The sequence below is a fragment of the Lytechinus variegatus genome, chromosome 15, assembly GCF_018143015.1.
Source record: "Lytechinus variegatus isolate NC3 chromosome 15, Lvar_3.0, whole genome shotgun sequence".
Taxonomy (NCBI): domain Eukaryota; kingdom Metazoa; phylum Echinodermata; class Echinoidea; order Temnopleuroida; family Toxopneustidae; genus Lytechinus; species Lytechinus variegatus.
Genome location: NC_054754.1, coordinates 6529293 through 6648270, shown reverse-complemented (window position 1 = coordinate 6648270; position 118978 = coordinate 6529293). Strand labels below are relative to the sequence as shown.

General features: G+C 35.7%; 3 protein-coding genes and 1 long non-coding RNA gene across 6 annotated transcripts; 2 read left to right on the top strand and 2 right to left on the bottom strand.

Annotated features, from left to right (window-relative positions):
- Positions 1-1927: 1927 nt before the first annotated feature.
- On the bottom strand, positions 1928-51701 carry LOC121429262 (ral guanine nucleotide dissociation stimulator-like). Of its 3 annotated transcripts, none has more exons than XM_041626242.1 (17): positions 51478-51701; positions 40603-40737; positions 38407-38615; positions 37437-37490; positions 36020-36201; positions 28490-28629; positions 20656-20868; positions 19805-19908; positions 17639-17723; positions 16360-16470; positions 15844-15969; positions 14119-14240; positions 13420-13518; positions 12240-12627; positions 10264-10434; positions 9729-9843; positions 1928-8016 (listed from the first exon to the last, which is right to left on the bottom strand). In XM_041626242.1, exons 1-17 carry the CDS (start codon positions 51502-51504, stop codon positions 7814-7816), a joined length of 2484 nt encoding a protein of 827 aa, XP_041482176.1. In that variant the 5' UTR covers positions 51505-51701; the 3' UTR covers positions 1928-7813. The 3 variants fall into 3 exon arrangements, with proteins under 3 accessions (XP_041482176.1, XP_041482177.1, XP_041482178.1); XM_041626243.1 differs by having other exon boundaries at positions 10264-10431; XM_041626244.1 differs by having other exon boundaries at positions 38407-38573.
- A 5718-nt stretch (positions 51702-57419) lies between these two features.
- Positions 57420-68651, top strand: LOC121428707 (V-type proton ATPase subunit G-like). Its single transcript, XM_041625519.1, has 3 exons — positions 57420-57563; positions 65733-65833; positions 66152-68651. Exons 1-3 carry the CDS (start codon positions 57482-57484, stop codon positions 66317-66319), a joined length of 351 nt encoding a protein of 116 aa, XP_041481453.1. The 5' UTR covers positions 57420-57481; the 3' UTR covers positions 66320-68651.
- A 17591-nt stretch (positions 68652-86242) lies between these two features.
- On the bottom strand, positions 86243-87562 carry LOC121428313. Its single transcript, XR_005971766.1, has 2 exons — positions 87519-87562; positions 86243-86371 (listed from the first exon to the last, which is right to left on the bottom strand). It is a non-coding gene; the product is annotated as an uncharacterized LOC121428313 (long non-coding RNA).
- A 5667-nt stretch (positions 87563-93229) lies between these two features.
- On the top strand, positions 93230-97259 carry LOC121428991 (melanocortin receptor 4-like). The gene is made up of 2 exons (XM_041625887.1): positions 93230-93442; positions 96480-97259. Exons 1-2 carry the CDS (start codon positions 93230-93232, stop codon positions 97257-97259), a joined length of 993 nt encoding a protein of 330 aa, XP_041481821.1.
- Positions 97260-118978: the final 21719 nt, after the last annotated feature.

The window sequence follows — 118978 nt, the reverse complement described above, 5'->3', positions numbered from 1 at the left end:
TGGCAGTGCATCTCTAGATCTGTTGCATGAGGTAGCTAACCTTTAAGAGGCCCGGGGTGCCATGATTATACAACAAAGAATATCTATGTCAGGCAGATTGGGGGAGAGGGGTGGGGAAGGAGGCCACAGCACTAAATTTTTCATTTTAGGGTTTTATAGTCTATATTTCTTTCCTTTTACTAGAACATTCTTTGGTCCACTAGGGAACTGGATTCCTTGAGGGGGGAGCACTTCCGTGATACATATTTTGAATTTGTTACTTTATCGACTCATAAGAGATACTTGAAAAGTGTGAGCGTTCACCTGAGCACGGGTCTATGCACTGTAAGAACACCTTATGAAAAAATTTATGCTCTTTAAGCCTGTCACTCTAACCACTATTGTTAAGAATTTTTTAAAAAGACAAGGGCCCGTATTCTGATGTCAGGTTCAACTTAAACTCAGGTTTAAAGTTGTGGTTTAAGTATGGGAAGCCATAAGTATCAAATTTTTTTATTAAGTTGAACATTTCTTATGTTTACTGTACTCTTTCCTGATTCATCGATAGTGAAGACAATAATCTATTTATATTTCCAAAACAATTATGACTGATTTGAGATCCAAATGAGCTGAAATATGATATCTCTACTGTTAGTGATTTATGTAACAACTGGCTATCCATACTTAAACCTGAGTTTGTGTTAAACCTGCTATCAGAATACGGGCCAAGATGTTTCAACTTTTAGACAAGCCATTTAAAAAACAATAAAGAAATATTTATATGTTAATTGTTGTGGTGATGGGCTTAATAGGTACCTGTGATTTTCAACAACTTCCCAGGATTCCTCTTCTCCCTCCGAAGGAACCCTATAATTTCATCCGGGAATTTCACCCAGTTGTAAATAATAATTGTATCTATGTGAAAGATAAATAATCAAGAAGATACCAAGGAGACAACAATACCAAAAATAATCATAACCAAGTTTAAATCTGAAATTCATTTTAAGCTTTATTAGCAACAGGATTCAGCATTTGTAAATGTTATATCCTTTGCAAAACAAATTATAATAATCTATGTGTAATTAATACCTTATGAGTATACACAATATCTCATACTTCATATTATTGTACTCTCTTATTGATGATATACCCTCTTCACTGCATTGCATTATAATATGGTTTTGCTCTTCCATAAAGGAACAGGAATTATCATTGTACATTAAAAGGAGATGTTACACATATTGCCTTTAAATGATGATTTAGGTCCAAGGGTGTCTTGCATGCTTTGAACCTCCTCTTATAATGCCCATGTAAATGTTGGTAAAGTCTAGATACTTGATCAATGATAGAAATATATCTGAACATTTATCCAAAAAATATATATGAGGCAATTTGATCTGATGTGGTATTAAAATGGCTGGAAAATGGTAGTGTTAACATTTTGTTTCTGAGCAGATATCGTGGTGTAAAAGCAACAAAAACTTTGGTAAAAGACTACATTATCAAAATGTTGCATTGTGGGTTGTATTCATGGGAGTATCAGGGCTGTTCAAATTCTGGCATACTAGCTTTAAAACATCATTATACAAACCCATCACTTTAATGCTTATGGAAATATTATCAGGACCTTTATATTCGCACTCTCCTACATAGTAATAGCAGGGCCCGCTGGAAGAATAGTTTTCGGAACCGAAGTGGCTACCCTGGGTAAATATGTCATCGTTGTTATTATTTTTGTTATTAGTTTTAATAGTAATAGTAGTAGTAGAAGTAGTAGTAGTAGTAGTAGTAGTAGTAGTAGTAGTAGTAATAATAATAATAATAATAATTGGATTTATATAGCGTTTTTTCCAGAGGATACAAAACGCTGTTGATTGCATAAGACAAGTTAAACTTTATGGTTATATAAGTGTGTTTTGAGATGTTTTTTGAAGAGGATAAGAGAAGAGAGGTTTTGAAGAGATGGAGGGAGTTTGTTCCAAAGACGGGGGCAAGAGATTCAAAGGAGTTGATACAGGCCTGTTTTCTGGACTTTGGAATTACAAAGGAGCAGCAGTAGAACGAAGAGAGTATGTAGAACTTTGTTGCTGAAATAATGAAGAAATGTAAGGTAGTGTGGTTGACAGTAGTAGTAGTAGTAGAAAAAGAAATTCAACTTTTAACATAGTATCCTGGGTGTGAGCCTGACATTTTTCATTTTTAAATTTAATTAAAAAATTATCTGTCTGCTGCTATGACTATGAAATCAATTTTTTGTTGATCAATATATATTTCCTCTGTGGATAAACACCAATTGCAATATATTTAAAACACAAGTTATTACTGATCTCTGGTCCTTACATTGATATTTCAAGATATCCACCAGTGATTCTGATTGTAACAAGGACAACATGTGTAATACTCCTCACTACTCAGTTACCAAGCATAAAAATAATCTTCAATTTATCACAAAAATGATCAAACTATCAATGCATACATCACTTCAATATGAAGGCACATTGGTCACATTTTACAAGCATAACATAATCTGCACATGAACAGATGAGACTATTCATGATAAAAATCATTGTGTTTTTCACCAATGAAAATCCTAAATGCATATATTACTGCTATTGAAGCATTCAAAAATATATTTGAATTGATATCACAAAGGCATGCTTGTCAGATTCCTCTTCTTTCTGCACTTATTCCTAGAATACATTATATTCAAGATTCAAGAGTTGCATAAACTTTCAAATTCAACATCATGGATAACACTTTTAAATCGGGTACATGATTATCAAATAATACTCAATACATAAGGCACAGATATACACACATTCACTGAGTTACACAGATAACTTTCAAAGTTCAGTATACCAAACTTATGAAATTGCCAGCTTTTATATACAAGTATATTATATGCAATCCATTGGTAAAATGAAATAGAGTTATTTTCTTATATACACATTTACAAGGAAGTAAAATATATCTTTTTATATCATTACAAATATAAGGCAAAAACATCAAAATCTTACAGTACAAGTCATGTCTTTATAAATCAACTTTGTGCTAACATAAAAAAAATTGAGAATACTTTGTGTTCACAGAAGAATAATTAGAGGCCTACTATCATGAAACATACTTGATTGTATAAATTGGATGTATCAACCTCATTCTGTTAGGTTCACCAAACTTGGCTATTAATAATCTAGTCACAAATACATGCAGCCAGGAATACATTGTGGTGGCATCATGGTCTAGCGGTAACGCTTCTCATCTCTCAATCTGAGGGACGTGGGTTTGAATCCCAGCCATGGCGTGTTTTCCATCAGCAAGAAATTTACCCATATTGTGCTCCACTCAACCCAAGTGAGGTGAATGGGTACCCACTAGGATTAATTTCTTTTAATTCAATGAGCGTTGGAAGGCTGCTTGAGCTAAAGCTGGGGTAATAATAACAATGCGCCTCTGAATAGATAATTTCTAGATAGATGGCGCAATATAAATGCCTATTATTATTGATAATACATTTCTGTGTACAATTCAGCCATCTCTTTGTCTTCCTGAAGTCTGTGTGCCTCACTTTGATTGTTAGACCTGAATAACGGACTCACCAAACACATGGCCCCTTCTTACAAAGACTTACAATTGATCTAATCAACCACAACTATGGAAAGCCAGTAACGTCAACATCTAAAATACATGTTTATTTAAAATGTATTCATACATTCACGGTTTTCTTGACAATTCTGTATGCTTTTCTATTTTAAAAGGATATAGTGCAAATTTCCTATTACAAAAATTAATGACATAGATGGATTTACATTAACTTGAGATTGATCGGATCAATCGTAACTCTTTCTAAGACGGGCCCTAACACCTGATTACATGAATTTTAAGTAGACATTCACTTTATTACGTAAAGTTATTCTAGAAAATTTTATAAATTAGAATATAACGGATTTGAAGAATCGAAGATGGATTTATAAAGCACATATACAACGATGGTAGGGAAAAAGAATAAATTGTACATATTTTCTTTTTATGATTTGCTCAAGTGAACAATGAAATTGAGCTTCACATATATATGGGTTGTAAAAAGAAAGTCTAAATCACACAGCTTTCTAATTTATTAATAGTACCTTGCCTTGAAGGAGGAAGTGAACCAATTTCAATTATGCATAATAAAATATAACATTCAGTGATGAATGCTTCTAGATACCAAAATCAAGGTATCATTCGAAAGTTACATTATCCAAGTGATATAAATATTTTCAATGATGTCATTGATTCAAGATATTTCTTACAACCCAAAATATAAAGGTTGACTTTCAGTCTTTGAGCACTCTTATTTTTAAGCATTCAGATTGTTAAAACAACTCATTACAGAAATGAAAATTGATGGAGCAAGCTTGATTATTAAATAATATTGACAGGGGGCACAGTGCAGAAAACGGATGGTATCTAGAATTATATGAAAGAAACTAATAAAATCAAAGGAAAATTCAAGAAAATATCCAATGGCAGAGGTACTTTCGTTTCTTTACAAATATTGAAGAAATAATCAATAATCAAAGAAATAGGCCTTCAACTCTACCGAGGTATTCCCAACCTATAACATAGTAGGAAAAAGAAGGAATGTTAATTATGAAATCAGTGCACAATTATTGATAAAATAATTAAGTAATATAAAATATTGTAACTCTAATTCAACATTTGAAAAATGAACTAACAAAGTTACAATTACAAATACTATTTATAAAAAATAATATCCCCACAATATTGGAATTGCATTTTGGAAAATTTGTTCATGATATTGTCAATTTTTTTCATGATTGTCGAATTAAAAATTGCAGTAATAGAAAAATAAACGGCTCTTAATACACACACACGTGCAAATTAGATTAAGTCATATAAGCTGACGAAATACAAAGTGAAAATGGGAGAAAATACCAACTTGTGCATCCATTCTTAGGTGTTGGAAAGTAGAAATGAATAAAATAGAGAATCATGAAGAATGTATAAATAAACAGAATATATACATTGACTTTGATAATGAGAAATGACTGGAATGTCATGCAATAGCTGAATTTATAACTTGCTGTCTCATCACATTTCAGCTAAGGGGGGGATGGCTATTTTGAGTTCAGGGGGACATTTCACAAAGATTTATGTATGATCAAGAGTTGCACTTAAATTCCTAGTTGTGTGCGGTATAAAAATGGCATGACCGCATTGGCCAGATCAAGCCAAGAGGATGGGTACAACTGCATACTGATCAATAAGATTGTGCGCTGCATATCATGTACGCATCTGCATTCAAGTGTGACTATCAAGTCATACTTAGATCTCCGTGAAACACCCCCATGACTGCAAAGTTCTCATGTCACAATAAATTGTTGTTTGTTGTTGTTATTATTCAGGATATAACATACACACATTCCAATAAGATGTCTACAAGCATCAAGTTAATAAAATAGGAAGTACCTGTACTACCGTACACATCCAACAGCTTGAACGATTCATGTGACGCTAGTTGGCACCAATTTCATCACTTGCCCTTCGCCAGTGAAGAAAGCGACAGCCGTCTTCGAAACTGTCACAGGTCATTTTCAAACTATAGGATGTGTATAAAGAACTTCATACTTTATTATTGATTGTGAAGAGTCAATTACGATTCCATTAACAACCAACAAATGACGAGGGGTTGAATTATCCCCTTCCCCTTTTTCATAAAAATGATAAATCAGGTATATGAGTTGTAATCATGGTGGTGCAAATCAGTAATTTTTTTTCCTTTGTGTGATTTGGATTGGAAATGAATGTTCAACAAATACCCCACGATTATCATTAGATCGAAGAAGAAATACACAGGAAATGACTACAGAAATATATTCATGTATCAAAAGATATTCTGATTTTGGCACAAAATTTGTTAATCTAAGCATAATTAGATTGGGATTTGAAAAAAGGTGATCAATATGATTAATCACATTTTAAAATAATTATTTACTTTATCTTCATCAAGAGTTGAAGAATTAATTTAAAATAGGCAAGAAAATGAGAAACATGGGAATCCCATTGAAAAGTAAATATTTGAAAAAAAATATAATGAAGATCTGAAAATGCATTGTCTAAGCTTCAATGGTGTAGTTGTTATATTTCTACTTAAGCCGCCAGTCTGTTTAAGAGTCTTGGAAATAAAAGCCAAGTATTTTAAGAGCTTAAGTAAAATTAGTCGATATGAGTACAGGCAAGAATGGCATTGTAATAAAAACCTAAACATATAAGATGCTTTACAAAACAATACATGACAAAATAACTGTACAGGGCCATGCATGTAAACATATTAATATTGTTAAATATTCAAACAAGACATCCTGACTTTCTCGAACAACTCTCAGGGAATGGGTTCAAAAATTAATTCATCACCCCTCAAATTTTACATTTTACAAGTAATTGAATCATAATGATAGTAATTGAAAGAATAAATTGACATCTGGTAAGATTTCTTAATCCTAAAAAATATAAAAAGGCACAAAATGATATGAGTTGTATTCAATTTGTTCAACTGAATGATTATACAGTTCAGGGGAGGGGGGGGAGGGTGTCCAGAAAAAAATCCAAATAAGGGTAATAAAATGTTGCAATTATAAATTTGAGAGGTAAAATCATAAAACTGATTAATTATTCATTACATGTATTTTGGTCAAAAAACATATATGAAATATAACAAATATTCATAATCTAGCATTTGGAGAAAAAAATTGAGCTGCAATTCATATAAAAAAGGGAGTGAGCAAGACTTTCGAAAAATAAACTTTATAGAAAAAAATCATCATGCACTTAAGGGCTGAGTATAGACACTTTGTACACTGTGTCAGTTACATGCAAAGGTGTTGCCTGATATTGCATAATTTTTCCTTATTTAGACTCCTGCACGCACATCCTATGAGACCAAAGTCATGACGTCCACATACATACTTTTGACGCAGCATTTTTTGTACTTCGGACAACAGAATGCTTAAAAGCATTATTTGAAAACATTTGAATCATTATCCATGAGTGGACTCTTTGACAGAATATTATTCTTAAATCAGATTTTAATGCCCTTATATTGTAATGATTGTTTTAAAGAAGGCCCTTTGTAGTAATTCAGATATTTGATTATCAAATATTCAACGGCTGAACACTGCAATTTTCATCCCATTGCATGCTTCAGAAGTCATTTTTGAAGGGAGACTAGATTGACTCTCATCTGTGGCAGTTGAAATCTATGCTTCCTCCATTGCCGAATCATAAACAATTTGTTTCTACCAAAAGATTAAGGAAATTCCCTGATTGGAATTAGGAGATTGGTGGCTTTCTATATTTTACACTAATTGGATCAATCTCAATTCTCTGTAGAATGGTGCACTATCATCAAACTAAACTAGATGGCATGGCAAGCATTATCACGCACATAATGTATAAACCACTTGGTGTCAAAATATTCTACACATCGCAGCGGTAATTTCTTAATTGTCTGGTATTCTGCATAGCAAATCTGTATGTGAATCGTTCTACGCACACTGCTTCCCTTAAACCTGATGGAGACCAAGCCTGCAAATATGTGGGCTGAAGTCTATGGAAAACACGTTATAGAGCGAAATCATTCAGTCTCAGACAGGTTAACACAATACTAATACTCTGTACTGTGAATTCATCACAGGTCACCGTTTCCATAGATCCAATGTCCACTCTAAACACACACGATTGAAATCTAATGAACATCCATCCAGACCGATCACACCCATGTCCTGCATGTTCAGTCCGTCCTCGGCGTCATTGTGCCGTGCAGGAGGGGGGGATCTCATCTAGCTTCTTCGTGAACTTTGACCCACGACATGCGCTTGATTAGGGGACGTTTTGATCCCTTTTGACTTCCTCCTCGCACACTCTTCTTTTTCTTGCTAGAGTCCTCAGCTTCTACGGACTTACTTCGGAGGAGGAAATGAGGCTGGGCAGCTGTGTTCATTGCATAGAAGACATTAGCATCTCCTGGTATGATGAGTTCTATGATAGTCAAATTGATAATAAAGGCACTTAAAGACATTCTTAATGTCCTTTTTAAATATAAATGAAGAACATTTTTGCTACATGTGATACAGTACATACAAATCCAGAGATATCGTAAGTAAATAATTTTTGGCAGTATTATGTGTTTCTCCTTTTTTGGTTTGTATTTTTTTCTTACTCTGAGTGTCATAAAATATTTTTACTCACCAATATACAAGTTTTCACTTATTAAAGTACTGCTTTTAATAAGGTTAGATATCAAGCAAATCTTTTATTATTGCTTCCAACAGAGCAATATCAAACCAAATGCAGATAGAAAGGTTTAAGGAGCCAGAACCTTTGCTGCTATCATATGAATACCTACTTCACATGAAAGGTAATATTTAGTGAAGAGATTTGTTATGCAAAATATCCAAGATATACAAATGGGGTAATGTATTGAAGGGTTGTATAACCTTTCGATTAATTCCTCGTAAATGGCATTTCAAGATTGCCTTTTGAAAGGAATAAATGTGAATCATCAATGCTAGTAATACACAGAACTGTTAAAATGTGATATTTTCAAGTACATGACCTCTGTAGCTTTGACCTGTTGACCCCAAAATCTAATCAAAGCTTTGTCCCTCCAATATGCAACCATGAATTCAGTTCAGAGTTTATCCCGAAAATGGTTCCTCAATCATCATTAGAGCAAAATTTTCAATCGCTGTAATGACCTCTGTAAACTTTGACCAGATGACCCCAAATCAAATCTTCATAATTATCACTCTATAATTCCTCTGGCAACCACCTATCTTAAGCAGAGACATAAAGGCTGGGATTTATAAAGGTGGTTCGGAAAACCTTTGGTTGAGCCCAGTTTAAGCAAATTTCAGGTACAAATTCTTAATTGACCATGTATATTTCAAAATGTCCAATGATGATGATGACGCTTTTATCACATTGTGCCGAATTGTAGCCTGTTGCGGTGGCTGAGCTCAATATTTCATTCATGAGTTCTCTGTTTTGAAGAAACAAGTCTACTGTTCAAAAGAGTGGACTCATTAATTAAGATGGCCGTGACAGTGCTTAACCATCGCAACAGGCATCTACCTGGCGCACTGTGACAAAAGTGCGCATCAGCATTGGACAATTTTTTATATATATCTGGAAAATTTTGCAAAATTCATACAGGAATTCTGCGTAAACCATGGGTTCAACCAATGGTTTTCAGAACCACCTTTGTAAAGTTGTGCCAGTATTAAAGACTGTCGTCTAATTCTTCATCTACAATGAAGTAATGGTAATTATCCGTAAAGCACCTTAAGGCCACCCCATACATACAACTCGACTGGTCTACGACTGGCTTGCGACTGAGTGAGTAGAGATGAATCGCAAGGTGTCATAAGCCTCGACACCACACACCTTACGATCCGACTACCATGCTGTCTGCGACTCACGCATGCGCTTTTTGCCATAGCAACTGAGAAAATGGCACTTACTACAGCATATGAGCGTTGTATACCATATACGCGTTGTGAAACTCTGCTGTCTGATTGGCTGGAAGTTGGATTGAGCTTGCGATCCAGTCATAATAATTCAACATGTCAAATCCTTACAATTTTTCTTGCGACTTGTTTTTGGCCAGTCGGGTCATAAGGTGTGTAGTGGCTTTTAGACATTGTTCTGATACATTAAGCGCTATACAAGAGGATAACGTTATCAATTACCTCTATCATCAAGTAGTTGAATGAGCTGAAAATCCTGGTAATCCCAAGGCTCTGGAATGTGATGCTTCATTAGAGCAGTCTTGATGATACTTGGAGTATGCTCTTGGTGAGTGATCTGCAACAACATACAGGACAAAACCCGCATTCATCAAATTTTTCCACTTTATAAGAAACATGTGTCTATACATGTATAAACAAACCCAATCTGACTGGAGTTTAGAAGAGGAAAACATTTACAATAGCTGGTCAAGTCCTTAGAGTCGTTGGTCAACATTAAGTCCTTGAGCAAAACAATTTGTGCATCATTACTTTACTCTGTATTGGGGGAGTGGACCAGTTGGTGAGGAGGGGTAATGTGGTGAGAAACCAATAAAATGTTTGAGCATCGGAGTTCTAAAGTTGGAGGTGGTAAAGATAAAGTTTCATGTAATACTTCCTGTAGAATTATTGATTAAGTGTTGATTAAGTATTGATTAAGTATTGATTAAGTATTGAAAATATGATGTAGGTCATATCATCACATAACACTACTCACCACAAGACTCCTGTAGATATTTCCATCTCCTTCTTTTTGCAGACTGTCATCGAGACCAACTCTGATGATACGACAAGAATGAGATGGTAAATCCCAACCTTGAGGACCGGTGGACCTCCGTCTTTCAAGGGTAGGGAGGGAGGTCAGGGAAAGAGAAGCCTTTAGACTCTGCTGCAAATTGGAATAAAAAATATAATGAATAGCCATGACAGATTAGTTCTTTGATATTTCCACATATAGTCTGTTAGCAATGCTCATAAACCCACCTAGGCTCTAATGCACAAAAAAGTCACCATTTGTGATACAGTGGTAACTTGCATGAAATCCTTGATTCTGATTGGCTGTTGATCATTGTTGCCATGGTAGTTACCACTGGATGGCAAAGTTACTATGATAGTAGCTTTTATGTAACAAGACCCTGATGTCACTCTCTGTGAGGGTTGTAATTAAATCAGATTTTTTTTCCAATCTATTTTCTTCTCAGCATAAAGAATTATATATATGTTCAACAATGACAAATAACATGCATAAGAGAACAAGTGGAATGCCTCTGGCCGTCTCACCTGCATCACGCGGTTCAATATAGCAGCAGTGCTGACTTTGAATACTACTCTAACTCGCACAAGATGTTCAGTGATACATGGTTACTCTTATGTCCACTTTTTATGAACTAGACCAATAAACTTACAGAGATATGATGGTTATTCACCAAAAAAACCCAACATGGCCAAAGTTCATTGACCTTACATGACCTTTGACCTTGATCATGTGACCTGAAACTCAAACAGGATATTCAGTGATACTTGATTACTCTTATGTACAAGTTTCATGAATCAGATCCATAAACTTTCAAAGTTATGATGGTAATTCAACAGATACACCCAATTCGGCCAAAGTTCATTGACCTTTGACCTTGGTCATGTGACCTGAAACGTGCACAGGATGTTCAGTGATACTTGATTACTCTAATGTCCAAGTTTAATGAACTAGACCAATAAACTATCAAAGTTATGATGGTAATTCAACAGATACCCCCGATTCGGCCAAAGTTCATTGACCCTAAATGACCTTTGACCTTAATCATGAGACCTGAAACTTGCACAAAATTTTCAGTGATGCTTGATTACTATTATGTCCAAGTTTCATGAATCAGATCCATAAACTTTCAAAGTTATGATGGGAATTCAACAGATATCCCCAATTCGGCCAAAGTTCATTGACCCTAAATGACCTTTGACCTTGGTCATGTGACGTGAAACTCAGGCAGGATGTTCAGTGATACTTGATTAACCTTATGTCCAAGTTTCATGAACTAGGTCCATATATTTTCTAAGTTATGATGACATTTCAAAAACTTAACCACAGGTTAAGATTTCGATGTTGATTCCTCCAACATGGTCTAAGTTCATTGACCCTAAATGACCTTTGACCTTGGTCATGTGACATGAAACTCTAATAGGATGTTCAGTAATACTTGATTAACCTTATGGCCAAGTTTCATGAACTAGGTCCATATACTTTCTAAGTTATGATGTCATTTCAAAAACTTAACCTCAGGTTAAGATTTGATGTTGACGCCGCCGCCGCCGCCGCCGCCGTCGGAAAAGCGGCGCCTATAGTCTCACTTTGCTTCGCAGGTGAGACAAAAACGGGAACCACAAAGATATTTGTAAAAAAACTTGTGAGTAACAAATAACATTGACTCAATAGACTGATATCGCTGTTGTGACGACTCGGGGCAAGACTACTTCTGGAAATGCATGTACACGTATAAGTGAAATCTCCCTCAAAGCCATTTAATATTATTAAGTTAAAATAAAGAGCTTCTCTTACAGGTGGAGGAATCTAGCAAAAGAGGGAAAAAGCAAAGCAACATTTAGACATATATCATAAAAACAATGTTAAGTTCAATCAAAGTAAAGGATTCAAATACACAATCTTATTCTGCTGGAAAACAAGTGCATTACAATTCTCACCCTTTGAGGTTTGTTAATGGGACTGTTCTCAACCGACAACAGACTTGAATCTCTACTACCAGCTTCCGATGAAGACGATAACGACAAAGATGTCGTGCCTGATGCCGCTGAAGACGACGTCGAAGACGCTGAATGTGTGGGAGTTGGCAGTTGATTGTCGATGCTTGCGATGCTCATGCTGTCGTCCGACGATGGCGTTGAGGACGTGCTACTGCTGATGCTGCTAGTGCTACTGTGATTCTTGGCTTCAGGGCCCGTCCTCACACGGCACGAATCCTTCCCATTGCTGCTGTTTGTATTGGAATATGACGAAGAGTTCACGCTCTCCGTTGTACTGTTTGTGCTTGTCCGATTTTTGAAGTCCTCGGCCGTGAAGCTGAAGAACTTCCTACGGAAGAGAGGGGTAAGCAAGAAACTAGGGTTTGGACAGGATCTTGGAGGGGAGAGGGAGGAGCATAGGGTAGGGAAGAGAGGTTTTGCGAAGCCCGAGATTGATCTTGAGGTCGGTCTGGACTCCTCGGGGCTGCGTTCAGGGGTTAGGAGCATTGACATGGGGCGGGGAGGGGTGGACACCGGTCGTGTTCGGCTACCAAGATGGAAATTGGGGTAAAGTTTTCTGTTTGTAGCTCGGGGTGACGTTTCTTTTGTGGGTCTAGGTTAGAGATGATTAATATAGCAGTGGGGATAGTCAGTTTAAAAAAAAATAATTGTAATATATCATACATCAAGTCATAAATAAAAATACAATATAGCATGATCTTGTAAGCCTCAATATTGTCAATACCTTTCCCTTATACCTAGTGGTAAAAGTCAGTGCAACATATAGTACTGAATCAATTTTCAGGCATTGAACTAAAATTGCCATTATTCAATAGAGTATGTTTACTCTAAAAGCAATAAAACGACTATAAGAAAAAACAACCCCCCCCCAAAAAAAAAGAGTCAAGTCCAGGGGAGCGTTTCATGAAAGTGGTCAGCATTGACAAATTGGCTTTCTCCGACAGTTACCATAGTAACTGTCAGGGGCAAGTGCCTCGCAGCCAATCAAAACCAAGGATTTCACTGAAATTGTCAACACTGACAATTTAGTCAGTGCTGACAACTCTCATGAAACACCCCCAGGTTACAATCAATCTGCCAGTAGTAAAGTGTGCAAAGAGACTCTCATTTTATTATTCACCTGTATGTCTTAGGTTTGTCAGCTTTGGTCATAGTTGGTGTAGTAGGAGCAGAGCTAGGCATCATGTTAGATGACTCCAATTCCTCTGATAATGTGCAGCTGTAATAAAAATAATAACAAAAGCTTTTATAACTATGAGTAGATCAGGGCCCTGTTGTATAAAGAGTTACAACTGATCCAATCAATCATAACTCTATGGAAATCCATCCGTGTCATATTTTTTCTACAGGAAATTTGCACAATGTTCTTTGTAAACAGAGAGAAGCACAGAGAATTTTCAAGACAATGAATGAATACATCATAGCTAGAAAATATTTTGAACAAACATGCATAATTGATGTGGACATTGCTGGCTGTCCATAGTAGCGATCGATCGGATCAATCGTAACTCTTTGTAAGACGGGCCCCTGGAGTTGGTTTTGGGGTAGGGTAGTGCGAAGGGGCATTGCCACCCTCTAGACATTTAAATAAGGTGGGGAGGGTGTCAATTTTAACAACTTTTGAATATTCACAACTTTCTAATTGTTTGTCCAATATTGTTCAAACTTTCACCTATCAAATTGTGCTATTTTCCTCTAAAAACATCTTTTACATTTGGGTTTGATTGCCCTGGAACAATATATTTTTTATGTATACACATATGTTGTGTGTTGTAAAAGTGGAACAAATAAAATTGAAATTTAATTTGGTTAGACTTACCATTGTTGGTATGAAAGAACATTGATGTTATTGAACCAGTCTAGAAACTTCTCATCAGGGAAGATTTGATAGGTTTTACTCGCCATCTGAAGTAATCGAATTTGAGCAACAACTTCAAACTCCTGATGAAAAAAGAAAAAATATTTGTGGTGTTTAGCTGCAACCGTTAAGCAGATTTCCCTTATGCCTTTCTGATTGGGGTAGGGCAATCAAGGTAGTAACACCTTTCTTTAAACAAGTGGAATGCCTCTGACCGTCTCGCCTGCATCACGCGGTTCAATATAGCAGCAGTGCTGACTTTGAATACTACTCTAACTCGCACAAGATGTTCAGTGATACATGGTTACTCTTATGTCCACTTTTTATGAACTAGACCAATAAACTTACAGAGATATGATGGTTATTCAACAAAAAACCCCAACATGGCCAAAGTTCATTGACCTTGATCATGTGACCTGAAACTCGAACAGGATGTTCAGTGATACTTGATTACTCTTATGTACAAGTTTCATGAATCAGATCCATAAACTTTCAAAGTTATGATGGTAATTCAACAGATACACCCAATTCGGCCAAAGTTCATTGACCTTTGACCTTGGTCATGTGACCTGAAACGCGCACAGGATGTTCAGTGATACTTGATTACTCTAATGTCCAAGTTTAATGAACTAGACCAATAAACTTTCAAAGTTATGATGGTAATTCAACAGATACCCCCGATTCGGCCAAAGTTCATTGACCCTAAATGACTTTGACCTTAATCATGAGACCTGAAACTTGCACAAAATGTTCAGTGATGCTTGATTACTATTATGTCCAAGTTTCATAAATCAGATCCATAAACTTTCAAAGTTATGATGGGAATTCAACAGATATCCCCAATTCGGCCAAAGTTCATTGACCCTAAATGACCTTTGACCTTGGTCATGTGACATGAAACTCATGCAGGATGTTCAGTGATACTTAATTAACCTTATGTCCAAGTTTCATGAACTAGGTCCATATATTCTATAAATTATGATGACATTTCAAAACTTAACCTCAGGTTAAGATTTCGATGTTGATTCCTCCAACATGGTCTAAGTATTGACCCTAAATGACCTTTGACCTTGGTCATGTGACATGAAACTCTAATAGGATGTTCAGTAATACTTGATTAACCTTATGGCCAAGTTTTATTAACTAGGTCCATATACTTTCTAAGTTATGACGTCATTTCAAAAACTTAACCTCAGGTTAAGATTTGATGTTGACGCCGCCGCCACCGTCGGAAAAGCGGCGCCTATAAGTCTCACTCTGTTTGCAGGTGAGACAAAAATGAAAGCAAATTATCATTTTTTAAGGTGATGGGATTTATTTTCAATTCTAAAGTGATATGGATGTAAACATCTATTGGAGCTAATCTGAGGGAAAAATACTTTCTATAAATATTAGTTAAGAAAAGATGAAATGTATCATAATATAAAACCAAATGTTGCTCACTCTCTAAGTTTGATGCTGAAAATCTTAATACATATTTTTAATTGTAACAAAACTAATGTTTATGTGCATAGTAAAAAAATGAAGTGAACGTATATACACCTATAGGCTTATTGGTGGATTTCAGAAAGTGATGGCAATTGTCATTTCAAAGAATAAACAGCACCAAATGTCTCATTTATGCTATGCAACTGCTCAGTTAAAACAAAAACACTGTATCAAGAACAATTTACAGGAACAAATTACCTTTCTCTTCTTCTCAAAGTTGATGAGTCCATCTTCTACTGTATCAGGATAGGCTGAGTCGATCTTGATTAGATCTGATAGGAATGTTCCTAAATAAGGCACTGTCCCATTGACTTTACCATGCCACTAAAGATAAACATAACCAACAAACAAAAAATCCACAGATTATCAATGATTATTCCAACAATCATTGTCGAAGCATTCCATAAGGGTTCATTCATAGTTAATTCTTTGTGTAATACTATTGGGGTGAAAAAACTCCTCATATTTAACCCCCTTCCCCCAAAAAAGAATCATACTGTAGTTTAATTTTCTTAGTGGAAGGGGGATGGAGGGGGCAGGAAAATAATTTTCATGTGGGAAAATTCACATGTCTTTCTTGATCACAATTCAATAATTTTTTTTACAAATTGCTGATACCTTTCACATGGGAACATTAATACTTTTTTATCCTAATTACAATAAAATCGGTTTTATTGAAACTATAATTAAAAATATATATAAAAAAATAATTACCGAATCTCTTCTCTGTACGACCAGCTTATCTGAGCTCATCATTTTGCGCAAGGACTTGGTCACTTTTTTGCTGCTCCTTGGTGAAATTGTGGCAAACTTGGCTGTACCTTCCTGCAACGAGACAAGATGATATCAATTAATTCAACATGCAAAAGCCAGGGTAAAGACAACATTATTCATGTACAGCAGGGCCCACTGGGCAAGGGCGGATCCAGGATTTTCAAAAGGAGGGCGGGGAGGGTACATTTTCACGATGGAAAATTGACAAGCAAAAAAAATTTGAAAATAAAAAACGGCTTATTTAAATTATACAATTTGATAATGGATCTCAAGGGGGGGGGGGACAGGCCGGATGTACCCCCCCCCTCCTCCCCCGGATCCACCACTGTCTCTGGGAAAACAGTTTTTGGAACTGCAGTAGCTACCTTGGCTAAAATATGAAGATACATATACATAGCTTGGTTTGGTTTTATTAACCGTCTAAGTCACAATAAAATACATTGCACAAGACATGATATTAAATATAAATATATAAACATGCACATAAAAATATACGGATGGATCACTCTATTCAGAGCCATTGATATAATGGCTCTGTTCTTCCTAGAGGTCCAGTCAAGGTAACATGAGAAAAGATAATAGATTAATGACAACACGTATTTAAAATATTATTAATTAAAAACAAAAAATACAAAAAAGCGAGTGGTAAACAAAATAATAATTATTAGACACAATTACAAAAAAAAAAAAATATATATATCCTAACCATTCCTAAACATGTACTTAAGGATACTTTAAACCTTAATCCCCCCCCCTGTCAATCAAACGTTTACAGATCAAAGGTTTCTATCCATTTATCAAGGCCAGTTTTAAATAAAGTGAGTGTGTCGGGTCTGCGAAGATAAAGTGGGAGTTCATTATATATTTTCGATCCACGATAAGAAAATGTCCGCTTACAATAATTAGTCTTTGGTTTTGGCAATACAAGATTTCCAACATTTCTTAGAGAGTAAATACTTTCTTTGTGAACGAGATTACTTTGTAAATATTTTGGAGCTAAATCGCGAAAAATCTTATACAACATTATATACATGTGTTTTTGCGCCTAGTTTTCAGGGTTTCCCAATTTAAAAGTTCGTGCATTTGGAATATAGATTTGTGAGTGTAAGGACTTATTCCGAGAATTATGCGCCCAGCCCTATTTTGGAGTTTTTGAAGTTGGTCCAGAAAGATGCAAATGATAGCAACAGTGAAAAATAATAAAATAAAGCTTGAATACCTTATTGATGATTTGTCTCCACGTTTCAAAGTTGTTGTCATCTACAAAGATGTTGGCAAGATCTTCAAAAAGTACTAAGGTAGATCTAGGAGAAAAAGCACACACATCCTGATGTAAACAACAGAATAAACTATGCAGCATTTATTGTAGAGTGCCTAGAGACTAAAATGATAAAGAGGTATTAGTGCTATATAAGCAATTATTATTAAACACAAGACACAATCATGTGATAGTAACAGTTTCAAATGCACAAAGACTAATGAAATGTACAGGAACAATATCAATTTAGATGAAAAGCGAGAATGAGGAAACTCTTAAAGTTGAATTAAGAAGGGAGTGAGTTTCCATAAATATGGGTTCCACACATAATATATAGTATATATCAGTTGTTAAAACAAATAGCATGTCACAAAAATCTTCTGCCTTCTCGATATTTTGCTTTGAAAGTCTATGAAATTAGCCACCTGTCAGAGCCCGCGAGACGAGTGTACAGAAAAATCACTCTGAGTGTGACGTCACCGGAGGGAATTTAGTGTAAGAGGTGCCTGGGTGTAATACAGAAATGCTATGCAGAGAGAGAAAGATGATTTTACAATTTTTTTTCAAAGCAACTCAAATCAAACAAGTAGGAATCATATGTACAAATCTTTACTTTACCTGTATAAAGAACAGTATGAATAACTATCATGAACTCTTAAATCATGATGAAAGATTGAAAACAGTGAGTTATTGAATGATATTTTCACTATTTCTCATTTATTTTGTCACGATGTTCCATCAAGTGAGTAGCTGGAAAGTAATTCCGGCGGCTAGCTCAGCTCTGCGCGCGCTGCATGCCTATACACACAACACCCAGGCACATGAGTGTACTGCACTGTAGTGGGGTAGTGGTCTGGTATGTCGACCCCCAGACCATCCCCATATATATCTCTATGGTCGAACCGCAGTTCATGACCATGCAGCAATCCCCTGACGTCTTTTTCTTCTTTCCTTTTGTCTTCGACTCCATTTTTATATCCTGTAGATCATTTCCACTCGTGGCTCATTCCACAGAACAATCTTGAATCAACTTACTATTCTTCTCGGCCTTCCGAGTTGTTTTCTACATGTATATTTAATTACGCTAGAGGTCACCGTCACACATACAAATGCAATTCGCAAGTGAGTTGAAGACAGCATGAAAGGTATGCGGTCCGGCAGCTCGACAGCTAGCTGCGCCGGAGCGGGTGGCCGGTCCGCACAAAGCAATTCCGCAACCAACTGTGTTTTTTGCAAAAGCCGCGTCACACGCGGATAAATATATCATGATAACACGTCTGCTACGTTATCGACTGGTGAGAAGATCTTGGTCAAATTTCATATTATTCGCCTTGAAATTATTCCTTTAGGGTCTATGGTATCATTATGAGGGAATTTACATATTTGGAATAATAGTATGGCCATAAATATAATTTTAATCATTTCCTTTTTGCAAGTTCTCCGGCTCGCAGATACAACTTCAACTGCAGTTTATTCAATTGTTTCGCCACGGACACAGTCCGGAACGAAAACAAGGCATTAAAATCGTCTAAAATTGCTACAAAGAAGAACAATTTTAACAATGTAGGGACATATTATTGACAATGTGTCTTATGACAATTATTACTTCCTTTCAACATCGTTCACATAAAATCAATAGCGATAAAATGAAGTTTTGACACAAAAGTAAATATGAAGGCGTACGTGCATAGTACACAAAACAGCACTGCCTTGTTTACTACGATACCCCCGGTGACGTCACAGTCAAAGAACACCCGTCTCGGTAGGCATTGCAGGAGCAAACTCGGGGAAAATGAGTAGGGATAAATCGTTTAAATTCACTATTTTGAAAAAAGAAAATGGGGGGTCGAATCACCTCTTAGTTTTTGGTGGGTTGTAAGGTTGCTATTAATGTAAATATCTCAATATTTTGAATCGTCTTCTTAATTCAACTTTAAGGAAGTTTAACTTCAGTACCCCTCTTTGTAAAGTCAGAGAAAGAAAAGGTTTGGAAAACATGGAAACAGCTTAATTTTATCAACATTTGAAAATATTGATTAAAGGACAAGAACTTTAAATTTCATTCTGCATCCCCCCTCCCCTCAGTATACCAGGGATGGGTCCTTAATTGGATTTTTTATGACTTACTTGGGCACTGAATTCCATGACCTTCTTAATCTATGAATAGGGTGAGATTGAAGGGCTGAGATGATTGCTTTCAACGCTGAGAAATTCTTTAGCTCTCTACATGCCTAGAAAAAAATAAAATTGAATGCATTACTACAGGTAATCAAGGCATACATACAAATTAATACCTCAATGACCTTATGACCTCATGACCCATTATACGACTTAGATCATTGTCGATCCTATGTGCCAGCCTACACACAGCACATTGGAAACATTCATCATAGTGGAGTGTTGTGGCCCCGTGGATTAGTCTCCGGACTTTGAAACAGAGGGCCGTGGGTTCGAATCCCAGCCATGGCGTGATTTTCCTTCAGCAAGAAATTTGTCCACATTGTGCTGCACTCAACCCAGGTGAGGTGAATGGGTACCCGGTAGGATTTTTCCTTTAACGCTTTAGCGCCTATTAATATGGCGGCTCAGCTACAGCCGGGGTAATAATATATGATACCAAGTATCAACGTGCAGTTAAGGATATGCACATAGTAACTGTGCTACATAAATGGACATATTAATACTATCATCTAAACAGAACATTCTCTTTATTATTACATGTATGTTCATCTATAAAAAAAAATGACCAAAATGTATTCTACTACATCTAAACAGTATTCTGTCAAGCAAAAAGAAATATGATTCTAAAGCATACAGTCATTATAATGATATTTAAATTTATTATACTGCTGTTTTAATTATTATTATTACCATGGTCGTCGGATACTTGCATGCCCGCACACAATGTATGCATTTTCTCGACTCCCTGGGGAGCATTCCAACAAAAATAATACATACTGATTAATAGCAGATATTACCTGAGCCACATCAATCCATTTGCTAATGACAAGACCTCTAGTGATCGGCCTCAGTAACTTGTCTTCCAAGATGGTCGACATGACTTTCATTGTGATGTCGTTGAATTGGTCAACGGTTGCCGCGACTGTTGTAGGGTCAACACCATGTTTCTTGTCTCTCCTGGACCAGATGGACCCAAGGCAGTGTTGAGGGATAACCTTTTGAAAGAGTGCCTGTCAAACAGAATGGTCATGATTTAAGTGTTCCATTTGATTTCTTTTGATAAAAAAATATACTGGTAATATACAGAAGAAAATTTTGAGAATCTTATTCAAAACTCCAGCCTTTATATTACGATACATACACAGTTGTGCTAAAAAAATAGCGAAACCCACCACAAAATGCATGACGACAAGACAATGTCTGGCAACTCTAGAGAAACAAAATTTATTGAATGTAATATTTTATCACCTGACTTCACAATTAAAGATAAACAAAAGTAGTTGCAGTAAACACTGATTTCACAAGAAAGTCAGTAAAACCAAGGTTAAGCATTACTATTAGGCCCGTTTTGAAAGTCCATTTTTGATGCACGTGTACACTAATGTTGTAACCCGCAAGTGAAAACCCGAACCGTACCGTCCCGTATAATCCAACAATTTGAAAGCGGGACCCGCTGACCCGTCGGGTTTCAACCCGCAAGTCAATTTATCTTTGAAAAATGAAAAACATTATTTCTGCAATCCCCACACTATACAGGCTCAAATCAGGAAAATATATGTCTACTACTACCTAGCCTAGAGTGAATTTACTTACAATTTGCAAATTCGCCTTTTATTCCGGAGAGAAAATGTTTTTTGGGTGACTTTGTACCACGAAATGGGTCCGCTCTGATCTCGAAATTGAAAGCATTACGCAATTAACGCCTCGGATCTGAGCTAGCGCGCGAGCCGCAGCTCAGCGCGCTAGCTAGCCCAGGCTGCCCAGCAAGGATCGGCAGACGGCAATGTTGTTTTTCAGTCCAGGTCGGTCGACACTGCGACTCACAACAATCATAATTACAATATTCAATTCTATGGGACCTCGTCTATAAAGTAATCAAAATTGCAATAAATACCTGGATAATGATACAGTCAATTTTTTCTTCTCGTTTATCTCTATATTATTTCCTTCTGTTTTTGTATTTCATTCGATAATATGGCCGCTAAAACTCGATGTTCAGTTTCCCGTCGCCCGCGTTTGAAAATCAAATTCTGAAAATAAACTATTTGGATATCTAGATTCAAAACTGATTTAAAACATTAATATAAGCTTTTCAGTAAGACAATTACTTGTAGATCTTGTAAATACCTGCAAATCTTTTCTTTCTTTCTTTTTTTGTGAATGGAATGACGCTGCATGCTCAACCATACCTCGAGCTTTCGTGCAGGCTCCACTCAACAACCGTAGAAGTGGTGGAGCCTGCACGAACATCGCTCGAGGTATGGTTGAGCTACCTCAATAAATCCCAAAGTCTAGTAAACTCGCGTTGGTGAGTTATCATACGGCCTAGTACTCATCCAAAATAACTTATCTTATTTGCTAATTATAACTTAAAAATCATTTGTTTTATTTTTCCAGGGGATGACTTAAATATAAGATAAAAAAATCATCAAAGCTCAATCTGTTACAAGGCCGACGGGAGACTCACCCACGTACGCATTGGCGCTTGTGCTAGCTAGTCTGAGCTCTGTCTCTCTGCCAGAGCTCTGGGGGACAATTCGCTCTGTAAAGGCCTCAATGATGGTGATTTTCTGCTTCAGACAGAGTTTATATTTCGGGTATATTTTTCAAAACTGCCAATGAAGTTTGATGATTTCTTCATTGTCATGTATATTTAAGTTATTAATGAGTTCATTCTCACCAAATTTAGACTCCCCCATAGAGAAATACAATTTTCGTGGAGATCTGCGTTTTCAAAGAACTTCAGGAAAAGTAAGGGTATGTGGGCCTTTATTACATGGCCAAGTACTGGAATTAGATGGAGTAAAATTTAGATATTAAATTCATTTATATCAAGTTCAACTCACAGTCTCACCCACACAAACACACCCACATCCAAGATTCTAGGCCTGAAAAAAAAACTTTAAAAATCATACAATATTAAACAACAAGTAATAATTAATTTAATAAGTGAACAGGTATTCCTCAAAATACAAAAACGTAGCATTTGAAAAGAGCCCCTGAAATATTGCAAAAAAAATGAAAATGGAGCCCCCCCCCAAAAAAAATGATTAATTTTTCCCTGGCTTCAAGTTCCACAGAATAAAGTGCGTTAAAAGGTTACAAAAGGTCAAACTTTCATCTTCTGAAAAATAATGAATAATGAAATCGGTTCCTCATTATGAGCTGGAAAAAATGGGACGGGAAACTCAACATCGAGTTTCATTGGCCCATGCGGTTGCTTTTGACTGCGCTGCATGCACGCACTGGCGCTGGCCTTTGAAAGAGAGCAACTCGATGTATTTATCATGTTGAACTGTCTCAGACTCAGTCCTGTTCACTATTCACAAGACAAAAATACGCCGGCATTTTTAAAAGGAAATATCTACGTCTCTAAAAGAATCTGCCACGTAAGAAGCACATGATCTTAACTCAATTTTCACTGTGAATGTTTTTAGTATGCGTCGTTTATTCTCCCTTTTTTTCGCATGACGGTCTGCGGGTTTGAGAATGAACTCGGCCCGGCCCGCAACCCGCGATCGGAGGCATACCGGCAGGTTAACCCGTACCGCAACGGGTGCGGGTTACAACATTAGTGTACACGGCGTGTTTTTCGGTTGTGTACACGTGTACACGTTGTAAACACTGTGAGAGCGAGTTCTGTTTTCATGTCGACACGGACCCGCATCAACATGTCATAAAAAAGGGGTCTATATAGCCTAAGTCACAGTTTTAAGCTTACCTGATAAGTTTGAAGTTACAATCCACAAAAATTGGTGCAAATTAAAAGTTTACTCGGCTTAGCAGCGCATTAAATTAATAAAGAATGCAAAAGAAAATCAGTGCAGGGCCCTAGCTAGCGCCGACGCCCGTTGGATGCGCATTTTGTATACTGTACCGTACATGCATGCACAGATCGCTGCAGAATAAGTGTAACTGAAGTTATCGATTGATTTTCATTATTATGTTGCCAATTTGAAGAGCGTTTGTTTGTAGGCTTGTAGCACATGTGTGCGAGCGTATAACACGTAAGTTGAAGCGATGATCGCTATCGCAATTGGTGATTCTCAAATTGACTCTGAGTGTGATTGAGCAACGCTTCCGAGCTTTCGAGACCGGAGCAGACCCATTTCGTGGTACAAAAACGTGAGTCTCCAGAAAGAATGTGGATTAAATTGGCGATTTTGGAAGTGAACTCACTCTGGATTAATTGAAATATATTGACATATTAGTATTTAAAACATGTGCAGTGTCTGAGAACTAAGATTTAATGTGAGGCTGTGAGCTTGTTCACTGACTTTGTAGCCCCATGCAAGCTTTATGCAGACGCTACCGTGTACACGGTGATGGAATTTAGTACACGTGCACTGACTTGACCGTGCACGTGTACCCGAAACGGGCCTAATTACTATATCATCGTGGATCTAGATCTGGTACAGTTACATAAACTGAACTTTGAGAAATCTTGAAATCTACGCTGAAAAACGTTCACACCGAAGATCACCAACACAGATAAGCGCACGTCAAACAGTGTATCATTATTGCTTTGAATGGCGGCCGACGCTTGTCCCGAATTCCATGCTTATTTGCTAATTTCTCAGCAATTACACAATTTTTTTCGAGAATCCTTTGGCACATATTTTTTATTTAAATACAAGCAAACACTTTGGTAGTCATTTCATTGGATTCTGTATGAACTCATTTTGATATCGTTACCACAACTGGCATCTATCTTTAAATATCTAAAACATGGCAGAACTTGAACACTTCATTTCTGGAGGGGTTCACTAAGTTTTGAGCGCCACTCTATAATGATCACCATGCTTTAGTCTGTCATTAGAACATCAATAAGTTCTGAAGGAAATTTTGGTTGCATTTTGGTTTTAAAATCATAATCAAAGTGACCACTTGATTAGAAAACAGGCAGGAAGCATGTAGTTCAGTCAGTTTAACAGATAAATGCCAGTTGTGGAAATGATCTCAAAATCGATTCGCACAAAATAAAATCAAATGACCACTCATGTGTCTGTAGGTATTAAAACAAATATACAAAATATGTGCAAAAAGATTCTAGAAGAACATGTGTAATTGCTGAGACATTTGCAAACAAGTATGAGCTTCAGGCACAATGTTGGGTATTTTTCCAAGCAATAATAGTACACTGACCCATATGTGCTTATCTGTGTTGGTGATCTCAGTGCCATTGTTTTTTCAGCTTAGACTTCACAAAGTTCAGCCAATGCAATTCCATCAGTTCTACCTGTGTAGATGTACAATGACATAGTGAAAATGAACCTAGGTTTCACAGATTTTCTCATGGAAACAATGTTTACAGCAACTACTCTCATTTATCTTCAAAATCGGTTTCAGCGTTGCAACTGTTGGGATACACATGTAGTGTGACACAGTTGAAAATAGCCCAGTTGGAATAGCTTAAAACCCCAAATCATCATATATGACATATAATTATTGTTCTACCACAACAAAACACTTCACTAATCAGTTTTGATTTGATCTATTAAGGGGCAGATCCAGGATTTTCCAAAAGGGCAACTACTCTCATTTATCTTCAAAGTCAGTTTCATCGTTGCAACTGTTGGGATAACCATGTAGTCTCTAACACCTTGTTTATGCTTCTACTTTTCAGGCCAGAATCAGTGTTTCCAAACGTGATTAGTCCAAAACACGGTTGCGTCCATGCTTACTTTCATTTAAACGCTGTTTCAAAACGCCGATCGTAAACTCATAACAAGTGGAATGCCTCTGGCCGTCTCACCTGCATCACGCGGTTCAATATAGCAGCAGTGCTGACTTTGAATACTACTCTAACTCGCACAAGATGTTCAGTGATACATGGTTACTCTTATGTCCACTTTTTATGAACTAGACCAATAAACTTACAGAGATTCAATTCAATTCAATTCAATTATTTATTTTCCACTTTCAATTTCATATTTACAATTATAATTCAATTGACATAGTAACATATTACAATCACATTTGAAGTACATACAAAAAATAAATTACATTCTAAAATTACAATAGACAATCATCAGATCGAGATATATAAATATTTGAAAGGGAGGGAGGGCCAACTAAAAAGCAGAGCTTGTAAAATGTAGGCCCCCCTTATTGTTTTAATTACTTTTTTTATAGCAACTGAATTGCCTTTTTTTGTAAAAAACGAAATAAAACAAACAAACAAAAAACGTAACAATATTTACATTATGGAATATATACATTATTATACAAATCATATGCATCATATTTTAAAAAATATATATATGAATCATTCACAGTATATACAAATTATTAAAGGTTTTCCACTTAACACTGAAGGCCTAATTTGAAATTGATGAATTGAATATTTAGTAATAATTCAGGAGAAATAATTTAAGTCGTTTTTTGAACATTTGTATAGAATTGCATTGTTTTATATCAATTGTAAATGAATTCCATAGTTTAGGACCCATAAATATAAACGTTTTTTGAGCAAATGATGTCCTGTTCAATGGCAAATGAAAAGAGTTTGCTTGGCGAGTGAAGTGACTATGAATCGAACTATTTTTTAAAAACATATCAATTAGAGGCAAAGGTAGTTGTTTAGTATTGAGCTTGAACATAAACTGTCCAAGTTGAAAAGTGTACAATTCTTTAATTTTCAGAATTTTATTTTTTAAGAATAGATTATTTGTATGTGCCCGGAAATCTGCATTATTTATTACACGAATAGCTCTTTTTTGCAATATAAATATTCTATCGATCAGCCAATTTGTTGCATTACCCCAAGCGATAAGTCCATAATTTAAGTAAGGGAGGATTAATGTAGAATACAAGGATAGCATAATAGTGTGTGGTAAGAATTGTTTTAATTTACCAAGGATGCCAGTATTTCGAGCCATGATTTTGCAGACATTATCAATGTGCGGTTTCCAAGAAAGCTTGTCATATGATGGTTATTCAACAAAAAACCCCAACATGGCCAAAGTTCATTGACCTTACATGACCTTTGACCTTGATCATGTGACCTGAAACTCGAACAGGATATTCAGTGATACTTGATTACTCTTATGTACAAGTTTCATGAATCAGATCCATAAACTTTCAAAGTTATGATGGTAATTCGGCCAAAGTTCATTGACCTTTGACCTTGGTCATGTGACCTGAAACACACACAGGATGTTCAGTGATACTTGATTACTCTAATGTCCAAGTTTAATGAACTAGACCAATAAACTTTCAAAGTTATGATGGTAATTCAACAGAAACCCTCGATTCGGCCAAAGTTCATTGACCCTAAATGACCTTTGACCTTAATCATGAGACCTGAAACTTGCACAAAATTTTCAGTGATGCTTGATTACTATTATGTCCAAGTTTCGTGAATCAGATCCATAAACTTTCAAAGTTATGATGGGAATTCAACAGATATCCCCAATTCGGCCAAAGTTCATTGACCCTAAATGACCTTTGACCTTGGTCATGTGACATGAAACTCTAATAGGATGTTCAGTAATACTTGATTAACCTTATGGCCAAGTTTTATTAACTAGGTCCATATACTTTCTAAGTTATGACGTCATGTCAAAAACTTAACCTCAGGTTAAGATTTGATGCCGCCGCCGCCGTCGCCGTCGCCGCCGCCGCCGTCGGAAAAGCGGCGCCTATAGTCTCACTTTGCTTCGCAGGTGAGACAAAAAGTTGCATTTGTAAACGTCGTTTGACCAGAATCAGGCTTTCTGGGGAAGTATAAACAGAACAACCATCGTAAACGTGTTTAAATAACTTCATTTGGTACATGCTTCCAGTGAGATGAAAATCCGCGGGCAAATACAGTTATATTGCTCCATGTTATCTCCACGTAATAACAACAATCGGAAAAAAACTTTCGAAAAAAGGCGCGCCCAATTTGACCTCACTTTACGCAAAGCCAGCTGGAGATCATGATTTGCTCTGAAAAGTTAAGCATAAACAGCACTCCCAGAACCACGTTTACGATTGGCGTTTTGAATCGACGTTTGAAATCGCTGATTCTGTCCTCGCAATGGAAGCATAAACACACCCTTAGTTGGTGTGACACAGTTGAAAATAGCCCAGTTGGAATAGCTTAAAACCCCAAACCATCATATATGACATACATGTAATTATTGTTCTACCACAACAAAACACTTCACTAATCACAGTTTTGATTTGTTCCATTCAGGGGCAGATCCAGGATTTTCCAAAAAAGGGGGGGGCACAATATCCCTCTGAAAATTTGACAAGCCCCCCCCCAAAAAAAAAAAGAGAGAAAGGTTTTTGGTAAAAAATACAGAGGCATTTGTCCCAAGTAAAATTTGACAAACAAAAAAAAAAGAAAAAAGAAAAGAAAAGAAAAAGGTCCTCCCTTGTGTATGAATGACACATTTCCATTCAAAATATTTGCTGCGATTGTCAAAGGGGGGGGGGTATGACGTTCATACAGTAACACAAGTGTGCCCCCCCCCCCTTTGACAATCGCAGCAAATATTTTGAATGGAAATATGTCATTCATACACAAGGGAGGACCTTTTTCTTTTCTTTTCTTTTTTCTTTTTTTTTTTGTTTGTCAAATTTTACTTGGGACAAATGCCTCTGTATTTTTTTTCGACCCATCACCTATACATTACTTACTGATTCCATCCTTGTGATTTGTTCTGCTAACAGCTGACTATCTATCTCCCTTATATCTTGGTATCCTATCGTTGCTAACATCATGAAATCAACTTCATCACAGACAGAAAACTGAAACTTGGGCACCTCGGGTGATAATTCTGTTCCAGGAAAAAGATGAAATACATACAATTCCATTACATAATAAAACAACTTAAAGGAAATATACCACTGTCACTTCTTGGCTGGTATTCAATTGAAAACATTGATGAAGTAAGTATTTTAATTAGCATTTTACTTGGATAAGCTAAATGTTTATCATACTGTTGAAGGAAATGATGATTAAATGATTCCATCACATAATAAAAACTTAAAGGCAATACACCAAGGTCACATCAAACAGCACAATCATGAGACCAAAACTACTCAGATAGTTCCTATTGTCTTTGCCCAGGATGCAAAACTTTGATAATGTACTCTTCAAAAATGCTTCCCACTGGAATGATTAATAATTTTCATAATTTGGAAGTCAAGAAAATGAAGGATCTTTTCTGTTCAAACCTGGGCAATCACAAACCTCCTGACACAGTATGATATCATATACATGTAATGCAGGCCGATGAATACAAAAAAAATATCTAAGCCTGATTACGATTTTTCTCAAGCAAAGCATACATTGCTATGCTATGTAGTTATTTTTAATTTTAAAATTTTGCTTTAAAGGGGAAGTTCACCCTGATAAAAAGTTTATTGTAAGAATAGCAGAAAAAGTAATAAAAAATATTGCCGAAGGTTTGAGAAAAATTCATCAAATTATTAATAAGTTATTAGAATTTCAATTATTTGATTTGTGACGTCATATGCAAGCAGCATACCTACATAGCGAATGGTAAAAAATCAATGAAATGTCATTTTCTCAGAAAACTGAAAATGGTTTTCCACTGTACCTTTTGTATATCAATAGGCAAATCATTTCACACCCGATCATGAATAAAAAACAAAATTAAGTCATCAGGAACCATAAAAAAATTGAAATTCATGCATTTTATATTACATAACACATGGGGCAGCTGCTCGTTTATGACGTCACAAATCCAAAACTTTGAACTCTAATAACTTTCTTACTCTTGAACGGATTTTTCTCAAACCTTCTCCAATATTTTTTACTATTTTTTCTGCTATTTTTATAAGGAAGTTTTCTTCAGGGTGAACTTCCCCTTTAATCTTTGGTTGGGGTCTTTTAATCTCATAGCATACAATTTTCAACTAAGAATTACGTTCCCTTGATAAAAGAACCGAAAGCAATTTTTAACAAGTGGAATGCCTCTGGCCGTCTCACCTGCATCACGCGGTTCAATATAGCAGCAGTGCTGACTTTGAATACTACTCTAACTCGCACAAGATGTTCAGTGATACATGGTTACTTTTATGTCCACTTTTTATGAACGAGACCAATAAACTTACAGAGATATGATGGTTATTCAAAAAAAAAACCCAACATGGCCAAAGTTCATTGACCATACATGACCTTTGACCTTGATCATGTGACCTGAAACTCGCACAGGATGTTCAGTGATACTTGATTACTCTTATGTACAAGTTTCATGAATCATATCCATAAACTTTCAAAGTTATGATGGGAATTCAACAGATATCCCCAATTCGGCCAAAGTTCATTGACCTTTGACCTTGGTCATGTGACCTGAAACGCGCACAGGATGTTCAGTGATATTTGATTACTCATATGTCCAAGTTTAATGAACTAGACTAATAAACTTTCAAAGTTATGATGGTAATTCAACAGATACCCCCGATTCGGCCAAAGTTCATTGACCCTAAATGACCTTTGACCTTAATCATGAGACCTGAAACTTGCACAAAATATTCAGTGATGCTTGATTACTATTATGTCCAATTTTCATGAATCATATCCATAAACTTTCAAAGTTATGATGGGAATTCAACAGATATCCCCAATTCGGCCAAAGTTCATTGACCCTAAATGACCTTTGACCTTGGTCATGTGACGTGAAACTCATGCAGGATATTCAGTGATACTTGATTAACCTTATGTCCAAGTTTCATGAACTAGGTCCATATATTTTCCAAGTTATGATGACATTTCAAAAACTTAACCTCAGGTTAAGATTTCGATGTTGATTCCTCCAACATGGTCTAAGTTCATTGACCCTAAATGACCTTTGACCTTGGTCATGTGACATGAAACTTTAATAGGATGTTCAGTAATACTTGATTAACCTTATGGCCAAGTTTCATGAACTAGGTCCATATACTTTCTAAGTTATGATGTCATTTCAAAAACTTAACCTCAGGTTAAGATTTGATGTTGACGCTGCCGCCGCCGCCGCCGTCGCCGCCGCCGCCGCCGTCGGAAAAGCGGCGCCTATAGTCTCACTCTGCTTCGCAGGTGAGACAAAAATCAAATGCAAAAAAATGAGAGCTCCAGTTACATAATAAGAAACACATTGTTCCTGAAACAGAGATGAATCATAACGCTGCTAGGAATTAAGGGATTGGGGTATTTACAACATCATACACGTAAGCCTACACAAAATAGATAAATCAAGATTATGATTTGTAAGATTAAAAACAAGAATTAGATGATATTCCTGAGAGGGATAAACTAGCAAAGACTCTTCAATAGGGTTTCTTTTAAATCACACTGTCTTTAATGTATGTACACTGTACATAGGCTAGAGCAGAGATCATCAATAAGAATGAAGATTAAGAACTAGAGATTTAATACAAGAGAGAAGTAAATGGATGTACATGTAGATTAAATGAATCTTCCTCCATAATTAGTTTCTTCAGAAATATCAAAACTGCACATTGATCTGTTTCATCCTCGATAAACAAAATGTTAATCGGATGAGGATGATACTTTGGACAATAGTCTCCTTTCCCCCCAACATAATTTGTAGGCACCTGTGATGATTTTGGCATACTTCCTGCATGTGCAAGGGAATAACCATGGCAACCGTGATTGCGTATTTCCTTCCAACTTTTCAGGGAGGTATATATTTAGTAAAAAACATGGGAAGTTCCTTGAAAAGAAACGAAAGTGATAGAGCAAGAAAAAGCAATGGAAAAAAAATGAAATAATGAAAAGGAACATTGCAGTGAATCTTTCTTTACTGTCATTTGTTTCATAATCACAAGGGGAGGGGGGAAGGGTCTACCGAAATGTAGTTGAAAAAGAATACGATTTAATTTCATGATCAAAATAATGAATGCATACATGTACGCATTGTTATAATGATACACAATAACGCAAGGAGAGCCAATGATACACCTCATCGAGGTCCGCAGGTTAGAGTGCAATATATCCATTTGGCAAGTCGAGCAGAGTTTATTATTTCTGTCCTTAAATTCACAAGGAAACATGCAGTGTGACGTCACCTGATTGAGGTCGTTAAGAAGCTGAAATAAGACCAATACTGCTTTATATGCTTTTCTTCTTTGAGCAAAATACTAAGAGGGGAGGCAGTAACTATATATACATGTATATTGTTGTGCTTTGTACATGTAGCTTAATATAGGTTTTCATGCGTCGATTTCACTTTTAGCTTTCTTCTGACGTGTATGAATATACAATAAAATTTCAGTGATTAATTTTGTTGTGATAACAATCATTTTCAAGGTAAATTTCTTTTTAATTTTCAGATTTGTTTTGCTTTACTTTATATGGCAACATGATGGAACATACATGTATATAACTGTTTCATGACCATTTTGATGTGCATACTGGCCACACCCATCAATACTGTCTCATGTTATCATTATCTGAATCTGTATAATAATCCAAATGGATACACAACATCATAACAGCTGACTATCAGATAATAAGGGGCCTTCTCATTACAATGTTTCCATGGTTACAAAGAGTTTCTCGACATTGCCATGTTACAGTCCTTGATTTGTCCCTTGTGATTGCTTGGTAGATATCTATTTTGAGTAGAATAGCAGATCCTCAATTTGATTCAATTATGTTTGGTTACTTTGTGTAGTGTGTACACATGAAGGAAAGGGTATGTAGATGAATCCTGTAATCGTTTTTCTACCCCAAAATCATAATTTCTTGGAGTGTACATGTAGTTGACCTTCAAAGGGATACTCAGGGCTGAAAATATTTACATCTTTATAAATAGAGTAAAATTCACACAGCTACATGTAAATGCTGAAATTTATCAAAATCTGATGTTCAAATAAAGTTAGGCCTACTTAATTTTAAGGTTTGGCGATATTTTCTGCAAACGGTTTTATACATGTCATCATGAATATTCATTTTTAGGTGGGCTGATGATGCCACATCCCCGGGAGGGGGGCACTCGGTATATGGATGCATAGTGGGTATGTGCCGCGGAGAGGACCCTCATTTTTACACTCAAATTTCCGTTCCAAGGCATAGCATTTTTGTCTTGAGAAAAAGAACAAAGAAAGCCACTCCAAAGCATGGCACATTTTTCTTATCAAGAAAAAAAGAAGAAAGAAATCCACTCCGAAGCTTCGCATATATTCCGTTACGCCGTTCTGGCCACATCGATCTGCTACAATGAGTCGCAATTTTGGTGAAAAGCAGCCGCAAAGAGCTGTTCGACCATCGACTCTGCGCTAGCGCACGCGGTGCCCGTGCCGCCGGGATAGCTGCATGCACGTATGCCCATTCCATAAGGATGCATACGCACTCACATGCAGGCGACCCATTCCAAGGACCCCCGTTTTCACAAACATTTGTAGTTCCAAAGCCCGTTCCGGGGACCCTCCTTTTTACAATGAGCCTGCTTCAAGGCCCCCGTTTTTTTGTCTCGCCCGCGGCACATACCTACTACTTTTTAGGTCGAGTAATTGTTTCCTTTTTCATAACAGGGGGGAATGGCATGTCTCCCTTTATAAAGAAATATTAAAGCTGCAGCAATAAATATATAATTTACTTAAAGGTCAAGTCCACCTCAGAAAAATGTTGATTTGAATCAATAGAGAAAAATCAGACAAGCACAATGCTGAAGATTTCATCAAAATTGGATGTAAATTAAGAAAGTTATGACATTTTAAAGTTTCGCTTATTTTTAACAAAATAGTTATGTGAACGAGCCAGTTACATCCAAATGAGTGAGTTGATGATGTCACTCACTCACTATTTCTTTTGTTTTTTATTGTTTGAATTATACAATATTTCAATTTTTACGAATTTGACGATTAGGACCTCCTTGCCTGAAGCACAAAATGTTAAAATAATGGAATTCCACCTGTTCAGGGAGGAATGAAACTTCATTTCACATGACAATGACGAGAAAATCAAAATATTTCCTATTTCAAACAATAAAAAACAAAAGAAATAGTGAGTGAATGACATCATCGACTCTCTCATTTTGATGTAGCTGGCTCGTTCATATAACTGTTTTTGTGAAATGAAGCGAAATTTTGAAATGTCATAACTTTCTTATTTTACATCCGATTTTGATGAAATTTTCAGTGTTATGCTTGTTGAATTTTTCTCTTTTTATTCAAATCAATTTTTTGTTAGGGTGGACTTGTCCTTTAAGCTGATTTTGTTTTATCTGTTCAAATAATATTATTTTCATCCTGGAGTACCCCTTTAATACCAATCTACAATATGTAGTGCCTCATTTACATGATTGGATTCTGCAGGATTTTGTTTTCTTCAAATTGTTACAACCAAGGACCTTGTTAAAACTGAAATTTTTCTTTAATATTTACAGTGAGTGTTAAGTCCCCAGTTTTTCTTCAGAGTTTTAAACAAGATATCCCGAGTTCTCTGATAACTTGCATAAAACACAAATCTAGTGGTCAAATGATTTTGAAGGAATGATACTATTGAGGTGTTATTGTGCACATTGGTAAACATGTAGACAATTTAAAACTATAAATGGTTACAATCAACAGGACACTGCTTGGCCACCGATTATTTTTACAGCCCACTCACCTTCTACAAAACTGATTGGGTGATGCCTAAATTCCAGCAGCACCCGAGCAGGCCATTAATCGGTTGGTCGCCACTCTGAGTTGTGACTGAAGCCTAAATGGGCAGATTTTCTTCTAAAGGCATGGTTTGTTTAATTGGATGGGCATTGGTTTTAATACTATCTACTGTTATTTGTGTTGCATTTTTTTTTAATTATGGGCCATCGCCCTCATCATTTAAAGCCTCAAATGATTTTTTAATGTGATGCCCGGGTATTAAAGTGGATCTGAATTTACAGTTTACACGTTATTATGTCAGACACTAACATTAAATTGCTCAAACACATGACTTCATTTAAAATATTTCATGCAAATTCTGTTTCGAGACAGAATTCCTATATCGTTAGCATTATTCTTACTCTTACTGAAACAAAATCAATAGATTTCATGATTTCATTAAGATAATGTAGCGAAGATATTCTTAACAATTGAAAAAAAAAGAGTTGAAAGCAAAAGTAATATACAAACTTAAGAAACTAACAAAATAAAATCAAATATGCAAGAAAATGTTTTGACTTCGATTTTCATAGACAGAAACTTTTCAAAAATAGTTAAGTTCTCAGTCTTGATTCACTAAATCAACAATCAAATTCTAATGTCACGTATAAATAGACGGATACATTAGATTTAGCAGATTACTGATACGTTGTTTTCTAATGTCATGCAATTTTTTTTTTTTTTGGGGGGGGGAGGGGGAAATAAAATACCCCAGGTCTAATATGTACCTCCCATTCTTGCTACTGGTACCGATCTGTTTTGTTTACCACTTATATAAATACCAGCCATAATCCTTGCTGCTTCACCTCTGTTATACCAGCCACAATCCTGGCCAATTAATACTTCATAATGAATGATTAATCCCCTATCAAAGCCATGCGGTTGCAATATTAAGACCCAACACAATACTAGTATGTTCATGAAGAAATAATACAATATGCATGTACATCTAACTGCTAATGCCAGACACAATCGAAAATCTCTTGTTATATGAAGTTTTGCCATTACATTGATTGCTTGTATGTGTGCTCAAATACATAATTAAATGCAATCCAACTTTGTGCTTGTAACAACATTGTGACTTTCAAATCTGAACTAGACCCATCTTTTCCAGCAAATTTGTGAATAATGTGTGACATACTGGGGAGCCGGTGCCTTTGAATGTTTATTTACAGATAAATAACGCTATACAAATGCTGTTCATCATCATCATCACCATCATCACCATCATCTATCATCATCATAATCTTTCATCTGAGCACACCAGTCATCATCGGCTCGTAGAATGTGTCGCTACGCACCTATTTACAACCAGAATTCTCCCAAGTTTTCCCCACCATGAGCCTGAAACAAGTCCTGGGCTCTCATTTGTTATGTCTTTAATAGTCAATGTATCTCTATTGTTATTTTTACACCGTTCCTTTATCACTTTTCACAAAAGATAATGTAGTAAAACAAACAATATCAAGTCTGAATTTCAATTTTAGTTCAAGATTCTCTGGCTGTTTAAAACCAGACTGAATGAATAACAATCTTCATGACTAGACTTACTCTTTGGTGAATCTTCATTCTCAAAGGATGTCATCAGGTATTCAGCGCGCAGCTGGAGTTCTACATCCTGAGACACATCCCGTGCAAACTCCTCAATCATATGAAGGCAAGGGTAGTCAGGCGCTTCTCGGAAGTCGTCCTGGCTCTCCTCAAGCCACATCATAACTACTGACCGGATATTCCTGAACATGGAAGTTTGGAAAAAAAAGGAAGAGTTGTGATTTGCATAAAAGATGGGAAGTCAATGTGAGAAAAATATGTTTGGAAGATCTTCAAAGGAGAATGAAACCTTTGGAACTAGATAGCTTGTGTGGAAACAGAAAAATCAAAGAAACAGATCAACGAAAGTTTGAGAAAAATCGGATAAATAATGAGAAAATTATGAACATATGAATATTGCGATCACTAATGCTATGGAGATCTTCACTTTGGCAATGCGACAAAGATGTATGATGTCACTTGTGAACAACTCTCCCCACGACTTCAGTATATATTTCACTTAAACTGCCTCTTTTATCACATCTATCAGTAGATCATTTGTTCTTCCTACAGGAGTGCATGTACATGTAATACAGATTTTTAAAGAATACGTCATAGATAAAAGAGTTTGTATCACCATTAGAAAAAGCAAAAATAGACATTTTGGGGGTATTTTTTAGTCCATCAAAGGGAAAGTTGTTCACATGTGACATCACACATCCTTGTTGCATTGCCAAAGGGAGTATCTCCATGGCATTAGTGATTGCAATATTCAAATGCTCATAACTTTCTCATTATTTGTCCGAAGGGTTTCATTCCCCTTTAACTCTTTGTGCGCTGAGCCATGAACCCCTCTGTGCTGAACTATTTTCAGGGAGGGAAACAATGTATTGTTTGCTTGAGCCTGAAATTCGAAGTTCACACGCCACCAAGTTTGCATTGGTGAGAAGTACACATGGAAAGGGTTAATAAATGAGTAACCGATCGCGTTTGACTCAATACTAAAGTTTAGAGGAACTGTGATAAAAAAATTGTGAATGAATCTTCTCAGTAACACATTTACCACCACTTGGGGGGGGGTTCATCCTGATGGTTTGAGGTGCAAGTAAGGAGATACAGGGGGGTGGGGGTATTGATGGGGGTTGGCAAGAATCCATCAAGGAATAGAGGAGTTGCCATTTTGTTCTTGGTGGATGTATGTTCCTTCTTCTTTGGGCTTCTACCCCAGCCAACTTTACGTCAGGGCGCACATCCCTTTTAACTTTTCACTTTACACTTGCATTAATGTCCACGAGTCTTTTCAAGCTTCTTTTGGCTTTCCAGAACATTACATTATCTTTTAAATGATTCTAAATGTTCATTATCATTATTGCTCTGATCTTAAATAGAGTTACGCTAAAAGTATGCTTCTTCCGTAAGTTACAGAGGAAATACTCACTTAAGTTGTCTGTCTTTCTCTGGTTTTCTTGACCCCTCCTGCAGTTCTATATACCTGTAGAACCAAAATGAACAATATTTCGTATTTTACATTTTGAAAATCATATGTGACCTGGTAGGCGTTTCATAACAATTTATGTACGTTACCAGTGACTTGTGACAAATGATTAGTGATCCTTTCTTAAGTGCTAAATCAACACCAATGAAAGTTTTGTGTATATCATGCCACAAGAGAGGATCTGCAGTTGTTTGTGGAGTCACTCATACATGTAACTACGGACAGTTTTATGAAACACCCACCGGGTATGACAAAACCAACAAAAAGTCACCAGAAATAAATTCCTTGTTAAATATCCCTAAGTACTGAAAGAGGAGATTCTCAGCTTTAAAGTGATAACTAAAGACTATTGGGTGATCATTACACTCACTACAAAAAGAAGAACATTCACTACCATTTTAAAGTTTTGAGAAAAGAGGGATTATTTTATTGAGCACAAATATACTCATATTATTGTACAGAGGTGACAAAAAGATTATGAGCACCCATTAAGGGGTCATCAAATTAGCTTCAAAGTTGTCACACTAATTAGGAACCTCCTGTTCATGATTACAGACAAGTCTCAATGCAGGAACTCTTTTCATTGGAGTTCAAACTTCAAAATAAAGGAATTCATATAATTTGCTTTTCAGGAAGGAACATGAAACATATCCGGACAACAAGCTCAATTGTACAATAAATATTGAGGGTCTATCTTTATTTCAAGAAGTATGATATTTTTAACAAGACTATAGACAGTTAGTAAACAGAATTATTGTATATTTTATATGTACATATATTACACTGTGTATAACATCCAAAGGAAACAATATGGTGTCAAATTATGTTTGGCATTTGTATCATATCCCTGATTTTTAAAATAAAATCTAAACCAAACGATAAAACATCCAGAGATGAAGATTTTCAAAAATACCTTTTGAGGAGAATACCCAGTGCCTCGCGGAGTGAACTAAAGGTTTGGTACGTTGAGAAGAAAACATTGATGTAGACAGAATCCATCTGTTCTACGGCTATTGGAAGGTACTCCACAAGGCGCTGCACGGACGCCGCCTTGATGGTTCGTATCCTCAATGTCTCCCACTGCAGATACGATAAGAATTGAACACTACTTTCCGGAGAGGACTGTGATCGGTTGATGATGGTGGTGGTTGATGTTATGGGAAGGACAGTTGATAGGTTGGTAAGGTATTTTAGGTCAGGTATGGAAGGGAACAGGACAGGTGTGACGGGATTGAAGGTAGGATATTTGGATAGAGTGAATGTAGTAAACTTGAAATGTAGACACATTGTTCATGGGTATGACCACAGACGAATACAAGGGGATTTTTGGAAGGCATGGATAATACTCAAATGTTGGAAGATATGAATGCATTTTGCATGATATGAATGATTTTACAGCATGGATGTATTTTGAAAAGATGTGCCAATCGATTTTCCATAGGATGAGGAATTTTCAGAAATTGTGAATGCATTTTAATAACATGATGTGAAAGCATAGAGTATGAAAGTAGAATAGGTTTGATTGCGGTGTAGAATGTCGTAGTTTCGAAAACAGTGTGAGCGTCATCATTTCATGATTTGTAATTTGAGACATATTGATGACATATGATTTAATCAGTCATATCCAAACATGATCAAAGTGACACATACACAAACAAAATGTGACGAATCATTCCTCACACATGTAATTGCAGTGAAAATTTAGCAGAAAAGGAAATAACAATTAAACAAGTTATCAAATAGTTTGTTTTCTCAATGGAATATGAGAAAAAGTATTTCACAACAGGATGACATCACAACAGAAATTACAAAATGTTGGCATTGATATAAATGTATCATATGTGCATGTATTGTTGTAATAGTTAAGTCAAATAAAAAAAAATCAGAGAATATTCTCCCAAAACATGCAATATTTGAGATTCAAAGAATATGAATATAAAAGTCCAAATTAAGGTCAGTGTTTGGGTTTAGATAATGGAATATTCCAAATACAGGTTTCAGTTTTAAAGGAGTTGTATATATATCATATTATGGGTTGAAATTTTGAGGGTTGATGTATCAGTTGGGAGAGGCATCCAAGACAAGGAGGGAAAAGAGAAAATAAAGAAATACAATGAATAAGAATGAAATTCAAATGGTGAGTTGCACTTGCAGCAGAAGAGGCTCATACATAAACAATGAAACAAGAACAACACTAACGTAATGACATAATGTGTGTACATTGTTACCAAGGCTAATACCGGGAAAATATCATGTTAAGAAGGGTCCGCTGCGAGAACAGTTTTCGGCACTGTTGTTGTTGTTGCTATTATTGCTCATATTACATTTATTATTAATTTCATTATTATCATTATCAGAAGTAGAAGTAGTAGTAGTAGTAGCAGTAGCAGTAGTAGTAGTAGTAGTAGTACATGTAGTAGTAGTAGTAGTAGTAGTAGTAGTAGTAGTAGTAGTAGTATATAGTAGTAGTAGTAGTAGTAGTAGTAGTAGTAGTAGTAGTAGTAGTAGTAGTAGTAGTAGTAGTAGTAGTAGTAGTAGTAGTAGTAGTAGAAGTAGTAATAGTATTATTTTGATTTACCTGTAAATAATTTCTGTATGGATTTTAATATTTCAATTTGTATCAAAGTTTTGTGCTGGCTGGTAAACAGGGCGATATATTCATAAATTTGAACTCTATATCAGATGACAAAAAACACAACAAAAACAATAACAACAATAATAATAAATAATCAAATAATGATACACAATGTTTCTAAAGTGCCAAATCCACATGGATAATGTGCTATTAAAGGCACTGAGAAAAGGGAAAATACAAGGAGACGGAAGTGACAAATGATATTAAAGGAATACAGATTGTCACAATGAAAGGAAACTACTACCTGTAGAAGGCAATTTCAAATGGGTTAAAAGGCAATCTGGAAACAACATTTACGGTTACGAACGCTGCACGCGGCAATTAATTCTACAGGGGAAAGTCCAGCATGTCCAAATGACCAAATCCCACGATTTCTCAGATTTGGCACAGCAAGCAATTTGTAATCAGAATGGTGGAGGATTGTATGTCATCAACAAATTAACAATAAAATAAATGAAAAGTTTTGATACTAACATCATCTTGTTGAACTGCAGCGGAGGCATCTGTTGCAGACTTCTTATAGCTGACCTTCTTGAGAAAGACGGAGTAGATGATATCTGCCTCACGCTCCTCACCCCAAAACCTGAAGGCACTCTCCGGATATCCCTCCTGAATACGAGATACATGTAGAAAGAATAAAAATAAAATCATCATAGCAGCCAGGCCGAATTGCAATGTATTTACAAGGTAATAATGAAAATGTATGAAAATTCTTCAAAACTTTAAAAACAAAGATAATCAATGAATTAAAAAATGTATTGCTAGACTGGCATGTGTAATGTTATTGCTTGAGAATGGACCCAATATTCTGCTGGAATGCCATGCTTTTTTGCGATTTCTCTGCAATTACACATTTTGCAAATATATCAACACTCTGGTGTTATATGTAACAATAAATATTCATAACATGCAAAGCAAGCCCATACGGTCTATTCACGAAAAGGCCACAAAGTATTTTAATAATAAGTAAGCAACGTTGCGTTGCAGTGGAATGACCTTGTTTGTATACTGTACTTGTTCATCATCAGAAAGATATATCTGTCAAAAAGATCACTGATAGCTCACCAGTGTATATGAATGGGTAATAAGGCTACCGAATAGTACCGATAATGGTTTACTTCTTCAAATACGTTGTAGATCTCCCTGATAACAGCTAGTCTGCAAACACAGACTCAAATGAGACACTTATACCATACCATGTGTAGGGCGGACACTATAATACTCCAAACCCTATGTACAGTATGTTGGTACATTTACAATTTGCATAGTTATAGTGTATAATATAGAGTCTCAAGGCTCCACACTAACTCTTTTTCTTGGTGGCCCAAACAATCTACCAAAATCATCAATTTCATATTTTTGGTGGCCCTAAAACAATAGAAAACATTACAATTTATCAAAACTTTGGTAGCCCAACCGGGCCACCAAGTGTTGGCTTTTACAAAATTTCGGTGGCCCGACTCTCATTTTTGGTTGCCCCGGGCCACCGGGCCACTGCTAATGTCGAGCCCTGTATTGAGTCTGAAGTAGTGAGACTATATTCACAATGTACATATACTGTGGCTGGCTCTACTAGTACTACAGACAAAAACTTTGGCATCTAGTCTTCACTCAAACATGGTACAATTTGTTAAAGTGTTATAAACATCAACATGTATGAGTCTGTGCTTGCAGATTAACTTCAGGCTCTGTATATGCATCATGCACTAACTAAAGGTCTTGGCATGCAGACTAGCTAACAGCACAGTACAGAGGTAGATAAAAGAATTTAAATCTCTGTGGCACATGAGACAACAGCAGAGATCCCTCTCCCATACTAATCACATCTTTTAGAGTGAAAACTACATGCATACTTAAAGTAAAACATTCTTATGTAGTATGTTTAGCCTTAATGAAATGAAACCAAAATTATAAACTTGAATTAATTTTTTTTGGGGGGGGGAGTTCAAAACAAATGGCCGACTTCCCAAATATAACAAAACAACAATCCAACACAGATTTTTTTTTAAAGTTCTCAAAGAAGGTTTTATTTTTGAACTTATGGCAAAAACTGTAGCAAATCAAACTTTTATGACAGTTTGTGATTGTGATTCATTTTAATATGAATATCAGCCTTCTAAAGATAGCAAAATTATATATTTCAGGGACCATGCATCATTGAACACCCAGCAGTACACTTCTAGGGCACAACGGAACTTCAATCTTGTCAGTGTGTGCACATGGACAATTTACAAGTAAATACACTGCATTCACATTGAAAATATGTTCAAAGCATTTTTGTGTTGAATGAAACAACATATTGTATTAGACTGTTAAAAAAAATCATACCTGTACTGGTATTTCTTTCATTTTTTATTTTCAATTGTGTCCAAAAGTGTATGAATGACATCATCACAGGACCACTTGAATGCCAAACAATGTTCTGTTTACATACATGTATGGTGCTACATAAGCACTTGCCCGATTGCCAGGGGCAAGTAAAAGTTATAGTAGGGCAAGTGTTTTGAAGACCAAACCTACTTGCCCAAACTGGGCAAGCAAATTTCTCACAGTAGTATTACCCAAATTAGGGTCGATATGATATACTGACACTAACTTTGGTCATGGCTGGCAAGATAAAATTAGTTTGTAAAAAGAAATGCAAGAACAAGGTTCCTCAGATCACGTCAAAAGAGAGAAAAAAGAGATGCGGTTGCGTTGGAAAAGGGTGACCTTGTGACCGCTCCATGGCAATTATCCGCATTACTTTCGAAATGCGTTCATAAAGTCAAAATCTGGTGCCGATCTGCTATTATGCGGATAATTGCAGCATCAAAATAATGCGGATAACTCTGGTCCTCCTCCGATTTTATGACCAAGTTATGCTGCTATTAGCCGCATAATTGGGTTTATGAAAGGGGTATAAGACCCATTACATGTAGGGTGAGATTTTATGTGACTCAGCATTAGATTGCAGGCATTGTGTATGGCCTGGGGATAGGCTTCTATGTGAGTTCTAAGGAGATTTGAGAGGATGAGCATGAGTCCCAAAGCGCAAGAGACTTGGTAAAATGTACATCTGACCAACTTGAATACCGCCAAGTACATTGATACCAAGTATTGATACCACGTATGTTCAGTATTATGTCACCAAACTTTGTTATTTCTCTTTATACTTGAAGTTCATCAGGACTTCAGGAGCTAATCATGAATTATATTTGTTTTGTCCTGCTAAGGCTAGAATTGCCTTGGATAGGGCAGCGAACTATGTACATTATTGCACAGTTTCCAGAAAAACTTATATTATAGCAGGCAGCTATTAACAGTAACTCAGTACATCGAATCATAGCTCATTGTATAGGATCTTTGTGTGGGTTTGCACATACCGGTATGCATAGAACGTATTGATATGAGACGTTTGAACTGTGACAGTTCTTGCAACTTTTTGTTTATCCACTGCAAGAAGATTGTAAACAGAGTTTGATACCAAAGTCTATTTTCAGTATTGTTTACTTTAGACAATGGTGAATGAACTTTTGGCTTCATCACTTCAAACACAATCAGGAGAATTTGTCACAAAAATCAATTAGAAGAAGCTGTGTACATGTAAGGATTCAGCATCTTTTAAAAATAGTTATGTGGTGTATAGTGAGTCCACTACATATCAACCACCTTGCATGCAATAGGATGCATACTATTACAAATGATACATGAATATGCAGTGTCATTATACCTCAGTCACATTTCTCCTGTGGCAGCCTTACGTAGGTTTTTTTTTACCAAATACATACACTGTACAATGTATAGGTGGCTTGAATAAAAAGCTGTTTTCGGCTCGCCATACGGCCGCCCTAGAGGAAATAAGACTGAGGGATTAGAAATGATAAGAATCGATTATACTGCAGAAAAGCGGAATATATTGGAATAGGTTGAAATATCTTTACATTTCTTCTGATTTTTGTCCTCCATTTCACCTTTTACATATTTTCTGAAATATGACAAAATACCAAACTGATTAAAACCTGACACCTAAAGAAAATAGAAAATCTAGTTGGTGGGATGTTCTAGGAAATTTGCGATTGATTGCAAGTCGTTATTAGGTCCCAAATCATTCATAATTATTGTAACTGAAAGCAAATTGGATAGATCACTGGTCCACATTCTTATTTTTCTTAAAATAACAAAATTGATCAACACTTCAAAATTTCCATCGAAATTTGCAATCGACTGTGCAAAAATAACATCTTGTTACACCCCCATAACACATGGATATTCTATACCTGATAATATGACTTAAAAGTAGCTCCCCCCTAAAACAAAAAAGAGAGGGAAATATCAGGTATCATCCATTGCCCACAAAGAAATATTTTACACCTCTAAAAATGATTATCATCAAATTAATTGACCTATGTTAGATCTTTAATTTATGATTTTTAATATATGAATAACAAATTACATTAATATTTTCTATTTTTCTACATTTTTTTTATATGTTCTAAGCAATTGCCTTCATTTAATATGGGTCATTCCATGGGGTTGGGGCAAAAATTGTGACATCAGGGTCAAAAAATAGAAATGTAATAAATGAAATGTTTTATTTCTTATATGTTTCATGGGACAATCCTTCAACTAAATCCACTTACAGGCATTTGATACCACCCTGCATATTGGAGTAAACTGAGAAACAAGATTTGACAAAATACCACCGTTACATGGACATCATTTATCATCCTTGCTAAGACTATGCTCTCCCACTGTCAAAATAAAGGGGTTGATCTCCATTACTCTTGATAAATATGTTGCTAACTACATTGTTAGTCACTTTATTCCACACTTTCCAACATGGCATATATATTTTAATAGATTTAGCATCAATAAATGGAACTTGATGCTCTGTGTGTATACCAGTGCCATGTTCTGTGTCATTCTTTTTTCTCACCAGTCTAGAAAATTGAATTTATGATGGCATGTAGAACTAAATAGTTGAGAGAAGTCATGCCTCAACAGAATGGAATATTCTCTTTGGAAAAACTCAATTACTCTTTCTGGCCTAACCTTCTATTTTTCGTGTTACCACCGTTACATGGACATCATGTCTCAGTAACAGAGGTATACTTTGAAGCATTGTTAAGTTAAGGTCCATTAATGGCCATTACACACCAAATTCCACTTTGTGCCTTAGAATATTTGCACAAGATCAATTGATTATACTAAAGAAAAACATTTTTCATGTCAAATTCTTTGCAAATAAAAGCAAATTAAATTAGAGTTTAAACAAGGGAAAATGTACAAAATTATGAACAAATTATATTTAAAATCATACTACGGTAATCCTCAAGTTTCCACTTCCGTCTATCTCTGGAAACATTTATGTTTCTGTCTAAAGGGGAAAAAACGAAACAGTGCTATCTTATGATCTCCAAATCTTTTTACTTTAAAATATCTCCTTCAAGATATTACTTTCAAATGTACATACCACCGTTACATGGACATCATGTCTCAGTAACAGAGGTATACTTTGAAGCATTGTTAAGTTAAGGTCCATTAATGGCCAATACACACCAAATTCCACTTTATGCCTTAGAATATTTGCACAAGATCAATTGATTATACTAAAGAAAAACATTTTTCATGTCAAATTCTTTGCAAATAAAAGCAATTTAAATTAGAGTTTAAACAAGGAAAAATGTACAAAATTATTGATAAATTATATTTAAAATAATACTACGGTAATCCTCAAGGTTCCACTTCCGTCTATCTCTTGAAACATGTTTCTGTCTAAAGGGAAAAAACAAGAGTGCTAGCTTATGATCTCCAAATCTTTTATTACTTTAAAATATCTCCTTAAAGATATCACTTTCAAATGTACATACCACCGTTACATGGACATCATGTCCTTGTAATGGTCATATTGAATAGTATGACTTGACAGTCTACTTATCAACACACTAAATGCGAGTTAACTCATCTTACTCAAGTGTAGAAATACAACATCTACAGGCAAGCTTCTGAAATGCATATCAATGAACAGGTAAATTTTTTTTTATTCATACATGTACACGATTATAATTTTGATACCTTTGATACAATACTCGGGTGAAAAAGATGTAGGGAAAAGGTACTAGTTTAGTTCTTCTAAGCTATGGTTTTTCAAGACAAAACAAGACAAAGTTGGCATGCAATTCATGGACAATGCATTAATACCTTACACATATAACTTGTTTACTCTAATTTGTTTTACCTCAGTTACATGGTAATGTAGTTCTAAGTGACTTTAATTAAAATATAATCATGTCATCACTGGAATAGATGCATTGGATAAAACATTAAGTTCCAGCATGCCAAAAGGACAATTGTAAAGTACTTAGTGGACAAATTGAATAAAAAACTTACACCTGTTGTTTGAACATAGAGTTGTGAATGAGAGAGTAAAATGTACTATTTCTACTAAGCTATTCTAATAAATGTTCAAGTATAAAACTGCAAAGTACAATCTTTTCCTTTAGTTAAAAACTATATGGTAAACTTCTTACTGGCAAATGTAAAAAATGTATTACACTGTACACTAAACCTGACTATTAGAAATAACATGCAATATTTCTCTCTGCATTCAGGTTACAAGTTTATGAACTTCAAGAAGATCGGTGACCCAACGGATAGAGGTAGAATTGTGCCTCGCCATCAGGCCAGGAGTACAGGTCACCAGATTGACACTTCATGTACTGAAGATATACATTTTAACCTTCAACAGAGGCTACCTGTAGTTATTTGAGAAAAATAGTATTTGGAAGTTTGACTATTTTTTTTACACAATTCAAATTATTACATTTTAATCAACAAAACTTGCCGGATTGTTTCCACGATATTTTATATTATATGAAATCATTTACTCATGTACATGTCTTGACATTTTCTCATTAAAGTAAGGGGGAGGGTGGATTACTAGGGCAATGACAAGGAATCTGATCTGTTCTTGCAAAATACACAAGAACCCTCACTTTGTATTTTTTCATAGCAAATAGAATTCATCATTTCATAGTTCATAAATTAAATATAAAGTTATGTTTTATACAAAGATTTTTGTATTTGCTTTTGTGTTCTACTTTGTTTTGACAATACAATTACTTGCCCATTACCTGTACCTTTTCATAAATTATCTTTACTTCAATTTCGTTTCTCAATGGATGAATTTAATCCAATTTTATTCTGCATTATAATCAAGGGTGGTTCTTGACAATTCCATTTAGTTCTGTATGACCATCCTATTTAATTTTCATCTCTGAAGTTTAATTGTTCAAGCAATTACATAATATATTCATGTTTTATTGGAATTAAATGAATTAATGGAATTCAAATCTGCAATTTACCTTTTGATACAGCAAATAAACTCTTGTGAAACAAACTTGATTGTGTCACATTTTCTTTTGTTCACTTGTACATGTTTTTAAAATGTCGTTATATTGCAATAAAAAAATCACATTGAAAACAATCACACAGGCTTTTGCTTTCTGATAAAACAAATACCCACCCCCTCTCCTAACAATTGAATAAATAGAAATTAAAATACGATTGAAAAAGTCCCTAACAATTGAATATAAAGAAATTAAAAAAAATACAATTGAAAAAACGGAGAAAGAAATGAGGGAAAAAGAATAAGTGCTGAAAAGTATACCAACATTCAACAAGATGAAAAGTTTTGGGAAGGTTAGGCCTACAGCTAAGAATTACTAGTAATTGAATTATTCCCATGCTTCATCATACACAAAGCACATCTACTATGTGTAGGGGGGTAGTAACAGAAAAATTATTTTGCTCCCCCCCCCCCCCCTCCTTTCGGGCGCTGGGATCAGCTGACGAGCAGGAAATTTTTTTTTTTTTTTTTTTTTTTGGGGGGGGGGTCTACCTCCCCCGTGGCGCTGCCACTGGTTCTAAATTCTCATTTTTTTGCAAATTCAAATTTGATCCTCAGGTCTTTGATACCCATATTTCCTAGAATCAGTAGGAGCCAATTTAAACAAGGAGAAATTTTGTACCAAATTGAGATGTCATCGTGATCGTCATGATCACCAGTGAAAGAGCCGTTTCTGAGTATCCATTGGCCTATTGAATCAACATATTTCGGTGTAAAAAAATCAACTAAATTACGATTGAATCATGTCAGCTACCATTCAAAACATGTTTGCACGGAATCACAGTAATAAAAACATTTTCTTTGGAACCATTCAGCAAATCTGGAAACAAACACGGCGATGTCTTAATTTACATATTTTACTTACACAAGAAGCTACATGTGGGACCGAAGTGAAAAATAATGGAAAATTAGCGAGATTTTTCAAACTTAAAAACACTTTCTGCATGGTAATATAGTTCCACATTTTAAAGATAAGGTTTAACTAATTTCAAAATACGAGTATCGGGATAAATCTCCGTACTTACGTTGCTTTGAAAGGGAAAACATCGTGGAGATCCAATCCACCGTTTCACGGACATCGCAGGAAGATTCCCAACTGCGATGCTTCAAAACGCCCGACATCGTGGCTGTTCATGTGCATGTGGATCGCGGCTAACATCCCGTCCGTCTGATACAACGACGGTCTCTTCTCCGGTGTCTCCTCCTTACATACATGTACGCGATGAAATGTGATCCACCGTTACAAATTTGACCCGGACATCGCCCAAAACATCGGGGATACTCCATTAATTTAAATGACATTATCATAGGTTTTCAAAGCTAATCTTTTGATGAAAAGTTGCTTACTGCCTGCCCTTTATTTCTGACACATAACTTTGGAAAAAATGATATCTGACTTTTAGTTATTTACCACTTTACCGCCGTTACAGAAAAAAATAAACGCGGACATCGCATGTAACGGTGGTATGCCGAGTTGTAGGAATGATTTATGATATGAAGCCTCTTTTCATTTGCTACCCCATTACTGTTTTGTTATTAAACAAATGTTGCTTTATCAATTATGGCCATTTGAATTTGACTAAGTTTATCTTTTGATTAGATATCTTCAACTGAAAATGACCATTTTGGATGTCACACTTGGTACCCCAAAAAAGAGTCTGGACATCATCATTTAAAGTCTCACCATCAATAATTCTTGCAGTTCAACATTTTTATTTCTGCATCAAGTAATTGCTTACATAACTGCCTTCCAACAAAACCACATTGCAACATCAAAACACCAAACACATTTTCAGGATAAAGCTAACAATTCATAAGGAACACAAAAAAGTGCTGTTGCCCCAACCCCGTGGAATGACCCATATGTCATTCTAATTTTTGTTTGTATCTTTTACATGTTAATTGAAATTGTGAGCGCTTTGGGCCATTTGGGAAAAGCGCGTTATAAATGTTGAGTATTATTATTATTTTGATTTATCTAAAGTTTCTGTTCTGTTTCGATCTCATTACCGTTATTTAGACAAAATTACAAAAGTCAGGGAATTTTTTTTCAAATAAAGACAAATATAGTAACACAGACTATAGGCCTAATTATTTTTCTTATATCACTATAAAACCTTTGTTGAAGCATATAAATGTAGTTGAGGTAAATTAAAATTAGATGTAAAATATCATCCTTAAGTGAAAGTCCACAACAGAGTTAGCTTGCTAGCCCTGCTGATTGAGAAATGTGCTGCACACATGTACAGTTCTACGATCTCTCAGCAAGGCGAGCAAGCTACAGCTACTACATGTAGCTTTGTTTAGAAGAAAAAAAATTACATACATGTAGGCCTAGATATATGTGTGTCAGGACAGGTTGTGTGTCCGGACAATCAATTGTTAACAGCCATTTGGAAAAATTAACAAGCAAAGTTTCATCAGTTTCTAATTCTAGTACTTAAAAATGCCGTATTGAAGAACCATTTATAGATAAAATTACAAATAATAATTTTTATAAATTGTTCTTCAAAACGGTATTTTGTAACATCGCTTCTCGAAGCTACGTCATAACGAAGTGGTTCAAGCCTATTGTATTTACGGTTAATTACGGTGTTTACGAACGGATCGAGGGACCTACAGGAGATCAGTCTGGTAAAAAAATCTCATTTTTATACAAACATTTTGTTCATACCTTCATACACAAATAGGTGTACAGTCACACATCACATATATCCACTTGTTCACTGCTACCACCCTGCCTGTGGGGAATCTACAGGTAGGACTATGGTATGCCAATGTTGTCCAGAGCACACACTTTAAAGTCATTAAAATATCACTTTTGTGACCAAAATTACTAATTTCCATACAGTTGCAATTTATTTTTCAATAGTAACTTGGGAATAATTTTTGTATTCACCAGAGCGCTCAAAAACTTGAATTTTGGGCATATTTTTGTGTACGCCCTCTATTGGTGGAAATTAATATGGCAAGAAAATTTTCATTTTTTGATCTCTATTTTTAATTAAGAAAAAAATGATTTAAAGTATCAAATTTAAATAAGAGCCAAGTTGTATGAATAATAGGTGTAATGGAAACTGTCAGTGTAAAAACATCAATCATTTGCCCCAAACAAAAAGAGAAAATTAGCCAAACATTGCCACCCTTATTTTGCCACACATGGAGATATAACTGAGAACAAGGTTATAACATAACCTTGTTCATTGAATGAGTGCATATATCCAGTTGTTGTGAGTCTGGACGATCAATTTTAGAAAGTCATTTGGAAAAAAATACAAGCAAAGTTTCATTAATTTTTAGTACAAAATGTTAGAAAATATTATAGAGAACAAAACAGATGATGATTGCAACAATTGAATTCATGTTTTTAGTGTGATCTAAAGACAAAAAAAGAAGGCTTAAAAAATATAGTGTCCGGACACCCGACCCCCCATCCTACATGTAAATTTGTTGCATTTTATTTATCTGTACTACAGATACATAAAATGCAACAAATTTATGTGATCATGTAGGTTTAAAGATGGATTTCCTAGGAAAATCCATCTTTAAACCTACAAGGCTAAATCACATAAATATGGCCTAGGCTAGGCTATGGAGTATGGGAGGGTTTCAAGGCTTTGACCTTTTTAATATAGCCACTCATTCAATAATGAACAAGGTTATGAATTATATAGCCAATATTATTGCAATAGGGGGTCTACCGATATGAGTACGGTATGACTTTGTCAAAATATTAGAAAATATCATAACTGAGACTCCTCGAGGCTAGGTTCACTATTTTAGTTTAGCATCACTCGACCACGGCTACGGTAGATATTATAAGTAACATGTGCAGGTGTGTATTGTTTGGAGTGTGTGTTCCCTGAGCTGTGCTGTGGCGCGCGTGTATCTGTGTCTGTGACTGTGATCGACTGTACTGTGGAGTGTGTATTGTCTATTGACAATTGAGTTCTACTCACCGTTCTTTCCTTTTCTTTACTCTCCATTCTTCAGAAAGGATCTCCGTTCGATATCACTAACATTTTCACACATCTACGGATTGTTTTGACAAAAAAGTTCCAAGCCAGAATCAATCTCTCATTCTTAAAAAGTTGAATCAAAAACTTAATTTGTCTTAATTTAGGAGTCAACAACGAGCAATCGCCACAATAAAAGCTTTCCCGAGTCTACCGAAAGATAGCGCTAGAACATTTGAAACACTGATACGCCCATTTCCTTATCTAGTATTTTTGTCGAAAGTTTCCCCGGTATTATGTGCACTGCCGATCTGAGTAAAACTCGATCACCCTTTGTGTCATTCTGGATGACATGCATGCACTAGAAAACGGCTCTGTCGCTCTAATGATACTCCTTAATTGAGGCTAAACTTATGTAAAACACATACGGTAGATTAGACTCAGGAGTGCCGTCTATGGTCCACAACATAGTGTTAAATACGTACCGTACTAAACAACTCTATGGTTATCGGCGCGCTCTTCGCGCTCCGCGCCCCGCCTTCGCGTCAAATCATAGATAGATAAGATGTTTGCAAGTGAACACACCAATAGAATTGCAATTTTATATGTTTAACATATTTTTGTCTCACCTGCGAAGCAAAGTGAGACTATAGGCGCCGCTTTTCCGACGGCGACGGCGTCAACATCAAATCTTAACCTGAGGTTAAGTTTTTGAAATGACGTCATAACTTAGAAAGTATATGGACCTAGTTAATAAAACTTGGCCATAAGGTTAATCAAGTATTACTGAACATCCTATTAGAGTTTCATGTCACATGACCAAGGTCAAAGGTCATTTAGGGTCAATGAACTTAGACCATGTTGGAGGATTCAACATCGAAATCTTAACCTGAGGTTAAGTTTTTAAAATGTCATCATAACTTAGAAAATATATGGACCTAGTTCATGAAACTTGGACATAAGGTTAATCAAGTATCACTGAACATCCTGCCTGAGTTTCACGTCACATGACCAAGGTCAAAGGTCATTTAGGGTCAATGAACTTTGGCCGAATTGGGGATATCTGTTGAATTCCCATCATAACTTTGAAAGTTTATGGATCTGATTCATGAAACTTAGACATGATAGTAATCAAGCATCACTGAACATTTTGTGCAAGTTTCAGGTCGCATGATTAAGGTCAAAGGTCATTTAGGGTCAATGAACTTTGGCCGAATTAATCGGGGGGTATCTGTTGAATTACCATCATAACTTTGAAAGTTTATTGGTCTAGTTCGTTAAACTTGGACATTAAAGTAATCAAGTATCACTGAACATCCTGTGCACGTTTCAGGTCACATGACCAAGGTCAATGAACTTTGGCCGAATTGGGTGTATCTGTTGAATTACCATCATAACTTTGAAAGTTTATGGATCTGATTCATGAAACTCGTACATAAGAGTAATCAAGTATCACTGAACATCCTGTTTGAGTTTCAGGTCACATGATCAAGGTCAAAGGTCATTTAGGGTCAATGAACTTTGGCCGAATCGGGGTATCTGTTGAATTACCATCATAACTTTGAAAGTTTATTGGTCTAGTTCGTTAAACTTGGACATTAGAGTAATCAAGTATCACTGAACATCCTGTGCGCGTTTCAGGTCACATGACCAAGGTCAAAGGTCAATGAACTTTGGCCGAATTGGGTGTATCTGTTGAATAACCATCATATCTCTGTAAGTTTATTGGTCTAGTTCATAAAAAGTGGAGATAAGAGTAACCATGTATCACTGAACATCTTGTGCGAGTTAGAGTAGTATTCAAAGTCAGCACTGCTGCTATATTGAACTGCGTGATGCAGGTGAGACGGCCAGATGCATTCCACTTGTTATGTTTTATAGCGCTTTGTGATGTTTTTACAACACATTTTTGTAATGGATTTATAAATTATTCCTTTTGTCAAAATAATTGGGCATGATCGGGGCATGATTAAATGGATGCGTTTCCCGCGCGTTTTCATGGCGATTAGCCCCTTGCCCCCCGCTCAATGATAGAAATAGGCCTAATGACTCTATTATATCATGGACCTACTAGGTCCATGATTATATACACTACTGTCTACTCTAACATCCGGTCTAAAAAAAAATTGTCAGACTTTTGTGTTTTACAGGGCAGTGATCATTAAATTATTTTTGCAGCCAATGTGCATGGCGAGTATCCCGTTCATTAATTAAATGATGTTGCAGATTTTCCTCTTTTTTTTTAAAGTTCATAAAGTGCTCTTAGCTAGTGCAAGGTTTCACTTCAGATGTTGTCTCCCTGGTCACCACAGTCCCTCGTAATATCCAGGGGTGTCATTGAGATTAATACCCATCTCCTTTCATGTTCTGTGATATTATTTTCATTGAAGAATTATATGAAAGATGCCAACAAGAGATATGGACGAAAACATACCATATGAAAAGGAGGTGGAGATGGATCGGACATGTATTGAAGCGGATGACATTACAAGGATAGCACTGCAATGGACCCGGGCAATGGACCCCCGAAGGAGAAAACGAGGTCGACCCACGGGGCCCAAGAACACGGGGAGCGTTTCATAAGAGGGCAGACGCCTTTATCCGACAAGTCCGGGGGAGCGTTTCATGAAAGGACTTGTCGGACGTTTTATCCGACAAGTTCCCTTTTATCCGACAGATACTCTCAGCCAATCAAAATTAAGGAAAGATGTCAGATCTGACAACTTGTCAGGGAGCGTTTCATGAAAGGACTTGTCGGACGTTTTATCTGACAAGTCCCATTTTATCCGACAGTTACTATAGTAACAGTGCCTCTCAGCCAATCAGAATCAAGGAAAGATGTCAGATCTGACAACTTGTCAGACAAAAATGTTATCCGACAGTTACTATAGTAACAGTGCTTCTCAACCAATCAGAATCCAGGAAAGGTGTCAGATCTGACAACTTGTCGGACGAAAATACTGATGAACGCCCCCCCGGTATAACGGACCGTGGAGGGCAAAACTACATCCAACAGAAAAACACACATTTTAAATTGGTGAATTTCACATGAAACACAGCCATTATCAAACAAATTGTCGACAGGAACGGCAGCGTTTGCAATACTTTAGCATTAATTCCCGTAAAGAAACAGCTTGATTGGTAAGAAACAAGAAAATAATATTCAAAGGAAAAACTTGTAAGAATAATCCTACGTGCCTTAAAGGGGAATGAAACCTTTGGAACAAATAGGCTTGTGTAGAAACAGAAAAATCAAAGAATAAGAATAAAGAAAGTTTGAGAAAAATCAGACAAATAATGAGAAAGTTATGAGCATTTGAATATTGCTATCACTAATGCTATGGAGATCCTCCCATTGGCAATGCGACAAGGATGTGTGATGTCACTGATGAACAACTTTCACTTTGGTGGACTATAAAATACCCTCAAAATGTCTCTTTTTGCTTTTTCTAATGATGATACAAACTCTTTATCCATGATGTATTCTTAAAAAATATGTAATACATGCCCTCATGTAGAAAGAACACATGATCTATGGATAGATGTGATAAAAGAGGCAATTCAAGTGAAAAATATACTAAAGTAATGGGGAGAGTTGTTCACAAGTGACATCACACATCTTTGTCGCATTGCCAATTTGCTATCTCCATAGCAATAGTGATCGCAATATTCAAATGCTCATAACTTTCTCATTATTTGTCAATATTTTCTCTAACTTTTGTTTATCTATTTCTTTGGTTTTTCTGTTTTAACACAAGCTATCTTGTTCCAATTGTTTCATTCTCCTTTCAGTTTCATGAGTCCTGTAAATGGGGTAGATAAGTCATTTAATTTGTTCTAAGGGATGGTGCCCCTTTCGAAAGAAAAGTACCCTTTGCCCCCCCCCCCCCACTTTAAACTTCGACAAGCCGCCCCTTCTATAGTCTTGTATGTACACTCAATAGCATAAAGAATCAATTCGAGGGCGAAGCGCGAGTCAATTTGTTGATATTCCGACCTAAATATGAAACATTTTAAGCACCATTTGACTGTGCATTTCAACAGTGGCGTAAATACGGGGGGGGGGCACGTGCCCCCTTCCCCCAAAATCTGCTGGTAAAAAAAGGAAAAGAAAATAGGGGATAGAAAGAGCATGAAAGAAAGAAAGGAAGAAAGAAAGAAAGGGAGACATAGTGAAGAAGAAAAAGGGGAATATCAGAAATATATTTTAATAATTTTGATGAAACATAATTTGCTTGGGCCTATCACACCCCATGCTTACATTGTCTGTTCATGAGATACATAATCCCTTTCATGATAATTAAATGGCGTCTAGCTGTTTCCAGATCAATATGCAACAAATATTTTTCGCTCTTATAGAGCTTTTTCTTTTGGTTTTATCTAGTGACATAATACGCATCTTTTTCATGATTACCACCTTTCAAAGTCTGAATAAAATATCTTTTTGGTGGGATGGAGTTGTCCTAGCTTTAAATATGTATGCTGTTCATGAATTTCGACAAACAGTTCTTAAAACGTCGCATTTCAGCCATTTTCCACAAAATTTGATTAATGAGATACGTATTCATTATTACAAAAAGTTGTCTGCATTTAGGCCTAATTCCATATTTCAAGATATCTGGCCCGCGCTTCGCGCTCGCATTATTTGACCATCGAGACAACGTTGCTCTTCGTGAATTGCTAGAAGAGTCCTTGAAGTGTTCCCTATTGATCAATATGTACAATAATTTCAGCTTGGGCTTCGCGCCCTCATTGTTTGCTAAAACGTGACATTCTTAACACAATTATTTTTGTAACATATTGAACAGAAACTTGAGTCCCGAGCAGAACACATTGCGCATCATTATGAATTAAAAACGGGGTGTTAACATCTTGAGTAGATTATTATCATATTATTTTCATATTATTTCATTACAATTTTCCTCATCCTTTCTTTCTTTTTCTCCAATCCGTCCCTTTTAAATGAAATATTTATGATTCCATTGATATAGTCTAGGCCTGAAGACCCCAGCTTGTTAATTTATTCCATTTTTATTTATTAATTACAAATCTTTATCCAGAGTAGCCTGCTCAGATTATACAAACAAACAAACAGCTTTTATCATGTACAATCTTTGCTTTTGCGAGTACTCACGACATTTTTTTTTGGGGGGGGGGCGGGGGATGCCCAATCATTGGGGATTTCTGGGGATCGAGTTATGAGGAAAAACTTATTACAAGAATTTTCAGATTACCACTCCAATAATAAGTAGGTTTGACCTCTAGTTGCATTTTTCGATGTGTGTAAAATAAATTGTTGTATCTTTGGTGATTTGGAAAAAAATGTATATCAGTCACGCACCCATCCTTGGTTGGTAGGGAGGGGGAGGCCGGGAGGGGGCTAGCTAAGTAACTCGCGTACTCGCACTCGATCAGGCTGCCCCCGCATCTCTGATCAAGGTCTTTTCCAACCAGGAGAGAGCCAAAATTTTGAGGGGCCAGGCATAGCACATATATGCTGCGAGTGAGAAGAAATTTCAAGAGGGCTTTATACGTAGGCCTATATAGATTTTAACATAGTTTAAGAAAATGATATCATATTTCTCCCCTTTATTTTCCATTTCTTCATCTATTCAATTTCAAAATGATTTTTTTAGGGAGTGCCGGGGGGGTCCCCATTACCCCCAATGAAGCTCATATGTACGCCAATATTTCCAACAGGTCTGACTCCATCAGGAAACGTGACGTAAAACGGTAGTTTCTCTCCGTATGCCTACTAATGCTGAGTTTGTTGAGGTCTAGTTCATACTTCCTTTTTAAATACCGGTATATATTGAGAATCTTTTTTTGTTTAACCCACAGGACGCGAGTTCGATAATTGATTGCGTAATACCGGTCTTGTGTATGGAAGGCTATCATGTGATCATATGATTGTACGATATACGGGTACACATGATATATCATTGAACGTACGTACGATCGAGTATTACGGTATACCCCGGTACTTATTTTATTCATAAAATAAAAAATGGCTGCACAGACTCCAGGAATCCAACAGCTTTTACAGGCAGAAAAGAAGGCCGCCGAGAGAGTTGCAGAGGCCAGAAAACGTAAGTTTTTATTCAATTTTTTAAATACAGATACGATAGAATAGGTTAGTAATTTACTGAAACTGTAATATTCGTGATGTTTTTATGATTTTCATTGGTTTCTTGACCGTCATGACCGTGTACGGGTGTACGATGTATGCCTGGGTCTGGGACAGGGAGGATCTACCACTGTACCAGGACGGAGTTCCGGCCCGCGGGCCGGAGCCCAGAAGGTCGCCGCAGGCTGCCACAGACCTTCGAAGTAGGGTGACCAGATTTCACAAAATGAAATATGTGATAATCAACAAAGTAATCTGCATGAGGATGAGCAGATCGACCGAGCCAGGTCTTAATTTTAAAAAGATCAACAAAGTCAAAGAAGGCTACACACTGTAGACTAGACTTGTGAAAAAATATAAAGAATTGGAAGGGAGGGTGAACGAAAGAATGAAGGAGAGAATGAAAAGATGAAAGAAAAGAGATTAATTGAGAAGAAAGAAAGAGAAAAAATGAAGGGGAATGAAGGAAAAAGGGGAAAAATATTAGAATAAAAGAGAAAAAGGTTTCTGTCATTCTTTTAAGTGAATAAAGAAAGAAAAAGAAAGGAAGGAAGGGAAAATGAATAAATGCGTGAGAAGAAAATAAGGGAGAGAAAGGAAAAAAAGTAAGAAAAAAAGGAGGAGGAAAGAAAAATGTTTCCTTAATCAAGGCTCCACATAAACTTTTTTTGGTGGTGGCCCAGTCGGGCCACCAAAACCTACAATAATTTTTTTTTGGTGGCCCATGAGTAAAGTTTGGTGGCCCAAGAAATATAAAGAAAAACATTAATTGAAAATGAATAAGGGCAAGTCCAAGAATTCGTGCGCGTTACGTATGGGACATTTCAGAGGCTTCAATGACCTGAAAAATAGTGTTGACTTTGATTAGATTGAATACCCTCATGATGGTAGACATCTAGGAGAAGAATAATCATGGAAAAAATGGTGGCATATGACCTCGACCTTGACCTTTTAGAGAGAAAAGATGGGCCGTTACGTATGGGACGCAGAAAAAAGACAATTTTTAAAACAATTTTTACAAGTTGAGAATTCTCTGAAAGTATTTCATTTGACAACTTGTAACTCAGTGTGATAGAAGTCACAATACTCTAGTATATCTAAGGCAAGTTTCATGTCATAAGCCAAATCCCTCTAATTACAGACTCTAATTAAACAAATTAATGACATGTTACGTATGGGACAGTTACGTATGGGACATTTTGTCCCCATAGAGAATGTACACAATTTCCCCCATAATTAAAAAAATTGAAATAATTTAAAATATGGAAATAACAAAAGAGTTTCTGTCTTTTAAAATGTTCTATTGAGACATATTTGATATGACTGACAAGGAAATTAGCCATTTCCACATTTTTTCCTCGTTTTTCATGGTTTCATGAATTTCTTATGTATTTCTATTGTTTTTTATTTTATTCATATTTTTCAATTTTCACAATTTTTTCGCTTCAATTGTTTTCATTACTCAGTATTCATAAGAAATCAGTCTTTAAAAACTAAAGAAAAGGTAAATAATCACTTTTTAGAGCACTCTTGAAATTTGTTTTTCTCTATTCACTTTGTACACAAATCTCCCCATTGACATTGTGTGTAAATGTCCCATACGTAACATGTTGTCCCATACGTAACAATTATTTAATTAACTTTTAATTAAAAAGTAAACTCTATTTTTGAAACTTTTTGGGGTATAACATTTTCATACTTTATAAATTAGAACTTCCCAGAGATGCAACAATACAAGTATTGTATTATGAGAAATAACTTAAAAAAACATCCTCAAAATGTTACGTATGGGACATTCCGTCCTTGGACAAGACCTAATTTGCATAATTAATTAGATGACATCACTTCTTTTCCCCCAAAAGTAATAAGATGTTAGGGGGTCCATGTCCCACCTATGACTAAATCTCACAAGTTTTGTTTTTATTTTCTATGAGTTTTCATAATTGTCCCATACGTAACGCCCATTTTACCAATTATGCAAATTAGGTGCCCCAAATTAGCATAAATATGCATATTATCAAATTTTTCTTAATGAAATTTAAAATTTCAACATTTGGGCTTTCTTACCCCACCAAAGATAACTTCTTAAATCAAAGATGAAATTTTGCCTTCTAGGGTGACCTTTTCTTGGACTTGCCCATAAAACAAACTGAAATATTCTGCAGTCACTACCACGTACCACTATTCTTTGTACATCTTGTAAATCGTGCTTGCTGTTATTTTACTTTGCTTATTTTGTGGTAATATAAATTGTTCTATCATTGTAAATATGAAATGATTGAAAGAGAATAAAAGAATTATATTGTTCCCAGGTTGTGTGGACTTTTAATCTCCGTATAGACACAAACTCATAATGGTAAAGTAAATAAATAGTGCATTTATATAGCAAACTCATTAATTAAAAATGAATAAAACAAACTGAAATATTCTGCAGTCACTACCACGTACCACTATTCTTTGTACTTCTTGTATGTAAATCGTGCTTGCTGTTATTTTACTTTGCTTATTTTGTGGTAATATAAATTGTTCTATCATTGTAAATATGAAATGATATAAACAGGCGCGCCGGAACACTTTCAGTTTTGGGGGGGCAAAATCCCGAAGGGGTCACAATATTTTTGACAGCGGGAGAGGCTGTGGGACCCCCCCCCCCCCCCCGGTAAGGACTTTGTGTAAAAATGGAGTATAAAAGTTGCGTTTCTAAGAGTATTCAAACATAAATTTCATGAGAATTAAAGGTCAAGTCCACTTCAGAAAAAATTTTGTTTTAAATCAATATAGAAAAATCAGACAAGCACAATGCTGACAATTTCATCAAAATCGGATGTAAAATAAGAAAGTTATGACATTTCAAAGTTTCGTCTATTTTTAACAAAATAGTTACATGAACGAGCCAGTTACATCCAAATGAGAGAGTCGATGATGTCACTCACTATTTCTTTTGTTTTTTATTGTTTGAATTATACAATATTTCAATTTTTATGAATTTGATGTTAAGGACCTCCTAGCCTGAAGCATATAATGTTAAAATAATGGAATTCCAGGTGTTCAGGGAGGAATGAAACTTCATTTCACATGACAATGACGAGAAAATCAAAATATTTCATATTTCATATAATAAAATACAAAAGAAATGGTGAGTGAGCGATGTCATCAGTTCCCTCATTTGAATACGGACCGAGATGTACATAATTTATAACTGTTTTGTGAAATGAAGCAAAACTTTAAAATGTCATAACTCTTATTTTACATCCGATTTTGATGAAATTTTCAGTGTTATGCTTGTTGAATTTTTCTCTTTTTATTCAAATCAAGTTTTTGTTGGGGTGGACTTGTCCTTTAAACAGTCTTGGAGTTCTTTTTGCTCCTTCTGTTTCCTCCCTTCTGACCCAGACTGGTGTTCTTCATGATCAGGTTCGCAGTGCCAGCAAATTACGAGCCTCATTGCAAACGAAATTGTTTCAAACCAATAGGCCTTTTAAAGACTTTAAGATGACAAACATCACCGTACGCAGACGGGGGCCGCCGATCGAGAGGGCAAAATTAAAAAAAAATCACCAAAAGTGTGCACGAAATCCTTCAATTTTATTCTAGAAAATGCAAAAGCTCCCCCATCACAAACCCCCTCGCTCTTAAGTTTCTTCGAAAATTTAGGTCTTGCAGCCCCACCCACTCCCGAATTTTTTTTTTTTTTGCAATCGTCCATGAATAACAAAAGCTGGGATGAACCAGAGAACATAGCTGCCATCTCAATCTGATTAGTAACAGGTAATGGGAAGAAGTTCTGGAATATAAAATACATAATTGCTATATCATATGAGCTGAAATAGTATCAGACAAAACGCCTTCCAATCATGCCAATGAAAAGGAAAAGAGGAAAATTCCGGGCTGTGAAAATATCTTCAGATTTTTTTTTATAGTAGAGCAGAACTCTAACGCTTATTTTTATATTCTTTATTTACATTTTTATTCATATCTCGGATAATATGAGTCCGGTCAAGAAGACACTTTTACAGATGATTTTATTTTTTTCATGTCTAAACATTATCTCTTAGTTGCTTTCGAGTGGGATTCACCATTTTCACAAATTATAAATTATAATCCTCTACACATGATTTTTCTGTGTGTAATTTTCTGATAACATGTCTATATTTAGTTGAAAATGAAATAATTTAAACAAGTTTCTCGAGATGTTATGGTTTCTGGGCTTGACAGCTATGAAATAGATTCCATATGTTGCTCGAGTAACTAGTGTTCATGCGCGTTTGTGATATCGGGTCCGGTCTGAGCGTTTCTGGGCGACCGCGCGTTTGTTAGACGACACAGCCAGCATCATACAGTTATAAACCTAATTATTGGGGGACCACTATCAATTTGCCATTCGCTTTTAGTCTGAAATGTTTTCATTAAAAGGTTAAACGTTATCACACTGTAATAAGATGGAAAGGGGGCTTATCAAAGGTATGTTTCACAGAGGAACTGTTCGTCAAAAGACGCGAGACTTATTATGATAATGTATTTGCCCCGTCAGGGGCAAAATTTTTTTATTTTTGACAATGGAAATGACAATTTTCAGGCAGAAAAGTGCCTTTGTTTACTTTTGTCCTTAGATAATTTATCATTTTTCTACTTTCAGGGGGGGCAAAATCTGGTTTTGCCCCCCCACAATTTTATTGGGGGGGGGCAAGTGCCCCCCCTGCCCCCCCCGCTTCCGGCGCCCTTGGATAGAAAGAGAATAAAAGAATTGTATTGTTCCCAGGTTGTGGGGACTTTTAATCTCCGTATAGACACACACTCATAATGGTAAAGTAAATAAATATTGCATATAGCAAAGTCAGACAGAATTTACAAAACAATGATTTTTTCCTTTCTTTCTTTTTGATCGTAAAACCTAGATTATGCAGGCCCCAAATCCAGTTTGTTTTCTCTTTTACAGCATATTTATAGCATGAGAAAATCACAGAAAAATATGCTGCAGAATTAGAACAATGTGTAAAAGGGGGAAATAAACAAAATTAATTTTTTTGAATAGTATATTGAAAAAAAAGAAAACAGAAATTGTAAAAATGAATAAGTGAAATAAAACAAAAATAAAAAATGAAGAAAGAAAAAACAAAGAACAGGAAAAAAAAGAGAAAAAAACAAAAGAAAATGTAAGAAAATGAATAAGACAAAATTATCAAAAAATGTGGAAAATAATTATTATTACTATTATTCAGTAGAAACATGTTCTTTAATTTGGCATATTCAATGGGAAGGGGTATAAATGGTTTAATCACTGTAAAAAATGAAAGAAAAGAAATAAGAAAACAGCAAATGTTATCTGGAAAAACAGTGAGAAAAGTCCTTCCTATATTTGACAAAATGGTGGAAAAAATTCACATTTCATATCAATGAAATGCCTTCCAAAAGTATTTACTTCCTTAAGATTGGTTTAAGAAGTCATTTACAAACAAGAAAGAAAGGAGCTGTCTATTTATTTTTGGCTAGAAGCGACACAGCTTCGAAATAAACCAAATACGTATCAACATACATACAAATGCAGATGTGGGACTGTGATGTACTCACCTATGTGTTTTATGTGTATTAATGCATTTGGAAATCGGTCTTTTTGAGTCAAAAGAGAGGTCATAATTCCTCCTTTTAATGCTTGCAAATAATCAGGTTTCAGTAATGGACTGTCGGAGGGCATTTCATTGGTGTAAAATGTGACTTTGACATAGATTTTCAAAGTTCTGGGGAAGATTTCTTAGCAGTAACATTTCGTATCGCAGCTCCCTGAGTCTGAATAGTCTGCTAGCACACAGCTAGCTGCAGTGGTTACATGCATTCAAAGCTCAGCCAGACAGCCAGCGCGGCCGGCTGAATAATAGTTACTGTATGCTAGCGGTAGGCCTACATACTGTCATGACTATGCAATCTTTGTGTGTGTGTAGATTAACAAAAAGGCGCATGACGAATTGGCTTGCAAGTTGAACAGTAGAAAGTTGATAAATGCATGCAAAATTGGGAGAAAAATTGCGCTACTTTAAAAATTATTGGTTGCCCGATTCAGGCCACCAAAACTTAACATTTTTTCAATAATGGTTGCCCGAGATGAATTTTTGGTGGCCCCGGGCCACCGCTAATGTCGAGCCTTGCCTTAATTCTTTGAAAGATAGAGAGAAAAATTGGAGGAAAAGAAGGGAAAGAAAGAATAAGGGAAAAGAATTAGAAGGAAAAAATAAAATAGAGAATGAAAGAAAGGATGAAAGTGAGGGAGGAAAAAATGAAAAAAAAAAGAAAATAATGGAGGGAGAGAAAGAACGTAAAGAAAAGAAAAAAGAGAGGAAGGGAGAAGGAAGCAAAGAAAAGTTTAAGGAAAGGAAAAATGAAGGAAATAAAAAAAATGAAATTGAAAAAAAAGAAGGAAAGAACGAAAAATGAACAGAGAGAACGGATCAGGAAAGAAAGAAAATAAAGATAAATTGAACAAAGAAAGTGCAAACAGGAAGGATAAAAGGATAGAAAAGAAAGAAAGAAGAAAAATGTTCACATTTCAAGCAAAAAAATCAAAATATCCAATCTAACAAAAATCATAATGAAGTGATAAAAAACCTAGAATGTTTTACAAATGAATAAAATTTAATAGTGAAACATTGTCAGACTTTGCGGCAGCATGTATTTTGTACGGGCATCTCTCCTATCCCATTTCAAGTTCACACCAATCAAGACTCAAAAGGAAAGCTGAAACAACTAGATCTAGTTATGAAAACTCAAAAACTTGTTCCTTCGATTACATCACCAAATCAGTAATCTGAGAATCCATAATATGATTATGAAAATTTCCTGCCGATTTTTTAATTATTTTGGTGGAAAAACTGTTTATCATTTGAGATTGTTTGCACCATTGGGAATCTGCCCCTATTCTACATGCCTAGCTAGTAGCCTGTCACACACAGGCAGGAGGCCAGTTCATTTTCAATGTATTGGGTTAGCAAGAAAATCTCTGCAGAACTTGCAAGAGTTTACAGTTACTAGTATCAACTTTGTGTTGTCTCTGCTTCGTCATCTGTTGGTTATTTGATGAAAATTCGTCACTTTCAAATCAGTTATAACAAGTTTTATGAAATTTGCCCCAGATGACAATGCCATGGTTAAGATAGAGGTGTAAAGCATAATAATATAGTCAAATAAAAAATTGCAGAATTGAAGTCAAATAAATTATTGTTTGCAAATGTAGGAGAAAAAGTATTGAGTATTATAAAGTGAGTGTAAAATAACTTGACTTCATCTTGTTTTGTATTATTGCTTAATAAATATTTAGGCCTACATATGCAATGGTACTATTTCAATCTGTTCAGCTAATGTTATAATGCAGATGATATGAATTAATATATTTATTACTGGATTACTGGATTTTCAAGAATCAAATATATTTGCTTGTTCTGCATATATCTTTGACTCACTGTTACCTGTTAAAACCAGATTCAGTGGACCGAATCTATTGTTCTCTGGTTTTAACAGGTAATAGTCAAAGAATTGTGACTGGTGTATTCAATGATCACATTCATCTGATAAAGTAGACCAAAATGTATACCAATAGGTATTATATGGATTTTATTTGATCCATTATTGGAAATGGCTCATGAAATTTCTCTACATGTACTTGTATATTTGCTTGCAAGATTTCTGTCAGAGGTCCCCATTACTTGTGATAGTCACTTGTAACGTCAATGGAATGATCATTGCCTTGGGAACATTGATCACTTCTATACTGCTGACTAGTTTACATATTAAGCTTGGTGCTTGAGCAGAAACAGTCTAACATAAGCATCATATATTTACTAATTACTAATTTCGTGATTAATGAAACAGATGAGAATCTCTTTGGTAATATTTTCCATTCAAATCCTTGCAAAGACGTTCGTCTCGCCTGCATACATGTATAAAAATTGAGACATTGCATCATATAATAATCAAAATGAACATATTTCAAATAAAAGTAGTATTTATCTTCGAGCTTAAATAATCTTTAAAACATCATAATGAATCAATGCTTATCTAATAGATTCAGTGATATGTATCTTGTCATGTCATCCTGTATACATGCGTTCATGTACATGTATTTCCTTTCATATTTGGTACACAGGAAAAGCCAGGAGATTAAAGCAAGCCAAAGAAGAAGCGCAACAGGAAATAGAAGCATACAAGAAGGAGAGGGAGACACAATTTGAAGAAATTCAACAAAAGGTAATACAAAAAGAAAGAGAGAGTGCAAGAGGTAAAAATCACATGTATGATACTGTAGTAATAGAGAAAGATAGTACATTCACTTGCAGTGCTTATCACGTACATGTGCATTATGAGACAATGGATGAGGTTTTAAATGACATAGGTATGGTGGCTTTTTTTTTTGGGGGGGGGATTCACATCTTGGAAGATGTGATATTTAAAGGTGAATAAAGGACTTTGTAAGAGATCCAAATGTCTTTATGGATGTAGCATTAATGCCACGTTTTATTGTCTGACTATGCAAGATAAACTTTTTTTTCAATTTTTTTCTTCCAGTACTTGGGTTCCAAAGGAGATCAGGCACGCGAAATTGAGATCCAGACCGCTGCTAAGATCCAAGAGATTAACCAGAGAGTAGGCCAAACTAGAGGGCAGGTCCTCAATGATCTATTCAACATGGTCTTTGACATCAAACCAGAGCTACATCAGAATCTTCAAGTTTGATTATTATATTAATTATCCTTAGTTGATTATTTCACCTATTTGGCCAAGATGTTGGAAATGATAAGTACTCCGGGTCCTTTGATTTGTGGTATGCAATACATGTGCGTATTTAGAATGTAACTAGTGGTTAAGCAATGGGTTGATATCCAGATATTTCATGGACATTTTTTTTCTTCTGACAATTAAATCAAACTTTCATACTCATAGGCCTCTCCCATGCAGACTGAGTACATTTACCCATGCTTGTTTGTGAATATTACTTGTGATGAGAAATATGTTCTGTATATTTTATGACATTGCAATTAGATTGCATTCACTTCTGAAGATCCAGATAAGAGGAACTCGCCCTGAAAACCAGGCATGTGAATAAAAAATCAATCTCAAAAAGTCCAGCATTTTTTTTTTAATATTTGCATTTTTTCTGCAATTTATTCATACATGTAAATCAATAATGTATTAACATTTTCACATAACAAACATATAAATGAATACATTTTAAATGTGACAATCGAAGTGATAAATAATACTGACAAAGACTGATCATTATTTATACATAAAGCATGTGATATACTGTCGTAGGTTTGGTAAAATACAGTGGCCAGCTATTATAATCACAAAACTGCTTGAAGCAATAGCATCCAGGAGATTGGCTGCTTATTGGCACAAGGGTTGTAATAAGGGCAAGTCCATGCAGGCGGTCCACCGGTCACTGACTGATGCTGCCGGTCACCTGTGCGATTTCTTCCAGACTGGTTGACCGATGAAATAAAAAAACACATCATTTTTTGTATTTCTTTATTTTAACGGTCCACCGGTTTTTTGCCAAAAAAAATCATGGGCGCTAACTGGTCAAGAAAGAACAAACCCACAATGATTTGGCTTAAAATCTTATAAACTTTCTATGAAATATTCAATATATCTATGTGGTGGATTTTGTTTGTGTCAATGTTTCCTCTTTGTAATAGTTTGTATAGGTTAGTAGTCTCTCTTTTGAAATTTGTTAGGAAAAGAATGGCATCATTCAGCAAATATTCAAAGAGAGGGCTTTTATTCAACTACAGATAATGTTTCTCATATTAAATGTTGGCCGTTTTTCTTCCAATAACAAAGCAGAACGGACACAAGGCTCTGCTTTTGTAATTCAGCAAAGAGTATCATGGTCACATGAAATCAAAATCTGAAAGTCTGGGTGAAGTACTAGAAAGGTCGAATACTGATTTTCATCAGATGTGTTCATGTGTAGTATCAGGATGATATGGGGCATGTTTCATGATGAGATGAGCGATACATAGGAACTACAGCAAATCAATTCTGTTGTACTGAATGAGGCAGACCAACAAGCATTATGATGCAACTTGTAACTTCCTTTTGATTATATCAATGTCAAACATGTAACCAACAGTCAAATAGAATTTTCAAAATTATTTGGAAATGTAGGTTCTCTACCATTCTTTTTTGCAAAGATTTGTCAATTATATTTACCAGCACTTGAGACAATTTTTCTTTTTCCAATTATTTTTTATTGGACTTCTAAGTGCTGCATTGTTTGAAGTATGTGTAGTTGCAGCAAACCACACTTTCAGGAGAAAGTCGTTGAAATCAAGGTCAATTCTCACCATATCATGGAAGATCTAGATTTAGTATACATGTATTACATATACTTCCAAGTAATGCTATGAATTCCTGAAATATTAGCAAAGAATAACTTCCCTGAAGGTCACCAACATATATAAGCATATGTGGGGTAGTGTATTATTGTTGATTGGAAAGGGACTGAGCATCTGATGCTTACATTGTCAAGTTTTCAGCAATTACACATTTACATGTAACAGAGTAATTTTGCACCATTTTATGAATTCATACGTACATTCTCTACGCTGTTGGCCATTTTGTTTTTACACTAACTTTTAGGTCATCGCTAAGCCTAGTCATCACCACAACTGGCATTTGTAAAGTACATTAAATTCATTATTGACATGTACAGGAATACATTCACCTGTAATCATGTTGAGAGTGCGTGCAGTCTCATCCTTAGTGTCTCGTGGACCCCTTCTCAATGAGAGCAGGTACCTGTTTGATGAAGAAAAGAAGACCTCTATCTTTATATGTATATGCCATGACAATTGATGACACTTCTCAAATCCTCCAGTTTTTTAAAAATACATCAAAGTTGGCAGTAGGAGTAAGGTGAAGAAACTGTATACATAATGTACCCCTGTTTTTTGTCTTTTTCTTTTCCTTTCTGTTGTAGATCTATTTGAGTACCAAGTCAACTTTAAGTGTTCGTAACATTCCAATACAATTGAATTCAATTTTTATTAGGACTGAAAAAGAAAATTGATGAAAGATTCTTGGTTTACTTGTACATGTAGCTAGTGAGGAGCAGATAGAGTCAGTGGCCTGTATTCTGAAGTCGGGTTTAACTTAAACTCAGGTTTAAAGTTGTGGTTTAAGTATGGACAGCCAATTGTTACATAATCACTAAACAGTAGAGATATCATCCTTCAGCTCATTCGGCTCTCGATTCATTCATAATTGTGTAGGAAGTATAAATAGATGATTGTCTTCACCATCGATGAATCAGGAAAGAGCACAGTAAACATAAGAAACATACAACTTAATAAAAATGTTGATACTTTTGGCCTCTCATACTTAAACCACAGGTTTAAACCTGAGTTTAAGTTAAACCCGACTTCAGAATACGGGCCAGTATGTTTACTGTGAATTTATTTCCTCCTGGAGATTTATGAAAGAAGGGCAGATATTGATGAACTTATCATGCATGTATGTAGGAGCCCTATTATAATACAAGGTATGGATAGATCAAAACTCTGGTTCTAAAGGCAATTCACTGTGAATGAAACTTTAGTTTGTACACCACATAAAATACAAAATGGTTGTGTTTTGGCATGCCATATGCCCAGAGGTATATAGTAATTCAGAAGACAATTTGAAATGGTGCTACTCGGTAAAAAAAAAATAGCAAGATTTTTCAGGCTTCGAATCTAACGACAAGTTGTTAAAACTTTAAATATCTGTTTAAAAGTTGTTCGAGTGACGGGCTGAAACAATATGCTTGAAATTTACCGTGAAATATGAGTTGACACACTAGAGGAGATGACTGAAATGCCATATGATCTCTCACATGCCACATTCATCTTAGAGGCAGACTATTTGACTTCACATTTAATCAGTTTCAGATACATTTAAGTTTTTTTAAATGTAGCTAACAAGGACCTGCATTAGTTTTAATCAGTTTATATCTTCTCAATAGAGAATAGACCTTTTTGACTTGTTAACTCTGATCATCACTGTGATGAATCAACTTTTTTTTTCTCTATCTTTAATTTTTTGAAAACGTTCAACTTATATTCACATGTCTCCTGAAACTACCTTGGTTGATATTGGTTGTATATTTTTTTAAAGGTTGTATCTTCCTAGACGAGGGATAAATCAATTTGGGCATGATACAAACTATCTCTGCTCAAGAAAACCAATTTGTTAGTTATCAAACTTTCATGTTTTTATTTGAAAAAAAAATCACAGTTAAGACTTTATTTCTAATGACGCCCCAGGTTGCAATATATGGGATGTATGATTTATGTTAAAATATACAAAATGTATGTTTGTTTTTAATATTGTGTCAACATTTATCAGTACACCCTATTTAGAAAATATATATAAATGTCATATATTACAATTGAAAATTACAGAGTGCAAGTGTCATTTTTTCATTTCTCATTTATGTCATTTGTAACAATGTCTCTTGAAGAGGAAAATATATTGTGTATGTGTACGGTCATGATAAATCCTAGTATGCAGACACAGATGGCAGTATTCTGAACTCTGATTCAATTGAAACTGGTCTATGATTATGGTCATAACCAATTATGAAGATATGTAACAGGCGAAGTTAAATGTTTCAACGTATTTAATGCTCAATTCATTCGTAACTGCCTTGGAACAATAGTTAAGATAGTTTTCTCACTATGCAAGCATTTGCATTTAAGTATAATTGAAAAAAAAAAGGAGGAACATAAAATATGAACATGTTTGACCTTTTTGGCTTGCCATAATTTTAGCACAGAGTGAGAGCCTGGCTCAAGATTGGTCCCCAGAATATGGATCAGACTAATGCTGCAGTCCAGGGGCGGCGGAGCGAATTTGAAAGTGGGGGGGGGGGGAGGGAAAAAAGGCACTATCTTAAAACAAAGAAAACAAATTACTTATTTACAGTGGCGTAATGTGCCAAACATTGTCAGGCGGCTAGAGGTTGTACAAGAAGTTGCTCGCAAGCGAGACAAAATTTTGATATTTTTTAAAGCGAAAATCCAATTTTGTGATCGATTTTGACATAACATTCAGAAAATAATATTATATTTCAACTATCGTTATTTACTTTCTCTGTTTTTTCTTGGTCGTGAAATTTGGCCGAAATTGACAAAAATCATGATCTGCCATTAAAAAAATAGAAATGATCCGAAACCTCTCAAAACCATCAGCCTATGGCGGTTCCGCGAGGGAGGAGACCACAGCAAGTAACAATGACCCCCAACCCCCCCAAAAAAAAAGGGGGAAAAGAAAGAAATTCAGGGCCTTTTTACACGTGAATCTAGAATATTCGGACCTTTCACACTCCCACTCATAAAATATGATTCGAATTCTCGAGCGAAGGCGATATGTGCCCTCGGTGACTTGTCAATCAAAGCACTGCATCGCAAATTTATACAAACTACGATGAGTGCATGACAAGGTTACGTAAGCTCCGCCCCCAAAAGATGCTTTGGAAATGATGCCTTTCACAAGCAAAATCCGTACTGTGATTTGAGTGAAACTTAACTGGAATTCACCTTCGGAGTTGAATTTGAATTCGTGATTGGGATTAGCGTTTGTGATTCTAATCATGTGCTAATTTGGTTTCACACGTGCTAAAATCGTCATTAGCCTTATTTTTTCACTGGATTCATCATTCAAATTGATTTTTTTTTACCTTTGTGAAAGGGCGGTCAGAAACGGACGGACGCAGATGATTATGTCCTTAAAAACGCGCGTGAAAGAGCGTGAAAACTATTCTATAATCGTCGTCCCTGATTTTTGTTGAAGATTTAATCTCGTCATATTCACAGAAAGAAAATCTTGAAGGAAGAAATCCAAGAACACTTGAAGGCACCATTATTTCTCAATAACTACCTTCAGCAGACAAAGTGGCTGTTGAATTAAGTTGTCATCGAAATAGAGGTCAGATTCGTTGTTGTAGTATTGATAATGATGCGTATTATATATGATTGGAATAATTTATTTTTGAAAAACACGACAATGCGTTTTACTCCAGTGGTAATTACCACCTGAGTAAAAATCATTTTTCATTGCCTTAACGTATAACAGGGGCGGATGCAGCTTTCGCCAATGGGGGGGGGGGGGGGGCGAAAAATATTTTCATCAACATTTTTCTCGATTGGCCTCTATAATCTGATTTTTTTGGTTGGTTTTTCAGGGGTTAGTCCTAACAAAAGACTGAAGTTTTAAGTATATGTTAGTTTTTATTGTTATAAACAAGATAAGGTATCTCATGTGGTCTTAATATATAATGCTAGCGCAAAGCGCGAGCAAAAATTATTTGATATAAGCTAAGATTCTTTGATATTTTGTGTCCTTAGAACTGAAGATTCTGAATTTTTTATAATCATGAACAAAGACAAGTATCCAACTAAACAATGCGAGCGCGAAGCGCGAGCCGAAATTTTATTATATGGTAACGTGAAAAGGGACTCAATTGGGACTGTGTTTAGTGATTAATAAAGAGGATACAAGTATCACCAATTGAATGAGAGTGCGAAGCGCGAGCTCAAAATTTTTGATATTCCGACCTGAAAACTGGACAGTCTAAGCGCGTCTTTGCTGTGTGTCTCAAACAATTAAATGCGAGCGCGAAGCACGAGCTTAATTTTTTGATATACTGACATGATAAAGGAGCATTTTGACAAATTTTGTAAAGAATTTCCAAAGAGGATAGGTAACTCACAAATCAAACAATGCGAGCGCGCAGCGCGAGCTGAAAAAAAAAAAAAATCACCCATATAATGGTTGATCGGCCGTTCAAAGTTTTCAATTTTTTGTTTGTTGCTTTGAAGGGGTATTCGTAACAGTCACTTCTTAGCTATATTCTTATAATACAACATAATATCAAAATAATCTCTAGAGCCCTATTTAAATAGTGCGAGCGCGAAGCGCGAGCTATATTTTGGGGGAAATTTCATGCATTTTATCCCGAAAATTGAACATTCTGGGCAATGCGAGCTGAAAATTTTTGACATTCCGACCTAAAAAATTGACATTCTAAGCACTTTAATCATGAACAAGATAGGCATATAACTAAACAATGCGAGCGGGAAAAAATAGTTTTAGCCCTTAAAACGGTCATTATATTCATGTTTTGTGAATCATGAAAAGGACGGATAATTGGGTGTCTTCCTACACAATAATGCGAAGCGCGAGCAGAAAAAAAAAATTGTTTATATATTCTGATCTGAAACTGGATATTGTGAGCATGAATAAAGAACAAGTGATATGAAATCAACATCCTTAAATTGTCAAGTAAATCTCATTAGAACATTTTTTAAAGATCTAAGACCAGGCAACAACCAATGGGTGAAAACTTATTTATCACCGACGATGTATATAAACCTGAAGTGCCACTTTTAATCGTACTCTCAATAATTTTCATAGTTCTTATTCGATTTTATTTCATTTATTCGTAAGTAGGCCTATTCATTCATGTTGTTTTATTTTCTGTAAACTTTCTATACAACAAACCAAATTGAATTAGACTTTGGGATATGAGGGGTTTCAGTGGAAGGAAAAAAAAATGAGGAAATGCGAGCTAGCGCAGAGAGTGAGCTTGGATAGTTTTCTTCCTTTTTTTCTTCCTTCCTTTCTTCCTTTCTTTCTTTCTTTCCTTTTTTTCCCTTTTCTTTCTTCATCTTTTTCTCTTTTAAGGGGGAGGGGGAATTGTCCCCTCCATCTGAACTTTAGGGGGACGCGTACCCCCCCCCCCCGCTTCCGCCGCCTATGGGACCGGGACATTCTAAGGACATTTTGTCATCATATAAAAAGGATGACTATCTTCTTATTCCTCTTTCTAAGAGAGAGATAAAACTTGTCGATATTCCTTTTTGAAAAAGGGACAATTTAATTACTATTAAATAAGCCTAATGACAGCGCAAACCTCAAAACATGACATTTTAAGCACTTTGGCAATTATGAATGGTTAATAAATTTTCAGCAATTACTGCGAGCGCAAATCGCGAGCCGAAATTTGTGATAAACTTTCATGAAAAGGGGATTTTAAGTAGTTTTTTTGTATAATTATAAATCACTTGCCGATCAAAGCGAAATTGAGGCGCGATAGCGCAATGCATCTATTCCACGAACCGTCCTCTCTGTTACGATGCCCACTGTGGCAGGGGCGTAGATAGCGGGGGGGGGGGGGGATGGGGGGGATGCATCCCCCAGAATTTTAGGTGGGGGGATGGTGTGTACAATCATCCCCCCAGGTTTCTGTGGGGGAAGAAGCAAAACTATACAGTAATAAAGCAATGAATGCTAGTTAAAATCAATCAATAATAATAGAAGTAATAATCATAACGTACAGCAATGACAAACATGATCAAAATTGGACTTTTATTCAGAGTCAATCATCTTATATGCATTTACAACTTGCAAGTTTTAAGTAATAACAACTGTCTTGCGTCGTCATATACATTTAAGGATCGTTATTCAGAGTTTCACCAAGTACATTTCCTTATAATAATTATGTATTTGCAAAGGAGATAAGTTCAAATATTTCATTACAGATTTAAGAAAGTGTCGCTTAATCACTCCCTTTCAGAGCAATTGCTTTCATAACACATTAACACTGTTCAAACGAATTAATAAGAAATTACCTATACACATACACTGACCCTTTTCCCTGCTGGCCATGTCCTCAACCCCTACTTTGCAAAGGAAAGGTGAAAATTTTCAGTCTCTAAGAAGCGAATTAGTAAATGAATGATTTTGGAATGAAAGTGCAAATTTTGGATGGCCTCCAGTGATATCCGAGGTTTTTTTCACTCAATATTTTTGGCGCAATGTATTTTGGAATTACTTATACCAGTGATTTCTGTACGTGCGCAGTCTTCTAGGTTTGAAGGTTATAAACTGTTACATTTCCTTACCTATGTTTTTATCATAATCATCATAACAAGGTACATAATAAGAAATGAATCGAAATTATAACAAGTTACTATCTATACAGTTTACTTCCGACAACCCGGTGAGGTTTATTTCATTTCCATACTTATTTCAATCAAGCCTTTGTAATCATGGTAATTTTAAACAGAGTGTGCTTATCATTTTAGTGTCCGCATATCTGCACGTGGATAAGAAATATAATGTTGAGCTTTTTTTATTTTACCCCTATTACTATAATTGTAATTGATATTTTTTTCAGTTATTTGGCTGTTTATTTGTTTATTCCTTTAGTTGTTGATTCATTCGTTTGATCATTAACAATATCGCTACTTTTAAAAGAGTATACTACTATACTAGTAAAATAAGGAATACTAGTTATTCTAGATCATGTTTAGCAGGACTGTTATGACCAAGATGATAACTAGACATCCGACAAATGACATTTCTCTTATGATCATCTTTACTCATTGTCATTAATCAAACAAAAGATTACTGCCATGAAAAATGTGCAAGGAAGTTTGTTTATTACTGGATGCCCTGTTTATTGCTGAAAGCAAAGTGATTAAAAGACACACGAGATAATCCATGAGGCAGATCGTGTTATTTTGTTATCTTTAACTCGTCTGCTTTGGCCCATGATATTTTGTTTTTATCGAGTACGTTATCTCCTTCATTCTTTATATTTATATATTAATTATATATATATAAATATATATATATATATAAATATATATATATATGTATATATACATATATATAATATATATATATATATATATAAAATATGGCCCAGCTGGGAGGGATCATCCCCCCCCCCCCAGGTCTAAGGACCTGTCTACGCCACTGCACTGTGGCGTAAATAATTCACTTCAAGAAAATAATACGGATACGGGATGAAACTTTGGAACCTGAACTTTAAACGAAGACACCGGTAAACAATTTGCTCTCCTTGCAGGTGCACTTATTGCTGGTTTTAAAAAAGCTTTTCTTTAAATGCGTTTTCTGCAAAACTAACTTTCGCATCGAAGTGCGCAGAGAGGACGGTTCGTAGTGCGTACGACGAAATGATGAGATATGTCTTCTGCTAATTTTATTATTCCAAAATTGAATTTATCATGTTTATTAGTAAATACATTGCCTTATGTTTTAACGATCTTTCATCCTTTTTAATGTTTTTTATAAACATAATCACAGAGCCCTGAGGAAGACCAGCTTTTAATATTAATATTTTGCATATCATGTATCTTGCCATCTGTATATCTCGTAGCACATTTTCGTATTTTTACTTTGTATTTGTTCCTTTTTTCTCTATCTCATAATGTCCTGTTACTATGTTTTTCATACATTGTATGTTTTTTATGCTGATCAGGCCACCCTGTTTAAATATTCGAGAATGAATAAATAAATAAAAATAAAACGGACATTTTACCTATAGCCATAGGCGGCGGAAGCGGGGGGACGGGGGGACGTGTCCCCCCCCCCTAAATTTGAGGAGGGGGGGGGGGGACGGTCCCCCCTAAATTTGTGGTTGATGACCTTTTTTTTTTTTTTGCTTGTCAATTTATTTTCCTACGCGTCCCCCTAAAATTTTTAGGTTGAGAACCTTTTTTTTTTTTGGCTTGTCAAATTTTTTTCTTGGGTTGTCCCCTTCTAAAATTTTTTGGCTTCCGCCGCCAATGCCTATAGCACTTAAAATCAATTTGTAAATTCTGAAAAAATAACGAAAGCTCGATATCCGAGCTGAAATATGTTTATGATTACCTTTTTACTGTCGTTTCAGGATCCCAACACTGCTCTTGTAACGCGTGCATCACTCGTCGTCGAAACAGGGAGTACCTTATCGGTGGCATTATACCGACTCATCGTGATACGCTACGACCCATTCAACAAGCGGAACCTCGTAACGGCGCCTCGTTGCATCGTGGCCGTTATCTTTATATGGATCATTCCCATCGGGGGCTTTTTCGTCATCGAAACATTGACTAGGGGTAAACTTCTACGCATCCAAAATATTATATTCATTATCAGCGTTGTAGCGCAATGTCTTTGTGTTACATTTTATGCTGTCGTGTACTTGGCCATCGCAAGCGCAGGGCGTAAAGCCGGTCTGTCGGGGCGAATGCTAGAACAGCGCGTGAGCCAAAATAAGAGTATCCTAGCTACATTTGCACTCGTCTCAGTCTCAAATGGCCTGTGCTTATTTCCGGTTAGTTTTGGTTTCTTCATCACCTTTGTGAGGATAGACTGGATAGTAAACTCAGTAACGTTTCAAACGTACCGTTGGTTTGTGATTTATTCGCCATTGTCATTTACAATGATGGGATTGAATGGCATAATCAATCCAATCATATACTGGACTCGGTTAACGGAATTTCGGAAATGTCTTCAGGGCCTTGGTGATCTTTGTTTGCATAATAAATGTTCTCACAGTGAGTCTAATGTAACGAAAGAAAGTAGTTTTCAACCAAGTTTTAAACAAGAAAGAGAAAATTCTGATAGGTCAGGCAAACAGGTTATCAACACTGTCTCAAAATAGGTGCTCTATGGGAGGGATTGCACTTATACATACAGATATTCTCTTAAATTTGTTATTCATGCCATGCATGAGGGCATTGTCGTACCAAGCGCGGGGGGGGGGGGGGGACAGTTGTTCCTGAGAAATTTTGAAAACTTATTTGTTTTACTTATTTTTTTTTACTGAAACATTTCAGAGAATACACCAAAAGTATATACCAAATCCTTCAATTTCACTCGACAAAATGCAACCCCCCCAAAATCAGACAAGCTTTCAAGTTTTTTTTACACCTCAACCCGATACTGCACTCAATCCCCCCCCCCGGTTTAAATCAAACCCTGGTCTAAAATTGTGGTTTGATTGTACATATAAGCCAATAGTAAATTGTAAAATGTGTCCCTAAAACAATAGGCTACAAGTTAAATCAATCATCTAATTTGCACTCGGTGCATGGAATGCTTCCATCAATATCTCAGTCCAACAAGTTGTCAGATCTGACAACTATCCTTGAATTTGATTGGCTGAGAAGCAAAGTTACTACGGTGTCTGTTACAAAAGACTTCAGATAAAACGTCTGACAAGTCCTTTCATGAAACACTCTACAGATCATTCATAACTGGGAATTATTACTGAAATAGTTCTCTTCATCATTTTAAACATGAAGAAAGAGATCCAGGGAAAGTTAGGTAACATACATTGCGTCCCAGAAAAAAAGGAAACCGGGATTTCCTTGCCTTATTAATTCAAAGGCAAATAGATTATGATATTTCATTTGCATAATCATGTAATTCAATCATTTTATTTTGATGCTTATTTCTTGAGACGAACACCTCAGGCATTTAACAGGCAAGACCAGTTTGAATTTTTAATGTCAAAACCAGGTTGCGCAGAAAAATCTGACAAAATGATACGACGATCGTGCACATTCGACAATTGGCTCATTAACATTTCTTTTGTTTGTTAAGCTTCTCTCACTGATCCCTGAAATGAGACTCACACGTAAGATTCTGCGCAGCGCCAAGAGTTAATAAAGTAAGACTTAAGTAAATAAACTAGACAACTTTGAGGTTACGTGTGACTGTCCTTAATGACCATGGCCAAGAGACCAACACAAGGTGGCGCGCTTACACTTAGCAGTTGCAACATGATCAAATCATCATTATACTAATACAACATACTGGCGCAGATCGTTTCTGATATGCCTCGTAAAGCCAGTTCGAAGTTCCTTTCTGCGCATGATCTAAAGATTCTACGCATGATCAGAGAAGGTCATTTTTACTAAAGTGACATGGCGTTTTAAAATCTGATTAGATAAGCGCCAACACTACCTTCATAAAGTGTTTCATATTGGTGTGCTATTCTAGTCACCTGGTCTATTCAATTTCTTCATCCTGCTATGTAAGGCAAGCTTACGTAATATCTTGCTTTGAAATCTGCTATCGTAGTGAAATAAATGAAAGGTCTTTGACCAAAACTGTCCATGAAGTAACTACGAACTGGTCTATTGTTTGTAATCTTGCCATGCCTGAACGATTTGTTAAGCCGTTTGTTTCAAATGAGAAATGAGATTACACTCTTGCAATGAGTATCGAATTTATAGTAAAAACATATTTAGTAATTGTGAAATCTATCTTTGAAAACGAGTTTCCTTTTTTGTGTGACACTCTGTATAGCACAGACTTAGCCTTATTTAAACCGGGCATCAGAATACGGGCCATTGAAGTTTATCATTATTTGATAAATTAACTTAAAAAAAATATTTCAATAGCTGAAATGTATATGAACATAGCGAAATTGAAAAGTGTAAGTTTTTGTGTTGATGTTATACTTGATGATATTTTGTTATGCTGTAATCACGTAAATGATATGATTAGAAAGGTATTTGCACGACTTGTGAAGCTCAAAGAAATAAGACAATATGTAGAACCGTTGTCGAAACATCATTGATATTGTTTTATATAAATTGGTCTTATTTAAACACAAATGGATTACTGTTGTGAAATGTGTATTCATAGGTTAAACTGGAGTTATCGAAATTGAAAATAGGACAGAAAGGCTTGTTTTAAATTGTAATATGTATACCAAATTGTTTAATCGTTTAACCCTAAAAGGACTGGGCTATTTGAGATATATTGAGGACGGGGGGGGGGCATGATGCCCCCCTTCTGATCTCGGCCGCCGTTCGCGCGATCGCGCCGAAATTTAGCACGCACAATCTTTTCCACGTAAACTACAAGCCAGTACAATAAATCTGAAAACGATTTTTTTTTTATTTATTATAATAAAATATTCAAATTTATTCGTGAAAACATTATTTGCATATTTAACACCCAATTTCAATTCAAATTTTCTTTTTTTTCAAGATATCATCTTTTTAATCTAATTTAAAGGTCTCCACAAAGAAAAATTCAAAAAAACAATGTATTTGTTTTTTTTAATTTTTTATGTATTTGTTTGTTTTTTATCTTTGATTTTTCATTGTTTTTTCACTGGAAATTACCCTTTTAAGAATTTAATCTCCCATAGACTTTGTACACAAACTATAAAAATGAGCCTTTTTCGGCATGACATTGTCTCGTAAGAAGTCACGCGGCGTTGATCGCATTGCTATACTCGTATGTCGCGAACTTGGTCTCAAAAGTTGCGCGTGATTTCAGAAAAAAGTCATAAAATTTTGCGGCGTTAACTTTTTTCGTTTCGGAAATATCGTGCGGGTTAAGATGGATGCCTCCTTTTTTAAAGAGTAGACTTTTCATATGTAGATTTGTTTATGAATATCTTAATGATTAATCAGATACTTTTTAAAAGAAATCTCTAAAGCTCATAATATGATTACTCACCGTATCGCTCATCGTGGTTTATATAATAGTCCTCAGTAAATGTTGTACAGATCACAGTAGGAGTTTACGATGCCTGCATGCATGTGTTTTATGAAATATACTTTAAAGAATTATAAGTAAAGTATAAAAATAATGAAATTGAAAAGTGTAATAGTTTTTTTCATGTGTTGGTGTTATAATTGATGATATTTTGTTATGGACAGGTGTTGTCTAGCTAGAAAAGTATTTGCACGACTTGTGAAGCTCAAAAGTATAAAAATATATGTCGAAGCATGATATTGTTTTATATAATTTGGTCTTATTCAGAGACAAATGGATTGCTGCTGTGATATTTATAGGTTAAACTGATGTTATCGAAATTGAAAAATAGGACAGAAAGGCCTGTTTTAAACTGTAATATGTTAACCAAATTCTTATATCGTTTAAGACGGATGCGCTTAAAAAAGTAGACTCTTCAGACGTATATTTGTTATACGTATCTTAATGAGTTATCAGATATTTTTTAAAGAAATTTCTAAAGATCATAACATGAATACTCACCGGATTGCTCATCGTGGTTTATATATATATTTCTCGGTAAATGTTGTACAGATTATAATAGGAGTTTATGATACCTGTTTTTATGGTATGCCTCAAAGAATTATAAGTAAAGCCTAGCGCACATTATGCGATCCGATAGACATGATAGAATTCAAAGTTTTTGATAAATCGCATTAAATATGAAAGTTCCAAGAAGTAATTATCATATCAGAAGTTAGACATAATGTTAGGATAAATAAATGATAACTTTGCTTTGCGGCAAGCCATGTGGACGGAGTAAAGTCAAAATCGAGTCGCAGCCGACGATGACGTCATCACGATTTGGAATTGAATTTAATCCTCCAGGGAGGCTCGAGCTAGACTGGATTTTGATTTCAGTAGTCTTGCCACTATCATGAATTCTGATCGCTAAGATTTTATTGTCTGGAATGTTCATCTCAAACATCAATACAATTTCAATGATATTCGGATCGCAACGAATCGCACAGTGTGCGTCGGGCCTAACTTAAGCCTACATTATTTCAAACTGTCTGAAAACAATTCCAAATCTTGCTGGATGATAGGGTGTAATACCGATTCCCCTTTCAGGTGTAGGGCCTACTTATTTTTTCCTTTTTCATTTTCTTTGCATTGATTTATTGAATGCTTGTATATTTTGGTTGTATTTCTATACATAGATGACTGCTCATAAATCATCATTCTTTGATTTAAATTGTATGTATTTGTAGTTTATTTTATCCCTGGCCTCATGCATGAAAGATCATATTGTGTTGAATGGGCTACCGTTGTGAAATATGAACTAAAAGAAATGAATACACGCATAAATAAATGAAATGAATGAAAGAATAAATCAAATAAATAAAATGTGTCACTTTCTGCACGCGTGGCTCGCGATACGCTTTTGATAAGCCCGTGCTGTAGTGGTGTTGTAACAGTGCATCGATTAATTATTTTATCTTCATTGATGGCGCTATGGAAGCTTAAAAGTGCCACCGAGATGTTGAGATAATTATCTCGGGAAGTCGACATCTTGATAGCAAAGGATAAGATGACGAGATCCCAGATCTCATCATGTCGACATCATTAAGAAGAGATGATGAGATGACAAGATCCTGGATCTCATCATGTCAACATCTTTAAGAAGAGATGATGAGATGACAAGATCCCGGATCTCATCATGTTGACATCTTGTAGAAGAGATGATGAGATGACAAGATCCTGGATCTCATCATGTCAACATCTTTAAGAAGAGATGATGAGATGACAAGATCCCGGATCTCATCATGTTGACATCTTGTAGAAGAGATGATGAGATGACAAGATCCTGGATCTCATCATGTCAACATCTTTTGGAAGAGATGATGAGATGACAAGATCCCGGATCTCATCATGTTGACATCTTTTAGAAGAGATGTTGAGATGACAAGATCCCGGATCTCATCATGTCAACATCTTTTAGAAGAGATGATAAGATGACAAGATCTCGGATCTCATCATGTTGACATCTTTTAGAAGAGATGTTGAGATGACAAGATCCCGGGATCTCGTCATGTCGTCATCTTTTAGTAGAGATGATGAGATGACAAGATCTCGGATCTCGTCATGTCGACATCTTTTAGAAGAAATGGTCAGATGACAAGATCTTCGATCCATGATCATGTCATCTAATCATCTCTTCTACAAGATGTCGACATGACGAGATCCGAGATCTTGTCATCTCATCATCTCTACTAAAAGATGACGACATGACGAGATCCCGGGATCTTGTCATCTCGACATCTCTTCTTAAAGATGTAGACATGACGAGATCCAAGATCTTGTCATCTCATCATCTCTTCTAAAAGATGTTGACATGATGAGATCCGGGATCTTGTCATCTCATCATCTCTTCTAAAAGATGTTGACATGATGAGATCCGGGATCTTGTCATCTCATCATCTCTTCTACAAGATGTTGACATGATGAGATCCGGGATCTTATCATCTCATCATCTCTTCTACAAGATGTCAACATGATGAGATCCGGGATCTTGTCATCTCATCATCTCTTCTACAAGATGTCAACATGATGAGATCCAGGATCTTGTCATCTCATCATCTCTTCTACAAGATGTCAACATGATGAGATCCGGGATCTTGTCATCTCATCATCTCTTCTACAAGATGTCAACATGATGAGATAATTATCTCAACATCTCGGTGGCACTTTTAAGCTTCCATATGGCGCTTCATTTAAAGAAAAAAAATAAACGGTAAGAAAACTATTGATATGAATCACTGCTGAAAGATCGAAAAGAAAATTCACGGTAAATACCAGGAGTTGGCAAATAAAACCTTTTAGAAATTCAAAGGCATCAGTACTATTCACCAGTTCAACGATTTCCACAGTAGGAATATTATTCATTGAATTCAACGAACTGTTTGAATCAGATGCGCTTATAGTATAAGTAAACATTTCTGTATCGTCCTCCCCTCAGCTTAATTGAGTCATAACGACGATGTCTTATGCTGTCCCTATGCTGTTCATCCACTCCTGCTGCGCATTTCTCCTTCAAAATAGTATTTTCATTGCAGGTCGAGATGAGAGATATAGTCTTTTGATATTTCAGACATTGAGATCGATCTATTAAATCCATGCTAATACATTTTAATGGAATCAAAGACAGAGAGGACTAGGAAGAACGAGATCTTAACTGGGTTCAAACAGAAACTGATCAAACTTTATAAGGGCACTCAGTCAAAATGAACAATATTGTAACACAGGCTAGCTTCAATAATCTTTACTAAGAATATGTCAATAATTAAGAGATTGGTTCAATCACGAAGAGTCTATCGCCCCTCACATCAATTGGTTTCAGCATGGAGCTAATTAGCTCAATGGTTTCCGAGTCCAAGTGACATCTCACATGTTCTTCACAGGCATGTTCAAGTGATTGATTTGATCACAAAGATGCTACAAGAAGTTGATATCACAACTTTAAATACTGGACCAATATCACACAATCACCCACAGATCCACCGGGGATGTCCCGGTTGATATCATCTGAACACACCGTGTTCAGATTCAGCGATTACCGGGACCGGGACATGTGGCTGTGTGATTTTTCCTGCCATTTAAAATTTTGATGTTAATTTTCTACAGCTTCTTTGTTAATTGAGGCAATCACTCGGTGGCGTAACTACGGGGGGGGGGCATGGGGGGCACGTGCCCTCCCATGCCCAAGAAAAACGGGGAAAATGAGAGGAAGAGGGAGGAAGAGGAAGTGGGAACAAAAAATGTTGTTCATTTTAATGGTATATTATATTACAATTATGCTATATTACATAAGAAACCTTTTTAATAAGTTTATGAAACACTTACTCAGGGCCTATGTCTTCGTTGATCCTGGTGCTTGCATTGTCTGTTTAACAAGATATATAATCCTGTTGTATTAAACCCTCTCGTTTTCTAGTCAATATACACCAAATAAACCCCTCAAAAAAGTTTGGAAATCTGAGTTTGGCCATTAATTTCTCCTAACTCCCAATTTTGAACAATGCATATTTGATATCATTCAAAGGATCATTTAATTATCTTTAAAATGATACCATGCTTGTTATGATCATGCCATCACAAAAAGAGCAGGATTGGATGGGGTCTGAATTGAAAAGCTGCAAAACGAGCAGAAATACTCATGAAGGGTCAATAAAGAACTTCCCTCTGTCTGTGTCAATACAGATTAAAATCCATTCAAATCAAGCCCTTGCATTTTCATTTTGGATGTTTTGTTGTGGTTTATGTAGTGAATGTTCTGTGAGATAACAGGGTTTGAGTCTTGGTTTGAAATACCCACGTATGTCTGTTTGTTTGTTATGTGTTTGCTTGTGCAGAGGTGTGTTTGATTCTATGTTAATGTTGATGTTATACCCCCTTTACACCAGACGAAGTTCCCGCTACGTTCTTGAAGTTCAGAAGAAACCCTGGGACGTGGCGCCAACTTTGTTTGAATTTCTCGAAAGATGTGACATTGTCACGTGCGTGCTACGTCCGCATCACGTTAATGTGACGTTTATGCTGCGTGTGTAGTGTGCCCACAAAGTTCATTCTGCGCGCAGAGCCGGTCCATGCTGCGTCGAAACGGTTCCCGCTACGTTCCGACTACATCCAGCAGATTGCGCGACTTTCTGTACCTTCGTCTATTTGGACGTAGAGCCAACCAAGTTTACATGGTGGCCGCGTAGTGGCAGTACAGTAGACATGGACAGAGTTGTTGCCACGTTATTTCGGTGTCCGCCCCGGGGGGGGGGGGGGGGGCACTCGACCAAAAAAGTGGTGGGGGTGTGCTGCGGGCGAGACAAAAAACGGGGACCTTGGAGCGGGCTTATTATATAAAGGAGGGTCCTCGGAACGACAAATGTTTATGAAAACGGGGGTCCTTGGAACGGATCGCCAGCGTGTGAGCGCGTATGCATCCCTACGGAACGGTCATGCGTGCATGATGCAGCTAGCGCGGCCTCCGCCGGGGAGCTCTGCGGCCGCTTTTCACCAAAATTGCAGCTCATTCAACGCGATCGGAGCGGCGTAACGAAAAATATGCGAAGCTTTGGAGCGGATTTCTCTCTTCTTTTTTCTCGATAAGAAGAAAATGCTATGCCTTGGAGCGGCTTTCTTTGTTCTTTTTCTCAACAAGGCAAAAATGCTATGCCTTGGAACGGAAATTTGAGTGTAAAAATGGGGGTCCCCTCCGCGGCACATACCCACTATGCATTATATACTGAGTGCCCCCCCCCCCGGGTGTTCGCTACGTCTATGAAGCTGTTGGTAGGTCTTTACTGAGTCATTAGGCCCCCATCTCACTAGGATGGCGATCATGGCGACCAAGGCGACCATGGCGATCTGATTAAAATCCCGCAAAGCGTAGCAGAATCGTCCTCGAATTCTATTTTTAGCCTGCGAGGCGATTGCACTACAACTTCACTGCGACGGACCTGCGCTGAAGGCGATGGTAATACGCTGGTAGTACGACGCTGCCACTCTCTTGCCGCGATTTGAGGCAGATGTGATGCGCTGCTTCTGCGATCAAAGCGACCGTACAACGAGGCCCATACGCTAATTAGGACCTCGGTACGGTGGTGCTACGAATGGAACGATTGTGTTACGTTCATGATGGGCTCTTGAAACGATTTCAAGCAATCGTCATATTGATCGCGGCACATGAGACATTTTTCAGTCGATTGCCAACCTCCGACCAAGATGGATGTCCAGAATTTGGTTGGACTTATACATCTTAGCATTATACAACAACTTCAATTAGAAGTTGAATACGAGGACCTGATACGAGGACAGTAGGAGGAGGCCCAAAAGATACTGGGTCCGATCCTGGCTGTCACTTAAGTCATAATATACAATATATATTACAATTTCACTCAAAAGATGTCGATGAGCCTAATAGTTAATATGAGGGATGCATCCAGAATTTCATAAAAGAGCATAAAAATGTTTTATATTTTGTTTATTTTTTTCCACAAAAGTTTGTCACTCAAAATTGTTAGGTAAATTCCTTTCAAATTTGCTTTCAAGAAGTAGTCTACTGATGTGAGAGCACTCATAAGGGGGGGGGGGCACAATGCCAGAATCCCCATAAAGTGTGCTTTCCAATCAATACATCAGTGATCGAATCATTAAAATTTTAATATTGTTTACTGTCACTGTAGTTAGAATTCATTCTATTTTTAAAACATATTCAATTTATATATTTTTGCGGAGGTAACCCATTTCGTCATCAAGACATGCGAGCGTCTTTTTTTCTCTCTTTCAAGCTGGCTCAGCAGTTAGATTTTTATCTTCCTACTATACCTCCTCCTTTTCCTCCTCCTCCTCTACCACCACCATAACCTCTTGTTCGCTTCCTCTTGGACCGCCGGCATAACAGATAGGGCAGCTTCCCTTTTTTATGGAAGCTTAAAAGTGCCACCGAGATGTTGAGATAATTATCTCGGGAAGTCGACATCTTGATAGCAAAAGATAAGATGACGAGATCCCAGATCTCATCATGTCGACATCTTTTAGAAGAGATGATGAGATGACAAGATCCCGGATCTCATCATGTTGACATCTTGTAGAAGAGATGATGAGATGACAAGATCCCGGATCTCATCATGTCAACATCTTGTAGAAGAGATGATGAGATGACAAGATCCTGGATCTCATCATGTTGACATCTTTTAGAAGAGATGATGAGATGACAAGATCCCGGATCTCATCATGTTGACATCTTGTAGAAGAGATGATGAGATGACAAGATCTTGGATCTCGTCATGTCTACATCTTTAAGAAGAGATGATTAGATGACATGATCATGGATCGAAGATCTTGTCATCTGATCATCTCTTCTACAAGATGTTGACATGATGAGATCCGGGATCTTGTCATCTCATCATCTCTTCTAAAAGATGACGACATGACGAGATCCGGGATCTTGTCATCTCATCATCTCTTCTAAAAGATGTTGACATGATGAGATCCGGGATCTTGTCATCTCAACATCTCTTCTAAAAGATGTTGACATGATGAGATCCGGGATCGTGTCATCTCAACATCTCTTCTAAAAGATGTCAACATGATGAAATCCGGGATCTTGTCATCTCATCATCTCTTCCAGAAGATGTTGACATGATGAGATCTGGGATCTTGTCATCTCATCATCTCTTCTAAAAGATGACGACATGACGAGATCCGGGATCTTGTCATCTCATCATCTCTTCTAAAAGATGTTGACATGATGAGATCCGGGATCTTGTCATCTCAATATCTCTTCTAAAAGATGTTGACATGATGAGATCCGGGATCGTGTCATCTCAACATCTCTTCTAAAAGATGTCAACATGATGAAATCCGGGATCTTGTCATCTCATCATCTCTTCTAAAAGATGTTGACATGATGAGATCCGGGATCTTGTCATCTCATCATCTCTTCTAAAAGATGTCGACATGATGAGATCTGGGATCTCGTCATCTTATCTTTTGCTATCAAGATGTCGACTTCCCGAGATAATTATTTCAACATCTCGGTGGCACTTTTAAGCTTCCATACTTTTTGGTCCTTTTTCTGGGAAGTATATTTGAAAACGTCGTGGTGTCGCCTCGTAATCTGTTGAAAATGTGATAATCCGCTACCATCGGCACGTTGTTTCATAGCAGCGCAGACGGTCGCTGCTCAATCGCTGGCCAGTCATCAGCGGCGCAGCAAAAGCGCAACGCGAATGCCTGCAGCGGGCTGAGAACGTGTGCCACATGCCACCCAAAGGGAAAGCGTCGTGGTGGAAACGGTGTGAAGCGTGTCGAGCGCAAGGCAGTCGCCTCGTAAACGGAAGCAGCGTAGCAGAATTGTCTTGGGAACGGGCCTGAAAAACACGGGCGATCGGTGCCGCTTTTAATGCGCTTCTACCACGCTTTGTGCGTTGGAGCTTCGTTACAGCTACGAATATGTCGTTTGTAATACGCTCTTGACTCGATTATGATGCGCTTTAGCACCTCCGCGATCTCGCTACGTAAGTTTTGGACATGTTCAAAATTTTGTGGCGACCAGGAAGATGGTGGCGATCCTTGCCGCTTCAGAAAAGATCAAGGTACGACGGAGAAGATTGAAAAGATCAAGCCACGTTCAAGCTACGATATACCACGCTTTGTCGATTTTTGACGATCGCAGCGGAATCGCCATCTAGTGAGATGGGGGTATTACTTCGCTCGGTTTAGACGGCGCTTCCACTACGCGGACTTTGGACATGTTCAATTTGTTTTCGGAGATCATGCAGACTTTGCCACGTCAATCCCGACCTTTCGTTTGAGGACGCGGACGCTAATTTACAACAGTAGTTGACTTTGGAAGAGACTCTTTGGGCCCGTCGTAAAACTCTGGCCGGCAATGCAAATTGTGTGACATGAGATTTTTTTTTTCGTTTCGCATATGCGACGGAAACGTTCAATATGCGTTTCGTGTGCAAAATTCTGGTTGCTACTATGGTAACAACGATATATCCGATTGAGGACGACTTTCCAAATCAACATTTGACTCCTCCTAGAGCTCGAGAGGCCGCCCGGAGGCCAACTTCCATTGATTAGTGGATACCAAGAGCGACGTACCACGCGTAAAAGGGGACAGAGTGCATGGGCAAGTACATTACGTATAAAGGTGTCAAAACGATGTTTAAAATGCTGAAAAAAGGATACATATCCAATACTTGCAGGGTTTCACACTTGTTAAGAGATGCATTTTCATAATCTGGAAAACAATTAATTGCTTCCCTTGTTTAGCAGGGTTATGTTCGAAACCCCATGGTCGTGCCTGGTATCCACTCATCAATGGAAGTGTTCCCCCCGGAATTTGAATCTAATCCACATTTCTGCGGAAAGTAAAACATAATGCCCATTACATCGTGTGCTAGAGACATCGTTTGTGTAGAAGGGGTTAAACAAAAGAAACAAAAGAAACCCGCGAGGTCAACACGTCCCTGGTCAAACGTATTGCATGCTGTGTACATACGTGTATCAACGCATGCAAAATGAAATGTTTGGCTGGAGAGGTTGATCTAACCCATGAAATCAATTGCCAGTGATCCACCAATAATCCACATTAAATGCAATATCGATTCGATGGACTGTAATGATCTATATCTAAGCCTTCATTCAGTAAGTTTTTTCTCTCTCAATATGTAGTCGATTTTTTTTTGAAAAAACACTTTCTTATCCATGTCATAATTTATTTTAGGTCCTGCATTTCGAATATCTCCAGCCATCAGTCGTAATATACATGCACATATGGTGCGGGTGTCGCGGGAAAGGATTTTGCACACGAAAGGCAGATCTGTAGGGCCTGTAATCCCCTGGTAACATAAAGCTTAGCAATGATTGTAGAACAATTTTCTACGTTTGATTCTATTGACTATAATGTACAATCAATATAAAAAATCAAGTGTATGATTAAGCGTTAACATTTGTGTTAGGGGACCCTAATATTAGCGTCGGTGAGGATTGCGAAAGGTCCCAAATAACAGTTCTCTCTACGCTCTCAGTACGCTGCAGCAAGTTCCCACTGCGTCATGACAATTTTTCTTTGACGTAGCGAGAACTGCATGGACGTAGCGTTGGTGTAATGGGGGTATATATTAAGGTGCATGAAAACAAAAGAAACCGCTGAGAAACTCACTCATCACCACGGAAAAAAGAGAACAGTGACTTTCAATATTGTGTCATTTTGCAACATTTAAATTTTTACCTTGCCCCGCATTCCAGGGGACTGCACCTCCGTGTGAAGCAAAATCCTATCATGTAGGGTATCACTTTAAAGGGAATTAAATGATATTAATTACACATTGATATTCACTAAACCGAGGAGAGTAAGATTTCGAAACATTTTTTTGAGTTCATATTTCCTCGCACATCGAGTTATTATTGTTTTATGAAGTGACATATGCTTCCTTTACATGACTACTTATCCTGATTGCCATATCTTAAGGTCTTAATATAAAACATTTCATGTCCGTGTTTAGGTTCGAATGAGTGGATTGGTGAGATATGTCTTCATGAATTCCTAAAAATAGTCCTCAAAATGTCCTTATCTGAATGTTCTTATCTGAATAAAAAAAAATCCAGCTCGCGCTTCGCATCAGTTGGTCAGTAAAATCCATATGGTCTTCGTGAATTCCTACAAACAAGCCCCTCTTCAGGTCCGAATTTCCTACATTTTTAGCTCACAAGAATTGATTATTGAGATGCGTATGTTAATCATGATTGCAATGACTGCAAGCGCTTTATGTGTAGATGTAATTGTAACAAATGCAGCGCTTAGCACTGTCCTCAAAATGTCTCTATGAGGTCGGTGTACTTGGCAACAGAGCGCACTTCGCGCGTTCACTGAGTGACTCAAAATTTTTGCTGGTGCCCCCCGATGCCGTGACCCAAGGTTTTAAATATTTTGTGAGAGAAATGGATGAAGAGAACAATCGGGGTCGTCCTAGCCACTAACCCGTCTCTGTGGTCTAGTGGTTAATGCACTGGCGTTCAAAGCTGGGGGCCCGAGTTCGATTCCCGGCAGACTGACATTTTTTCGGCATCACTAATTTTTCCAAAGGGCAGATAGCTCTGGGGAACCTTGATTTAAGCTACCCCTATCATTGTTCTCTTCATATTTATTTATTTATTCAAATATATTTATTCAGGATGACAAGATCAGTTAAAAACTGTTTTACATCATGGTCCTGACATTAAAAACATAAATACATGTAAATCAATAATATATTATAAATGAGATAAAAATCAAAGTAATATCTAAAAGATTGTGTTTAAAGTGATACAATGCAATATAAGAACATTTTCATTATGTTATACAAAGAAATAAAGTAAATGTAATTAAATTCAAGTATTTAACAACGAAAGAAGTACACGATTCATGGACGAAATGTATGAATTAATGGTTATAGAACTATATAAAAATCAGTAAAACTCAGGATAATAAAACAAATTCATAAGTTGAACACTGATATGAGATAGGAATAAAAAAAGTGTTATATGATTTACATTAAAATATGAGCATACATAACACATGTGTTTCATATATTTATGAAGCAAACTGAATTAAAAAAAATGATACATAATAAATTGTAACGAATTACGACAAAGATATAGGTACTAAAAAAAGAAAACAATGTTTGGATCGAAGTGTATTTGAACAAAATGGTAGGTAAAATGTACATGAAACTGCATATCGGGTTTTGGGCTACAATTCCCTTCCTTAAATAATTAAAGCTCTCAGGTCATGTAGTACATATAAATTGCACACCATGGTTTTGGAATCAATTTCTTGTATTTAAATTTAAAATTATCGAGTGATGTTGCATTTTGGAGACTGGGTGGAAGCTCGTTCCATATCATAGCACCAGCATATTAAATCATTGTTTGAATAATTCTAGCTTAGGTTTAGGTATTATTACATTTAAAGAATCTGCGTTTCTTGTGTTAAAACCATGGCGGTCACAATACATCTCAATTTCATTACACAATCTTCCAGGAGCTGTGCCATTAAATCATTTGTACATAAGTGTTGCAAGAAAATAGTTGCGTCTTTGTTCAATGTTTGGCCACGACAAGTCCGTCATTAACTTAGTTCCATTGTATTTCTCATAATCAAAGTTTTTCGTGACAATTCGTGCTGCTCTTTTTTGTATTCTCAACAATTTCTTTTTGTAAACTTCTGGGCAATTACCCCATACAGAACATGAGTAATCATAGCATGGTTGAAATGTGGATTTATACAATATATTCAATAAGTTAGAGTTAACAAATTTACTATGTTTGGCAAGAATATGGACTTTTTTGCGACAGATTTACATAGAATATTAATTTGAGCATTCCATTTCAACTTATCATCAATCATGAGTCCAAGATATTTGATGTTATTGACTTGCTCAATCTTGTGCCCCTCAATATAAACGTTAAGTTCATTTAAGGACTTTGATTTTAATAGCATCACCTTAGTTTTATCTTTATTAATTCGAAGTCTGTTATTAACACACACACACAGACACATATATATTTATACACATGTATATATATATATATATATATATATATATATATATATATATATATATATATATATATATATATATATATATATATATATATATATATATACATATATATATATATATATATATATATATATATATATAAATATAAGTGTGTGTGTGTTTCGTAGGTGTGTCTATATATTTGTATGAATAGATAAATAAGATACTCTCCAGCGTTTAGTCAAGGAAATGAACGTCAAACAAACAGCTATTCATCTGTATTTTAATCTATGTAAAACGGTCGAAACGTTTGAAATAGGAATGCTGAATAATTAAGAATACAAAATGACAGAAAGAGCAGCGAGAAAGTTCAAAACCTCCCAAATACTCGTAGTCAATGGATTTCGTTATTAAAACCACTTAGCGCTTTAAAGAAATAGTTCTGTACTGTAAGTACAAGAAACAAGTTCAAAGATATGACCATGATATCTTTTAATCGACGAACAGTCAATTTCCGTTAATTCCGGTGCACTTCTTAGAAGGAAAATGCGAAAGGAAAACGGGTCCCTTTCTTGATTTACCTTTCGAATTTTTCGTAGCACTTTCGTCACTTTCTTTATTTGATCATGGACTTGATTTCACAATTGCCATATCATTTTGATAGAAAAAAAATCACCTAGGCCTATTGATATTAATAATTCTATTTTACAAAATGGAGACGATTCTTCAATCAAGATGCGTTTTTCAGTTTTCTTTGCCGATGTCAATTTCCTATTGGAGGCGAGATGAAGGTCAGTTTCTCTTCATTTTCTTTGAATCAATTTATCCTGAGCACTTTTTAATGTTTAAGAAGCCTTGCAAAATAGCATCATTGTAATGAAAATCAAAGCGAAGTAAAAAAAAAAGATTTGTCAGAGATGGTTCGTCATCAGAAAAGGAAGTTAATTTTGCAAACTTCTCACATCGGGAAAATTTGAAAAGTTCACTAGGTTGTCAAAATGTTATGAAAGAAAAAAATGGAACAAATGGCAAACACTGACTGATTTTTCTTTATTTTTTTTCTTTTACTTCAGTACGGCTTCTTTTTATTGGTTAGTAATTAGGCGGGGTGGGTTTTTTGAGAAGAAAATGTAATTCAAAATTTGACTCTCATTATAAAAACAGCTTGTTGTTGCTAGGAGATTCGGCAAACGATCATTCTATATCGTTCCAACCGCGGCACTCTTAGTTATTCAACATGGCTGATCTTAATGAAGACATGGCTGAAATCATTTTCCAAGGTTTGGCTTTCACCCTTAATGCTCTAACAGTCGGCATCATCATTACGATCAAGAAGATGAGAAAGCGCCAGAATATTTTCACCTGCAACATCGCCTTGGCTGATGGACTTTCAGCTTTACTTGTGATCGTTGCAAAAGGGCTGTTATACCAAGGTGTTCTGTACAGAGGGGTAAGTGAACACGTGATTAATTCTATAAGATGGAAGGAAAAGGAATAAAAAAATGTGTATACCATTACATTCAACTGATGAAGGAATGTCTGTGAACACGATAACTGAGGATCTTTGTTCTCTTGTTAATTTTGTCAAACCTCACTTCAAAACAATATTTGGATTATTGCTTTCGAATTTATTACATTGCCCCACAATAGATTTTATATTGTACACACCTTTCCGCCTTCGACGTGACAAAATTACAACCTCAAAATTAAAGAAAGATGATAAAATCAATATTTCGGGTACATAATTTCGCCACAATTTCACTATACACGGAATATATTTCTCTCATTTTTCTGCTTAATCATGATAATAAAATGCAAATTAAACCTTCACTATAAAATAAATAATAAGAAATATTCTAATTAACTAGCTAGCAGTATTCCTTTTATCATTCATTTTCATTGATTCAAGGTAACATTGAAAAACTCTGAAGAATATTTATGTTATATATATATATATATATATATATATATATATATATATATAAATATAAATGCGTATCTTGCCAAAGAGCATGTATCTTGGTAAAGTGAAGCTTTCTTGTCTGTTCGTCGACAGGGTATAGCAAATCAATTTAATTCTTTTAATATGCAACTTATTTTTTTTAATATTCATGTAAATAATAATAATGCTCACTATGATTGAACAGAAAATTAAACAATTTGAAATGACAGCTGGAGATGTAATAAGCTTTTTTTATTTTAAGTAAACGCAGTTTATCTCACTCCCCCTATTTCTATCTTTCTATCCTCCCCCTTCTCATTTATCTCTCAATTTTGATTTAATCTTTTGTTTGTTCATGTTGTTGCGGAATTTATTCTTAATCAGTCAAATGATACAGGAGCACTTTTTATTGATTTAAGACGTGCTTTTGATACCGTAAATACGTCTTTTTTGTTGAATAAATTAAAGAATATAGGTTTAAGTGATTTTTCTTTAGCATGGTTTAACTCGTATTTAAATAACAGAAAACAATATATGTTGCGATAAAAAATGCTAAATCAAATGATCGATGTATTTCCCTTGGAGATCCACAAGGATCTATATTAGGTCCGTTTCTTTTTAGGCCTACTTGTTATTTATATTGATGATATGTTAAAAGTTTTGAATCATGGAAAGTTAGTAATGTACGCTGATGATACTACCCTATATGTAAGTGCTACGTCTATTTATGAAATAAAAGTAAAGCTTCAGAATGAATTTGATGCAATCGGGAAGTGGATCAAGTTAAATAAGCTGTGTTTAAATGTTGATAAAACCAAATATATGATCATTGGAAGTATAAAAAAGAGACTAAAGGTTTTAAAAGATAGTGAGATTTCTATTAAGTATGAAAGTATTGAAATTGAAAAGTGTAATAGTTTTAAATGTCTTGGGGCCCGCTGCATAAAACTTTTTACCTGAGAAAACTCAGGATGTTTTTACCGGAGTTTCTTCCCTGTGTTAAAGTCAATGGCAGAAATCAGACTAACCTTACTTTTCAGTTTTTACCAGAGTTTTCTCAGGTAAAAAGTTTTATGCAAACTCTCTGTTAAAAGACATTTCCTCAATCTTGCCTGGGCCGATCAACTACGATGCAATACCAACTCCCCTTTCAGGACTGATGCTTTTAACTATCATCTCTTTTTTGATGTATTACTTCATTGAATACTGTTGCCACTTTATAGTCTGTATTTCAACAATGTCATAATATACTGATAACTGTATATGTATTATCGCCAATGATTGTTTTTAATTGTATAGTTGTATTGTTTGTTATCCAGGGCCTCATGGAAGATCAACTTTTGTTAAATGGGCTACCTTGGTGAACTATGAATAAATAAATAAATAAACAAATAAATGTGGCCGTAACTACACTTGAAGAGGTTTACTGCCTACTTTCTCAAATAGTGCCACCATTAAGTCAGTATAAGAACTCACTTTACAAATAATGAATTGCATAAGCAGGACAATACATAATTATTATGGTCGTTACAATCAATATTATTGTGTGAACTCATTTCCTTGTAAATGTTAATCAATGATATGTTTTATACTTTGTTGTTGTAGGGCTTCTTCGCCAAAAGACATATTAATTTGCTTAATAGAGTCTTTGTTTCAATATTTTGCACATATCAGTGTTTGTAAATAATTCAGATGTTGATTTAAAAGACGGTATAAAACTTAGGGAAAAGATTAATATTGTTAAATCGAACGAAGATATCAAATTCCATCTTACTGAAGTCTAATGTCCACTGAATCATTTCAGCCATTAAAATTCATATTTGGAGTTGATCGTTGAGCTATCTGGCGCCTTATATTCAGATGATTGTTAGGTTTTTATCTTTTTCTTTTATAACCTAATGTAATAGGGGTAAGTATGGTTCGAACTTTAACCCTAACATGCCTAAGGGTTAGTATAATTCGCAGCACCCAAGAGGTGCCAATGAGTGCAATTATGCTCTACTATAAGCACCCTATAGGGTGCTAGATGAACCAAGTGATAAAGGTTGAAATTTGAACCTTTTTATGTTTAGTATGCACCTTTAAAGAATTATGCACCTCAAAAGGTGAAAAGTTGCATCTTTTAGGCCGCAAACAAGCGTTCTTGGTGCAAATAATGATAAAAAATATGCATTTCTCAAACTTTTTTCCACTTGATAACACCACAAAAGGGTTGGTACAAATGTTTCATTTAGGGTTCAAAAATCTGCAGTGAGTAATAATTGAGTAATTGGATATGAGCAAACTTCTGACCGATTTTATCCTGAAATTTTCAGCCCATTCCCACATTTAGGAAATTGATTTATGTAGGGCCTATATTTAAAAAAAACAAGCAGATATTTCATTTTGACTGAGAACCCGATCACAGAGAAGTCCAAATGTGGATTAGACGCAAACTATCACGTGTATCTTACTTTGAAACATTTGCTACAAACTGGGATCGTCTAGGTACTAAAGCGATTGTTGGTCTAACTCTTCTTCTTTCATTATGGCTTGATTTCCTCAGGTTCTGTGGATCCTCCTTTCCTACCGATCACTATACTTCATAGGAATTTTCAGCACATTGGCTGTGGCGCTCCACCGCTTCATCATCATTCGTTTCGATCCCTTCAACAAGCGCAACATCGTCACAGCGCCTCGCTGTATCATCGGTTGTTTCCTTATTTGGGCCGTACCCTTTGTAACGTTCTTCAGTATTGATCTAAGCACGAGTTTGGCAATCATCCGACTTGGATTACCGGCTATGATATTCGCCACAAACGGTATCTCCACTGCGTGTTATCTGCTGGTGTACTGGGCCATTACAAGGGCGGCGCATGCAGCCGGTTTATCCGACCGCGCGCTCGTACAACGCTTGCAACAGAATAGGAGAGTCCTCGTGACTTTTGCGCTTGTTGTGCTAACTAATATAGTATGCTGGACCCCATACTGCATATGTAATTTCATATCCACCGCAAGACCAGACCTGGCATTCGATAATCGTCAATTCACTCCTTGGTACGGAGTTACTTTCAAGATTGCGCGCGGAATGCAGTCCCTTAATGGCGTTCTGAATCCCATCATTTACTGGAGTCGGTTAACCGATTTTCGCCAGCTTCTGAAGGAGGTCTGCACATGTCGTAAGACTGGAGTTAAGGAAACTGCATCAAGTATTGCCAACAACAGTAGCGTTGCTGAGACCTCTCTGAGAACAGAGCCTTCGGAATCTTCTCCTAATGAGCAGCATGAAGTCCGAGGTTTGGATGCAGTACAAGCAAACCAAGTCAGCTATGTTGTCAACACCTGATTGCCCATACTCTTAAAATGTTGGGCAACATACTGTCCACACAACAATTGGTTTAAAAAAATTATTCAATTCTTGGTAGTTTTCAACCGATACTGTGTAGTTTTCACCCAAAGCACACATTATTGGTATAAAACATGCCAGAATTGGATAAAGCTTTAACAAATTGTTGTGTGGACAGTATGTTGCTTAACATTTTTAAGAGTGCACATCTTTTTTTCATGGGGGGAGTAGTCTAACGGTACGTTGTTTTATTTGGTGAAAAAGCAGATATTGAATGATTTTGTTTGTAAAACTTTCAAAATCCAGTAATACACTTGAAGAATTACAGAGCAGTTTTTCAAAAAGATCGCGAAAGCTTGGAGATATACTTCTATACATTAAGGTTGTATGAATAATGGTCAATAATGTGCAGAAAAATAAATTATCAGAACACATCTGTCTTAAACAACTCTGTTAGATTGTACTTAAACATCTAAGCGGGGATCCAAAATCTATCTGTCGCTCGGAATACTTTCCAGTTTCATATAGTGTACTTGAAAATATCCTATCATGTCATTAAAGGACAAGTCCACCCCAACAAAAACTTAATTTGAATAAAAAGAGAAAAATTCAACAAGCATAACACTGAAAATTTCATCAAAATCGGATGTAAAATAAGAAAATTAAGGCATTTTAAAGTTTCGCTTCATTTCAAAAAACAGTTATATGCACATCTCGGTCGGTATGCAAATGAGGAACTGATGGCATCACTCACTCACTATTTCTTTTGTATTTTATTATATGAAATATGAAATGTTTTATTTTCTCGTCATTGTCATGTGAAATGAAGTTTAATTCCTCCCTGAACACGTGGAATTCCATTATTTTAACATTTTGTGCTTCAGGCAAGGAGATCCTAATCGTCAAATTCATAAAAATTGAAATATTGTATAATTCAAACAATAAAAAACAAAAGAAATAGTGAGTGAGAGATCATTAACTCTCTCATTTGGATGTAACTGGCTCGTTCATATAACTATTTTGCTAAAGATAAGCTAAACTTTGAAATGTCATAATTGTCAAATTTTCAGCATTGTTCTTGTCTGATTTTTCTCTATTGATTCAAATCAACATTTTTCTGAGGTGGACTTGACCTTTAATTATCAAACATCACTTGGTCATAGTATACTACCAGATTAACAGATTACCTGGTGTACAAATGAGCACGCTTTCATGTTTTTGTTGTCGATAGATAATATGACACTTGAAATGTTAGTTTTTTTCTGATAGACACTTGGTCACATTTTCAAAGATAGTGTTGTTTTCCGCACTTTATAATCGAATGATGTACTCAAATTGTTCACGTTATGTATATTTTAAATCAATGAATGTTGGCGTATGGTGAAGCGACAGGAATGCCCATGGTAAAAGCTTGCGGCCAAGAGTTAAAGGAGAGGTTTACCCTGACGAAAAGTTTGTTGTAAAAATAGTAAGGAAAATAAAGAAATAATTGGTGAAGGTTTGAGGAAAGTCCATTAAATATTATTAAAAAAGGCTATTAAAATTGTCAAGTTTTTGATTTGCGACATCAACGAGCAGCTTCCCCTTTATTTAATGTAATATAATAACATGCATAAATTTCTTTTTTTAATGTTTCGTGATGACTTCTGTTTAGGAGCGCGTGTGAAATGATTTGTGAAGATACACTAAAAAACATTTTCAATTTTCTGAGAAAAAGACATTTCATTGATTTCGTAACTATACGATACGTAGGACAGTCGCTCGCATATGACGTCATCAATCAAATAAGATTCTGATAACTTTTTAATTCTTTGATGAATTTCCTCAAACCGCCAATATTTGATATCATTATTTTTTCTGATGCTTATGTTATAAAGTTTTTGCCCGGGTAAACTTCCCATTAATACAGGTACTTGCCTTCGCAAGTATATAGTATACACACTAAGAAATAAAGGTTCAATATTGAACCCCGAAAGGTTGATGCAAAATCAGCACCCTATGAGTTCAAAAATTGAACTCCTGATTTGGGGTTCAAAAATTGAACCCTGCGGTTGGGGTTCATTTTTGCACCCTGAGGGTTCAAAACTGCACCCTAAATTTTAAATTGAACCCCTAGGGGTGCAGTTTTGAACCCGCAGTTTTCAAAAATGAACCCCAACCACAGGGTTCAATTTTTGAACCCCAAATCAGGGGTTCAAATTTTGAACCCATAGGGTGCTGATTTTGCATCAATCTTTCGGGGTCCAATTTTGAACCTTTATTTCTTAGTGTGTATACATTTTCCATATAAAAACAACAAAAATACAAAACGGGTGGATAGCCCACATTCATTTTTGCCAACATGACAACTGTCCTTCTATGGGGCCTACAAAGTGAAAACATGATAGAAAAACATGAAGAAAAAAACATACAGTAAAACAAAATAGCAAAAGACTATAACCTGTCACGGAATAGATCTTATTATGATAATTTGGCAAAATTTTACACAAAATATTTTGCTAATGGCTTATTCTGCTATCATAATCATTAATATGTGTATCAAGGAGTAAAACAACTGTTGAAATGTACATTATCGAATACTGCCTTGTTCAAACCCATAAATCGCTGTCAACCACACTACCTTCTTATACATTTCTTCATTATTTCAGCAACAAAGATCTACATACTCTCTTCGTTCTGCAGCTGCTCCTTCCTATGTCATTCCAAAGTCCAGAAAACAGGCCGGTTTCAACTCCTTTCAATCTCTTGCCTCCCGTCTTTGGAACAAACTCCCTCCATCTCTTCGAACCTCTCTTCTCTTGACCTCTTCCAAAAAAAAACATCTCAAAACACACTTATATAACCATAAACCTTAACTTATCTTATGCAATCAACAGCTCTTTGTATCCTCTGGAAAAAGCGCTATATAAATCCAATTATTATTATTAATGTAAGATATGACAAACTGAATGTACAATGATTGCACAGACACAATATCTTAAGACGCGACGTTGTTGACGGACCATTTAAATGTAACTAAATGTAAACAGATTTGTTTCCCGTATACAATTTTTAAGTGGACAGCTTAAGTTTGAGCGTAAAAGTATTGAAGGAAAATAAGTATAAAATTCATATTCCATTGTTCAGTTTTGAGATTAGTTGTATTAGTCATACAGTGGTTTATGAATGGGTCGAGCCCTGCCCGGTAGGGTATCATTATTGGGTATGTTAGTGGAATTTACATCAGCTTTTGTTTGGATGGTGTTTGATGAAATGTTGTTGGGGTCTTTACCTAGTTTTCTCATGTGGTTCGGAGAGTAAGTAATGTTTTTAATTTGAAAGGGAAGATGCACAATATCATATACTTCAAAATCAGTATCTTAACAAAGTATTGCATTGCTGTTATTATTTGTTCTCTTTCGTTCTATTGTATACCTTTGTATAGAATCATCATTTATGCAATTTTGGTTTATAATTCGTTTATATAAATTTATATTGATAATTTGACCTTCAATCAATTTGTATCCAATTAATTTTTTAACTACGTGATATTAAAGTACTGATTCCGATAACTTTAAAACCGTCTTAATTGAATATTGTAAATCAAACTCCTAGTCATCATTCATTTTATAATGAAAAATGGTTATCATGTAATATTTCAAATGAGCTGTAAATAATGAAAACTTGTATGAATAGAATTGAACTGAAAAAACCCTATAATTCATCTCCATTGGCTTTCTACTGAAATTGCATCTTCTCGCATGTATATTGTATATACATAATGTGAGCAGTTATACATGTATAACAGCTTTGGCAACTCTTGTATTTAGATATTTTGTGAAAGAATTAAATGAAGAGTACATACCAATATTAAATGCTACCTTATCTTAATTTTGTAATTGACATTCGAATGTAAATTGATCACAATGCAGACATTTTGGCAGCGTCATGCAAATAGTCCCTCTTTATATGTACACTTCAGTTTCAAAATTGTCAATTTCGAGAGGGGCTTTCCGGAAGTTTTAGCGGCGTCATTTCGTGTCTGTTGGATCAGGGTTCACTGTTAAAGATAATTTAAACAACACTGTTTACTATGTGAATCACACAATAGTTGTTCAAACAGTTTAAACAAGTGTTCAAAATCTTACACAATCAGCATGCTTAGATTCAGTGGCGTTCCGTGGGTTACGGCATTGGGGGGGGGGGGGCGGCACCAGCAAAAATTTTGAGTCACTTAGGGAGCGCGCTCAGTTGCCAGGTATATTGACCTAGTAGAGACGCAGTACCATTAAACGGATATGTATCTCACTGATTAAATAATGCGAGCGCGAAGCGCGAGCCGAAAATTTTTGATATTCAGACCTAAAAAGGGACATTACAAGCAATTTGTTTGTAATCATGATACGTACCTATCGCTAAACTAGCAATGCGAGCGCGAAGCGCGAGCTGAAATTTTTGTATATATTCACCCCAAACAGGGACATTTTAAGGACTATATTTTAGGAATCCATAAAGAGTATACATATCTCATCATGGTCATCTTATGCTATAATGCCATCCTTTGCTGATTATGTTAGAATTACATCTAAACACATGAAGCACATTTTGTAGTCGTAGTCATACGCATCTCACTAATAAAGTACTGCGAGCGCGAAGCGCGGGCTGAAAATTTAGGAAATTCAGACCTGAAGAGGCTTGTTTGCAGGGATTCACTAAGACCGTACGTACTTCACTTACCAAATGATGCGAGCGCGAAGCGCGAGCTGAAATTTTTTAATATTGAGATCAGAAAAGTTGAAATTTTAAGGACTGATTTTAGGAATTTATGAAGAGCAGACATCTCACCAATCAACTAATGTGAACGTTAGCACGGACAGAAAATGTTTTATATTAAGACCTTAAAATAGGGCAATCACTTTAAGTGGTCTTTAAAAGAAGCAAATGTTACTACATAAAACAATAACTCGAATTGCAAGGAAATATATTTGGCGTACAGTATATTGATATGAAAAAGGGAGGTTTTAGTACAACATGCAGGGTTGTATAGATCTTGTTAAACAGTCTATGCGAGCACCACGAACAATAAAGACATAGGCCCGGAGCAAATAATGTTTCATAAAGTGATGAAAAATGCTTTTTTGTGATATAACATAACATAATGTAATATAACATATTGTAATGAACAATAATTTCTTCTTTCACCACTACGTTTCTCTTCCTTTCCCCCTCTTTTTATCTCTTTTTCCTCGTTTTTTTTTTTTTTTGGTCAGCCGATGGGGGGGGGGCAAGTGCCCCCATGCCCCCCGTAGTTACGCCACTGCTTAGATTATTGATGATTAAATATTTAAATTAAAATTTTGTTGTTTAAGATTTTAAACACTCGATTGAAATGTTTGAACAGCTGCTGTGCGATTCACATAGTAAACAGCGTTGTTTAAATTGTTTTAACAGTGTTGTTGGGGGCTTGTCAGTTTTCCTTCCAACAAGCATATATATATATGTATATATTTAGTGTGATGATAAGTTTACTTCTACCAAACGCTGTTGAGTTGTGAATATGAAACATAATGAGATGAGGCGAGGCCAACTCAACAGAAAGCTAAAGCGAATAATGGTGTCCTGCGTCATCTGTTGAGTTGGCCTTGCCTGATCTCATTATATATATATATATATATATATATATATATATATATATATATATATATATATATATATATATATATATATATATGTATGTATATATATATAAACCCCTCAAAAAAAGTTTTGCAACTCAATTTTGGGGATGATATCTTTTTGGTTAATGAAGTATAAAAAATGAAACTGGTATCATTGGAAAGCTGAATTATTCCTCTTTACAATGACATGCCATTTATTGTGATTATGTAATCATGGAATATGCAGTCTCCCTGAACATTGAGAAAAGTCAGAAGTGAAATGTTGCAAAATGCATTGATTTATAACAAGAGTCTCCATTTCTATAGAATTTCCACCATGCAGATGACAGTGAATGCACTCGGTCCGTATCCTCGAAACAATTGGAAATTCGCTATTGGAAACGACGCATTTTGCAACATTTCATTTCTAACATTGCTGCGTATTATCATGTCTGTATTTCATGATAACACTAGCATTACAAATGACATGATTGTAAAGAAGAATAATCATGATTTCTAATGATATCACTTTTTCACATGATAATGGCACATTAAGAAATTTATTAGCACTCAGACTTGCAGTTTGAGTTGCAGAACTCAAACATGATATGGCAACGAATTTTGCAACATTTCATTTTTTACATTGTTGCATATTGATCATGTCTGTGTATTTCATAATAACACTAGCATTACAAATGACACATGACCGTAAAGAGGGATAATCATACTTTTCAATGATACCACTTTTCTATACGATGATGGCACATTAAGAAATTTATTAGCACTCAAACTTGAGTTGCAGAACCTTTTTTGAGGGGTTTATATATTAGGAGAACTGATAAGGCTCTGTGAATGTCAGGCATGGGGCATGATGCTATTATTGTAGACATGATTATCTTTAGAGTACGATGAGATCCTCTTCTCATACAGCAATATATCAAGACACGCTTCATCTATAATTCAATTTTATACCTCAAGAGGTAATCATAATGATTTATTTCTTTCTTAAGAAGGTAAAAATGTAAATTTTGGTGGCTTTTGGTTCATGCCTTTATAACAATACATTGCAGTGTCTCTGATATGGTAATTGTAAAGGTAAATGATCTGAGTATTATGAAGAATCCTGTTCTGCATTTATAATTTGTCCGTCATCTCCGGCCGGCGAAAGAAGGGATTTTTCTTTCTTTCTTTCAATCAAGTTTTTTCTGGCTGATTTATTATATTGGATCAAGACACAAATAAATCAAAGAGCTGGATGATATATAAGGCCTATTATTATCACTGTTTCTTTCAACGCCTAATCCTTTAAAATGCTAAGTTTGGTAAACACAATTCTACTCTCTGAAATAGGGGCTTGTATAGTTACGAACGACTAATAGTTGTCATATCTAATTAGGTCAAGATTATGCCTATTCTCCAAATGGACATTAGACTTTGATTATCTTGAACATTATTCTAGCAAAACAAATACACACATATATATATTAACATTATATGTACACTCTTAAAACAAATCAGTCAAACTGACTAGATCAGTAGTCAGCTTGGTGTAATTGATATGTCTAGTCACACTTACGATGTATATCATAGTCAGAAATAACTCTGTTCCAGTTAAATATGACTAGAACAGTTGTACCCTGTTGACATGAATAGCTAGTCAATTTGACTGATTTGTTTTGAGAGAGCTCTTCTTATGTAAATATGCTCAAAGCGCTTTATATTATAACATACAAATGAATAATTCTACTCTCCAAGTGCTTACAATAAATTTATAAAGTCGGTGTAACAGGGAAAATTACTAGGGTTTTAGCTCGTTTTTGATAATTGTACAGAAGGATATGAATGGATGTTGAATACTTGTCCACTTAAACTTATGCATTCTAGGAAAATTAAATCTTCCCCAAATTTGCCCTCTTTTTTCAAAATGACAGGCAGACACGGGGCTTTCAGTTTTGATTTTTAATGGCAGCGTAATCTCTGATTAGGTTGTCAGGTTTGGATCAACTGGATGGACTTTTGCTAACCACTAAAACCCCCGAATTCATACAAAAAATCTGATTTAAACATAAATAAAAAAGATTACTTTTTTTTCGAAACGGCTATCACCAGCAGTCATGTTTGATATTCTAATTGCAGTAACTGTGATGAGGAGGACAAGACTACGTCATCTTGTTAAATAGAGTTTAGACTTAGATTCCTTGACGCATACATTCGTAATTCCGAAGCTTCGCTATTCCGAAGGTTCGTTATTCCGAAGGTTCGTATTTCCAAAGGTTCCCAATTCCGAAGGTTCGTTAGTCCGAAAACGAAGTGAGGTTCGTAATTCCGAAGGTTCGTTAATCCGAAAAAGAAATGAAATTCGTTAGTCCGAAAAGTAAATGATTGAATAACCTATTTCGTTTTTGGACTAACGAACCCCCCCCCCGGGGGGGGGGGCACTCAGTATATAACGCATAGTGGGTATGTGCCGCGGAGGGGACCCCCATTTTTACACTCAAATTTCCGTTCCAAGGCATAGCATTTTTGTCTCATTGAGAAAAAGAACAAAGAAAGCCACTCCAAAGCATAGCATTTTCTTCTCATAGAGAAAAAAAAGAAGAAAGATATCCGCTCCAAAGCTTCGCATATTTTCCGTTACGCCGTTCCGGTCGCATTGATCTGCTACGATGAGCCGCAATTTTGGTGAAAAACGGCCGAAGAGCGCTGTCCGACCATCGCCTCTGCGCTAGCGCAGACGGCGCCCGTGCGCCGTGCTAGCTGCATGCACGTATGCCCGTTCCATTTGGATGCACACGCAGGCGACCCGTTCGAAGGACCCCCGTTTTCACAAACATTTGTAGTTCCGAAGCCCGTTCTGAGGACCCTCCTTTATACAATAAGCCGGCTCCAAGGCCCCCGTTTTTTTGTCTCGCCCGCGATACACCCCTACCACTTTTTTGGTCGAATGCCCCCCCCCCCCGGGAACGAACCTTCGGAACAACGAACCTTATTTCGTTTTCGGATTATCGAACCTCCGGAATAACGAACCTTCGGAATAACGCCACAAATTTTTCGGATTAACGAACCCTTTTACGTTTTCGGATTAAGGAACATCGAGATATAGGCAATTTACGTGTTTCGGAATTACGAACCTTCGGAATTAAGAACCTTTGGAATTACGAACCTTCGGAATTACGAAGTATAACCATTTATTGACCCCTATAAGCCCCTTCTTTATTAATACTTCTTTATAAACAGCTTTGTAGTACAATTAAGCCACTGAAAAATATTTTCCAAAATGGTCGCCGATGGCCATTTTAGAGTTTTAATACCGAATACTAAGGTCAATACGTACACTCTAAATGCTCCACGAGGGTAATTATGTGTCCAACCAATATTGGACATGTCTTTTGGGCATTTTATTTGTCCAATGTGATGAAAGTTTTGCCCATTCTTAAGTAATTGCTGCTTATTTTTTAACCTTACTGGACAATATGCTTCCCGCATTGGGTAAAATACTGCCCCAAATTGGTTGGACATATAATTTCCCTAGTGCTGGTTAAAAAATTACCCAATATTTTTTTTACTGTGTATAAATTTTCTTCATACAATTGTCGAGCAATGAAATAAATGTGATTATAGAATGTATTTTCCCCCATTAATATATTTTTCTTTATCATTAAGTTAAATAGACATCTGTGATTCCTAAATTGATTTGTAGGTTGGGGTAAGTCAACTCACCAAATGGATGTCACATTTCAATTTCTTGACACCTTCTTTGACAGCTTTCTAGGCCAAATAATTAAATAAATCATATTTTCAAAATGGCTCCTGAATTTTCCCGAATTCCGCACACCCTTAGAAAAATTTACATACCGGCTAACTCATTTTTAATTTAAACAACTTAAAAGGCGAACGGTCGAGAAAGGGATTTTCGCACTCCAGATGTCCCAACTAAAGTTTCATGTGTGGCACATTAATTCCTGACCTGAAATATACTCAGACATTCCTATATACATGATATAGTAGACCGGCCAAACCTCAAAAAGTGCTCTAGATAAGGATTCGACGGCAAAATTTGTTAATGCTTGGCATCCCAGCTAAAAGTCTTGCAAAAATACCCAGGAATAGCGTACGGCCGGATGCCAAGCGTAATTTTGCGTGAAAGTGTCATTTTAGCGTAAAATCTGAAAGACTGTCGAAAATCACGCATTTTTATATTTTGACGGATTATCATCATATTTTTGATTATCTTTGATATGAAATTATTTTTATTCAGTGTTTCAAATTATAAATCTACTAAATATGCATTTCAAATTTGAATATTACACACACACATATGGCACAGGGAAACATAAAACCGCGATTTCCTCGAAATAAAAGTTTGTGAAAACTATCAATAGTTTGAAGTTTTTTACGCAACATAAATTCTTCGATTTAAAATGCGTTTATCCATCGAATGTATAGTAAATGTTCTAGAGCCACAAATATTAAAAGAATTTTCAAATAAGATGGAAGATATCTCATTTATGTTATCCGAAAGGAGACAATGTGCATTTTACCAGGTGCGCATTTTGAAAGAAAAATTGAAAATACCGTACATTATGTACATAATTACATGTATAAGTATATACTAAAGCGAGTTTTTATTTACATGTATAAGTCCATAATAAAGCGAGTTTTTAATTGGATAGCACAATTTGTCAATTCCTTGCATCCAAGATAAAAGTCTTGCGGCAATACTGAGGAATAGCGTACGGGCGGATGCCAAGTGCACTTTTGCGTGAAAGTATCATTTTTAGCGTAAAATCTGAAAGACTGTCGGAAATCACGCATTTTAATATTTTGACGGATTATCACCATATTTTTGATTATCTTTCATATGGAATTGTTTTTATTCAGAGTTTCAAATTATAAGTCTACTAAATATGCATTTCAATTTGGAATATTACACACACACATATATGGCAATATGACACAAAAATCGTGATTTACTCGAAATAAAAGTTTGTGAACACTATCAATAGCTCTTAGTTTTTTTTACAACTCAAATTCCTCGATTTAAATTGGTTCATCTATTGAATATCGATCGTTTCTAATGTCACAAATATCAAAATAATTTTTAAGTAAGGTGGAAGAGATATTTTCCGAAACGGGACATGCAAAATTTATCGGGGAGGGGGGGGGGCATTTTTAGTGTAAAATTGAAGATACTGTAAATTATAAACATAATTACATGAATAAGTACTTTAAAGGACAAGTCCACCCCAGAAAAACTTGATTTGAATAAAAAGAGAAAAATTCAACAAGCATAACACTGAACAATTCATCAAAATTGGATGTAAAATAAGAAAGTTATGACATTTTAAAGTTTCGCTTCATTTCACAAAACAGTTATTATGCACATCTCGGTCATTATGCAAACGAGGGAACTGATGACATCACTCACTCACTATTTATTTTGTTTTTTATTATATGAAATATTTTGATTTTCTCGTCATTGTCAAGTGAAATGAAGTTTCATTCCTCCCTGAACCTGTGGAATTCCATTATCTTAACATTTTGTGGTTCAGGCAAGGAGGTCCTAATCGTCAAATTTGTAAAAATTGAAATATTGTATAATTCAAACAATAGAAAACAAAAGAATTAGTGAGTGAGTGACATCATCATCTCTCTCATTTGGATGTAACTGGCTCGTTCATAAATTTTAACCATTTTGTTAAAAATAAGCGAAACTTTGAAATGTCATAAGTTTCTTATTTTACATCCGATTTTGATGAAATTTTCAGTGTAATGCGTATTGGATTTTTTTTTTCTCTTTTCAATCAAATCAATCTTATGTTGGGGTGGACTGTCCTTTAAAGTTCACATTTTAATTCTTAAAGCTGATTTCATCACAGTGTATTGCCATTTTGGGAAATGCAGTCGCACGACCATTATGACAAACAAATCTAAAGGCTAATGACCGGCGTCCAGCGCATATATTGTAATATATAGATGGTCGTACAACTGCATTTCCCAAAAGGGCATTGGTATTGCCAGGGCTGCCCAGGGTCGGGCTGTCCGGCCCCCGTCTTAGACCAGGATATATAACAACATGGACCTGTGATAATAGCAAATGCAAAAACTTTGATGAAGTAAAATGAATTGAATGAAAATCATAATTTGCAATGCAAAAGACCAAATAACATTTATTATTCATATTTTAACATAATAATTATAGCAGCAGGACATTGAAAACAACTGAAATTAATAATTATTCACAAAAACGCCGTCCATAGCTCATCGAACCTAAATAACGTATGACCTTGATCATGTGAACTGAAATTTGTGCAAAATGATCGATGATACTTTAGTACCCTTATGTTCAAGTGTAATCTTTAACTGGATCAATAGAAATAAAAAGTTATGATGACATTAAAAAAAATACCCCCATATGGCCAAAGTTCAGTGAGTCTTAATGACTTTTGACCTTAATCATGTGATCTAAAACTTGTGCAAGACGATCAGTAATACATGAATATTAAAGTGTCTCATTAATTGTTTTCTATACGTTCAAAGTTATAATGAAATTTTGGAAAATGTAACTCTGGCTAAGATTTCAAGGTTGATATGACGCTGTTATATCAGAACTACCGTCACCTCCACCGGAGAAGTGGCTCCTTTAGTCCTGCTCTGCTATGCCGGCGAGACAAAAAATAGGTACTGCCGTGCAACGGCCATTTTTTTTTTAATATACTTTGATAATCAAATAACTGAAGTAAAATGTAGATTGACAGAGTGGTTTCAAAATGCTAATTTAATCGCTTTATTCATTAATGTATGTTTTCTATGATCTTGGATATAGATATTCCTATGAAATTAATGCTACCATGGTAACGGCAAATTAAATATCAGACCTATTTCTGAATATCGCCACAGGTAGATTTAAGTTCAGCACCAATTCATTCGCGGAAATAGCAAGAAGATCGAACTCTACAAAAGCAAACATAATCCTATATAATAATATCATGACGAGTATCGCACTGATATAAGCTATGTGCAATATCGATGTAATATTATGCGCTGTTTATTTTTTTATCAGAAATGCGCATCTGATAAAATAATATGCATTGCTATATTTCGCATATATAACATAAAATGATATATATCTTGCATCTTATTTCAATATTTGTTTTCACTATATGTGACATGACAACAATTATTAAGTATTTATTCGGTTAGCACTAAATCTTGACAGTATTGAGATGCGGAACACAAACATTATACCATTCATAATTTTTACAAACCTTTATTTTGAGTAAATCACGGTTTTATATTTCATATTGCCATTATGTGTGTGTAATATTCAAATTTGAAATGCATATTTAGTAGACTTATAATTTGAAACTCTGAATAAAAACAATTCCATATCAAAGATAATAAAAAATATGATGATAATCCGTCAAAATATCGAAATGCGTGATTTTCGACAGTCTTTCAGATTTTACGCGAAAAATGATACTTACACGCAAAAGTGCACTTGGCATCCACCCGTACGCTATTCCTCAGTATTTCCGCAAAACTTTTAGCTGGGATGCAAGGAATTGACAAATTGCTATCCAATTAAAAACTCGCTTTATTATGGACTTATACGTGTAAATAAAAACTCGCTTTAGTATGTACTTATACATGTAATTATGTACATAATGTACGGTATTTTCAATTTTTCTTTCAAAATGCGCACCTGGTAAAATGCACACATTGTCTCCTTTCGGATAACATAAAATGAGATATCTTCCATCTTACTTGAAAATTCTTTTAATATTTGTGGCACTGGAACATTTACTTTACATTCGATGGATAAACGCATTTAAATCGAAGAATTTATGTTGCGTAAAAAAACTTCAAACTATTGATAGTTTTCAAAAACTTTTATTTCGAGGAAATCGCGGTTTTATGTTTCCTTGTGCCATATGTGTGTGTGTAATATTCAAATTTGAAATGCATATTTAGTAAACTTATAATTTGAAACTCTGAATGAAAATAATTTCATATCAAAGATAATCGAAAATATGATGATAATCCGTCAAAATATAAAAATGCGTGATTTTCGACAGTCTCAGATTTTACGCTATAATGACACTTTCACGCAAAATTACGCTTGGCATCCGGCCGTACGCTATTCCTGGGTATTTTTGCAAAACTTTTAGATGAGATCCCAAGCATTAGCAAGTATTAACATATTTTGCCGTCCAAAGTATAAAAAATCGTTTTGGCCGGTCTACTAATATTGCTTATACAACTTTTTACTGAAGAGGCAGTCCAACCCAGAAAAGATTGATTTCAATTTTCGGAGAAAAATCTAACAAACTGATAAATTTACTCAAAATCGGATGTAAAGTAAGAAAGTTATGGCATTTCAAAGATTCACCCAATGTCTCAAAACAAATGCAAATAAGGTCAGCATGCAAATGAGAGAGCTGATGACGTCATCCACTCACATTTTTCTATCATTTGATTTGAAATTTTCACATATGTATCGTTAAAATTCAAGCATCACTATGACAACATAAATTCTTACCATTATAATGATAATGAACTCATGCAAAAAAAACTAACGTGTTCTAATAAGAGGAAAAGAAAGAAAATCAGATCCAACATGCTTTTATCGAAATGTTTACTTTTTTGAGGAAAAAAATATTCGTTACCATGGCAATTGGCCATTTACAGCATTGATATTTATCATTTAATTCAAATATAACCAAAGCAACATCGTTCTAATGAACTCGTTCAGAACACATACTGCAATTTTTGTCAATGTTTGTATTTCATGCCATTGATTTTTTACCTTCTTATTTATGTATATGTATGTTTTTTTACCAAATGAGGTGTTATTTTGGTTTGCCATGGCAATGGCCTAAGATGGTAATTTTGCATTTAGCTACAAGCGCATTCATATTCAGCACCCTCATATACCATGTCTACCTGTATACGGGAAAATGGAAGAAAAATCAGATTCTACATGTCTTATTAAAATTTGTACTTTTATGAGGGAAAATGATCTGTTACCATGGCAACAGCACATTGGCAACCTTGATATTTATCATTAAATTAAATTGTTCCCAAGGCAACAGCAATTATCGTTCTAATAAACTCCTGCAATAAACCTCACTGCAATGTTTGTTGAAAACTACATGAACGGTTCAAATCTTATATGTAGGTGAGGTTATTTTTTATTGTACATGTATTTCTCACTATTATCTTATTCACCATGTTATTTTTTAACAAATCAGATATTATTTGGTTACCATGGCGATGGCCTATGATGGTATTTATACATTTAGCTACAAGCGCAATTGGCCATGCGTTTTGAGCTATGCCCATTTCCGTTACATCTCAAAATTTTTCCCCAAATCGCATCGTTTTATTCAATTGAATATACTGTATTTCTTATGTTTGACGACATCATATCCATAAAAGTATATATATTTTGAAAGGGTTTGTCTGACGAATTCAAGAAATCCATCAGAAAGTGCAAAGGGTTATTTCATAACAAGCTAAAGGTAGAAATATGTAGAAAATTTTGAAATAAGTTTACGTCCCCCCAAAATCTGAGAATCAGAAAAACTTAACATTCTTAAGGAAAATTACATGCATACTTCAACTCTTTCGAGTCAGACTTTTCAAATCATGTATAACTTCTTTTGGGATAACTCTTACTGAAATAATTTTGTGCAATCATAAATAACAACAACCATTTTTCAGGAAAAAAATGTAATAATGCATGATCCCCCATATTATGTTCTCTTGCCTTTAATTGCATGAACTGCAAACACTTTCAAATACATTAAAATTACAGTGGTTATTATGAATAAAAATGATTTCATCTGATTCAGTCATATCGTGTGGTTTCTTTTCTCTTGGCTCGAATACTGGCGGACCATAGGATGACATATGAGAGTCAAAAGGTTTCATATAGGATAAATATGAATGCACAATGAAAACTTTTCACAGCTGTATTTTGAGTTAGTAGGTACATAAACAAATTACGTGTACTAAATAAATCTATTCATCTTACACACAGCAATAATACTCCTATGAGGTATTTTATAGTGCTATGATGCAGTGATATCCTCTTGCTCAAACATTCTGCAGGACATGCTACATGTCGTCAGATCTCTAGGTACTAGTTTGATTATCAATGCCATAATACAAAACACATTCTTTTGGCACAATTGCCTGTTTTCCGGGCCTGTTTTATTAGTATAATCTTTGTATCAGTGTCCTCTATATGTTGTTTTTTTTTATAATTGTTCTCTGAACACCTTTGTGCTAGCCAAAAGGTGTTGCCATATTGTGATGTTGTGTCATCTACCCGCCCTTTCACACGGTAAAAAAAATCGTAATGTGAATGATGATTCCAGTGAAAAATACGGCTAATGACAAATATTTAGTACGTGTGAAACCAAACTAGAACACGATTAGAAACACGAACGCTAATCACAGTCACGATAACAATAGCAATCACCATTAAAGATTCACGTGTGAAAGGGCCCTACACGTACTAGTTTATAGACGCATCGCCATAACATCAAGAAGAAAAAGGAAGAAAAAAAAAGAGAGTAAATAGCATAAGATGAAGGCTTTATTGATACAAACAAGTCTTCAGCAATGAAATTTGTGTATCCAGAGGTGTACTGGCTATCTGTTATTTACCAGAATCATCTGACAATTCGGACTCGTCAAAGTCATTACTGTCAGAGTCGACACTGGCAAACTTGCAACCATGATGTCATACTTCACAACACACTGGTCTATTTCTGAAGTCTTTAATTAGTTTGTGCTTTTCTTAAAATTGTTTAAGTACCTTCTGAACTTTATTGAATTTGTAAGTTAACCTACAACTATCAGATCATTTTCCTCTATTATCTTTTTTCAAACCTGACAGCCAAAACACAACTTAAATCAAGTTTACTCCATGATTTACCTAATTTGATTACATTAATTAGCTTAATTAGCTATCCTTCAAACTATAAAATCCAAATTTGACTCACTATTGATAAAAGAATAAGCCAATAATACCAAAAACTATTACATACTAGGTACGGTGATGTTAAATATTTATTTTCTTAATGAAATAAAAATGTATGCTTCCCCTCGTCTACCACAAAGCAAAAATGGACAATTGGTGTTACTTAATTGTTAATTACTGGTAAACGAAGTAATCCCAGGTATTTTTCCTTTAAAATAATTGGTATAAAAATTCCCTTCAACATACCGAATATGCCTATGTAGCAGGTATAAATGTATTTAAAATCTGATACCATCAAACTTTCTGCGCTTGTCGCACAACATACATGCCGTTACAACTTGAAAATCATGACCCATTCATATCCACTCCCTCAAATTAGGGCCAATGAAAGAAAAATAAGATTCTACATGTTTTCATTAAAATTTCTATTTTACTGGGGAAAATAAGCCGTTACCATAGCAGCGGCCTATCTACAACATTGATATTTACATTAAATTCAATTGTTACCAAGGCAACAACAGTTATTTTCATTCTAATGAACTCATGCTGAACACTTATTGTATATAATGGTTAACAATTAAAAAAATTGGGTCAGACCTAATGCATGAAGATTAGGTCATTTTTTTTCTTATAGTATATCTCACCAATATCTTTTTCACCATGTTATTTTTCATCTGACCAATTCGGATGTTACTTCGTTGCCTTTGAAATGGCAAAAATGGCATTTTTACATTGAGCTGCAAGCGCACTCACATCCAGCACCTTCAAATAAAGTGAAATAAAAGAAAAAAACAGATTCTACATTTTTAAGACAAAATTGTGCTTTTCTGGGGGAAAATAACCCATTACCATAGCAACGGGCCAATTTGAACTATTTTGATGATATGAAATAATTTAAAATTCTATTTGTATTTAATTGAAACTTTTTTATGTGTATTGAGTAGTTTTTATTGACAACTTCAATTCATATACAAAATAAAATATATATAACAAATAGAACTTTGAAACATAATATTTTCATGAATGTTACAATAAAACACAATGTCAGATATCTTCCAATACATAATTATAAATATTAGATAGCCAAGACAGATAGCCAAGCGCGATTGGTCAATTGCGCGTCACGTGATATGATCGAAATCCGTGTATTTTCCCAGCCGGTCCACTTCGATGAATATATTGACCAACCGGTCCGTGAATATATTTTTCTACGTGTATGGCGCCCTCTTGTGGGTAAGATGTTACCAACTAAACGGAAATAAAATATGTGGGACTAAAGTATCTGAACTGGACTCTAACTTAGATCTAGGGCTAGGCCTAAAACAAACTTGATTTGATTAGAAAAGGGCCATTCACTGCATTAGAGTAGTAATAGACTAAAGTTACATCTAGATCTATACCAGTTCCATCAATCACTCTGACTATCGTAAACAACAGGCTGCACGCATCGTTTTATTTTTATCTAAATCATTAAAGGCTATCTAATATAACAGATATTGACTGATGGGATGTGTAAAAAAACATTCTTTGGACCGCCTAAAGGATTAATATTTTCCCTCGTGATCATATTTTCCCTCAGCGCTGTGCACTTCGGGAAAATATAACCCCTCGAGAAAATATAAATCCGGCGGTCCAAAGAATGTTTATATTACACACTCCATTAGTCAATATCTGTATAATAACATTGATGATAATAATATGCATCAAGAAGAAACTTCTACAGAAAATTCAACATAATGATTTTTTTTCCAGTGTCAAATAAAAAAACATAAGAGAAATTTTCCAAATACAAAAGTGAATAAATAAATCATTAATAAAACCTAAACGAATTGAAGCCATCAGCATATAGATTTTTGACCCATCACCTCGGCCTCTTCACCCAAATAAATTCAAACACAAACTCAGCCCTTGTCATTACCCCCCCCCCCCCACCTCCCTTGAACACCCCATCCCCTATCCGGTGGAGAACTGGCTCTGGGCTCCAATACATGGTCTAATATTTAAGTTTTCCCATTTAGAGAAATGGATTGTAAGAGTCCCCCTCTTTGTTGCTAATTTCTTTTCTTCTCTTTGATCCCCCCTAATACTATTTTTATTTCAATCAATGAAGGAGGTTTTTTTAATTCTCGGTTTTTGTAAATAAGATATTTAACTAAAATCAAAACATGATTAATTAATTGATATTTACCTTTACTTTTCTCCTGCTTCCCGAAAAGAATTTCCTGCCAACTGAATTTATTTATTTCAAAATTTAAACTTCTTGCACATAGATCCCAAAGTGATTTTGAAAATTCACAAGTATAAAATAGATGTTCATACGTTTCTTCTTCCTTTTCACAAAATGAGCATAAATTGGTCGAAATAAGACCAAAACGGAAAAGGTGGTGGTTAGTGTATAAAATATTATGCAAGAGTTTATACTGGAACTCCCTTAATCGACTATTCAGTGTGCAATATCTTAGTCTTAAAAATATACTTTCTATTTCCTTATTGGTAAGATCATAATTCGTTCTAATTCTGTCAAAAATAGAAGGTTTAATTTCATTTTTATATAACAGCTGTTCGTATATTTCTTTTGATTTTAAAAACATCAAATTAGTCGTTTTCTTACCCAAATTGAAATCGATTCCAGAGTTATGCTATGCATTGATCGATCGGGTCATTTACTATAATTATGGACCCATTGCATAGGTCCATGGATATTCTATCATGACTATGTATAAAGGCGATTCACCAAACGACTCGGTAAATTCTTGAGAGAAATTACGTTTTTGTCTCACTAGAATAGTGATAAATTATATAATTCCCAATTTAAATTACGCTTTTGCTCAGTTTCTTTCTGAGCAATTTTATACGAGAAAGGTTCATCAGTCACTCGTGAAATCATTTGTTACTTAAGCACATGCAGCTTTTTGAAACGCCCACCCGGAATCTAGTAAGAATTCCCGCTTCGAATGGTCTAGCAGAGTACGCAAGGGGAAAAAATGAAAGGAAAAGGCTGTTTAGAATATCATTCCATACAATTCAACTTTGGTTCAACTTTCGAATCTAAAATCATGGATAAGTTTAGACACTATAGTAGACGGGCTCATAGGCCATGTTCAAGACCTGGAAGAGTCGTTAAGTACAATTTTTTTTATCCATGTTCTAGATGGTTATTGAAGTAAATTCAGCTTGGTTGCTACCTTGGCAACCTTGAGTATTTTTTTAAAAATTAGCCTAATTAGCATGATCATCTAATTAGAATATATACAATATACAATATGCTACTACTCTTAAACCAGAAAGACTGAAAACAGAAATAATCTTATTTTTCTAAGAGTTCTTGTGACGAAGAATCGATTCGTGACAATAATTTTATTTCTAAAGTTATGTAATTATCGTAATCAGCCTAATGAGCTAATTAGCATAAAGTGTAAAATAAGTGTATATGTATATGTGAATGTCTATCAAGAATTTTTTATTTATTTTTTTAAAACAAGTTCACACCTAGTTTAAATAATACATATAGCATTTCCATTTATTCGAAAGTAGGATAAAAGAGCATTGTGGATTAAATGCCTTGCTCACGGGCATAGCTGCCGCGGCCGGGGATCGAACACCGGACTTTTTCATGTATAGGCAGGCGCCTTAGACCACTCGGCCACGGCACCTCCACAATACGTAAAGCAATGCAGCCCCCTACGGTTTTGTATGGCGAGGAATTCATTCATGACATTATTTTTTTCCATTTTAACCTAATCTATTCGCTGTAATTTGCATAAGTAGCATAATGCGCTGATATACGTGTAATATATAGATTTTCGTAAGAAAACGCAATATGTAGGAGTGATAAATTATGCAATTAGGGAGACAGAGAAGGAAGAGAAATGTGAGGAACCTAGAATCCATATAATACGAAAGCGTTCACATGTTATCGATTTGTCGAAATGGGGAGATACATTATCTCAACGAGTCGACATAAAATATTGTAAGTAAACATGCATTGTGAGATATGCTATCTCTTCAAGTGGACATATAAAACATTGAATGTCCAAATGGCACGATATGTTATCCCACCAAGTTGACATGTAATAATAACATTCCGCATTTATATAGCGCTTAATACATCGGAGCGACGTCTCTGAGCGCTTTACAGACATATCATTACCCCGGTCATCGGATCCTTGCATGCCCACATACAGTGGCGTAACTACGGGGGGGCATGGGGGGCACGTGCCCCCCCCCCCCAATCGGCTGGCCAAAAAAAAAAAACGGGGAAAAGGAGAAAAAGAGGGAAAAAAAGGAAGAAAAACGTATTGGGGGGAGAAGAAATTGTTGTTTATCATAGTGTTATATTATATAATGTTATATAACATAAGAAGCATTTTTTCACAACTTTATGAAACATTATTTGCTGAATTGTGTCTTTATTGTTCCTGTTTTAACTAGTGATATATTCTTCTTTTTCATGACTACTGAAAGTTATTGCCCTATTTTAAGGTTTTAATATAAAACATTTCCTGTCCGTGCTAACGTTCGCATTAGTGGATTGGTGAGATGTCTGCTCTTCATGAACTCCTAAAATCAGTCCTTATAAAATGTCAATTTTTCTGATCTGAATATCAAAAAATTTTAGCTCGCGCTTCGCGCTCACATCATTTGGTTAGTGAAATAGGTAGGGTCTTAGTGAATACCTACAAACAAGCCTTGGAATGCCCCTCTTCATGTCTGAATTTCCTAGATTTTCAGCTCGCGCTTCGCGCTCGCAATATTTCATTAGTGAAGTGCGTATGATAATCATGATTACAATGACTTCAAAAAGGTGTTTAGATGTAGTTCTAACAAAATCAGCAAGCGCTTGGCACTCGCATTAGATGACTATGGTGAGATATGTATACTCTGACTTAATGGATTCGTAACTATAGTCCTTAAAATATCCATGTTTGGGGTCAATATATACTAAAATTTCAGCTCGCGCTTCGCGCTCGCATCATTTGGTTAGTAAAATACGTAGGGTCTTAGAGAATTCCTACAAACAACCCTTAGAATGCCCTCTTCAGGTATATATTTCCTAAATTTTCAGCTCGCGCTTTTGCGCTTGCAGTATT

Coding starts and splice junctions, on each gene's coding strand:
- LOC121429262 (XM_041626242.1), bottom strand. CDS start 51,504: ATGGAGAGTAAAGAAAAGGAAAGAACG. Junction 36,202..37,436: donor GAGAAAGACAGACAACTTAA/GTGAGTATTTCC, acceptor TTCCATGTTCAG/GAATATCCGGTCAGTAGTTA. Junction 14,241..15,843: donor ACTTTGAGAAGAAGAGAAAG/GTAATTTGTTCC, acceptor TTTTTTCATCAG/GAGTTTGAAGTTGTTGCTCA.
- LOC121428707 (XM_041625519.1), top strand. CDS start 57,482: ATGGCTGCACAGACTCCAGGAATCCAACAGCTTTTACAGGCAGAAAAG. Junction 57,564..65,732: donor AGTTGCAGAGGCCAGAAAAC/GTAAGTTTTTAT, acceptor TTTGGTACACAG/GAAAAGCCAGGAGATTAAAG. Junction 65,834..66,151: donor TTGAAGAAATTCAACAAAAG/GTAATACAAAAA, acceptor TTTTTCTTCCAG/TACTTGGGTTCCAAAGGAGA.
- LOC121428991 (XM_041625887.1), top strand. CDS start 93,230: ATGGCTGATCTTAATGAAGACATGGCTGAAATCATTTTCCAAGGTTTG. Junction 93,443..96,479: donor AAGGTGTTCTGTACAGAGGG/GTAAGTGAACAC, acceptor TGATTTCCTCAG/GTTCTGTGGATCCTCCTTTC.